The sequence below is a fragment of the Hyperoodon ampullatus genome, assembly GCF_949752795.1.
Source record: "Hyperoodon ampullatus genome assembly, chromosome: 2".
Taxonomy (NCBI): domain Eukaryota; kingdom Metazoa; phylum Chordata; class Mammalia; order Artiodactyla; family Ziphiidae; genus Hyperoodon; species Hyperoodon ampullatus.
Window position 1 is genome coordinate 172,253,789 of NC_136915.1, and position 121,896 is coordinate 172,375,684.

The 121,896-nt window shown below is 42.8% G+C and overlaps 2 protein-coding genes across 2 annotated transcripts; one reads left to right on the top strand and one right to left on the bottom strand.

The window, feature by feature from the left end:
* Nucleotides 1–12,933: 12,933 nt before the first annotated feature.
* Nucleotides 12,934–45,629, bottom strand: TIPRL (TOR signaling pathway regulator). The gene is made up of 7 exons (XM_079727868.1): nucleotides 45,483–45,629; nucleotides 39,264–39,443; nucleotides 38,480–38,579; nucleotides 31,163–31,294; nucleotides 16,561–16,656; nucleotides 14,098–14,160; nucleotides 12,934–13,222 (listed from the first exon to the last, which is right to left on the bottom strand). The coding sequence occupies exons 1-7, from the start codon at nucleotides 45,584–45,586 to the stop codon at nucleotides 13,079–13,081; spliced, it is 819 nt and encodes a 272-aa protein (XP_079583994.1). The 5' UTR covers nucleotides 45,587–45,629; the 3' UTR covers nucleotides 12,934–13,078.
* Nucleotides 45,630–73,142: 27,513 nt separating this feature from the next.
* On the top strand, nucleotides 73,143–121,216 carry GPR161 (G protein-coupled receptor 161; the record flags this gene model as incomplete). Its single annotated transcript, XM_079697091.1, has 8 exons — nucleotides 73,143–73,266; nucleotides 76,501–76,547; nucleotides 80,726–80,801; nucleotides 100,094–100,511; nucleotides 108,801–109,525; nucleotides 115,266–115,370; nucleotides 118,692–118,808; nucleotides 120,951–121,216. The coding sequence occupies 8 exons, from the start codon at nucleotides 73,143–73,145 to the stop codon at nucleotides 121,214–121,216; spliced, it is 1,878 nt and encodes a 625-aa protein (XP_079553217.1).
* Nucleotides 121,217–121,896: the final 680 nt, after the last annotated feature.

A 121,896-nucleotide genomic window follows, 5' to 3' on the forward strand; every position in this document is an offset into this window, starting at 1 on the left:
CACAACAGTGAGAGGCCTGCGTACCGCAAAAAAAAAAAAAAAAAAAAAAAAAAAAATTTAACACAAACGGCTGATTCTCCCAGGAGAGTAGGGGTAGAGCCTGATCCTCTCCAGGGCCTCCCAGAACTTCCCCTCTGCACAAACCTCATTTTGTCATCCTCAGCGGTGATCCACCCTTCCCAAATGAGCAAGGCAGCTCCAACACCTCCCCACGAGGGCAAGCAAAAAAATCCCACTTCACGGTTGTCACTCTGCCTGCCTACCAATCTCTCCTGATCCTACCCTTGTATTGTTACTACTCTACCACCTGTCGTTTGAACCTACCCTTATCAGCTCTAATTTATTTGAAGGAAGATTTCCTTCAAGTTTTCTTCTCCCCTCCATTCCCCCTGCTTCCCTCCCAGTCGGGTCCCAGTCACCTCACATGCAGGAAACTGCACTAGCTTCCTAAGTGGCCTCCCTGTCTTTTCCTTGCTTCTACCTCAGATCCCTCCTGCCACCAATGCACGTTTTATCACCTTCAGGTACCGTTTTCATCAGGTCATGCCTCTGACTCCAAAGCCTGCACCTGCTTCCCCCTGTCTTCACCATCGAGTCTGAAGGTCTTACCTGCCACTCAAGGCCCCTTTAATCGTCCCCAAACTGACTTTCCAGTCTGGTCCCCAAGCATAATATTCTGCTCCCCAAATCATTTTGTTCCCCAAACATGATGATTTAAGCATCATGCTCTGCACAATATCTACGGATTGACTTTAAACACTACACATTAAAATTAAAAATGCACTATTCCTGCTAAGCATTTACCAAATGTAGGGTGTCAAGTCATGAGCAGGCTCTGATAGTCTAAGAGAACAATATTACTTGCAGGGGATTTCTGCATTTAAATGTAGCTAAACCATCCCACTAAGAACCAGGAATTCTTTCTGTGCTGCGCATAAACAATATCTATCTTTTAGTGGACTGGTTCAACAAGTTGATCAGAGGCCACTGGGTGAAATGTGCTCCATCTCATGGTTTTCCAGCCACCTCTGCTCAGGAACCTGATTCCAGAACATGAGTCATCACCAGAATGTGCTTTGTTGAGTCCTACTCATGTGCCAATCAATGTATCTTATGTAGTTTACTCCTCTCAATGACCCCAAAAGGTAGATACTATTATCATAATCCAGCTTTCACAGATGAGGAAATTGAGGCTTAGAAAGGTTAATTAACTTGCTCTGGGTTTCTGAGTTCCACATTAATCAGTCTAACTCCTAAGCCCCTCTTCTAACCAAGGCTGCTACCCAGGGTAGGTACAGTGAATTTGCTGTAACTTCCTTCAGTCCACTGTTCCACCATGCTGTTTCATGTTAGGTTTAATAAACGTCTTCAGAGGGTTCTTTCTGACTGGGTCACACCACTCCCTGTAGGATCTTTGTAAACCTAAACGTTGTCCTGTTTAAAATCTCCCACAATGTGGTAAATTGAAAAATGTCCCCTACAAGATATCCATGTCCGAATCACTGGAATCCGGGGATGTTATCTTATATGGCAAAAAAAAGTGTGTGTGGCAGGGCATGGGGGATGCAGATGTGATTACTTTAAGAATCTTGAGATAGATTATCCTGGTTTATCCAGGTGGGCCCTAAATGCAATCATATGTGTCCCTAGAAGAAGGAGGCAGAAGATTTGACACAGACAGAAGAGGAGAAGGTGGCGTGACCAGAGATTGGAGGGACACAGCCACAAGCCAAGGAATGCCAGAGGCCACCAGAAGCTGGAAGAGGAAAAGAAAGGATTCTCCCCTAGAGCATCCATAGGGACACAGCCCTGCCAACACCTCGACTGGTGCCTTTCTGGCCTCCAGAAGTGTGAGAGAACAAATTTCTGGTGTTTTAAGCCATCAGATTTGTAGTAATTTGTTACAGCATTCCCAGGAAACTAATGCACATGAGTCCCCACTACCTACAGATAAACTGTGGCTGACTCAGCAGCACCTACTTTTCTTTGTGAACTCATTTCTCCCCTTTCTCTGACATGCCTGGGCCCCAAACATAAGAGAGAGCAGTTCCTGAACTCATTACGTTCCCTACCTTGTCCTCCGGGAAAACACCTGCTCTCTTCCCATCCTTGTCCCCTTCTCTCACCCAGCACACAGTACTCCCAAGTCACCTGATCCTTACCTCTATTTTAACACTTGGCACAAGATGCTCTAGTTGTTCGTATGCTGTTTCTTCCATTCACATAAAGGTCCCTACATGGCATGGACCCTGTCTTATTTGCCTTTGCATCTCCAGCACCAGCCCAGCGCAGGAACACGTAGTAAGTGCTCAATGAATGAATAAGTTTAGCACCATAGTAGGTGTTAAGTAACCTACCGCATCATTGCTATTAGCCATTCTTCTCACTCCCCACTGTGCAATGCAGAGGCAACCAGCTCCTCCAGGCTGTGTGATGCACTCCTGCAGAGCCTCTCTGTATGTCTGTCTTGCCAGGGCGGACAAACAGGCAGCTTTTAGTTGAAATTTCATGTGTGCCTTGTCAAATTGCATCCTCAGCAAGAGCTAAAAGGAAAACAGCTTTTAGAGAGAGAGTCTCTAAGAAATCTGTATTCAGGGCACTTTACGGAGGTAGCCCCGAGGGAAGAGAAAACAAGACAGACCTCTGATCCTTAATGCATGAAATTAAGACAGAAGCCATTGGATTTATCCAATGGATTTTCTTTAAAATCACATTCCTGGTGATTTTAAAGAAAAAGGCCTAAGAGATGTTAAGATATCAAGGTTGAATGGCTTAATATATCTGGAGAGGAAAAAGGGGGAGAGAGGGAAGGAAAGCCGATTCCTCAGACTGATTCATCCTAGAGGCTAAAGAAGAGTCTAAGGCAATGTTGGCAAAGCTCATTTAACCACAGAGCAGGTAAGATGTGGTTCTGGTGCATGAATTCTGCCTAAACCAGGTGCATCCCCATCACACTTGTGAGAAGCTGGGGCCACTGACTGTGCAAATCCTGAACTTTATTCTTTTGCCCTGGTTTCTTGCTTACCAAGCAGCTTTCTCCGTTATAACCTGCCACTCCCAGGAAGACATCAGCCCTCCGAGCGGTCGCAAGTCAGACCTTGAACATGTGAAGCCAAAAGGCTGGACTAGGGAGACCTCCTCAGGGTTATGGCACCCTGTGGGGATTTGTCCGGGCAGCCAGACTTCCTCTCTCCATCCAATGCGTATTCTTGCCTTTTCTTGAATCCTCCACATAAAGTAAATAAGTGAAGTAGGAAAGGAGCCTTGGTGAGCCAATGAGGATAGTGGTTCTTATTCTCTTTTGGTGTCATAGACCTTTTTGAGAATATAATTGTATAGAGCCTCTCTCCCTAGCCCATGTGAAGACAGGTTGCCTCCAATTCCAGGAGAGTTAATGTAGAGCAAAAGTTCAGCCATTGCTTATGGGTGCCTGGTTGAGAACCCAGGTTTAGCAGGGAAACAGACACCAGCTTTCTTTTGCTATAAGCCCTAGATTGTTTTGCGTGTTCACTTGATTTTAATGGCAGTGTAAGAGTTTAGATATATTTTTTCAAAGTCCCTTTGGAGAGAGGCATGATCATTTAAAGAAGGAAAGAGAACTGAAGAGAAATGGTTTGACGTCCTATCATCACTCTTCAGGGACTCTCACCATCTGGTAGCCCCTTGATCAATTACAACACAGCTGGCTGATAAAGGAACAGTTAAGTGGACTGGGGCCAGAGAAACCCTTTCAGTTCAGGAGTGCACAGAATTGGGGATAAGAAAAACAAGATGCTTCTCGTCATCACTGCAGGGGAGTAAGTTTGCAATACATGAATTTGGGGTTTTTAGTGAGGGCTGTTGACGTCCCCCTTCATATTCCTTCGCCCACCTGAATCCACCTGCACCTGTGGCAGACATCCTGGCATGCAGATAGCATCTCTTCCCAAGCCCTTTCTTGCACGCAGGCTCTCGTGTGTGTGTGTGTGTGTGTGTGTGTGTGTGTGTATGTGTGTGTGCTGGGGTGGGGCAGTTAAGGGGGGAGCTATCCCCTGGAGCCAGGTCCAGTGGGGTGGGATTATAAATGCCCCAGGCCCCCCTCCTCTGCTGGGACAATCCAAGGCTCGTTCCTTGGGACAAAGCATCTCAGAAGTCTCCAGCAAGAGGTAACCTGCTCATTCCTTACACCCCATTTTGCCTTGCCTCCCTATCTCCCTTTCTCCTCGTTCTCACTTCTTTGTTCTTCCTGAGATCACATCCCAACTACCTGCATCTTAGTGCTGGTCTCAGGCTATGCTTTGCAGAAAACCCAAACCAGACAGGGGTGATATTTGCTGTAATGAGCTTTTATTTCTGTCTCTGACAGAATCAGGTCTCATGCTCACACAGAGGCCTGTCACTCTAACACTAGTCCAGCCTTCAAAGCCACACGGGTGTTTCTCTGCCAGTGCCCTAAATACATCCTGAGTAGGAAAACCCACACAGCTAAACATGTTTCCTGGAGATGATACCAGTGCAGGCAGATTTCCCATAAGCACCGCCTGACCTAATAGTTACAGTGCAACTCAGTGAAGCCCCAAAGCAAGAACAGGGCTCACATTTACAGGAGTATTACAGTATTACATCCTAGGGACAACTAAGTGTACGTCCCTAGGAAAGATTAGGGAAAGTCTTTGATGTTCTGTACATGCCTGAGGGAGGCTATGTGGTTAAAAGCATGTAAGGAAAGAAACTAGATGATTTCTGGTTTTTGGAACCAGTGTTATCCGGAACCTTATTTTGATAGACTTAATAATAATTCTTTACAAAGTTATTGTGAAAATGGCTGATAAACGAGTATAAAGCATGAGGCTTTCAATTGCTTCACTTACAATAATACCAATTGTTCCACTGGTTATACCCTCTCCTGAATCACCAGTCTGATTACTGGACTATTCCCATAGATGTGACTGTCCCAGCAACACCACAGCTACCAGCCCGTTGCTGTGAAGGCAGCTTTGCTGAAAGCTCTATCATTTCTACATTTGCTTTTCACAGTCCAGTCTGGCCTCTGCCGTCACTACTCCCCCAAAACTGTATCAAAACCAGCTATACCTCCATGCTGCCATTAGAAACCCCTGTCCCCTTACTAGTTGCCTTGACAGCATTCCCCACAAATGACAACTCCTACCTTTAAATATTCTGCTCTTCCCTTGGCTTCTACTGCTCTCCCCTGGTTTCTACCTACTCACTGGCTGTTCTTTCTCCCATCTCTGATGTCCAAGGGTTGCTCAGGGATCCCTGCCAGGCCTTCTTCATTTCCTTAAAAAATTCTCAAAGCGATCTCATTCATTGCTATGACTTTAAATGTTATCTATATTAGCAATAAATTTTCTCTTTTTAAAAAATATTTATTTATTTATTTGGCTGAGTTGGGTCTCGGTTGCGGTGCGTGGGATCTTTGTTGCAGCAAGCGGGGTCTTTCGCTGTGGTGCGGGCTTTCTCAGGGCACGTGGGATCTTAGTTCCCAGACCAGGGATTGAACCCGTGTCCCCTGCATTGGTAGGTGGATTCTTAACCACTCGACCACCAGGGAAGTCCCCATTGAGCTACAGCTTTCATTACCTATTAAACTACACATTAAACATTTCCACTTGGACATCTCAAAGGCATTCCAGACCTCACATGTTCAAACAGAACTTTCATTGTTCTAAGTTTGTCTCTCCTTTCTGTCCCCATCACATTGCATAACACCAGTATCTCCCGACTTGGTCAAAAAAACCCCTTAAACATCCCCCTTCACTCCTCCATTTCCTCCATTCCTCATGTTGAATTTATCAGAAAACCCAGTGAATTCAACTTTAAAAGTGTATATATATATATACATATTTTTTTTTTTTGCGGTACATGGGCCTCTCACTGTCGTGGCCTCTCCCATTGCGGAGCACAGGCTCCGGACGCGCAGGCTCAGCGGCCATGGCTCACAGGCCCAGCGGCTCCGTGGCACGTGGGATCTTCCCGGACCGGGGCAAGAACCCGTATCCCCTGCATCGGCAGGCTGACTCTCAACCACTGCGCCACCAGGGAAGCCCCAAAAGTATATTTTGAGTCCAGTTTTCTTAATAAGCACTGCTGCAATCCTAGTTCAAATGGCATCACCCCTCACCTGGCCGACTGCTACAGCCTCCTTAATTGATTCTCTGCTTTGCCTCTTCACACCTTCAACCCATCCCCACATCACAGCTAAAGTGAATGGAAAATATCAGATCACTTGCCTCCATACTTAACTTCTCGTTTCTCATTGCATCAAAACCTATCCTCCTTAAACAGGGACTATAAACCCTTAAATGATCCGGCCTTAACCAGTTTCTTTAACCTCACTTTGTGTCCAAGCAACCCAGCTGTGTCCACTTCCATGAATTTGCCGGTCTTTCCTACCTCGAAGCTTGTCTTATACTGCTCCTCTCTTAGAAAGCTCTTTCCACTCCCAAACAAATCACACGGCTAAATTATTTTCACCCTTCAGGTTTTAGTTTAAATGCCATGTCCTCAGAATAGTTCCCAGACCAACTCTTCTTGTTTTTTAAATTGCTCCTCAAATTCTTTTTGTTTTTAAATTCATGTTTATTGAGGTATAATTACATATAAGGAAATTCACCCATTTTATGTGTACAATTCAATGAGTTCTGAGAGACCTATATGGTCATGTAACTACCACCACATAAAAATATGGCATATTCCATCAGCTCCCCCAAACTTCCCTCATATCCCTTTGTGTTCAATAATCTCCCTTTCTCTTGCAACCACTGATCTGATTACTGCCCAATACGTTTGCCTTTTCCAGAATGCCATTGTGATGGTTAATTCTATACATCGACTTGTATGGGCCAGAAGGGTGCCCAGACATTTGTTCAGACATTACCCTGGGTGTGTCTGTGAGGATGTTTCTGGAAGAGATTAACATTTGAATATATAGACTGAGTAAAGCCAATTGTCTCCCCTAATGTTGGTGGGCCATATCCAATCAGTTGAAGACCTAAATAGAACAAAAAGGCTGAATAAAAATGCACTCCTCCTGCCTGGCTACCTTGAGCTGGGACAAAGGTCTTTTCCAACCTTTGGACTTGAACTGAAACATGGGCTCTTCTTGGGGTTGGCTTGAATTGGGGTTGACTGAAATTTACCCCATTGGGTCTCCTTGGTCTCTAGCTTGCTGACTATAGATCTTCGGAGTTTTCAGCCTCTATTATCACATGAGCCAATTTCATATAATAAATCTTTTATACATGTATATATCTCCTATTGGTTCTATTTATCTGGAGAGCCCCAATACAGCTATATAAATGAAATCATACAGTTCCTAGTCTTTCATGCCTGGCTGCTTTCACTTAGCATAATGGTTTTGAGATTCACCCATGTAGTTGCATGTATTAGTAGTTAGTTCCATTTTATTGCTGAGTAGTAAAGATGCACCATAATTTGTTTATCTGGACATTTGAATTGTTTCCAGTTTTTAGCAATTATGAATAAAGTTGTTACAAACATTTGTATATAGGCCTTTGTGTTGACATGTTTTATTTCTCTAGGAGTAGGATTATTGGGTTGAATGGTAAGTGAAAGTTTTTATGAAACTGACAAACTGTTTTCCAAAGTGGTTGAACCATTTCACATTCTCCCTGGCAATGTGTGTGAGATTGCAGCTGTTTCACATCTTCACTGCCAATTGGTATTGTCAGATTTTAAAATTTTAGCTATTATAATAGGTGTAGTGATATTTCATTGAAGTTTTCATTTGTATTTGCCTAATTGATGAATTTTTGCATCTTTTTTAGCATCTTTTCATATGCTTATTTACCATCCACAAATTTTAAAATTGGATTGTCTTATTATTGAGTTGAGTTCTTTAAATATTCTGGATATAAGTCCTTTATCAGATATATATCTTACAAGTATTTTCTTCCAGTATGTGGGTTATCCATTGATATCCTTAACAGTATCTTTCAAAGAGTAGTTTTTCATTTTAATGAAGGCCATTTTATCATTTTTTTTCTCTTTATGTTCAATGCTTTTTGTGTTTTATTGAAGAAACCTAAAGTCACTAATATCTTTGTTTACCTCCACAACTTTCATAATTTTAGGTTTTACATTGAGGTCTATGATTTAATTTTTGTACATGGTGTGAAATAAGGTTCAAAAAAATTTTTTTTTTGCATGTGGATGTCTAATTGTTTCAGTGCATTTGTTGAAAAGACTATCATTTCATATAAAATAAACAAGGACCTACTGTATAGCTCAGGGAACTATACTCAATATTTTGTAATAACCTATAAGGGTAAAAAATCTGAAAAAGTATATATGTTATGTATGTGTATATATATACATATATATATATAACTGAATCACTTTGCTGTACACCTTGAACTAACACAACATAGTAAAACAACTATACTTCAATAAAAATATTTTTAAATGTTAAAAAAAAAAAAAGACTAACATTTCTCCACTGAATTACCTTGGCATTTTTTTGTTCAAGGTAGATCTTTAGGTCTCTTTCTTGATTTACTATTCTGTTCCATTCATCTGTATGTCTATCCTAAAACAATTGTCATGTGGTCTTGACTACTGTAGCTCTAAATTTGAAATCAGGTAATTTGAGTCCTCCAACTTTATTCTTTTTCAAAATTGTTTTGGCTGTTCTAGATTCTTTGGATTTCCACACATATTAGAATCATCTTATAAATGTCTAATGAAAAAGCCACCTAGGATTTTGAATGGGATTACATTGATTCTGTAGGCCAATCTGGGGAGAACCGGTATATTAACATCTTGAGTCTTTCATTCTATGATCATGGTATTTATCTCCCTTTACTTCTTTCTCTCATCAGAGGCTATTTGCGTATTTTCCAGATATCTTTCTGTTACTGGTTTCTACTAGTTTAATTCTGTTATGGTCAGAGAACATAATTCACAAGATTTCAAGTGTTTTATTTGTTGAGATTTTATGGCCTAGAATATTCTTTATCTTGGTGAACGTTCTAGATGCACTTGAAAACAATGTGCATTCCACTGTTGTGTGAATTTCATGCCCATCTCCCAGTGGTAGACTTCTCTTTTTGTTATCCATGTAGTATCCTGGGTCCAGGCTTTTCTGTTCCTCCTCCAAGGTCAGAGGTTACTTGCTTATACTCCTTCTCCAGCAGTAATGGTTCTTCGTGGCCTGAAGGCAGAGCATTTCCTATTCCTCCTCCCAGAAGCAGATGGGTTTTGCTTTTATTCCTCCCCCAGAAATAATGGATTTTGCTGGGGTCCTGAGGGGGTGATATGATTTGTTGCTCTTCCCCCAGCAGCTTAAGTCTTTTGTATCCTTCAAAAGAGGGGTCTAGGATAAATGGGCAGGGTTTCATACCTATCCCTCAGCAGCAGCCAATTACCTCCTGCATGCTTGAACCACTGACAGGGACTTTCTGGTCCCCTGCCCTGCCCCAGTGTTTCTTGTGAGCACTGGGGTAGACCCCTGGGAAAGAACCTGTGTGAGTGTATGAAGTCCTCTTATTTGAGACTCTCAGCTCTTCCAAACTGACAAACTAGCCCATACTAAGCCTTTCAGAATTTATTAAAATTTTAGTTAATTTTTTTCTTACCTGCTTGTACGTACAGTGGCCACCTGTTTCTCTCATGCTCTAAGATGAAATGATTGGTAGTTTCCACCTCTTGTTGGAGGGTTTATCACTCTTTGGGATTTAGTTTACTTTGCTTTGCAACCTCAGCTGTCTGATATGCTCAAGAAAAACTGTAATTGTATAGATTACCCAGATTTTTCTCCTGGGTAAGTTAGGAGTGACATTCTCTTGAGGCTTTCTACATGCTTTTCCAGGTAGAACTGTGACTACTTCTACCAAAGGTGATTTTGTTATTCTCTTTAAAGTCAGTATTATTTCTGTCATTGCAATTACTAAAATTTGTAATTATTTTTACTTTGTCTCCTCCATTAGACTTTAACTCCATGAAGACATATAATATAGTCATCCCTCAGTATCCACAGAGGATTGACTCCAGTCCCCTCCCCCCACCAAAATCTGAGGATACTCAAGTCCCTTATATAAAATGGTGTATTTGCATATAACCTACACACATCCTCCCATATACTTTAAATCATCTCTAAATTACTTATAATACTTCATACAATGTAAAGGCTATGTAGATAGTTGTAAATACGATGTAAATGCTATGTAAATAGCTGCCAGGTACACTGCAAATTCAAGTTTTGCTTTTTGGAATTTTTTTTTTTTTTTTTTTTTTTTTTGTGCTACGCTGCGGGGCATGCAGGATCTTAGTTCCCCCGACCAGGGATTGAACCTGTGCCCCTTGCATTGGGAGCATGGAGTCTTAACCACTGGACCACCAGGGAAGTCCCATGGAATTTTTTTTTCAATATTTCAATCCATGATTGGTTGAATCCACAGATGCAGAACCTGAGGATACGGAGGGCCAACTGAATAATCTCTTCATTACTGTAACCCCTGTACCTAGCACCATATTGGACAGTACTTAAAACTAAATGGAATGATACATACCACAAGTATGTATATTTTCAAAAACAGAAAGCATCAACCTATCATAGAGAAAACAATGGCTAATTAAAACATCCACAGAAGTATTGGGTTGGCCAAAAAGTTCGCTTGGGTTTTTCCATAAGATGTTATGGAAAAACTCAAACGAACTTTTTGGCCAACCCACACTAGGTGACAGAGGGAGAGGAAGAACAAGAGCCCAATAGCTAAACTGGAGGATTATATTCTGGACTATCTGTTAGATTTTCATTTATAATCTGTCTGGAGAATCTGGCTATAATGTTGACCAAGTTCAAAACATAAAGCACAAACAAGAAAGGTATACCAAACCATTTTTTAATTAAGCTTCAAGAAAAACGAAATTAAATGAAATAGCAAAACACAGATCGATAATTACTTATTGTTTATTCTCCTCTTACAAAAAGACACTTGGAACAAATAAATATAAAATGGTATATGTCTTGTTTAGCAATGGGCAAATGTAAGTTTTCTTGGCATTCTCCACAGGAATAAACTAATGAAGTTTTCAGAAGTACACTCATCCTATCCACCTCCCACCTTCTTCTATAAAGCAGTCAATTCTACAATTTTTAACAATGGATTCTCAAAATAAGTAATTTAAGACTGACTCAGGGACTAAGACATCTGAATCAAGTTAAAAATATATGTGTAATATGATGCTGCCCAGAAACCTCTAATTCAACTAATAAATATTATTACAGTTTTTCATTTTTTTATAATTTGTATGACTAAAGAGTTTGTTCTGTTCAAAGCTGCATGGCAAATAAAATAAACAGAAAGCAGAGTACAATATATACACTTTTCTGTCCTAAGAGAAATCATTAAGTACTGGTATATTTAACATACAGTGAACATGCCATGTATTTTCTTAAAGCCAACAAAATCCTGATTTCCTATACCTTGAAGGTGATGTAGCAGAAAGCAAACAAATACCCAAATCATTTGTGACCAGATTTAGCTAATAAAATTAGCTAAGAAAACAATATACACAACAACACACCAGAGTCTGAGTAATGATGAATATCCAACTGTATTTGTTTCACTAAAATTTATCTTCAGGCTAATACCTGAAGAGTTTTGCTAATACTTACAATTAAATGTTCTTCTTTAATGATTTATGTATCAAGTGGAAATATGTACAATAGCTGTTTCAAACCAGAAAAAAAAGGGGGGTAATTCTTTTCCCCTGCCCTTTAAATAAAATATTTTTTTAAATCCATTTAAAGTAATTTCTTACTTGGTGCTTTATAACCACTTGCTACTTTATGGAGACCATTTTAAAAGGCAGAAAAGAATATAAAATGTTTAAAGGTTCACCATCAAAATAACCAAATGGATTTCAAATTTACTTTTGTAAACTTTCTGTACTACCTAGATCTTGTACTAATTAATTACACTTTACTAGATACCCTGTAATGTTAAAAACATGAATCTTTTTTTTTTTTTTTGGCCATGCTGCACGGCTTGCTAGATCTTAGGTCCCTGACCAGGGATTGAACCCAGGCCCTTGGCAGTGAAAGTGTGGAGTCCTAACCATTGGACTGCCAGGGAATTCCCAAAAACATGAATTTAAAAAGGAAAAACTGGCTTTCAGATTTTAAAATAAGCCCCTTCCTCCTCCACAGCTACCCTTCAAATATTTTAAGCAGAAAATTAATCTGGTTGCTTTAGAGGCTGATGTAATTTTTGCTTAAAACAATCCATATTAACACTTCAAACTTTTTAGGACCAATATCAAATTCAATATCCAAAATATTTATTCACTCTGAGGGTGCGTGGAAGGTGGAAGTAAAAAACGTCAGTACAAATAGAACCACACATAAGAAAAAGCACCTAAAGATGGAGGAGAGACAGCTCTGACATCCTGTCAGTGGCAAACCATGATTGTGTGTTTCCATGGACATAACACCCTAAGTTATCCAAAAACCTAGTTTATTTGTTTCTATGTCTGAAACTTTCTTTAAACTTCAAAAGCCAATTAAAATTTAGGAGGGTAATTTTTTTTTTAATTTCTGGGTACAGATCATTTGAGATCAATTTCCTAGGAGGCAAGTCATGACTCTCCAGAAGTGTGAATAAACATCAAAAAACCCAAGGTAAAGAGCCACTACATCAACGAGAACAATTAGGAATCGTATGAAAGTCACAAGGTGTTACGATTCACTGATTTAAAGTAACTTCCTCGTGGTAGAAGATAGCGTTTCATGATAGATACAGGTTATGGCCACTGCTTCTGAGAGATACACACATCACCCCCTACTGGTGAGACCCCACTTTGTGACAATTTAGAAATCTGAATTTAACTCCAGAAGATATAAATTTCTGGAATATGAATTTGAAGACAGAGAGTACAACAGCAGTTGAGTGGAAACTGCCTGCGACACTCTTTTATTTATTTATTTTTCCTTTAAGGCTACAGAAAATCTGCACATAACAAGGCAATTAATTCTCATAATAAAAATACCCCCTCCAAAATAGCCCCAAGGTCTCCAGTCAGATTCCACGGTCAGTATATGTTGTAATAAATTCTATTCCACAGGTGTACATTCTTTTGAGTCTGCAGGGTTAGGATCAATTCTTTCTGGAAATATTAGCTTTTCACAAACTGCCTCCTTTATCGGCAAATACTGTGATATTTCATTAGGTTCCGTGAAGAGGGAAGGTGAAACATGCTAAGAAATACATAAGTCATATTAGCATATATTAAGTTACTGCACTGATAGTTTTGAAAATGCATTATACATGCATTCCTAAAGCATGCCAATTTTAAAATGAGATGCCATATATATATACACACATATATAAGGAGCATCATCAGGTGTTCCTAATAATACCAGGTGTCTCTTGTTACTGACTCAGCTCTGTTACGAGATGGTTTCCTCAAAGATCATAGGAATATATCATTTATAATGCTCCCATAAATGTCCTAAGAATTTAATACACCTTAATCCAATCCCTTTTTCCTGTTATTTTTGTACCTTGAAAGCACTAGCCTTCAGTTAGATGCCAATATGTGGTCTACAAGAGACTCTATATAACTTTTCTAACCTATGTATATTCTATATATAGACAGAAATAAGCACTAAGAGTGAATAAAAAATATCAAGTTAGCAGGAAGGTATCACTTTTTAAACAACCCATTATCGAATGCTATAGACTTGTAGAAGACCTTTACAAGTTCCAGGGGAGCAAAAAAAAGCAGGGGAAATTATGCCTCCAAAAGTAAGTCATGGAAAGAACATCCTATTGCAGCTCCACCACCAACTAGCTGTGCGACTTGGAGTCACACCTCTGGGTCTCAGTTTTTCCAAAATAAAATGTGGAAATTGGATTGGATGATGGTTAAGGTACCTAACAACTCTAACTGTAAGTGAGATAAGTTCCAGAAAAAATACGCTCCAATAGCATTTCTCCTATAGAGCCCTATTAGGTAAATGAATGGATTTAGGGATGTAGATTTGGTGGATGGGTAGGGCATGGGGGAATACCATACTTAAAATAAAACATTAAAATTTAACTTCTAAGAACTGATATTTAAATACTGTACCATTAAATTAGCAATTTTGCTCTCTCGTGATGTATATTCTCGTAACATGTAGGTCTTGTCAGCCTATGTTTAAAAATCAAAAAAATTGCAATAAATTTATTTATATTGATTAACAAAATCCTTTCTATTAAACAGAACTGCCCACATTTTAGAACAGGTTGTGAAAGTACCATTAAGTCTGATAAGAACATCTACTTCTACAGTGAGATAACCAATTCAAGAATTCTGAATTATTAATTCCAATCTCTATAAATCACATTAATATCTCACATTAATATCTGATACACATATGTAAACAGATGTAATTATCATGTAAGAAAAACACAAGCAAAGGTTTTACTTTGAAAGAAAATGTGTATGTTTGTAAATGAGATATGCAAGAGATTTTAATTTACTTCAAGTTTGGAACTACATCTTTTCCTTAAGCTATATTACCATCTACCTACATAACTGTGGCTACTCTTATGTTCCCCCAAAAAAAGTTTAAACAAGTTTTATTCTTTCTCATTTCTAAAAAATTCTTATCAAGTTGTTTATTTACAGCCACTTTTTTGGTACTTCAATTTTCCCATTTAAGACTTTTTAAAGTGAGGTTTTAGAAAGCAATTTATTACAATTTGTTTTTTTGGTAAAACATTATTTAATAAAAGAAAAATCATAAGATTATGCTCCCTTAAAGTTTCAATCTTTTATATCAACAAAACAGATTAATGCTCATTGTTAAAAAAAATCAAATACTATAAACGTAGAGTATAAATCATCAGCAATCACAACCTCTACAGATAACACTATCCTTAACATTTAGAAATCTCTACATAAAATCTTATATAGATTCATACTTGCATCTTAAAAGTCAACATTAATATGCACATCTTTCCAAATCAGTTAAACAACTTTCTGCCATTAATTTTAATGGTTGCATATTTTTCTACTATATGGACTGTAAAAACTTAATAAACAGAAACCTCAATTAAATAGATTTGGGAGACTATAATGGGGAGTTCTCATACCCAGCAACCATAGCAGAGCCCAACAGAAAAAAGAAAGACTCCTCTTATTTCCTGGCAAGGACTCAACCAATGGAAAGTCATGGATTCTCTGTTTACTGTAGCACTCCCATTTTCCTTTTCCTCTCTATAAAAGCCTTCTCCTTCCCTTGCCGTGTGGGGACTTGCACATGGCTCACCATGGTTACAGACCTGAATTGCAATTTTCTGCTGATCCCGAATAATTCCAACTTTGCTGGAGAAATATCTGGCAGTCTATTTGTTGTAGGCCAACAGGATATAAATGGCCATTTAATCAATGCCCATTCAATGGGCATTATAGCGCCTTCCTTCTTTCCTTTTAGCTATTATAAACAATAGCATTGCCATGAATATTTATATATATACAACTCTATACAGCTGCCTGATTAATATTTGTGGGTTACTGCATGTAAGAATCTTTTGAGGATAAATTCTGAAAAAAAATCAATATTGTTGAGTTAAAGTATAAGCATTTCTAAAAATTTAGATTTCGGAGGGAGTAAAGTATAGCTTATTTTTAGTACTTTACTATCACTTTTAAAAAGAAAAAGATCCATCACAGTGACCATATTATTTCAAAAGAAAAAGAAAGTGCAGGATTTAGGAAAATACCAATCCAATCACATCTTACTGGGCTTAAATTCCAGTTCTGCCACCTATTAACTGTATAACTCGGGCAAGTTACTTAATCTCTCTTTGCCTTAGTTGCCTCAGCTGTAAAACAGAGATAATAATAGCATCTATTTCATAAGGTTGTTAGGAGAGTTAACAATTACTACGATTACCCTGACTGATACTGCTGGTTTCTTCTCTCATTCGTCATTCTATATGATCACAAATATGACGTTAAAAATTCATTCAAAAAGGATAGGCTGCTATAAAGCTACAAGAAGAATTTTCATGACTCAATTTAAGCCTCCCCCCTACATTCTTCACTTATTTTTTTAAAAACTTCGTATGTTAACAGTTCCTTGAAATGGAGCACAGAGCTTTCAAATATTAAAACAACTATCAAAATAATTGTATAATACAAATTTCTGGAGGCCATGAAATTGGTATTTCTAATATCAGGACATTAAATAAACAACACATTACATAAACAACACATTACATAAACACTACAAAAAAAGTAAGAGTTAAGGGACAGTTTTCTTAAACAGATTAAGTTTAAGAGGTTTTTAAAAAGCATCAGACTCCCCTTTACCAGGGAGTGTCTTTTGGAAAACATGTTCAACTTGTAGAACTTTTGGAAAAGAATATTTAATGTTTCGATAACTGTGCAGTCAACAGTGAATATGACACACCCAATCTTAAAGGTTAGACAAATAGCCATATAATATAAAGCATTACTGAATTTCAAAGTGTCAGACTGATGATGTAACAACATGAACAAGCCCAATGTCAATTAGTACTTTCATTAAATGAGAATAGATACCTCATGGTAAAGTCTTGTGTCATTCATCCTAATAAGCACCCCATCAATTCTCAAGAAAAACCGCAACAGCAAGAAAAAGCTAGAAGGCATTACTCTCTGGAAAAGAAAAACGTAAAAAGTATTTTAATGAAAATTAAATATTTTATTACTTTGCTGAAAGAAAAAAACATTTTTAAGGCATCGGAGGAAGGCTGAATGAGCCCTATATAAAACTCTCTGAACTAGAGGTTCTTTGCCCTAGTGCCAACCAAGGCTCAAAACCTTGTTTATACTATGTAACATACTGGTTTCAGTTTCCTACAATAGAAAAATATTTTTTCTAGGTCAGAAGATAATGAGGTTAAAAAGATTTAAAACTCACCTAAATAATGTGAAAAAAATAATTGTACTTATAGTAAATGTCAATACCAGTAATATCAAAATGAAAGAACAACCTAATTCTTTGCTGCTACTCATCTTTTATTAACTTTACATAAAGACAAAAGGGCTTTAATGGTATGCTCTAATTCAGTGCAACCAATTAAGTACTATTTCATACTGCCAAAGTCTGGTTTATGAGATCATTATAACACGTTCTTAACATCTATGATCTGTGTCACATCCATGTATTTCTATTTTCCAAGTATTACCACTGAAGAAAGTCAGAGTTAGTGGAGAGTGGGTCCCGGTGGCAGGGAGGGAGGGGGTGGATGAGGTGTGGGGTCTTCAGGTCTTTCAAAAGAATATACCTCATGGGAGTGCTGTCAGAAACATGGCTACCTTTGTCTCTCCCCTTCAATCTACAGCCAGCAAAACATCCACAACTCAACAAAGGTATACCTCTGCCCAACTCAACAGGACACTGGAGAATTCCACACATCTGTACATCTAAAGGTGGGTGGACTGGAACACATGGAGGAGGCGGAACCAAGGGAACAGTGAAGTCAGTGCCTGCAAACCCAGCCCTATGACCGAGACGGATGAGCCCACAGCTTCAGAAAATCCAGTAGCAGCAGGAGAACCAGCACACATGACTTTGGTCTCCCAACTGTGGGAGCGCCCGTGGCCACAGGTAACTGGGAAGCAGTGGCAGTGGGGCCTGGGACCCTGACCCTCCCACAGCCCTGGCCCCCCATCCACAGTAGCAGAACCCTTATGACACTCAACATGGTGGAGGAGCCTGCACAACCCTGCTCCCCTCCAATTATCCTCCTCTTCCCACAGCAGAGCCTGTGTCTCAGGGGATCCCAGACACAAGGGAAGAGCCTACCATCCTCATGGCATAGCAGCTCCGGCAGAAGCAAAGCAGCAACTACCCCAGAGGCACAAGAAGTGACAAAGAAGGCATGGAGCCACACCTCTTAGAAAGACAGTGGAGGCTGGAAAGTGCCAATTCTCAAAAATAACCAGAGGTAGCACAGATAAGAGAAACCAGAAACTTGTGTTACAGCACCACCTACCAAAAAACAAAAGAAAGCACTCTCACTTCTAACCTGTCATTTAACTTCAAATGCACAAGCAGAGGAACATTTCAGCGAGCACCATGAAGAACCACAGTAATACTATACAACAAAAAGAAAATGACAAATCTCCAGAAACCAAACTTAAAAGTCACAGAATATTTCAATCTAACTGATAGAGAATTCAAAGTAGCTATCATGAAGAAACTGAACGAGATACAAGAAAACTCAGAAAGGCAGTTTAATGAGCTCAGAAATAAAATTAATGAGCAGAAGGAATACTTTACCAAGAAGACTGAAACTCTAAAGGACCAAACAGAAATTCTGGAGCTGAAGAATTCAATAAACAATATGAAGAATGCCATTAGAAGACATTGGAAATAGAGCACAGCATATGGAAGAGAGTATTAGTGAGCTCAATGGTAGAAATCTAGAGATGATACAAGTAGAAAAGGAAAGAGAAATAAGATATTTTAAAAATGAGAAAATTCTACAAGAGCTCTGTGATTCTTTTAGCAAGGGCAACATTAGGATAATGGGTATCTTAGAAGAAGAGAGGGAGAAGGGAGCAGAGAGATTAAAGAAAGAACAGCAGAGAACTTCCCAAACCTGGAGAAGGAACTGGACATACAAGTCCATGAAGCTCAGAGAACACCTAACCATCTCAATGCAAAAGACCTTCTCCAAGACATAATATTAAAACTGTTGAAAGTCAATGATAAAGAAAGGATTTTAAAGACAGCCATGGAAAAAAGGATAGTAACTACAAAGGATCTCCCATTAGGCTATCAGCAGATCTCTCAGCAGAAACCCTACATGCCAATAGGGAGTGGAATGACATTCTCAAAATATTGAAAGACAAAAATTGTCACCCAAGAATACTCTATCCAGCAAAGTTGTCATTCAGATATAAAGGAGAAATACTTTCCCAGACAAACAAATGATGAGGAAGTTCATCAACACTAGACCTGCCTTATAAGAGATGTTAAAAGGAGCTCTTTTACTAGAAACAAAGCAGCAAAAATACACAAAGCTTTGAGCAAGGTGATAAATAGACAGAACCAGAGAATTGCAACTGTTTATCAGAATAGGTTTCAAAGAAAGCAGAAAAATAACTATCGCTATCTCAGTTTGGTAACAAACTCACAATATGAAAAAGGATAATTTGAGACAACAAAAACATAAAAAGAGAAGAGGAAAAGGACAGAATTTATACAGGTAAAAGAAGGTGAGATGCTATCGGCAGGAAAAGGACTATTTTCTCTAGGAGAGGTTTAATAAAAACCTCAGGGTAACCACAAAACATAAACATAGAGCAGAGATACGGAACAAAAAGAAGAGGATATTGAGAAAGGTATCATAGAAAATCACCAAAACAAAATGGCAAACAGAAACACAGGGAAAAACAATAGAAATATAGAGCAACCAGAACACAAAACATAAAGTGGCAGGACTAAATCCTCATCTATCAATAATCACACTAAATGTAAATGGATTGAATTCACCAACTGAAAGACAGAGAGTGGCTAGATAGGTTAAAAAACAAGACCCAACTATATGCTGCCTCCAGGAGACACAACTTAGCTCTAAAAAGAAACACAGGCTAAAAGTAAAAGAATGGAAGATAGTCGATGCAAACAGAGCCAAAAGAAAGCAGAGGTATCCATGCTCATTATCAGACAAAATAGACTTCAAGCCAAAAAGGTTAACAGGAGACAAAAATGGACAGTATCTAACCATAAAGTGGACAATTCATCAAGAAGATATAACAGTGATTAACATGTATGTACCTAACATATAAGTACCAAAATATATGAAACAATTAACAGACCTAAAGGGAGAAATTGACAGCAACACTATAATAGTAGGGGACTTTAACACCCCTACTATTAACGGCCTTAAATAAAACATTAGACTAGATGGACTTGATAGAATTGTACAGAACACTCCATCCAAATGCAGCAGAATACACATTCTTCTCAAGTACACATGGAATTTTCTCAAGGATAGAACATATGTAGGGACACAAAACAAGTCTCAATAAATTTAAGAAGACAAATCAAGCATCTTTTCCAATCACAATAGAATGAAACTACAAATCAACTACAAGAATAAAACTGGAAAAATCACAAATATGTATAGACTGAACAACATACTACTGAAATATTACTATTAGATCAATGAAGAAATCAAAATAGAAATCAAAAATTACCTGAAGACAAATGAAAATGAAAACACAACATACCAAGATCTACAGGATTCAGCAAAAGTAGTAGTAAGAGGGAAATTTATAGCAATACAGACCTACCTCAAGAAACAAGAAAAATCTCAGCAATCTAACCTTACACCTAAAGGAGCTAGAAAAAGAAAAACAAATAAAGCCCAGAGTTAGTAGAAGGAAGGAAGTAATAGAGACAAGATTGAGCATATTCAGGGTGGTATGGCCATGGACAGAAGGAAGTAATAAAGAGCAGAGCAGAAATAAATGAAATAAAAACTAAAAAGATAATAGAAAAGATCAATGAAACGAGGAGCTTGTTCTTTGAAAAGAAACAAAGTTGACAAACCGTTAGCTAGACTCACTAAGAAAAAGAAGGAGAAGGCCCTGATGAATCAAATCAGGAATGAAAGAGGAGAAATAACAATGGATACCACAGAAATACAAAGGATTATAACAGAATATTATGAACAGCTACACACTAACTAATAGGACACCTAAAAGAAATAGACAAATTTTTAGAATCATACAAACTTCCAAGACTGAATCAGGAAGAAATAGAAAATCTGAATAGACCAATCACTTGTACAGAGATGGAAACAGTAATCAAAAAGCTCCCCAAAAACAAAAAGTCCAGGACCAGACAACTTCGCAGCTAAATTCTATCAAATATTCAAAGAAGATTTAATACCTATCCTTCTCAAACTATTCCAAAAAATTGAAAAGAAGGGAACACTTCCTAACTCATTTTTCAAGGCCAACATCATGCTGATACCAAAACCAGACAAAGACACTACAAAGAAAGAAAATTACAGGCCAATATCTCTGATAAACATAAATGAAAAAATCCTCATCAAAATATTAGCAAAATGAAATCAACAATACAACAAAAGGATCATACACCATGATCAAGTGGGATTTATTCCAGGGATGCAAGCATGGTTCAATATATGCAAATCAATCAATGTGATACACCATATTAAGAGAATGAAGGAAAAAAACCATATGATCATCTCAATAGATGCAGAAAAAGTATTTGACAAGATTCAACACCCATTTATGATTAAAAAAAAAACTCTCAAAAAAGTGGATAGCAAAGGGACGTACCTCAACATAATAAAAGCCATATATGACAAACCCACAGTTAACATCATACTCAATGGTGAAAAATTGAAAGCTATCCCTCTAAGATCAGGAAAAAACAAGGATACCCACTCTCACCATTCTTATTCAACATAGTATTGGAAGTCCTAGCCAGAGCAATTAGGCAAGAAAAATAAATAAAAGGCATCCAAATTGGAAAGGCAAAACTAAAACTGTCACTATTTGCAGTTGACATGATTTTATATACAGAAAACTCTAAAGACTACACACACACACACACACACACACACACACACACACAAACTATTAGAAATAATAAATGAACACAGCAAAGTCGCTGTGTTCAATATACAAAAATCTGTTGCATTTCTATGTGCTAATAATGAGCTGGCAGAGAAATTAAGAAAACAATCCCATTTACAATCACAACAAAAAGAATAAAATACAACTTGTCAAAATGTCCTTATTACAGGGCTTCCCTGGTGGCTCAGTGGTTGAGAGTCCACCTGCCGATGCAGGGGACACGGGTTCGTGCCCCGGTCCGGGAAGATCCCACATGCTGCGGAATGGCTAGGCCCGTGAGCCATGGCTGCTGAGCCTGTGAGTCCGGAGCCTGTGCTCTGCAATGGGAGAGGCCACAACAGTGAGAGGCCTGCGTAGCGCAAAAAAAAAAAAAAAAATGTCCTTATTACATAAAGCAATCTACAGCAAGCCCTATCAAAACCCCAAGGACATTTTTCATAGAAATAGAACAAAAAATTCTAAAATTTATATGGATCCACAAAAGACCCTGAATAGCCAAAGCAATCCTGAGAAAAAAGAACAAAGCTGGAGATATCATACGCCCTCTTTTCAAACTATATTTCAAAGCTATAATAATCAAAACAGCATGGTATTGGCAGAAAAACAGATATATGAATCAATGGAACAGAACTGAGAGCCCAGAAATAAACCTATACATAAATGGACAATTTATGACTAAGAAGCAAAGAATAAACAATGGAGAAAGGACAGTCTTGTCAATAAATGGTTCTGGGAAAACTGGACAGTCACATGCAAAAAAAAAAAAGAAAGAAAAGAAACTATGGTACTATCTCACACCATCACAAAAATTAACTCAAAATGGATTAAAGACTTGAATGTAAAACCTGAAACCATTAAATTCCTAGAAGAAAACATATGCAGTATGCTCTCTGACATTGGTCTTAGTAATATCTTTCTAGCTATGTCTCCTCAGGCAAGGGAAACAAAAGTAAAAATAAACAAACGGGATTACATCAAACTAAAAAGCTTCTGCACAGCAAAGGAAACCATCAATAAATCAAAGACATCGAATGGAAGAAGATATTTGTAAATAATATATCTGATAAAGGGTATAATATTCAAAATATATAAAGACCTCATAAAACTCAACAACAACCAAAAAACCAGACAACCCAATTAAAAGATGGGCAGAGGAGATGAACAGACATTTTTCCAAGAAGACTTACAGATGGCCAATAGGCACATAAAAAGATGTTCAACATCACTAATTATTAGGGAAAAGCAAATCAAAACCACAATACAATGAGAAATCACCTCACACCTGTCAGAATAGGTACTATCAAAAAGATAAGAAATAAATGTTGGCAAGGATATGGAGAAAAGGGAACACTCGTACACCATAGATGGGAATTTAAATTGGTGCAGTAACTATGCAAGACAGTATGGAGATTCCTCAAAAAATTAAGAATAGAACTACCATATTAACCAGCTATCCCACATCTGGGTATCATCTAAAGAATATGAAAACACTAATCTGAAAAGATATCTGCACCCTTGTGTTCATTGTAGCATTATTTACAATAGCCAAGATATGGAAACAACTTAAATGCCCATTAACAGATGAATGGATAAAGAAGATGTGGTATATATATAGAATGGAATAATACTCAGCCATAAAAATAGATGAAAGCTTGCCATCTGCAATAACGTGGATGCACACTGAGGGTATTATGCTACGTAAAATAAGTCAGATGGAGAAAGACAAATACAGCATGATTTCACTCATATGTGTAATATAAAAAACTAATAAACAAACAAAAACAAAATAAGTGAATAAAGCAAACAAACAAAAACAAATACATAGATACAGATAACAGAGTAGTGGTTACCAGAGGTGAAGGGGTTGGGGGGAGGGCAAAATGGGTAAAGGGGAATCAACTGTATGGTGATGAATGAAAAATAAATTTTTGGTGATACGCATGTTGTAAAGTATGCAGAAGTAGAAATACAATGTTGTCCACATAAAGCTTATATAATGTTATAAATCATTGTTACATCAATAAAAAAATTAAATTTTTTTTTAAAGACTGACATAAATTGGTGTGTGACAAGTACATATTAATTCATTACTGAATTCTGTCTAATCATCAGGGAAATGCAAATCAAAACCACAGTGAGATACCACCTCACACCTGTCAGAATGACTATCATCAAAAGAACACAAATAACAAATGTTGCCAAGAATGAGGAGAAAAGGGAGCCCTCGTACACTGTTGCTGGGAATGAAAATTGGTGTAGCCACTGTGGAAAACTGTATGGAGGTTTCTCAAAAAACTAAAAATAGAACTACCATATGACCCAGCAATTCCACTCCTGGGTTTATACCCAAAAAAAACAAAAACACTAATTTGAAAAAATACATGCACTCCAGGGACTTCCCTGGTGGTCCAGTGGTTAAGACTTCGCCTTCCAATGCAGGGGGTGCAGGTTCGATCCCTGGTCAGGGAGCTAAGATCCCACGTGCCTCGCGACCAAAAAAACAAAACACAAAACAGAAGCAATATTGTAACAAAGTCAATAAAGACTTTAAATATAGTCCACATCAAAAAAATCTTTAAAGAAAAAGAAAAAATACATGTGCTCCAATGTTCATAGCAGCATTGTTTACAATTGCCAAGATATGGAAGCAACCGAAGTTTCCATCAACAGATGATTGCATAAAGAAGATATGGTAATATATATACAAGAGTACTACTCAGCCATAAAAAAGAATGAAATTTTGCCATTTGCAGCAACAAGGATGGACGTGGAGTGCATTATGCTAAGTGAAATAAATCAGACAGAAAAAGACAACTGCTATATGATATCACTTACATGTGGAATCTAAAAAATACAACAAACTAGTGAATGTAACAAAACGGAAGCTGACTCACAGACATAGAGAACAAACCAGTGGTTACCAGTGGGGAGAAGGGATGGGGGAGGGGAAACACAGGGGTAGAGTATTAAGAGGTACAAACTATTAGGTATAAAGTAAGCTACAAGGATATACTGTACAACATGGGGAATATAGCCAATATTTTATAATAACTATAAATGGAGTATAACCTTTAAAAATTGTGAATCACTATATTGTATACCTGTAACTTATATAATATTGTACATCAACTATACCTCAATAAAATTTTTTAAATAAAAGAGAATTGTGTCTACTTTTGAACATATTTGAAAGTTTTATAATGAAGGATTAGTAAAAAAAAGAAAAAAGAATACATTTGACCATTTACTAAATAAATACTATTGTCTACTAAGTGTCAAGTTCTTATCATAGTAGGTCTTGTATTTATACAAATGAAATACAATCTCAATTCTCAAGAAGTTTATCAAAGAGGGAAACAGTCAGACAGACAAAATGATGTGGTAGCTGCTATAACAGAGGTACACACAAGGTTCAATAAGCACTCAAAGAAATAAGTAGCTAAGCCTGCTGAAGAAAATCAGAGAAGGCAATCTTTGAGCTGACCATGAAAAGAAAAGCTGGGGTGGGAAGAAGAATTCTAGAAAGAGGAAATAGCACATACCAAAAAAAGAAAAAAAGTACTGAGGCATGAAATAGTAAGATACATTCAGGGAACTGCCTGTAATTCCAGATAAGCACAGGGCAATGTTAATGAAGAAAGAAGAAATAACAAGGATAACCCAGTAACCAAAGTAGCTTTACCGCCCGGAGAGTCACCAGCCACAGGCCAACCTCTCCTGCCCTAGGACCTTTCAATACCCTGTTCCCTGACCTGGAGTTGTTCTCCTGGCTTCCTTGTCTTTCAGATCTCAGAATAAGTGTCACTTCTACGAGGAGCCCTTTCCTACTGTTTCATAATCACAGAGATTTCCTGTTATTCTCTCTCATAGTTCTCCATTACAAATGAATGAACGTATCTGTAACCATATTCATTTATGAGTTTACTTGCTTAAGGCCTCGCTCCTGCACTTGGCTGTAGGCTCCACAACAGTGGGAATACCTGCTTTGTTCATCACTGTGTCCCTATTGCCTAAAAAAGTTGCTAGCACACAGCAGGTGCTCACTAACTATTGGCTGAACGAAATAGAGGCTAGAAACTCTTTGATGGAGAAAAGGCTCTGAGTCAAACTGTATTCTGCAGGTTAACAACAACAGACTTAAAAGCAAGACTTATGGTAATGAAGAGCTAGAGGAAGAACCTGACTTATGATAACTTAGTATCACAACAAATTGAGAAGCACATCATTAGCACTGACAGAGGGCTGTTTGTAATTATTGGAAAGACTTATTTGCAACATTTCTTCAGATTTCAAAATTAATTATTAACAGTCATACTGGGCATAACATGTGAAGCAAGCTGAAGTATCGTTTCAGCATGGCACAATGGGGAGACTAAGAATAAGGGACCAAGTTCTAGTCCCAATTCTTCAATTCAGCTGTATATTTTAAGGCAGTAGTTCTCTCCAAGGAGACGTTTGGAAATTTGAGGGTGTTTTTCGTTGTCACAAAGATGAGCAGCCAATACTAACAATTAGCAGTTAAAGACCAGAGACATTAGATGTTCTGCAGTACCCAGGACGATCCTTTACAACAAAGTCCAATTCTGCATCCCACAAAACTGTCAAATATCTCACCTGGCATTTATGTGGGTGAAAAAAAACCTGATTTATAATTATCTGACGTTTGAACCTAATTCCATTTTACATATAAATATAAAATTCACTCAATTTCCAGGAAGGCAATTACCTTGTAAATCAAGGGAAGATTATACTTTGTTTTATTTGACACTTCACTAAGAGTTGTTCACCACTTTGAAAAATTACATCACTGATGATAGTCCCGATTGTGTTACCTGAGTCACTGACTGATACCTGGCATATCTGTCAGCCTACACTTGTAGCTATCACATTCACAGTGATTTAGTATGCAAATATAAGTATCTGACTACTTATACAGTCATACTATGCATTTACATATTGAAATTCCTATCATTTTACTTTAAATCAATTTTTAAATTTCCCTTTTATCTTATAATTAGAACATTATGTTGATTTACTAGAAAGAAGGTGGCTTATATTATCTATGAATTTCTTTCAGGATAGTAAAAGGGAGAGGGTGCTTAAAGTATTTGGTTAAAAAAAAAAATGGAGCAATGGGTCCGATAAGGTTGAGAACAACCAACTTAGAGCAAGTTTCTGAACCACCCAAAGTCTTCTCTTTCACCTACAAAGATAAGGGATGTAAAGAAACAATCTCTTGGGCCCTGCGTCTGTAAAATATGATAATTCTATGGGACTACGCGTCCAATAAAAGCTACCTCTGTACAAGCACTGTAGAATTCTCTGTACACAGAGATGAAAGATATGTCACTGCCCAGTATACTTGGACTCTAAATAAAACATGGGAGCAGAAGGCAGACAATGTTCACTCTTGACTCTACTCAGAATGGAATTAACCACTAGCTGTTAAAGCCATTACAGAACATCACAGTGGTGCCAGTATTTGGTAGATAGGAAATTAATTTTCTTTGAAAGTTAAAAACATTACCACAAAAAGAGCTTCTCTTTAAATTTCTGTTAGAGCACAGCCCTACAAGCTGTAAGTCCTAACAAGGAAGTAGGTTAAGACACAAAATCCTAACCTAAAAACAAACATTGCTGAAAGAAGCTAATTTAGAAATACAAAAGAAAATTAATTTCAGAAACAAATATCTCCTAATTAGATATAGGTAATGCCACTCACACAAAGTTATCAAAACTCATAATAAACTCAATGAAGCAAATCCAAACATCCCAGGCCTCATGGTGCACAGAGCTCTAAACCCACTCTTTCTCACTAGGGAACTGTACCACAAAGAAATTATGATTATTTTTTAATAAAGGTTGTCTGGGTTGAAATTTGAAGGTGGAAAACACACTTTAAAACCTGAAACAGTTAAATAAATTAAGAGAATCTAAAAGGCTCAAGCCAACAATATCAAGAATCTAAAGTACGTTATTTTGTTTATATAAGCATCTCCCACATTTCAACAGCATTTCTTTTCAGAGTGTTTTATAGTTATTATGGAAACTGGAAAAACAAACATTCGTAATCAACTACTTTGCAGTTCTAAAAGAATAACTTCTTAGCCATCTTCCAGCCAAGGTTAAAATACCAAATAAAAGCAATGTATGTATTCTTTGTCCTATAGTGTTAAAAAAATAACTAAATCTCTAATGTGCCTAGGAATTCTGATAAAACTCCAGGTTTAGGGATCACTGGCATAGAGGCTGACTTAACTGCATCCTGTTCTCCCTTCCTCCTATCGCTATGGAAGAAGCATCTCTCTCTCTTAAGGCTAGTCCTTCTACACATGATCTAGATCCTAGATTACGAACAAAGGCAGAGAGAGAAACTTATCCATTGTATGACCGATGTAGGGCAAGTTACTTAATATTTCTGAAAATAAGAATAAGTATTCACTGCATAGAATTTTCAGGAGGATTAAATCAGATAATATAGATAATTATCTAGCATGGTATCTGTGAATAGAGAATCATACACTGGTCTCTACCCCTGGTTTCTGAAATAGGACTTCTGAAACCCTTATAAATCCCTATCTGATAAGAGCACTAGAAGCAAGCATCTTTTGTTCCAATGAGGTGACTCTGGGTGGGCTCCTGGATGGGAGCTGGTACCCAGAAAGGCCAAGCCATGATTATAAGCTTGGAATTTCCAGGCCCACCTCCACTCTCCAGAGTAGGGAGAGGGGCTAGAAATGGAATTACTGATTGATCATGCCTATGTGAAAAAGCCTCCATAAAATTCCAATGGCATGCGATTCAAAGAGCTTCCAGGCTGGTGAGCACACCCACATACTGGAAGGACCATGCACCCCTACTCCACAGGGGCAGATGCTCCTAGGCTTAGGACCTTCCCAGACTTCACCCTATGTATCTCTTCCTCCGTATTCTTTAACACAGCAGTCCCCAACCTTTTGGCACCAGGGACCAGTTTCGTGGAAGACAATTCTTCCATGGACTGGTGCAAGGGGGGATGGTTTTGGGATGGTTCAAGTGCATTACATTTATAATGCACTTTATTTCTATTATCATTACATTGTAATAGATAATTAAATAATTATACAGCTCACCATAATGCAGGATCAGTGGGAGCCCTGAGCTTGTTCTCACTTGCCACTCCCTGGTAGGGTTTTGATTTGAGTCTGCAGGCAATTGATTTATTATGGTCTCTGTGCAGTCAGACCTCTCTGCTAATGATAATCTGTATTTGCAGCCTCTCCCCAGCGCTAGCATCATCGCCTCAGCTCGATTCCCAGGCACCACATTCCTGGTTTCTCACCTACATCCATATTTACCAGCCTAATCTTTGCTTCTATAGGAAAGAACTTCATTTTTCCATAACCTATTGCCTCTAAGCCAGAAATTATGGCATTTATTTTATTTACAGCAATATCTGTTACATTCTGAGAAAGAAACCAAACCAGAAAGGAAGTTCACTATTCTAATGAAATCCTTCCAGGCATTCTTAAAATGGAACCCTATCACATAACTTTTTAAAAGTTACACTAGGTAAGAAGAAAGCATTTTAAGATGATGTTACGTTTCAGTTTGAGACTTACTATTTACTCTGATACACACATAATACATTTATGCCCATACCCTTTCCAACTCCTTCAGCTGCAAAAGACACATGCTCCCTACATACCGACCCACTTGTATACCCTGTAGACTATCTACCCACTTGGATACAAATGCACATCCAGATATGCAAACTCATAATGAACATTCAACATAGTCAATTCCGTAGGTAGGTAGACAAGTGAAAGGTACATGACTGGATGAGCTGGAGAAGGAACAAATCTAAATGACAAGAGATAAACTGGGGGAAAGTTATAGGTGAACAAGGAACAATCATCTAATGCTAGAATAATGATATATGTTACATGGTACAAAGAAAACTTTGTCACTAATTAGTGTCACAACTTTAGATAAACTAACTTTTTGGGCCTTATCTATAGAGGCTAGACTAAATGATTCTCTAAAAATTCATTACAATTCCAAAATCCTATGATTCTACAGAAAAACTCAGCTTAAAACACACTTATTGCTGCTTTTGACTTATTGTTTTCATTCTTTATTATTATTTAAATCACAGTATCCATAATCATGCTCCAAGAACAATGTTTGATGTTGGGGCCCTTGTCTTTGGAAGTCGTTATGATAAGTGCTATAATAGAGGGGTTAAAAAAAAAAAGTAAAAAGGGCTTCCCTGGTGGCGCAGTGGTTGAGACTCTGCCTGCCGATGCAGGGGACACGGGTTCGTGCCCCAGTCCGGGAAGATCCCATATGCCGCGGAGGGGCTGGGCCTGTGAACCATGGTTCCTGAGCCTGCGCGTCCGGAGCCTGTGCTCCACAACAGGAGAGGCCACAACAGTGAGAGGCCCGCGTACCGCAAAAAAAAAAAAAAAAAAAGAAAAGTACCATATAGAAGTATGGTAAAGGGATACTTGACTCTGCCTAGGGGAGCTGTGGAAGGCCTTACAGAGGAGGTGACATTTTAGCTGGATCTTAAGGATAAGGCATTTAATAAAAAGTTTCAGTTGAAGTTTCTCTGGAAAGTGTTAGAAACCCAATTATAACCTAATAGTAAACAAATAGGGGGTCTATTTATTATTCTTTTTTTGCATGTTCCACCAATAACACTGCTAATGGAAGTAGTCTGTCCTCCGCTGGTAGAAAAGAATACAAAAAAAAAAAAAAAAAGAGGGAATTAACACTTGTCATTTCTGTTTTCCACTTCTATGCTGGAGACTAAAGTGTATTTTAATGGGGCACTGAAATTCTGACACGTGGGTGACTTTTTAAAGTGACATCCAGGGGCTTCCCTGGTGGCGCAGTGGTTAGGGATGCACCTGCCAATGCAGGGGACATGGGTTCGAGCCCTGGTCCGATAAGATCCCACCTGCCACAGAGCAACAAAGCCTGTGCACCACAACTACTGAAGCCCGCGTGTCTAGAGCCCGTTCTCCTCAACAAGAGAAGCCACCGCAATGAGAAGCCCACGCACCGCAACGAAGAGTAGCCCCTGCTCGACGCAACTACAGAAAGCCTGTGTACAGCAACAAAGATCCAATGCAGCCAAAGATAAAAAAAATAAAATAAAATAATTTAAAAAAAATAAATAGAAATAAAATAAAATGACATCCACTGTGCTGTCTGCAGATCCTTTCAATTATCATTTTTAATTCAGAAATGTGAAAGCTGAGTCACAGTTTTCATTTAAATTAAATAATAAACAAACAGCAAAGTAGCCAGACAGGCCTACAAAAAAATGATTTGCTAAAGTCCTAACAATATAAAAAATATACAGAATACAATATATAAAATATGTAAGATTTCGTGAATTTTATGATGGATATTAATAAGATGTATTCTAGACCCAAGTGAAACTTTACATGACATCACGTTAAGATGGTATGATTTCAAGTTAGTCTTGTATTTCTGACCAATGGTAAAAATGGAAGAAGTTAATTTTAAACACATTCACAATACTCACAATTTTCACACTCAGGCTTGAAACTCCATGATCATGAAGTTCATCCTCAAACAGGAGAACTTCTTCAAAAAACTTAATCTGTTCTCTGGCTTTCAATTTCTCTGTATCTATATGATCTGTTGTAGGTACAACCTAAAAGAAAAAATATAAGAAGGGGTACATAAAAAAAAAAAATTTAGACAGCTTTCCTACCAGTATTTTCTGCATAGCCAGAGCACCCGGTTCTAAATTTGGGTGTTATCAGTAGACACGAAAAACGAGATATATGCCTTGTCCCTGAAAAACCTAAGATATCTGATATTATAGCTTCACAACACAGAGAGTCAAAATTCATCATCTTTCATATGAAAATCATTAAATAGAACACATTAAAATCAAGTGCTCTATTGTGACTATGAGAAAATTAACCATCTGAAAATTAGTCAATGTGATGAACTACTACTATCATAGAAGTTCAAAGCAGTTTTGTGCCGTAAAAGTCTACTTTTACGACATTTATTTGGAACTTAAAAAAATTTTTTCCCATTAGAATGATGGTATATATTTTAGATCCCCAAATCTACAAACAAAGGTGTTTTAAATACTGAGGTAAATAAGAACTTTTAGAGAAATTCTAAGGGACACTCATAGCATTCCAAAGGGCTTTAGAGGATACTGGCTATTTTTTCAAAGTATTATTTTGTAGCCCCCGGACACAAACATACATAACCCAACAAAAGCACCAACAATCTCAAGGCAGGTCACATCAGTAGCTCACTAAATCCAAGGGTCTCCTAACAGTAACATGAAAGTATGATTTGTGATACCATTCTTTACTACATTCAATTTCACTCAAAATGTTCAGCTTTTCAATTCTTTGACATAGTTGTATCATAAATAAACACAACAATGCCTGTCAAACCATAAGAATTCAGTAAATGGTAGCTATTATTTTACTTTACTTAGTAGCTATGACTAGGTCATTTGTTTGACTCATGCATAGAATTAAGAAATGAAGAGCAGTTTCAGAAAACTGGACAAGAATTAGAAAAATATGATACAGATGTCCAAGAGATTACATAGATTTTGTGGGAAAATGATCTTAGGGAGTATTAAGTGATGCAGAGGGAGAAAAGGCTGCTATGAAAGAAACTAGTAGTTTGTATGTGATTCCCAAGAGGTGAAAAAAATGTCCATAGTTCTTCCATGTTTACCTACAGATAACATTTTAGCCCTCTGCAATTTTATTCCAATATGTGTCTACAGCAGACATGAGACCACACGTGAAGGTGAAATTCGGAGTGGGGAGGGAACGTGAGGGATAGGGATAGGGCAGCATATAATCAGTCCCTTGCATCACTTGCATGTTTGTGATCTATTTAAGACCAACGTTGGTGCCTCTAGGATTCCCTAAGAGCATAAAACTTTAGTTACTATTAAATAAACACAACTTCTAAATTCCTTACTTTTCAATTAGTTTCAGTTCAAAGGAACACATTTGAAAATCCTCCTTATAGATACATCTGACTTCCAAAAAATTAATCATTCCATGAATTTTCTCATTAGTAAATGGCTACTTCACTAATATTTCATATATGCCTTCAGTAAATGACTGGTGAACATGTAGCCATCAGTTTTGCCATTTACTTGTTCTTATAAAATGTTTGAAAAAGAAAGACAAAAAATAATTAGATAACACATGGATTAGGGAAATTCAATATATTTAACTTATCTACATACTATCTTCTTCATTCATAAGGACAAATATGTTTAAAACTTTGTATTTCTCTGCCTCTTCTCTTCCTCAACTCCACTTATCTCCTCCCTGAACTTAAGCATCTGAAAAGAAAAGGTAAAACAGCTACACTTAAGACATATGGAACATTTTTGGCTTCTGGTATTGTCAAAGTAAGTAACCTGGACAAACCCTCTTGCTGAAGACAATTTAAAAAGCTGGATGAAAAAACAAAAACTTCTTAAAAGCATTATATGGTCAAGGCACTAAAGAATGACTGGACTGATATCTGGAAGAGGACTGGAGCCCAGAAAAGTGAAAGTGAGCCTACAGTTTTCCAGCTTTGGCCTTGAGGCATCAGCAATGACTGGACAGAGGAGAGGCTGAGCTCTGCTGGCGCCATAATTGCTCAGTATTCACTAAAGGCAGAGGTCTTGGAGAATTCCTTGCCCTGCTCCCAGTTTTGGGATGACATCTCAAAGTGCTACACTGGCTGCACAGCTTCTTATATTACACACCCAGTAAACCTCAAACTCTGGCCCCATACCAGAGGTTAGCAAACTAAGACTTCCAGGCCAGTGTGGGCCGCCACCTATTTTTGTATGAACTGCAAGCTGAGAATCCTTTTACATTTTTCAAATGACTGGGGGAAATTTTTTCTTAAGAATATTTCATGTCACATAAAAATTATATGAAATTCAACTTTCCATGTCCATAAATAAAATTTTACTGAGAAACAGCTATACCCATTCGTTTGCATATTGTCTGTTTGCTTTCGACTACAGCGGCACAGCTGAGTAACTGCAGCATAAACTCTATGGTCCTCAGAGCCTGCAACACTTACTATCTGGTCCTTTACAGAAACAGTTTGCAAATCTATGTCCTTGACTATGAATGCCCTCAACTGCCCACCAGAAATAAACAAAAATCCTCTGTGGAGGAAAAACAGGATTCAAAGAAAAATAAGAAGGCATATTAGGAGTCTAGACACCATAAATCGGAACCAACAGAAATAACAAGACAATAAAAGACACTGGGGACTCTAGATGTTGAAAATATGAGGCCCAAGCTGTAAAACAACAATGCACACTAGTTTCAAGGAAATAAAAGCTAAGGTTGAAAATTTCAAAAGATACTAGAAATATTTTTTTAAAAGAACTATGATCGGGAAGGGTCCTGCTTGGGGGTGCTCACAATGTTCTATTTCTTTTCCTGGGTGGTTACGTTTTACAATTCATTAAACTCTACCTTCATGTTTTATGGACTTTTCTAAGTTATTCCACAATTTTTAAAAAGCTTAAAAAACATATGGAGCACTACAAATATTCTTGATACATTACAAGAAAAATAAGTCCTGTTCACATCTTTCAAGTGGAACCTCCCTCACATCAGGGGGAGGCTTATAATAAGGAAATTACTTGACATAAATATTTTTAAATTTATCATATAAAGTTAATTAGCAGCAAATGCTAAGAACCCTATGTTAAATTCCCTTTTTAAAAACTTCTGAAAGTAGTGTGTGTGTGTGTGTGTGTGTGTGTGTGTGTGTGTGTATACATCCCACTAGGAACATACAGTGAAACTGCTATGTTTTACAATGATTTTTCTTTTTTTAAAAACTGGAGCTATAACTCCCATACTATACAATTTGCCCTTTTAAAGTGTACAATTCAGTGGTTTTTAGTATATTCACAAGACTGCAGTCACCACTATTATCTAATCCAGAACATATCATCACCCCAAAAAGAAACCGCCATACCCATTAGCAGTCACTCTCCATTCCCCACGTCCCCCAGCCCCTGGAAGCCAATACTCTAATTTCTATTTCTATAGATTTGTTTGTTCAGCAAATCATTCTGGAATCATATACATGTACCCTTGTGTCTGGTTTCTTTCACTTAGCATACTGTTTCCAAGGCTGTAGCATGTATCACTGTTTCATTCCCTTTTCAGGACTAAATAATATTCCACTGTCTAGATATACCAGTTCTGTTTATCCACTGACGAACATCTGAGTGGTTTTCACATTTTAGCTATTATGAGTAATGCAGCTATGCATGTTCATGTATAGGTTTTTATGTGGATATATAGTTTTCAATTCTCTTGAGTGTATACCTAGGAGTGGAATTGCTGGGTTACGTGGCAATCATGTTTAACTTTTTTTCTAATTGCTGGCAAAAAAAAAAAAAGGCATAACAAGAAATCTACCATCTTAACCATATTTAAGTGTACAGTTCAGTAGTGTAAATTATATTCACATTGTTGTAAGATGGATCTCTAAAACCTTTTCATCTTGCAAAACTAAAACAGTATCAGAATTGTTAACCCATACCTCTGAGGAAAACAACTATCAACAAGCATACAGTACTCATATGCAGTTCTTTTTGCCTTTTGTCTTACACACTCCATTCATTTCCAATGTTTATGTCAACACATTCCTGCCCTAAAGTTACTTTTAAAAGCTCAAGATATTAAAGATGATATACAAATGGCCAACAAGCATAGTGATGTTCAACATCACCAGTCATTAGGGAAATGCAAATCAAAACCTCTCATACACTGCTGGTGGGAATGTAAAATGGTACAGCCGCTATGGAAGACAGTACAGGGGTTCCTCCAAAAATTAAAAATAGAATTACCATATGATAAAGCAATTCCACTTCTGGGTATATACCCCCCCAAAAAATGAAAGCAGAACTTTGAAGAGATATTTGCACACCTATGTTCACAGCAGCACTATTCACAATAGCCGAGAGGTAGAAGCAACCCAAATGCTCACTGACAAATGAATGGAAAAACAAAATGTGGTATATACATACAATGGAATATTACTCAGCCCTAAAAAGGATGGGAAGTCTGACACATGCCACAACATGGATAAACCCTGAGGACATTATGCTAAGTGATATAAGCCAGTCACAAAAAGACAAATAATGTATGATTCCACTTTTATGAGGCATCTAGAATAATCAAATTCACAGAAACAGAAAGTAGAAAGGTGACTGCCAGGTGCTGGGAGAAGGAAGAAATGGGGAGTTGCTGCTCAATAGGTATAGAGTTTCAGTTTTTCAAGAGGAAGAAGTTCTGGAGATTAGTTGCACAACAACATGAATATACTTAACAGTATTTAATACACTTACAAATAACTAATATAGTAGATTTTATGTTACATATTTTTTTACCACAATGAAAAAAAAGGAAAAAAGAAAGCTCAAGATACTGAATCACACTAAGTTGGGCAAATGTTCCAATGTGCTTAAAAAAAAAAAAAGCTTTTTTAAATGCATGAACACTAAGCATGTTTTATTCCTAAAAAGCAGTATCAATAGAAGGGGCAGTCTTCTACTTATATTTTCCTGCATATTCAATTTATTTATTTAATAAGAAAGAAGAAAACAGCCAAACGTTGATAGGTTACTATAGGCCAGGTACATATTAGGCATTTGACCTGTTTTCTCATAACATTCTCATATCACAATCTGAGAGAAGTGCCTATGGTAGACCAGACAACAAATGACAAGGCTGGGTATGAATCCAGCCAGGTCAGTACAACTCTGTGACTGGCTCTCTCCTCTTTACACCATGCTACAACTCAGAGTAATAGGTTTAACAACCTAAAGAGTGAGAAAACATTAAACACACACACACACACACACACACACACACACACACACACCAACAGGCCCCAGCAACTAAAAACCAAGAATTTAAGGGCAAAGGAAAGGCTTCATTCTAATGCCTCATTCTCTGATATTCTTACTGTACACATAAAATACCTTCTCCCACACAGGCAAACACTTCCTATACATACCAGGGCTTCTGAATAGTGTTTTAAGGAAGAGCTGAAGGATTAAATAATTTAAAATCTCAAATAATATTACAGGTCAAAAGATCCTTAGGTATTAAAACAAAGTTAAAAGTAAAAAATGTTCCTATGAAAGTGATCTTCCACATATAACAAATGTGCTTAACAAGAAGCTCTAACATCGGTGTTATGTTACTAAGAGACACCTACTTTAAGATCTTGAACCCATTTCTTCGTCTACAAAATAAGGATAAAAATGCCTATCTTACAAGACTATTTTGAGAAGTAAGCAACAAAGTCCTAACAATTTTACCTGGAAAACAGTCACTCTATTTTTTAAGGCAATAAAGGAACACATTCATCAACTCTGTTTAGACCATAAAGCAAGGGTAAATACTATTTAGACAATATAGCTACTTTTACTCTTGGTATTTCAATAATATTAACTTAGTTGCCTTGACATCTGAGATATGATATTATCATAATAATAGCAACTGCCATTTATTAAGATCTTATTGTGTTAACAGACACTGTGCCACAAACACCTAATACATGTTATCTTATTTACTACCTCACAACTGATATTATCCCTAGTTTACCAAAGTGAGAACTAAGGCTTAGCAAAGATTAAATTGCTTTTCCAAGCTGTAAAGTGACGGTGCTGGGATTTGAACTCAGGTTTGCCAAAGCCTGAGCTCCTTACCACTAGGGAGTGGTTGATCACATTGACATTTGTCAGCAACACCTTAGAACAAATTACATGACAGGCTGAAGTGCCAATAAAGGGTACTGAGCACATGTCTTTCACCTCCTACTACTCTCTCACTCCCTGTCTCTACTGCTGTGGATCTTGCTCCTTGATCACAGCTAATGCTACTTCATAGCCTCCAGGAGGCTTTTGTAAGTCAGCTCACAAAGTAAGTCATCATCATTGCATTGGGTTAAAACAAGCTCTCGTTTCCTCACTCCTTGAAATGAGATATCAAAAGGCCTACACACTTTGCAAAGTTTTGCAATCAAGAGTGAAAAGAGAGAATATTAATCTATGAAGTATTAATGGACTAGAAAAACCTTCCTCCACCATTAGACTGTAATGGAAGGATTTTTTTGTCTGTTCCCTGCAGTATCCATGGCTCTATGTAGCTGAGCTCCCAATATGAGGCCTACCAATTCCACCTTCCTGGTGTCATTTACCACAAACTGAATCTCTTCTTAAGCAGGGCTTACACAGATGCAACTTAACATTAATATAGAGATTTAGAATTCATTGAGAACTTTCCCGTAGATTATCTTATATCTGCTGTGAGGTAGATATTTCTGTTTATCCAATTTACTGATAAAACAAAACCAGTCAGATTAAATAACTTGCCCGAAGTCACACCAGGTTCACACATAGTGTAGGCAAAACAATAATCCAAGCTGTCGGACCAAAATTTCTATCTGCCCACATATCCGTTCATCTGTAAAACTGTAAGCTACTAGCTAGCAGGTTCTGACTAAATCACCTAATACATTACACCAAGAACAGACACATTTTAATGCTTCTTGAGAGCGATAGTGGTAACATCAAGGCAGTCTGCCATTGCTACCAACCACATTTTTAGCAAAAATTGTTCCACTATGGCTTTCTTTTATTTTGTGCTGATAATCAACAAGCAAAATCCCTTTACATTAGGTTCTGAAGCCTCGCACAATAGAAAGTAAAGTAGCAGCATAAAATAACCCATTACTAGAAAGTTCTAACACTGAAACTGTCCAAGGCAATCAATGACTCATAAAAGCAAAAAATAAGATTTACCTTTAGCTTAAGTGATTCTCCAAGTAACGTTCCCTTATAATCTGTTGTATAGGTCCAGTCATACGGCTTGATAACCTCCTTAGAGTGCTCACCCTCCGTCCTCAAACACCAAAACGAGAAGGGTCAGTCAGTGATGTAGAATATAGATCATCTGTCTTCATTTATCACACCAAATTACATTCTACAGGTAATATAAAATACCCTACTGAATACATATACTTGTCATAATTCACTAATACAAGATCTGTCTTAGTTTTTCTGCACATTTATTGTTATTTAACTTGTCATGTACTGATAATGTAGTCTCTCCAATTAATCTGTACACTGCCTGAGGACATGGTTTCAAGGCTTATACTTTTTTCAAAGAACCTAGTACATACCAGGCACAAAGTAAATAACTGCTGATTTGATTATGAAAGAAAATACATTTTTCCTAATTTCAATGCTCCTCACATTTTCAACGCAAATCATAAGTAAACATTGTTCTTCAAAAATAGGAACATTAAAGTACACAGTGTAATGCCTCTTCACTAAAGAACACTGAAAGCTCAAAAAAGTAAACCCTACATAGCTCAGCTCAATTGTAATTCAATTTAATTCAAGAAGTATTCAAGAGTGGGGTAATTAATCTCCATTTTATGGATGAGAAAAATGAACTCTAGAATGATTCAACTATCAGATTTAATAATAGTACTAGCCATTCTAATAAAATACACATATCACAACTGAATATTTTTTCAACTCTTTTCTTTTTTGTTTAACCCATAACTACCCAGATTCCCACCTGCTTTCCTGCCACTCTTCAGCGCAGGCTACTTTAAGCATTCCTTGGTAGTTGTTCACACATCTTAATGCATCTGTAGCATTGAACTCGATCCCAAAGCCAGAGCCATGCTGGATTCTTAAAACGTTGTCTCCAAACATCATTTCAGGGAGAGATGGCATATGCAATTCATCAGCTAACCTATGTATAACCAAAAGTCAGCAGGATTATTTTATATCCCTGTTGGCACTTTTGCTGCCTTCTGATCCCCACAGAATACCTTCTACTCCTAAACAAGTTAAATAATACATGATTTAATAAAATGATATATTTGTAAAGTCTATAAATGGTTTCATCATCCATTCTCTCTGTGTATATCTTTTTGGCACTGTATTAGGTAGTGGGCTAAATTAGATAATAAGCAAATATACAAACAAATACACAATATAATGTCAGCTAGTAACAAGTGATATATAAAAATTAAAGCAAGGTGATGGGGGAAGCACTGTTTTAGGTAGGATGATCACAGATCACATCTGAGACAGTTGAATTTGAGCCTCAAAACTACCCTGTGAGCTAAGAAAGGCTCAGAGAGTTTAAGCAGCTAACTCAAATCACAGAGCCAGTTAAGTGGTAACACCAGGCCTATTTCCATTATATTAGACTGCTTTATAAAGACCTGGACCTCATCTAGCTAGCCTCATTACATAAGAAAGTTTTATTAGACATACTATAAGACCAGGATCACAAATTATTAACCCACAGATGTGTTTTGATTAGCCTACACAATATATTTTTTAATATTTGAAATAACTGGCAAAATTATTGAGGTGCCAATAAAAATTGAGAGATTTTTGAGAAATCTGGACTTCTAGTTTCTCTTAAAAAAAAAAAAAAAACACTTGGCAACATTGGACCTGTATTTCCACATGACACCAACTGGCTGGAGCTGAGTGGCGGTTGCCCCCTTCAAGTGGGGCATAGACTCTCTGGTTCACCGGTCTCCTTGGCCCTTTAAAAGCTGAGTCTGTGACCCCTGTTATAAAGACTTTTAAGTGGCTACTCATTACTTCTGAAAAAAGTAGGTCAATGTATAGGTTACCATGCCTTATGACTCCAACCCCTGAGTTACAACCAGGACTGTCAATTTAGGGATGAAAGTTTGGCTTCTTAACCAAAGGCAATTATCTATGGGCTGGCAGGAACCCCTGAATTTTAGCCTGAGAACTCTGCCCGATACACTCATACTGAATTGAATAATGGCCAATTAAACTTACTCTGATCCCCCTTTTTGTAAGTCTGAATGACAGTTAAATGAAGCACAGACCAAGAGACATGGCATGACACAGAACCATGTGGTAGAGAAGAGGGGAGAGTGAAATTTTTAAGTAATAGCAAGAGAAGCAGATAGAGCAAAGTAGAGACTGAGAAATAAGGGTGACAAGAAGATTAGAGACATCTATAGTTGCGGCCACAAGAACTGCTGTTCATTTTCTGAGCTAATTCCTGTGTTTAGTTATTTCCTCATGTATTATTAAATTCTCATCACTTGAGGCAACACGGGGGTGGGGAGTGGACGGGAGTCTCTGTTCCTTGCAACCTGAAAGCACAACTAACACAGAGGTTCCATGGAAGTGATTTTCTGGTTATCTTATGTACCAATTTTTTTCTGTTAATATTGATTTTGGAAAATTTTCAAAATGTATTGTACACTTCTCTTTGTTTTTAAACAAAACATATAAAATGTTATTTTACCTTTTCTTGCTGACCAGAGATCATCATATTTAACAATCTTGTAAGACAATGTCCTCAAGTTCAATTGAGTGTGTATACCTCTAGCTACTCTAGATTGTAGGTATCTGCCCCTGAAGCACCCTCATCCCTTTTTATTTGGTTTCTTATCTATCAAAGGATGGAAAAGCAAACAATCATACTCCTTAAAATTGCATAATGAATAAAAAGAGAACATGAAAAATACTAACAATTCATTTATTAGGGCAAAGTGACTATATGGAACTCTTTTCCTTCCTTACATTTCCAATATGGTTACAATTATAAAGTATGCAATAGGGTCAAAAGTGTAAATATGCTCTGAATGAAGTTCTAACGGATCCTGAACAAAGCACAGAATTTTAGTGCAAGCGTTCTATGATAGCTACTTTAGCAGAAACGAAGGCTTTCTTTTCTTTTTTCTTTTTTAAGACTTCTGGATTTTTGAACAGCTACATAGTTATACTTGTTAGGTAAAGTAAAATAATGCTATATTAATGAATATATTCTTACATAAAACTAACAAAGGATCTATGCATATCCCAAGACCACAATTACTCTCTTTCCAACTGCTTTAAATTTCCAATCAGACACACCAATCAAGTCTTGTATATATATTAAAAACAAACAAGCAAAAACCCCTGCATAAACAAATTAAAATACTTAAGCCTTAAATGGAAAAAATATTGATTCTTATTATAAACATCTACTTCATTCCTGGATCACCAAAGCCCCACCACTTTCAAGAATAAAGATGGGTTCTAATTCCATCATGACTGCCCAGGAGAGAACTTAATGCACCACAGTCCCATGCTTCCATAAGCTTCCTATCTCTGGTGAACTTTTTGTTCTTACACAACAATTATATTAATTTTGGCTATGAAGAAAAGATAGCAATTAAAGATCCTGTTTCTTGTAGGAAAACACCTTCACCAGTAAAATTCTCTACTTGTTGCAAGCTTTAAAAAAAAGCAAAAGCACCCACTGAGGGAAACAAGCACTTGCTCACTTGATTTTCAGAAGAACTATATCAATTTACATTCCACCCTGGGGCAAAAATTAAGAAAAAAGTACCAAGAATTTAATCAAATTTATATTCTTTGACCCAAAATATCAGCTTTGGGAAATCTGTAATATAGAAATAATCCCCAATGTAGGAAAAAAAAATTATACACATTAATACTCATAATCATCTTATTTTTAATAGAAAAAGAAATACTCTAATTATAAAGAAATAAGTGGTTATGTAAACTATAGTATATCCATATGATGAAATATTATGGAATCATTAAAAATACTTAAAGGGAGAATATAATGGAGAAAAATGCTTATGATACAATTGTAAAGAAAAAAAACAGGCACACTGCATGTTTATTTTATCTCTGTGTTTATGTATATGTGCACATATCAGTGATCTAAACTTTTAAGTTGCACATCTTTAGTATGATATCTAATAACATTAATTTTTCATCATAAATTTAAGTGAAATTTAGGGCTTCCCTGGTGGCGCAGTGGTTGAGAGTCCGCTTGCCGATGCAGGGGACACGGGTTCGTGCCCCGGTCTGGGAAGATCCCACATGCCGCAGAGCGGCTGGGCCCGTGAGCCATGGCCACTGAGCCTGTGCTCCGGAGCCTGTGCTCCGCAAGGGGAGAGGCCACAACAGTGAGAGGCCCGCCTACCGCAAAAAAAAAAAAAAAAAAAAAAATTAAGTGAAATTTATTCTTTTGTTATTAGGAAATAGAAAATATTAAATAGTAGAGAGATCAACACTCCCATGCAAATGTCCATAGACATATGAATGGAGAGAGAAAATGTGGTTTAAAAAAAAGAAACAGGGCTTCCCTGGTGGCGCAGTGGTTGAGAGTCTGCCTGCCGATGCAGGGGACACGGGTTCGGGCCCCGGTCCGGGAAGATCCCACATGCCGCGGAGCGGCTGGGCCCGTGAGCCATGGCCGCTGAGCCTGCGCGTCCGGAGCCTGTGCCCCACAACGGGAGAGGCCACAACAATGACAGGCCTGCGTACCGCAAAAAAAAAAAGAAACAGAAAACAAAAAAATATGAAAAGAAAATGTGTCTTATACGTACAATGGAATACTATGCAGCCTTTAAAAAGAAGGAAATTCTGCAGTTTGTGACAACATGGATGAAACCTGAGGACATTATGCTAAGTAAAATAAACCAGTCAAGTAGTGAAGTTTTAACTACCTTACTGGATAACGCATACCAAATATGAACTAATATAAGATGTGATTCTTTGGATTTTTCCCAACACATCTGGAAAAATCTGGTAGTCCTATGAAATATTCCAGTCATATATGTAAAAGAATCACTGCCACTAACTTACACTTCTTCAAATGTCCTAAATTCCGAGTATCTTAAACACAGGCCAAACACAGAGTATCTTAACCCCATTTCTAATGTCAAGCTTCACCATTAACAAATAGGTAGGACCATTTATAAGGCAAGGAAGACAGGAAGCCTCTATGGGATTAAGATGCCTTAATTCATTAAAGGAAGTATCGTTAATCCAAAGTTTCCCCTAATTCATTTATATAGCACCCAAGAGATTTCTATACCCTAGGGCAAGGCATCACAGAAAAATTTAGGATAGGAGCAGATAAACCTTTCTTTTGTCATAAGGAAAAAGGACCAAGTATACTCAGGCAGAGCTGTTTTAGAAATAATAAACAAGGAGATTAAAGATCTGGAATTTGATTCCCTTAGAACTCTCCATGCATCCAGCACCTCTTAGGGAGTCTGTAAGTAAATTATATGGGTAACCACAATTTGAAGCTGACTGCTTTATATACCACAATTATATATATGGTGCAATATGTAACAGAGAAAGTTATATGGAGAGGAAAACTCAGAGAGTAACTCAGTCTGTGGTGGGAGGAAGGGAATTTTTTCCCTTTCTTTTCTGTATTTTCTCAATTTTTCTTAGTGACTCTGCAAGAATGTTACTTTTTTTTTTCTATTAGGAAGCTAAACATCCTTTCATGACTCTCCTCTCTTCCCTGGTCACTTCCCTCTGCCTAAATCTTAAAATGTCAGTGCTCCCTAGGGTTCCATCTCATGACCTCTTCCTTGTCTTCTGGATAACTTCTAGATGATCTTAATTCACTCCCAAGGCTCCAGGTATCAACTATAAGCTGATGATTCCCAAACCTAAATCCATGGACAAGTCACCTTTTTTAAGCTCCAAAATAAATGCCTAAGACACCTCCACTTTATAACCCACACGCAACTCATATTTCAGCAAAACTAAACTCATCCTCTATCCAACACCTGCCCCCAATCTGCTCCTCCTCCTGGGTTTCTCACCTTGTCCAACGGCAATGAAATCTTGCCAAGGGTATAGATTCCTCCTTCTTCCTTCCTCCTCCTATCAAGTGGCCATCAAATTCAGGCACTTAATCTTCTAAAACCTCTCCTCTCTCCCCTTCTAACTGGTTTCCTTACCCAGTCCTGCAGCCCACCAATCCATCCTCCACATCACCTCCAGAGAAATCTTTCAGAGTGTACATCTGATAATGTCGATCCTTTGTATAAAATGGCACCCGGTGGTAGTCAGATGAAATTCAAAACTCCTGAGCCTGGCATAAAAGTTCTCTCAGTGGTATCTCCACTGCCCAGGGGCCTACCTGCCTCTGGCTTCTCACTACAGTACTCCCCCTTTGATACCTCACACTCCAATCACACAGAAACAGTCCTTCATGGCTCCCACTCTCTCTGACCCACCGGCTTGCCACGTGCCCCCGGACCCCGCCCCCCCCCCCCCGATTTTGTCAAGATTCAGTTCAGGCAGCACAAACGCATCACAGCTGTCACTCTCCCTGGCCTTCCGGCTTTACACATGCCCCCCAGCCCCACCCCATCCCACCGACTTTATCAAGATTCAGTTCAGACATCCCAATTTCCCGGATACCTTGTTCCCTTAAACAATCTCAAATAACCCTGCATATACACCTATATCAATTCACACTGTATTATAATTGTCTGTCTCTCTCACAAGACTGTGAATTCCTCGAGGCAGAGACTGTCTTTCATCTTCTGTATCTCACGTGCCTGGCACGGCACCTGACATGCTAAAAACCAAGCATATATATCATCCCCGTTATCAACCCCTGAGAAAACAGGTCATAGCCACCCAGAAAGAAATAGTCTAAAGGTGGCGCAGGCTGCGGCAGGTAGAGACCTACGGGAGGGGAAAGTCCACCGTAACAATCATGCTCTGCTCAAACCCAGGCGGACTGACAATTTCACGAAGGCAGCGCCTGGCGGCCCGAACCGAAGGACAGGAGGTGGCGACAGGAATATTTCCTGGTGTTGTCAATTCAAAGGTCCCGTCCGGAGGGACCCGAGCCTCCGCCCCCCAAAGAAGGGCTGGGGCTCCGCCGAGCTCGCCCTGCCTCCCGCCCAGGCCCAGCTCCCCGGCTCGCGCCCGAATCCCAGCCCCGGAGCCTCACTTCTCCACATCCGCTGACTTCATGATGTGGGTCTTGGACGCCGTCAGCTTCCAGGGCCCAAAGGAGAAGTCCTGGTGGCTGCTCTGGAAGCCGTGGATCATCATGGCCGCAGCGGGGCTCGTGTGGGCCACACGAAACAGGCTGGAGCAGCGGCGGCAGCGGCGGCGGCGGCCGACACCGGTCCCTCCGCCTCCCCCCGACCCAGCCCCCTCGGCTTCCGAGCCGTTACCATGCCCGGCCCCACCCCGCCCCCTGCCGGCCTACCCGGACGCAGGCCCTCCTTTCCGCCTTCTTCTCCGCCCCTCGGCTTTTTGCTTCCGGGACCAGTTGCCAAGGTTGTGTGACCCACGTCTTACGTCACGACGCACCTGACAAAAGGAGGGGAGAAACTGCTGAGGGGCGAGGCTCAGGCAGCAGGGGGTGTGGTCAGGGGCGCACCGCCCCCTGAACTCCCTGGACGACGTCGTCTTGGGGCATTTCAAGGAAGGTCAGTGTTGGAAGAGGCGAATACAACGTGATGCTACACGAGTTTGCAAAGCAGGGAATTACCTCTCGTGTTGGCGAATTGCTGTAGAGAGGAAATGCCCTACATTTTTGCGTTGAGGACAAAATTTTAAAATCACTTAGAATTTAGGAGGTTCAGCATCAAGTGCTGCATGACAAGTGGACATCTAGCTACTATGGACTATAAGACTTATCAAAAATTTCATCTTTCAGGGCTTCCCTGGTGGCGCAGTGGTTGAGAGTCCGCCTGCTGATGCAGGGGACACGGGTTCGTGCCCCGGTCCGGGAAGATCCCGCATGCCGCGGAGTGGCTGGGCCCATGAGCCATGGCCACTGAGCCTGCGCGTCTGGAGCCTATGCTCCGCAACGGGAGAGGCCGCAACGGGAGAGGCCGCAACGGTGAGAGACCCGCGTACTGCAAAAATAAAAACAAAATTAAAACAAAAAAAGATAGAAGCTTACTATCTCTAAATACCCTGTGCCCTTTATGAAGCTCTAATGATTAGAGCTTAGGTTGAGGTAAAACCTGCTTCCTTGTTATTTACATTATTTGAACTTGGTCTTGCCCTCTGGGGCATCATGGAACAGGCATATTCCCTCTTCTTCATGACTGTTCTTGTTCTTATTTTAAAACAACTTTTACACCTTTCCCTTGTCTTTTAATTCATCCATTTACTTATATATCTACCTATCCATCCATTCACCTGTCTGCTTATTTAGTCAATGAATATTTACATTTCTAAGATCTGAAGCACAGTACTCGGAGAAAAGCATTACAATGAAAAATATGAATAAGCTATGACATTCCCCAGCCTCATGCAACTTTGTTCATCTGTGCCACATGCTAAGCATATGTAGATACATAAGACATTATCTATAATATCAAGTACAAGATCAATTGCACTCAAGTATAAGAAACAAAGTAAATACAAACAATACCATATGACATCTGGGCAATAAAATGGTGTGTGTACATGGACATGGTACAGGAGGAAAGAGTAATTAACTCTCTCTGTGTAGGTTAGGAATGATTCACAAAGAAGATGATGCCAGAGCAAGATTTTAAAGAGAAGATAAACGGTTTCACCAGGAGGAGACAGTCCACTTCATGGACAAGGAACAGCAGGTGCATAGGCATGGAAGCATAGAGCAGCACGGAATAAGTAAGGAGTAAGAAGTCCTTGAGAACAACTGGAACATAAACTTTTATGTATGTAGGAGGATGTAGGGGATGAGGTAGGTGTGGGCCAAATCAGGAGGGAACTTAATGCTGTGCTAAAGAACTTGGGATTTCTTCCAATGGATGATTAGGGGTCATTGCCTAGATGAGCAATCTTGATGGCCTAAACTTGTATCTTCAAAGCCAGGTACACACACATACACCAGGGTATGTACCAAATGCACTGGAATGGAGGAAGAAAATATATATATTTATCTCATCTTTTTTGAATTCTGTTTCTGTGTATGTTTCATAATGTACATAATGAATCATATATTCACGTGGCTTTTATTTATAAACAAATATTGGAATACATGCACGGTTTTTTACAGATATTAATGGCAAGTGATCAAAAGACTTTGTGGACCATTGGTCTAATTGAAGGGAGTAGTAGAGGGGTTAGAGGGGACATATATGGGAGAGGAGTAGGGGACTGGCTGAATGTAAGGGGAGAAATATCCAATCTGTGGTCTGGAGATCACAAAGCCATAATCAGGGTGTTGTTCAACTAGTCTGTGTATTCTGTAAGGACGAGGAGGAACAGGGACCACCCAGAGAAAACACATGGCTATATGAAAAGAGAGAAGAAAACAGGATTTTCTGAAGAAGAGCCTGTGGAAAGGAAGTTTCAGATCTGTCTGAACTCCCTTTGTTCCCCCGCATGTGACAGTTCATATGATGCACATCGGCAGTGAATGCTAATATATGCATGTGGGGTCACTTCTGAATGAATGATCATGATTATTAAAGAGAATCAGTATTGTTCACATTTGTATACTGCATCAGTTATAAATCGATTTAACTGTCTCTTCTATCTCAGAATGATTTCTTTCTGCACTATACAATGGCATGCAGAAAGACTGATCTTGAAATTGCTAATAATTTGGCCAAATTGCCCATCCTCAAGGCTACCCAGCTTCTCCTTCCTTCAAGGAGCTCAGGATCGGGCTTCCCTGGTGGCGCAGTGGTTGAGAGTCTGCCTGCTGATGCAGGAGACACGGGTTCGTGGCCCGGTCTGGGAAGATCCCACATGCTGCGGAGCGGCTGGGCCCGTGAGCCATGGCCGCTGAGCCTGCACGTCCGGAGCCTGTGCTCCGCAACGGGAGAGGCCACAGCAGTGAGAGGCCCGCGTACCACAAAAAAAAAAAAAAGGAGTTCAGGATCTGTGAACTGACTCAGATGTGAGAGTTAGGGGAGGGCTCTGTCTCCCATGGTGACACAATCCAAGTTGGGGTTCTTTTCGGTTTCGTTTTTTAACTATACTCAGGGTTGTGTTTGTAATATCGATCAAGTGAAACCTTAATGATCTGCCCATCTATTTCTGACCTAGGGACCCCTCAACAATTGCCCCTGCCCAAGATCTCTGTGGGTCAATTCATTCTGATGATCGCTTTGTCCTTGCTACTTACCGTATTCCCATTGACTCTGGTCAATTAAATGCTCCTATTAGGCTTTTGCCATCTTGGACATTCCAACATCTCTATGGAAATCAAGGAGTCTCTTCCAATGGAACATCTGCCACCTCTATCCCTGCATTACAGAGGTCAGCCATCAAAGCACTTTCCAAGGGGCTTCCCTGGTGGCGCAGTGGTTGAGAGTCTGCCTGCCGATGCAGGGGACACGGGTTCGTGCCCCAATCCGGGAAGATCCCACATGCCGCGGAGCGTCTGGGCCCGTGAGCCATGGCCGCTGAGTCTGTGCGTCCGGAGCCTGTGCTCCGCAACGGGAGAGGCCACAACAGTGAGAGGCCCGCGTACCGCAAAAAAAAAAAAAAAAAAAAAAAAAAAAAAAAGCACTTTCCAAGGACGGTGGTCCCCCTTTCACCGTTGCATTTCTTGGTGAAGAACATGTCCTCTAATCCTCCCAGGGAACATAATTAGGAGGCGGATGAGCAGGTAACATGTGAGAAATTCACTCCAACATTCTTATCACCCCACGCTTTTGCTTTACTTCTACATTAAGCCAAGGAAAATCTGTATCTCTAGTGCTGTCATCATCGGTCATGGCTGAGTTCAGGTTTCAGTCAGCCTACTGAGCAAACGAGTCCCAGCTGTTCACACCAGCCCTGAATGGACATATCAAGGCGTTCAGCTCACTCTAAAATTACATTCCTCCCTCGCTGGATCAGCATCCTCGGATTTTATTCCTACACTTGTTTCCTGGGACTTTGCCAATATAAATTAGCAAAATATTGCAATTTTCTTGCTGTTTATGAATTCTGGATTTGACTTTGCAACTTGTTCTCTGGATATGCTGAGAATGAATATAGTTAAGGATCTACAGGGAATGAGAAGTGGTAGGTATGGGGCACAGAAAGAACTGGAACCCTTTTGCAAATTACCTGCCTCGGATGAGGTCATCCTAGAGTTTTCAAGCAAGGCAGCACTATCTCATCTGAGAGAGGAAGAGGGGCTGGGGATTGCAGGATCAGAGTACTTGTAGTTTTCCATAATCTGAATAGTCCAACTCTAAATTTCCCACTTCTGGTCTAATAAATGTCCTAAAGTCACATAGGCAACCTGCACACGGGCAAATTGAATCTGTGTTTATAGTCAGCCACCACCTGCAAGACCGTCACTGAAGCTAATTTATCCCTCCCCCCACCCCTCTTTCTACCTTGGTAACCATAAGTTTGTTTTCTATGTCTGTGAGTCTGTTTCTGTTTCATAAATAAGTTCATTTGTGTCATATTTTAGATTTCACATAGAAGTGATATTATATGGTATTTGTCTCTTTTCGATTTACTTCACTTAGCATGGTAATCTCTAGGTCCATCCGTGTTGCTGCAAATGGCATTATTTCATACTTTTTATGGCTGAGTAATATTCCATTGTGTATAAGTACCACATCTTCTTTACCATTCATCTGTCAATGGACATTTAGGTTGCTTCCATGTCCTGGCTATTGTAAACAGTGCTTCAATGAACACTGGGGAACATATATCTTTTTGAATTAGAGTTTTCTCCAGATATATGCCTGGAAGTGGAATTGCTGGATCATACGGCAACTCTATTTTTTTTTTAACATCTTTATTGGTGACAACTCTATTTTTAGTTTTTCAAGGAACCTCCATGTTGTTCTCCATTTTACATTCACCAATTTACATTCCCACCATCAGTGTAGGAGGGTTCCCTTTCCTCCACACCATCTCCAGCATCTGTTATTTGTAGACTTTTAAATGATGGCCATTCTGACTGGTGTGAGGTGATACCTCATTGTAGTTTTGATTTGCATTTCTCTAATAATTAGTGATCAACATACCTTATTCTTATTCAAAAACCATTAGGGTTTTTTTGTTTGTTTTGGCCATGCTATAGATAAGCAGTTAATGAAAGTTTAATCTCGTTAGGATAAATAATTTTATAACACATTTTAAAAGAGAGATTTCTGACAACCCAATTATTCTAAGATCTCAACAGTGAAACCATATTTCTAGTAAAATAAAATAATTTGGAAGGCCTTTTAAAATTGGTTTTATTTTCCCTGAGCAAACTCTGATAAGAGGAATGGGACCCAGGAAACTTCAAAGTGTCAGGAAAAGCCAACTTAGAACTCAACCTTTCTTCCAGAATCTCCATGGTAAATCATCTATGTGCAGATAAAGAGAACCTGTAACTCACGTATGGGAGAACTGGGCTGGGGCTACATAAATACAGATAATATAACCCAGAGCTGAAAATACTCTATTCTGTCCAATTTCCTCACAATCAGAAGGATGAGAAATAAAATAATTGCTTTTGTATCTTAGTGGTATAATTCTACCTTCCAAATGAACCACACTGAAACAAACCATAGCTGTACAGGGCTGTCTTTATACAACTTTTGTCAACTTGATGTCACAAACTCTCTACTTCCTTAAGTCCATTTGTTGCCCTCCTAGTCCTCTTTTTCCCAGTTCCAAATAACTCCCAATTCCCCATTTATTTATCCATTAAGTTGAAGTTATTGTTAAAATTCCTCAATTTTGAGCTCTTCAAGGGCAGGAACCTCTGTCTTACTCATGTTTATGTCCTCAGAGCCTGACTAGGACTGTCATTCAACAAACCACTCCAGGAAATAGACAGATGATCCAGGGCTTGGTCAATGGTAAGAAGGGCCAGACAGGGGGTTGGATGGACCAACAGAGTCAAGACAGGAATTGGGATGGATTCCAGAGAGAGTTGGTGGGAAGAAGCCCAGGAAGACAGGTAGGCCCCCTCAGGAGAAGTCCAACAGTAGGCAAGCAGAGATACTCCTGTTCAGAGGGGCCCTATGCCTTGAAGAGAAGGAAGAGACAATTCAGGCTGAAGATTCAGCCACAGATCTAAGGACTAAGAGCAGGACTCTAGTTCCCCAGCAATAAGAGAGCAAGGCAGAACCCCATGCACACAAAGGTATTCTGCCAAACAGGGAATTGCATCAAAGCATCAGGCATAGAGGAAGAAAAGAGGGCTCCACCACTTAAGGCAGAGGCTCAGTCATGGAGAAACAAGGGAAGCACTTAGCCCCCAAGCTGAGAGTGCTCTTTCTTTAGTCTCATGTGTACCATTACATCAAGTTCCTTGGAGATTGAAAAAAGTCGGGGGAGTCTCTGTTCCTTACAACTGAAGAGCTCAATGGAAACAAGAAGTTACTTTTCACATCCCCTTGAGTTCCCCTCTCCACAGCTCTTCATCCCAAAATATTCACATACAATATATAAGGGAGGCCAGCTTCTGCAGAGAAAAAGGAGTAGAATGAGAGCATCCAGACCTTGGGGGGCTCAAAAAGGAGGGAAGGGGCATGCTAGGGATGAGAATAGAAATATTTCACCAGGGTAAGGGGGTAGCAAGAGAGGATGTAGAAAACCCATGGGATCTGAGGAGATGAGAGAAGAGCAGAGGTGATTGCACCCAAATGTATTTTTTTAAACCCTTAATTATTTATTTGGTTTCACTGGGTCCTGGTTGTGGCAGGCGGGCTCCTTAGTTATGGCCTTAGTTGTGGCATGTGAACTCTTAGTTGCAGCATGCATGTGGGATCTAGTTCCCTGACCAGGGATCAAACCCGGGTCCCCTGCATTGTGAGTGTGGAGTCTTACCCACTGGGCCACCAGGGAAGTCCCTCCAAATGTATTTTTAAAAAAGAAACTTTGCCTACTTTCACTGTGGCATGACTTAGAAATAAGACCAACTCATTAGTAAAGGAGAAATAAAAGCCAGCCATTGCAAATACTCAGAGGGTTTCAGAGAAATATATTAGCTGACTTAAGTTGCAGAGCAGATAAAGACACCCACATTATATTGGGCTTTCTTATTACATCAAGAGGGAAATGATTATCTTTCACTAACAGAGCTGGAGCTAATTGATTTCTGCATAACCATAACTCAGTTTAATAAATATTTTCTAATCAAGGCACAATGAACAAATCAACTCAATTACAATGTCACATTAAGTCTCCCGATCTCTTTCCTATTAATTACCCCCCTTAGAAATGTCTTTCTTTTTTTCTCCTGAAAAGCACATCTGGTGTGAAACCTTCTGGGAGTTCCAGTGGTTGTTCCCTAAGTAAATGGCAGGGTGTTTGAAACCAAGGCTGTTTACTTAAGCTTGGTCATAAACTAGGTTTGTCAACAAATGGCTGATATAAAGCAGAAACTAACACACCATTGTAAAGCAATTATACTCCAATAAAGATGTTAAAAAAAAAAGAAAAGAAAAAAGGAATGGCTGAGTGTATAAGCCTTTTTGCTCCTTAACAATAATAAAATGCTTGAGAGCTAGATGAGGTGGAGTTCTGCAAAAGTTATGTAAAAAAACTGTGTGGTGTAATGTAAAGAACACAGGATTTAGAATCAGTAGAACTGTTAGTTTCCTGGATCTGCTATGTCCTTGCTGTTTGAGAACAGCTTTAGATAATGTTTTTGAATCTTTGTTTCTGTAATATAATAGTAATAAGAGTAATAACAATAAGAATGATAGTATATCACTTCCCTTAGCTTACTCACAAATGTCATGGCTCTTCACAAACCATTCATTGCTATGCAAACATCAATTATTTTAACGGTTAAATTGTTCAAGCATACAGCTCTGTTTTCTTGATGGTGAGACAGATGTGGAAAGCTACAGGGGACTATTACTTGACCCCTAACACAGAGGTCTAGAAATCTCCAATGATTTTAGTTCTTTGTTCTCCTAGAAGTCTAAGAGTCTGAAGCCAGCTCAGGTGACAAAGCAGGTAAAGAATGGGTCCCAGGTAGGAGCTTCTTCCCAGAATTCTCGATGTCCACTTTGTTCAGGTCCATGCCTATATGATCAGGCCACCCAAGATGGCTGTTCTCTTGCTGCTCAGCCAGTGCCTGCTCCACCTACACCCTACTCACCTGACTGACCTTCCTACATACTTGCCCTTGGCCCCAGCTAGTGATTGTTCTAACCTTAAGATCAGAACACATCCACCATGATAGCTTATCAAAGGGGTGGTGAGAGGCATGCCCCTCTGGTAGTTTCCCTGGGAATCAATGAGCCAACCTGACACCAATTCCCCCTATAAATGGTAACTTCCCCCTCCGCCTGGGAGTGAAGACTGCCTCCATGTCCTGCCTTCCATCTGCCACAGTCAGTGGGGCATCATTCCAGGACCTTGCTTCAGACATGTATGATCCCCCATCCATTAAACCCTTGATGTCTGTGTCACTGACTCAGGGCTCTTTCTTCAGTCTTGAGTATGGTCAAGTACAGGTCTTGCAGGCCTGTGGGGTGCAGCCCAACAGTGTCACCTATTACACCACAATCCTCAGTCAGCTGTCTTGCAAAGATTGTATTTCTGTGTATTCCAACATGTACCGGCTTGGTTTGTGCTGGATTGGGAATAGGGACCAGTGATATGGATCACAGCACCCAGGAATTTCAGAGTTATTGACAGAAGGGTTCTAATTTTTCTGGGTAGAGAAACAAATTATTGCATCATTTTGGAGAAGATTATTAAAACTATTTATTTACTAAAAATAACTACTGAATATACCATATGTTTTATAAGCCTGTACTGGCATTTCTTCATTCTTTTCTTCTCTTTTTCTATTCTTTACACTCTCCCTCCCTCCCAATCTTTCCCTCGCAGCTTTTTCCTCTCTCCCTGCTTTCCTCCTTCCCTCCTTCCCTCTCTCCCTCTGCTTTCTGTCCCTTCCCTCTCCCCCTGCCTCTCCCAACGCCCCTCTCTCATTTACGCGCACCAGATCCACCTCCCAGGCCCACCAGGTCTTAGGCTGGGGTTACTGCAGCTCCAACATTGGCCACTAGGGGTCCTCTGCTCTCCTGGCCTGAAGGAAGAGAAACATGCCTTTTCTCTTTTCCAACTTTCTTAATAGAAATAGTCTCACGGGTATTTTCAAAAGACTATCCCCAAACAAACCAAGGGAAAATAAAAAGAAGTAAAGAAAAGATGCTCCAAACAGTAAATGTGGTTTCCGCGTTTAAGCTGACTAAAACTTACTCTTAGCTGTCTTGATTGAGACACCTGACTGGGCACAGCCTTTGTTCCTCTCCTTCCCTATCTGAGGAAACAGACAAAAAATAATTAAATTGGCCATGATATGAAGGTTAGCAGGAAACTTACTGCCTCCCAGCTCTTCTCTCTAAGTCATCTCTCTTGATATGACCTTGGGAGGATTCTCCCAGCTCCTGCCTCTCCTCTTGGGGGAGATTTTCCTCTGGAGCCATCCTGGTCTCTGACGATCCCTCCACTGGCCCAGAGGGAAGATCTCTGGTCCTCCAGCACCAGCCTCACAGGTGTTTCTTTAGCCCTCTCAGAGGTCTTTATGACTGTCAGCATTGGCAGTCTTGGTCCCTTCAACTTCTTCCCTTGCTAGTTTCTGACTTGACCCTTTTAATCCCCATCTCACTGTGGAGTCACCACTATCAGCAAGCTAGGGGCAGAGTCAGGAGCAGAATTCAGGTCTTTTGACTCCCAACCTGTGGACTGCCATGTACACTATAATCTCTCCTTCAAAGGGCCATATGTAGAGGTGATATATATAAATACGCATATATATATGACAGTGACAATAAGAACAGAAAAGTATGCATTTAACATACTAGCAACATTAATGGGTGTTGAGCTCTAAAACTGAACAAATTAAGTGTGCAAAATAAAATACATCTATGCCTTTTCAGCTGGTTCAGATTTTCATTGGAAAAAAAAATGATTTTCTCCACCCTGCAGTGTACTGGTTTTCAAAGACTCACATTTTAATCTGACAGGATACTTTCAATGTACTCTGGATTTACATTCCATTGCTGGCCAAAGCCAATTGCTAAGAGGCAACTCGAAATTAGCGCTGCAGCAAACTGACAATAAACAGTGGAGAGAAAACCTACTCAGGGTAAAAATCATAAGGCAGGTGGAAAAGTGTTGGTAATGTTCCTGACTTTGCCTCCTATTCCTCTGGGTCTTTTTCCTCAACTGACAGTCAGTTAAATCAGTAATTATTGCTTCAAGTTTAGCATAGCCAATTTTTTGTCTTTTACTTCCCCCTTGCTCAGCATCCATCCCCCATTGTAACATTTATGCAAGAATACTTTCTAGATGGTGCCCTGCACTTTTTATTGCATATTGCATGCCATTTTTTGGCGTGATACGAAGATTAATCACTTGTCCATCAACCATTCCCCTAATGATTTTAGTATCCATTGATGATTGTTGCCTACAACTATTATTTCATGAAAGGATGAAGAATGGTGATTTTAAAATTCTATTCTTTCTGGAGGATTACAGTGGAAGGGGCAAGTTGTCATCCATTTCAGATGGGGCTCGTCATGCCAAGGGCTCAGGGGTCACTGGTTCTCCAAGTGCCAGGGATGGGCAGGTGGTGGCACCGAACCCCCTCCAACACTGTGCCCTGGTGGAGAAAGCACTGACCTATCCTGCCCCCCAGTCCCCCTCTTCTGACATGTCTTTTGCACCCCTCCCATTAGGATAATCAGTCCCCTCCCATTTGGGAGCCCCCTTTTCTTTCTGTCTCCTGGCACCCAGCCACCTCCCCAGGGGTGCCCCTCCTCTCCCATCCTCCCCACCCTTGTGGCCAGCCCAGCTGGTTTTGTAACATACTGGGTTGGTATACAGTGATTTTTGTTTCTTGTAATTTAAACAGGCCCAGCATTATTGGTTTTATTTGATGGACACGAGATAATGTTAGAGGTCTTAAAGTGATTAAACATGCAGACTATGCAAAACATATAAATAAATATAAATTAAAAATAAAATTCTATTCTTTCTTGTGCATTTATTTGCTGGAATTTTACCATCAAGAAGAACTTTCCCTCACCTACCCTTAGGTTACATTGAAATGCAATTCTTACAGAAAAGGTAGAATGAATGTTTGATTTCTTCCTTTTATTTATTAATTTTTCAGAGGAATGAGTTGGTTACCTAGCAGTCACCAATGGTGACCAACAGATTAAAAAAAAACAACTACAAACACAAAGACTGTTATATATTGGATATGTTCCACTCCGTTGCGATTATTATTCTTCCTGATGCTCAAATTGTCCCTTTAGATTGACTCTTGTATCTTTGTGAAACTACTTTATCAATCTTTGAAATCTCTTTTCTTTTTCTGTTCAAGAAGATGTTCCGGACCCATTTTATACATTTTCTAGTCCAGAACAGTAATATGCCATTTCTGCAAAGAGCCTTAGTACTTCTTAATGAGAAATGGTATTTTGAGACCACATCTGGTTGCTATGGGTATTCGTTGCTGCAAAAGTGCTCATTACTTCTGGATTGTTTTTTCTTTTTGCCTTTTTTGTGGATAGAGTTAGAAAATAGACTTTTTAAGAGGAAACAATCATGAATTCATGCTAACATTTCCAATTCAACTTACTCTTTTAAGGCTTTTGCTTAACCTTCTCAATTTTTTACTTGATCTCTTTTTTTTTTTCATCATTAAAAATCTCAGGTCCCACAGCATAAGCATAATTACTTATTTGCTTTTTCCTACATTTCAGGTATAATTATTTCAAACAATACCAAATTACCACTGACATAAAATGACTAAATTAGATTAAAAATTTTATAAGGTTCTTTTTATCCTTAGAACATATCCCACTAGGGAAGTACAGTCAAAATACTATATTCTAAACTCATTTTAAATTCTTTCTCTACTTTGTTGTGGCAGAATTTGAAGGAAGATGGCTTCACAAAGGTGTCCCGCCATAATCCCTGAACCTGTGAATATGATATCACGCCTGTGATTATGTTATATGGCACAATTGACTTCAAAATAGGGATATTATCCAGGTAGTCTGACCTAATCACATGTGCCCTGAAAAGCAATGAGGTCTGTGTAGCTGATCGGGGACTTAAGGGGAAGCCCGAGAGATTCAGAGTGTGAGGAGGACTTGACATTCCTTGGCTGACTTTGAAGATGGAGGAAACGTTATGACAAGGATGCAGGCAGCCTCTAGGAACAGAGAGTGGCCCTTGGTTGACAGCTGGCAAGGAAGTGGGGACCCCAATACCCAAACCATAAAGAACTGAATTCTGCTAACAACTTGAATGAGCTTGGAAGCAGATTCTCTCCTAGAGCCTCTAATAAGAGACCAACCTAGCCAACACTTTTTTTAAAAAAATATTTTATTTACTTATTTTATTTTACTATTTTTTTGGCTGTGTCAGGTCTTAGTTGCAGCACGCAGGGTCTTCTTTGAGGTGTATAGGTTCTTTTGTTGCAGCGCGTGGGCTTCTCTCCAGTTGTGGCGCGCAGGCTCCAGGGTGCGTGGACTCTGTAGTTTGCAGCACTCGGGCTCTCTCATTGAGGCACGCAAGCTCAGGGGTTGTGGCGCGTGGGCTTATCTTAGTTCCCCGACCAGGGATTGAACCCCCGGCCCCTGCCTTGGAAGGCAGATTCTTTGCCACTGGACCACCGGGGAAGTCCCCTAACCAACACCTTGATCTTGACATTGTGAGCTTATGAGCAGAGAATCCAGCTGAGCCCACCTGGACGTCTCCCCAAACTGTGAGATAATAAATAGTTGTTTTAATTTGCTAAACGTGTGGTAACCTGTTATGCAGTGCTAGAAAACAAATAAAGGTCTTCTACCACCAACTTGAAGTTTTTTTAAGTTTTTCTTTAGTTTTTATGGGTTAATTTCTTTTTGAGTTAACTTTTTTCAATCTTGTAAGATATAGTTAGTTTCTAAGTCAAAATTGCACAACCGTAATATTTCCAGAAATCTTGCTTTCTTCTTTGTTGCCTTTACCTATTTCTCTCTTTTCTTTATTGGAAACCACCCTTTTATTAGCTTTTGGTTTGTTCTTCCATTTTTTAATAATTTAAAAAATATAAGCAAATACCCATATATTCATATTCTTTCCCTTTCTCACACTAAAGATAACATATCATAAACATTCCTACACGTTTCATTTAACAATATATCTTGGTGGCCACTCCATAATGGTTTACAGAGATTTTCTTCATTCTTTTGTACTACTGAATCACAACTTATTCAATCAATCCCCTATGGACAGACATCTGGAACATTTTGATGTTTTCAGTCTTGTTTAATTACAAATAATTCCGCCTTTTAAAGGCAACATTTTATATTTTGGATAGATTCCTTGAAGTGTTACTGTTATAGATCAAAGGGTAAACGTGTATGTAACTGAGGGTCTCCCCCTCCCCAATTCCAAATGCGTGGTGTCTTTTCCAACACCAACAATTCTCTGAATCTCTGACTCCAATCTGGGTGTCTGACAATTCAGTTCAAGGCTGACACAGGCTCCTGGATTTAGTTCAGATCCTGGCAGTCAAGGGCTCAGTCCCACAAGACTCCCTGCACTTCAGATGCCAGCCATAAGTGAGGTGCCCAGGCTACTCACAGTTCTCTCCGGGGACTACAAATTCAGGGGTTCCCATGGCTCCCCGACAGCTTTAATAATTTGTTATAATGACTCACAGAGCTCAGGAAAGTACTTTCTTACTCTTACTGGATACTGCTTTCTTATTATTACAAAGGATACACTCAGGAACAGCCAGATGGAAGAGATGGATAGGGCAAAATATGGAGGTGGGTGGCGCAGAGCTTCAGTGCCCCCTCCAGCTGTGTGTGAGAGTGCCTGGCCCCCTAGAGCCTTCCCATGAAGTATGGTGTCAAACTTTTGAATTCTTGTCAATCTGATAGGAGAAATACAGTATGTTAGTGTCGTTTTAAAAAACTATTTACTGAAGTGTAATACACGTAAAAAAAAGTGCACATACCAAAAGTATACAGCTCACTAAATTTTCACCGTGAACACCATTGTACAACCAACATCCAGCCTACAAAACACCAAGTGACCCGCACTACCCACCACTACTACCCACACATTCCCTTCCAGTCACTGCCCGCCTCGCTGCACCCAGGAGCCCAGATTCTAAACGCAGAGATTAGTTTTACCTCTTTTTGTACTTTTTATAAACGGAATCATATAATATAGCTCCTTAGGGTCTTCTTTAAAAAACATATCATTCTGGGCTTCCCTGGTGGCACAGTGGTTGAGAGTCCGCCTGCCGAGGCAGGGGACACGAGTTCGTGCCCCGGTCCGGGAAGATCCCACATGCCGCGGAGCGGCTGGGCCCATGAGCCATGGCCGCTGAGCCTGTGCGACCGGAGCCTGTGCTCCGCAACGGGAGAGGCCACAACGGTGGGAGGCCCACGTACCGCAAAAAACAAAACAAAACAAAAAAAACCACGTATCATTCTGCTTGTGAGATTCACCCATATAGTTGTGTAAAACAAAGAATGTTGCCCTCAAGGATCAGGTCATTAACCGCTGCAGTCAGTCACTGACCTGCTATCCACCCTGGAAGGAGTTCAGGATGAAAAACAGGATGAAGCATTCTGTGTTGTAGATATGTGGGCCCCTAGATAGTTAACATGCACATCTAAGGAAGAATTTCAATGACCCCAGATTCTTGCATCTTCCCATACATAGATGAGCACTAAAATCATTAACTTGAGATGTCTGTTTCTTGTGATGAGCAGTCATCTTTTACCAAGATGTATGCTTGACTACATGTATTTCCCAGCCAAAAAATTCATAAATCCTGGCTCCTTCCCAGTTCCTCAGAGCTCTCTGAGAGGCTCTTTTCTGGGCTATAGTCCTCAGTAAGGTTTCCAAATACGACTGAAACTCACAGCTCTCATGTTGTGCATCTTTTAGTTGTATGAGGTTGTAAGTCATTCATTCTCATCACTGCATAGTATTCCATTGTGGAAATATTTTGCTATTTAGTTATACATTCTGTTACTGATGGGCCTCTAGGTAGTTTCTACTTTGGGGCTATTGTAAACAGTGCTGTTATGAATATTCTGATACATGTCTTTTGTGAACATATGTACACATTTCTGCTAGAAGTGGAACTGCCAAGGCATAAGGTATGTAAGTTTAGGTTTAGTAGACAATGGTTCACATTTTTGCAACGTGGCTGTACCAATTTACACTCCCAACGGCAGTGTGTTTGAGTAGTGGTTGCTCCACATCCTGGTCAACACTTGGTCCTAGAGCAGTTTTAATTTGCTTTTCAGCTATTAGGAGTGAAATTGAGCATCTTTCCCTGTGTTTATGGGGCATTTCACGTTTCTTTTTCTGTGAACTGTCTTCACGATTTGCCCGTTTTTAATTGTTTGGTATTTTGCTTCTGAATTTTTAACAGCTCTTCACATATTAGAGATACTAGCCTGTGCTGGTTATTATCTGTGTGCCACCTCCCAACCAACTGTCTGGATGTATGCCTGGGAGGCTGACCCTGACATATTCCATCACCCTGACTCCCCTGATAGTTGGCTTCTGGTTGGGTGTAGGCAGTGGGGGACACTGGCAGAGGAAGGGAGGGTGGGCTGAGAGAGAGGCTGAGTTATTTTCCCCTTCGTCTTCCTGGTTCAGCGATGACTGCATGCCCCTTGATAAAGTTCTCATTAGCACTTCCTTCTCAATAGTGCAGCTCCCAGCAGACTCTGATAACAGTATTTCCTCCTCATCTCTTCAGCCCTAGGGGAGCTGAGGACATCCTGATGCTACTTGTCTCTGCGAAGGTCACACCCCTGGTTTGCTCCCTGCTTATAGCTCTGCCTGTAATCCCTTCATTAAAATATCTTTATCTGAGCCATTTGGGAGTGAATTCTCATTCCTGCCAGGATCCTAATTGTCACCTATTGCTTTGTTTGTGACACAAGTTGCAAATATTCTCCCCCCATTTTATCATTTTTTCTTTGACTTTGCTATGGTGATTTTTCACACAAAAAAGTTTTTTCAACTGTGTAGTCAAATTTATCTTTTTTATTATTATTACTTCTGGATATGATGTCATAGGAAAGTTTTTCCCACTTATAAAGGAATTAATCCTTATTTTCTTCCAGAATTTATTTGGGTCTCATTTTTGACATTTAGATCTCTGATCCTTTTGGGGTTTACACTTTACACAAACTCTTGAGCCACCACCTGTGCAAAAACTTTATTGGTTTGGTATATGCTACTTTCTGGGGAGACTCGTAATGACAGTGAAAATTATTATACTATTTCACATTCCTCTTCAGTACATTACAGTTTAAGACAGATTCTAATATAGTAATAATCTTGATAATAAAATAGATGACAATAGCTGAACTTAACTAGAGCTTTAAATAACTAGAGTTTGCTAAGTTCCAGGCATTTTACAAGCACTATAGCATTTAATCCTCATCACAGCTCTATGAAATAGGTCCCATTGATATTATCATACCCATTTTTCAAGGGAGGAAAATAAGGCTGAGGGAGAGTAAAAGGGAGTAATTGCCCAAAGATACTCCATCACCAAGTGCTGGTGATGGAGTTTCAAGCTAGGCAGTCTAACTCCAGAGTTTTCAGGTTTTAAACCACTGCATGTATGACCATGTTTAACTCTCAGAAAGAATCCGTGAGGTACTTTATTACTACCCCCATAGTGTATTGGAGAAACTGAAGTGAAGAAGCATTACCCGAATTAGCCAAAGTTTGCATTTTGTAAATGGGAGATCTGGGTCTGGCTGGAACCCAGATCTGGGGACTGGGAGACCTTGGTTTTTGACTCCCACCTCTGCCTCCCATACCTGTGTAGACCATCAGAGTCAGGTCCAGCAGAACCCTGCAGATTTAAGGGGGGGCAAGCTGAAGAGGGTGGAAGCAGTTAATCCTGGCTGTCTTGAGCAGTTGCCAAAGTCTCCCTGGCCAGAACCTGAAGGCCCCTCACTGCCCTGGGAACCCAGGTTTCCACTCTACTTGTAACCAGAGTGATGATCGATAACATTGTAATATGAAGTTCCTTGGGAAAGCTAATAAACTGTGTGTCAAAAAAAACCCTAAAAAACAAACAAAAAAAACCACTTTCACTTAGCAACATGGAGAAAATTCATTTGAATGAACTGAGAGACTTCAGTAAGCCTTAAATCAGGGCATTCAAGGGGGACACAGGGTATCCTTAGTAAAAGGGTCCAGAAAACTGGCTTGGAATAGAGCTGGGATATATGTATATTGGGTGTATGTGTATGTATATGTATATTGTGTGTGTGTGTGTGTATTGCTATGTATCTATGTATATGTATATTGGCATATGTATATACATATAGACGTACAAACATATCCACATATATTAGGATATATGGATATATTTCATCAGTTTTTAAATATTTTCCACCTTTTAACATCTCTGAAACCATAACATATTTTACCATCAGTGGTATCTTGGATTTGATGAAATACTTTATATTCACACCTGAATAAAAATAGCTACCCTGATAGGTTCCACTTTAAACTCATATCATGAAACTAATGGGCCCTTGAGGCTGACCCACAATCATCCACCAGACCATTTGTTCACATACTCTCCTGGATGATATTTTCATGACTTCTTTTCTTAGCCCGCCCCAACTCTCATTCTCAATCTTGGCTTTTTACCTTGCTTCCTTCTTCTTTAAGAAAATTTAATCATTCAGAAGAAAATGTCCACAGACTCTCACCACCACATGCACTACAGCCAGGTCTGGGGACTTCCCACCACTTCCACAGATGACCCACCCCTGCCGCTGCTTAAGCCAACCCCTCCACCTACGCACTGGATCCCATCCCTCCTGCCACTCAAGGGCATTTCTCCAGCAATTCTCCCCTCTCTCTCCTACATAATTTTTTTCATTCTACCTGATTATTCCTATCAATATAAAACTATGCTCTTTCTGCTCCTATTTAAGAAAGAAAGAGGAAAAAAAACTTCTCTGGACTCCATTTCCCATGCCAGGCAACACTTGATGCCTTTGCTTCAAAACTCCTCAAATGAATTTCTATACTCATCTCATTTCTCTCCTCCCTGTCACTCTTGAACTCACTCCAGTCAGGCTCTGGCCCACACACTCCTCCAAAATGCTCTTGTCAAAGTCAAGTGGCACCCTTATGAAATGCAGAGATGAATTCTCAAGCCTTCTCGTCCTTGACCTGTGTGCAGCTGATCACTCCCTCCTCCCAGACATGCTTCCTCCACTTAGCTTCCAGGACACCTCCCGTCTCAGCCTCCCTGAACAAGTCCTCTTTTTCTCAACCCCTCAGTGTTTCAGTGCTCCAGGGCTCAGTCCTGGGTCCTTTTCCCTTCTCTACCATCACTCACTCCCTTGGTGATACTATCCTCAGTGTTATGGGTTGAATTGTGTCCCCCAAAAGGTATGTTGAAGTCCAGTACCTCAGAATGTGACCTTGTAATTTGGAAATAGGGTTATTGCAGATGTAACCAGTTAAGACAAAGGCAAGGTCCTATTGGAGTAGGGTGGGTCCTTAATCCAATATGACCGTCATCCTTTGAAGAAGAGACATAGAAATAGAGATACATGGGGGAGAGCAACATGTGATGACAGAAGTAGAGATTGAAGTGCTGCAGCTGCAAGCCAAGGAATGCCAAGGAGAGCCAGCAAACCCCCAGAAGCTAGGAAGAGGCAAGGAAGGATTCTCCTCTACAGGTATCAGAGAGAGCATGGCCCTACTGACATTTTGTTCGGGGATGCCTAACCGCTAAAACTGTAAGTCAACAACTATTTTTGGTTTTAAGTCACCCAGTTAGTGGCACTTTATTACAGCAGCCCTAGGGAACTAACACACCCAATCTTGTAGCTGTAAAAACCATCTATATGCTGAAGATTCCCAAATTTATGTCTGTGGCTCACACTTCTTTTCAACTGTTTACTTCCCATCCCCACTTGGAAAACCAACAGATATCTCAATCTCAATGTGTCCAGAATGAATTTCTGACCTCTATCACTTGCCTCCACCTCCAGGGTGCTCCATCTCTGTTGATAGCAACTCCATCCTTCCCCCCTGCTCAGGACAATAGCCCTGGAGTCAACCCTGACACTCTTTTTCTTATACCCCACACCCAACAAATAAGGAACTCTTATTACCTCTACTTATGAAATATAGCCAGAATCCAACTCTCTCTCACCTCCTTCACTGATTGCATCCTGGTCCAAGACACCATCATCCTCTGTTCAAATTTCTTCCTATTCCACTCCTAGTAAAATTCAAAGTCCTTGCCATGAGCTGTGAGGCCCTAGACGAATCCCCTCTTCTCTCTTATCTCTTACCTATCTGACCCTGTCTCAGACTGTTCCCCTGGCTTGCTCACTCTGCTCCAGCCTCCCCAGGTTACTCGCTGTTCCTTAAAGATGCAAGGCACACTCTTGCCTTAGATTTTTTTGCCCTAGCTGATCCATCTGTCTAGAATGTCCTTTCTCAGACATCCTAATGATTCTCTCCCTCACCTTCTTCAGGTCTTTACTCAGGTATCAAATTCTCAATAAACCCTATCCTAATCACCCTATTTAATGTCCTCTGCATGCAGATCCTCCTTATCCTGCTCTAATTTTGGTTAGAATGTAAGTCCCTTGAAGGCAGGAATCTTTGTCTGTTTTGCTCACTGATGTATCTCAAGAGTACTTGATATGTGCTCAACACATACTTGCTGTAGATAAAAACACGTATTAATATGTATATTTGGATATATTTATCAAGTGTTTAACTGCATTTTGGTTTTAAAATTATATATTGAAAATAATGAACTAATACATCCTTTCCATAAAGAATTCAATACAGAAAGTGTATAAAGTAAAAAGTAAAAGTGCCTGTTTCCACTAATCCACATTCAAATGTAATCACTGTTTCTGGTTTGGTGTGTGAAAATTGATAAAGGGAAACCTCACTTAAATAAATTCCGGAGGGCAGAAGGAGGAGCCCTCAGGCCGAATCACTACACCTCAATCACAGGAAGAATTGTCAATTACAGACAGAGGAATCATCAACAGGAAGTCATCATCACCTACAGGTCCCAACAGGGGAAGATGAACATTGTATCTCCTAAGAAATCAACTACCCCAGCAATTCAGCCAATGAGAAACGGTCATTACTCTGAATTCTCACTTTTCTCCAATGGACTGTCATTCAAAACAACCCCTCCCAACTTCCTTTTAAAAAAAAAAAAAAGATTTATTTATTTATTATTTATTTATTTTTGGCTGCGTTGGGTCTTAGTTGTGGCACGCGGGATCTTCATTGAGGCATGCGGGGTCTTTTGTTGCAGCGCGCGGGCTCTTCGTTGTGGTGCACGGGCTTGTGGCATGTGGGTTTTCTCTTCTCTAGTTGAGGCACACGGGCTTATTTGCCGCGGCATGTGGGGTTCCCTGACTGGGGATCAAACCTTCATCCCCTGAATTGTAAGGTGGATTCTTTACCACTGGACCACCAGGAAAGTACCCCCCCTTTTTTTTTCTATAAAATAACGTTCCTCTCCTTTGTCTGTTGGACTTCCCTGTGGTTTTTGCTGTGGCTTGCTTGTCCTGAATTGCAATTCTCTGCTATTCCTGAATAAGCCCATTTTTGCTGGTAAAATAACCCACTGTTTCTTTTTTAAGGTCAACAGGTATATACTCTTCCAGACTTTTTTTAGTGCACATGCAAACATGCACACAGACACATATATGTTTACGAAAATGAGATCTTACTACTTATATATTTCCTGGAACTTTTAAATTTCCTATATCATGGGCAGCTTCCCATTTCAGCACAGATAAATCTATTTCATTATTTTTGTCTTGTGTATTCTACTGCGTGGATAGCTAAGATATTTTTAAATGATGAAGTCATTGGTCTGTGGAGATGATTATTACCTAAAGTTTAATTCTAGCAAAATGTCATCAATTTTAACTTGAGAACTGAGATATTTGGCAAAGAGATTGTTCCAGTTTACCTTTACCTATAAATAAATTGTAAGAAGAAAAGTCATTTGTAAATAGTATTACCAATGAACAGATAATTTAAGAAAATAAGTACTTTTATATTACCACCTAATAAAGGTCATACTAGAGAAGGCCCATTTATTTTGAAACTATATATTATATATATTAACCAGAGGCCATTCTTTACCATTTACTAAACTAGTTTGGGACTGTAAGGTCAGAGCTGTTTGGATGACCGCATTTGTGCTTCCTTGTTCTATTGTACCCAGAGATAGACACTGCAGATACAGGTCTGACTGAAGTATGGCAAGGCTGCAGAGGCAGCAGGGTGGAACACAGTTCATATAGTACTTATCCAGTGGCTGGGAAGTCCAAGACCAAGGTGCCGGAAGGTCTTGGGTCTGGTGAGGATCTGCTTTCTGGTGTGCATATGGCTATCTTTTTGTATCTTCACAAGATGGAAGCCAGAGAGAGAGAAGCAAGATCTCTTGCATCTCTTCTTATACGGGTACTCATCTCATTTATGAGGGCTCCATCCCCATGACCTAATCACCTTGCAAAGGCCCCACGTCTGAATGCCATCATATTGGGAATTAGGCTCCAACATGTGAATTTTGGGGAACACAAACATTCAGTCCATTGCATTGTGTGTAAGTGTATGTGTGGGTACACATAAGTACATATAAGTGTACCCACACACCTGCATTTATTGAACACCTACTATGTGTGGTATTTTCATTTGTTACTTCATTTAATCTTCACAAGGATCTAGTGAGTTAAGTACAAGCATGGTCCCCAGTTTACACATGTGGATACTGAGGCAGAGAAAAGTTACATAAAATGTTCTGGTGGGGGTGGGAGAAAGGACTGATTACAGAATTGAAGTTCTCACCTTTGAATTTGACGAACAGAGGTCTCTGTCAACTAGCAGCTCAAAAGTCATAATGGGACTATGAAATAATACAAATAAAATGCCCAGTAGGGACATCAGAACATAGTAGGAGCCCAATATATATTTGTCAGATCTGAATATCTGTGTACTCTGTACAGACCATCTTTAGAAAAAGTTGCCTGGGTTTAACCAACAATTTTACACACATAATCCACCATCCTAAAAGCAAAATGTTTCTATAGAAATTTTCAAATGCCCATATCTCCTGTAATTTTGGACAGATTCTTCTCCCTTCTCTTTTTCCATCCTATACAAGCACACAAACACAGAGCAAATGTTGCAAGGTGAGACTGTTGCAGGTGAGGTCTGCAGCCCATAGAATCATGGATGGCTTCACTCACAGGTAGACACAACCCAGAGTAAAACCCACCCCCAAGAAACCGGCTTGTGGGAACACTTGCTCCCTCTTCCTTTCCTGGTTTTCAGTTTTCTAGAGCTATTTTTTCAGTCATATTGTGTCCATGTCTTCTTTTGTAAGACTCCTCCAACATGTTCTGGAAGCATGCACAATGCAAAGGCAGAAAAGAAAACTGCTTATGTACATGACATCACAAAAGAAGAAAGAACTGAGCTGGAGGTTTGAAGGCTTGTTCTCCAACTAATGGGTCCCGGCCATGTGCATCACGATCACCTGGGGGTACGTGACAAGATGCAGAATCCTAGAGTGCCTCCCAGACCTGCCATATTAGTTAGTGGAACAATTCTCAAGTCTAACATACCCTTTTAAACAAAGAACAAATATTTGATAACAACGTTTTAGTATCCTGAAATGAAATTTATAATAACATAATCTACTTACATATGGAATTTTGAAACTTCAAAATGATACTCTTGATGTTAATAATCATAATGAGTGATCAATTCACATTTCTATCCATAACTTTTCTCACCCAGAGAAAAGCCAAAGGATCTGTAAGACATCTAGCCTCCTGTTTCCTCTCTGAACTCAGATTCTATTTCTCTACCTCTTACTCATGTTTCTCAAGCCACACTTGTCTCACTGTCCCTTTAACAACCTAAGGATGTTGCCTCCTCCGGGCCTTTGCACTGGCTCTTCTCCATGCCCAAAACTCTCTTCCCCAGATGTCTACTTGGCTGACTCCCTCACTTCCTTCAAGTCTTTTCTCAAAAGATACCTTCTCAGGGAAGTTCTCCATGACTACCCTATTCAAGCCCCATCCCTACTTCTGAGACTTCATCTTCCCTTCTCAGCTTTATTATTTTTCTTAGTACTTATCACTACCTAAAATAGAATATATTTTTCTTTTTTATTGTGTCTTCTCCATCCAAATATCAGCTCCACGAAGACAGGGATTTCTTTCTTGTTTCCTGGCATATTGTGGGTACTCAGAAAACAGTTGTTGAATGAATGAATGAATAAACAACAAAATTATACTCATTTCAATATGTTAACCCTACTAGATGACACTATAAAGTGGTCAGACACTTGCAGTCATAGATAGCATCACTGTGAACATGACATATAAAAATGCAGACCTGGTCACCTAACTTGTATTGGTAAATGATACCTTAAGTGACAGTGATTTTCCAAACTGATGAACAAATCTTGGTGAAGTCTGAACAGATCAAAATACACTCTTCCCTCAGTTTACACAGTAATGGCATTCCTGAACAAACTGGTGTATAACAGAACCATGAAAAACAAAGCAAACAACACCTTTGTGATCAGATTAAGATAGTTTGATTCTAGACTCAGAAAATGGTAAACAGTTTTTTTTTGTGGGTCCTTCAAAAGTCACAGCGTTCTTTTTGCCTAGGACAGTCCTACATACTTCAAGATGTCTAGTATCCTTGGCCCCCACCCACTAAATGCCAGGAGTGCCCTCTAATTATTGTGACAACCCCCAAATGTTCCCACAGATTTCCAAAATGTCATATTGAGACCCACTCAGTTCGATGCTTTGTGTTCCAAGTTACAGAGAAATAAACCCATATAAGCTTAAAAAAATATTTGTTGGGTCCTGAAACTGATGGGTCCAGGGGTACATCAACTTCAGGGAAGGCTTCATCCAGGATCAAATACTTCAGCCAGGGCCTAAATTCTCCTATTCTCACCGCCAACACATACCTTTCTGTACTCTGTTTCCTAAGCTTTGGTTCCACCCAGCATTGTCAGCAAAATGTCCTTGAGGCTTCAATCTGACTGGTCTCCACCCCTGAACCAATTATGTGGTTGAGAAGGATGGGAGATGCTGACAATCAGAGTCCAATCCTGGAGCTGGAGGAGAGGTCAATTCTATGTAAACCCCATGGCTGACCCCCAGGGGGAAGCAATGGTTTCCCGAAGGAAATTTAAGGGTACACTGCCTGCAGGAAAGGGAATGGATGCTGAACAGCAAACAGCAGCTACCCACAACTCCTGAAGAGTCATTCTCTCTGGGAATGCAGCCTGAAACTCAGCAGCTTAACAAATTTCCCAAGGGATTCTTTTGATTTTTAAAAGAGCTTTATTGAGACATAATTTACATACCATAAAGTTCATCCATTTAAAATGTAGAATCCACTGTTTTTTAATATATTCACAGTTGTGCAACTATCACATGATCAAATTTTAGAACATTTTCATCATCTCTAAAAGAGACCTTGTACCCCATTATCAATCACTCGCAGACCACTCCACCCCCAGACCTAGGCAATCATGAATTTTCTTTCTCTCTTTAGATTTACCTATTCAAGATATTTCATATAAATGGAATCATACAGTATGTGGCCTTTTGTGTCTAGCTTCTCTCATTTAACATAATGTTTCCAAGGTCCATTCATGTTGTAGTATGTGTCAGCACTTCCTTCCTTGTTATGGCTGAATAATATTCCATTGAATAGGCCACATTTTGTCTATCTATTCATCCATTGACAGACATTTAGGTTGTTTCTACCTTTTGGCTATTATGAATAATGCTGCTATGAACATTCATAAACAGATTTTTGTGTGGGTATATGTTTTTATTTCTCTTGGTTAGATATCTAGAAGTGAAATTACTGGGTCATACGGTAACTTTATGTTTAACATTTTGAGGAACAGCCAAACTGTTTTCTAAAGTGGTTGCATCATTTGACATTCCCACCAACAATGTACAAGTATTCAAATTTCTCCAAATCTTCCACAATACTTGTTATTGTATTTTTCATTATAGCCATCCTGATGGGTGGAAGGTGGAAGCTTGTTGTTTTGATATGCATTTTCCTAATGGCTAATGATGTCCAGTAGCTTTTCATGTGCTTATTGACCATTTATATATCTTCTTCAGAGAAATGTATGTTCAGATCCTTCACCCATTTAAAAAATGAGTTGTTTACCTTTTTATTATTGAGTTGTAGAAGTTCTTTATATATTCTGGATACATGTCCTTTATCAGATATATGATTTGCAACTAATTTATCCCATTCTGTGGGTTGTCTTTTCATTTTCTTGATGGTGTTCTAGGAAGCACTAAAGTTTTAGATTTTTAGGAAATCCAACATATCAAATTTCTCTTTAATCACTTGTGCTTTTGGTGTTGTATCTAAGAAACCTCCAAGGGCTCCTTAGGCCTCTGAAGATATACTTTATTTTTATTTTTTCATTAATATATTTTAAATGTTTTATTGCATTTGGCCCTGGTCCTATAATGGTAAATAAAACAGATAGGGTTCCTATTATCATAGAATTTATGTCTACAAGTGGAGGTATACTATAAACGAATACACAGAAAAAAGATATATATATAGTAAATTGGGATATATTTTATATTGGGGATCTGAGAGAGAGCAGAGGTTAGAAAATGTCATTTAGATTGGTCAGGGAGGACATTTAAGCTGAGTTGTCAAGGGTAAAAGGGATTCAGTGTGTGAAGAGTGAGGGAATAATATTCTATGTGGAACATGCAATATACTTCCCAGTTTTGCTTTGACTAGTTTTATGTGAACTGCTGTATTGAAAAGATATTTTATATCAACAATGTCTTATCATGTGTAGATTCTTCAACCAGCATTTCGGATTCATTTGGATGAGGCCTCGCATTATTTTAGTTCAGAAGTCTTTGGGGGGTGACCCCAAAGGAAATGGCTTATGAAACTGATTTGGGAGAAGAAAATTATTATATATCTTTTGTTTAAAAAAATTAATCCTTGCACAAAAGCAATGTCATGTTTTCACACGACTGTCATCTGCAGTATAGATGTATAGATGACATCTATACAGTATCATCTATAGAGTGATATATAGTAAAATAATTAATATTTTTTCTGTGTTTTCTCTGTGTCTGACTGAATACTCCTCACAGCTCAAGACTAGCTTTAGAAGAAGAAAAAAATTTTGAGTGCAATTGAAAAAATGCATTTGTTGGCAACAATTTCTATCCTTGAATGCACAGCGAGTTCTGAGCTTATGAGCTATGGGAAGAAAAGCCTTTGTGATAAATAATATATTTGATAATACGCAGCAGGAGAAAAAAAAATGTTTTCAATTGAAGAGTTCAAAATGAAATAGAATAAGTCTGGGAAGGACCTCTCTTGCCGCATGGGTGGATATGGAGCTGAAAGAGCCATAACTGTTTTTGATTCTCATTCTCTCATGCCAGTCTATGGCATATATTACCAGACCTTTCTTGAATACCAGCTTTCAAAAGGGTTTAGTTCTCTATGGCATTGGGTGACTTACTTACATTCTCTCATTTCATCTTTTTAACTCTACAGTAGGCAGGTGTGAGTATGCCTATTTTATATATGAATAAGCTGAGATTCAGAAAGATTAAATAACTCCCCCAGGGTCACAAAGCTTACTTAGCCAGTGTCTGAGTCAATGCAAGTTAAAAAAATAAACAGGGATTTCAGAATAAAAGTCTAAAATATGCTCTAGAACAGCCTGCTTCAAGCTCCTTCAAACATCTGGCTTGCTGGTGACCTAGACTCTGAGAGGAGTTTCAGTTTCCAGTTTTTGACCAAATAGAGCATCTGTCCCATAGGAATACTAAGGCATCCATTTACTTTTTGTGTCCCCATTATCCCATTTGTCCCTGAAGACAAGCTGGGTGTTTGGCAGGTGCTAGATAGTAAATTATCATTCTAAATGGTACCTCAGGGTCCTAATAATAATAAGGAAGCAGCTCCCACAGTGCCAATCTGTAGACAAGGGAATAACTAATGCATTTGTCAAAGCAGATGGATTTCAGAGGCATTTGAATCCTGCTCTGGGCATAGCATCAGTTTTTGCTGGAGTTCGGTGAACTGGGCTTTATAACTTCTTACCCGATTCTTTTGTTGCCCCATTTCTCTCCCTTCGTTTTTAAAGCAATTCTATTGTTTGCTTCAACTTTTTGTCCCCTTATTGAGGCTGCTCCACAGAAAACGCAGGAGGCTAGGGTTGGTATAGAACGTGGGTAGTGAGGAAGGGGGGAAGAAAAACCAATATGGGAAGGAAGTGTTCTGTCCTCTGAACTGGCAGCACCCTGGTCTGTGTACGGTAATTACTGTTCCCCAGCCTTTTGGCTCAGAGGGAGAGTAGAGTAGCACTGTAGAGATCTGTTTACATCCACCCTCCCACTCCCAGGGGCTGTGGGTTCCTCAAAGGCTGGCTTCGCGGGTTGATTCACTGTGATATTCCCAGGGCGCAGGACACTGCCTGGCACCAGGCAGACGCTCAGGCACGTTGGCTACGTGAATGAAAGGTGAGCAGGAAAGGCAATGCCAGGAGTCCACGGCGAGACTGGAGGAGGAGAACGGGACTGTGCGGAGCCTACGGGAAGAATCCGAAAGTATAAGGGTGATGGAGAGACAAATGGAAAAGGGGACGTCCCAACGGCTGGAACTGGGACGGAGGAACGGGATCGGGGAAGGCCCGAGGAGGGACCACAAAGGTTTACGGGAGAGCAGTGGTGCGAGCCGAGAGGGTAGGGGCGAGACAAAGAGCAGCAGCTGAGGCCGATCGTGGGAAGAAATGGAACAGTGGCCGGGAGGGAGGGCAGACGCGAAGAAAGGGGCGTGAGGGATGGGAAGCGGCGGCGCCCGGGCGGGGAGGAGAGGCGGCGCGCGGGGCTCGGGTGGGGCGGTGCTGGGCGCGGGGGGACTGGGGTGGCCGGCGGGCGGAGGGGCCGGGACGGCGGAGGAGGGGCGGGCGGCGCGGGCGGAGGAGGGGCGCGAGCGCCGCAAAGTTACTTGGCCTGCGCCCGGGCAGGGTCCGCGTGCTGGTGGCGGGGCGGCGGGAGGAGCGAAGCGGGGCTCGGCGGGGTGAAACCCGAAACCTCCGGTCCCCGAGCGCGGCCGGGAGGAAGGAAGCGGCGGCGGCGGCCGAGGCGGGGAGGCGGCCAGGCGGGGCCCTGAGCTGCCGCGGCGTCGGCTCCCGGGTAAGCGCCGGCGGGGGCGGGGGCGCGGGCACGGGCGGGGAGGCGGGCGCTGGCAGGCTTGGAGCGTGGCCGAGTTCATTGTGCGGGACGGGAGGGCGCGAGGGCACAGGCCCGGCGGGGTCTCTGCGTCCTCTTCCCCCACGCCTCCCCGCCCCCACGGCGCATTGCTTCTCTGTGCGACCCCTTGGAGGTAGGGGACTGTCCTCCTGGGCGCACTCCGCCTTGCTTCGGGAAGCCGGGGCTCTTTGTGGGAAGATCTTGGGGGCGCGCCCCACCCCTGCGGCCAGGGGCTTCTGAGAGGCCCTTCCCACTAGCCCGCCCCGCTTTTCCGGCGCCGCCCGAAGCCCCATTCTGAGACCCCCGGAAAGGGAAGATCTCCGTTCGGGCCCGCGACCCAGCTGATAGGGATCGTGCCTCCTCGGGCCGAGGGGATTTACGCCCCGCTCCGGGACAGGTGTGCGGGGCAAAGCGGCCTCGACCCTCAGCTGAAATCCATGAGGACCAGGTGAGCTACATCCTTTCTGTCGGGGCTCAGGGCGCTGTCTCTCGAGCAGGGTGGAAGATGCGCCCAGAAGTCGCTCGGCCCACCTTAGCGCCGCCGGGTAGGCGTCTCTGTTCCTCAGGTCTTCGAGAGGGAGATTGGGTTAGCTTTGGGGGCACTTGGCCCGCCTTCTGGGCCAGAGCTTAACTCCTGTGCAACCTTTTGACAAAGGCATGTGGGATGAGAATTGTCTGTTGGTTAACTGGGATGCTCTGGGGCGCTTCAGAAGGGTCTGGTCCCCAGTAACCACACAGTGATGTGTTCGCATCACTTTATCTCACATCTTTGAGACTATTTTTGTTTTTTATTGTACCTTTCATCTGTTCGGCAAAGTGCTTTCAAGAGCGGGTCATTTGATCCTCCTGCCTGTGAAGGTGGTGTGGTTTTGGAGGGAAAGGACTTCAGCTCCTTGATGTATCCAATTGGGATAATGATAACACCAGGCGAGGGAGGGGGGCTGGGGGGTGGCGGTGGAATGGGCATCGCCGTGCGCCCTCCCCATCCAGCCAGCGCAGATTCCGCCTAGCCTCTTCTTCCCCAGTGACCTGGACCTGGAAATGTGCTTCCGAGAGCTACTGCGTCGGGAAATACTAGGTGGCTTTCCCTCATCATCCCTCTTACTGCGGCCGCCGAGACAGGTTAGGAAAGGCCTTTCCCAGGCCCCCAAAGCAGAGAGAGGAGGTGGGAGGTACCTCAGATCGTACAGAGGGGTTCTTCATCCAGCTCTCTTTAACTGGGATTCAACCACCCATTTCAGTCACTTCTTCCACAGTGCCCCTCTTTTCCTGTCTTAGTCTCCACTCATTTTATACTTCTCAGATGCTTCCAAGCACTTTTATATGCACTTTAAAATCTCATTCACGTAGCAGCCCTGTGAGATGGTGTGAGCTCGTTTTACAGGCGAGGAAACTGAGACTCAAGAGGGAAGTGCCCTGCTCAGCAAGGAAGGAGCCCAGACTGAACTCAGGTCTTTTGACTTGGCAGTGCTTCTCACGTGGGCTCCATCACACAGGTGGCTCCTGGAGCTCAGGATGTTCTTTTGCCCTACGGCTGCAGCGCCGTGCCGGGAAGAACGGGAACTTTTCCCAAGGAGGCCTTGGGAAACTAAGTGCAAGCCTCAGGTAGTCAAATCATGCTCTTGGTGTTGCAGCCCTGTGCAGCGGGGGTCAGGAACGAGGCCTGGCCGCGTGATCAGAGGGGCGGCGTTCGTTGTTTGGGTTCCTTGGAGGACGGAATGGGCTGAGCTGGAACTGATCTAAATGTCAGCCAAAGGAGGTACAGTTCTGTGATATAAACTCTGCGGCTGGGGCCCGACAGGAAGCCTGCGTGCAGGAGGAGGGCTGTGCTGGAGGGCTGTGTGTAGAGCATGCCTTCCCATAAAGAGACAGGAGCAGGTGGACCAAGGTTCCAGCACACTGCTTGATCTGAATTTGGGGGTAAGCTGCAAACTTTCATGGAAGAAAGCTTCATGTTTGTAAAGTTGGCAACTAATTCAAAACATTTTTCGAAATGTGCCAGGCAACCAAATTAGGTGTTCGGTATGGTTGTGACCTGCAGACTGCCAGCTTGCAACCTTAGGAAGTACTTGCTGTGTTTCTGAGATGCAATAAAGCATGACTGGAGGGGAGACGTGGTGTCTTCTTGCTGTTTTGCTTGGAGAGCAAGAAACATCAACCAAGTTGGAGATAGCGCTCTGTGCTACCTGGAGTTTGGAAGAAGGATTGACCTGATGACTCAGTACTTCATTCATTCAGCCAGTACTAATCTCATCTGTGATTCTAGTCCTAGACCAAGAGAGTGCTCACACTAGTTGTTTTCTCTTTCGCTGGCCAGTTTATGTGCACAGCAGGGCAGAGGATGGCATTCATGGCAGATATGATCAGGGAACGATGGGAGCATAAAGGAAGGAGTTTTCAGTGTGGCCAGAGGTAAAACCTGGAGGTGCATTTGATTTGGGTTTGTGTTTGATTTATACTCAAGTAACAGGTAAGACCACACCGTATTAAGAGCACAGTCTGAAGTCAGCTAGCCTGCACCCAGCCCTGCCACTTACAAACCTGTGACCTTGATAAATAATGGAAAGCATGCCAGGAATGTAGTAATTTTTCAAAAGTATAGCTATTATAAAAGATTTTTAAAATATAAAAATATATAGGAAAATAACTTAAAGTTCCCTCTACCTTACCTCAACTCCCTCTCTCCATCTGAAAGGTAACCACTGTACATGTATTATTTTCTAGGTCTTTTTCAATGCAGAAATAAATGCTCACCAAGTCTGGAAGTACAGGTGAATATGAATATATAATATATAGTTTATTGATGTTATATTGTAAAACATGATAAAAATATTATTTGCATTTCCAACTTTAGGACCAACCTTAGTATATTGGATATACCTTTAAAAATACATAAACGGGGATCATATATAATTATATGATCTGTGACTTACTTTTTTGATTTAACAGTAAGACTTGGATGTCTTCCAATATCAATATCAATATCATAGATACATCATTCTTTTTAATGGCTACATAGTATTTCATAGTACAGATTCACTGTAACTCATTTAAACATTCTCCTACTGAGGGACTTTTAGATTGTTTCCAACTTCATCTATTATAAACAATTCTATAGTGAACATCCTTGTACATAAGTCTCTGTGTACTTGTAGAGTATTTCTGGATAAAAGTTACTCTTAGAAGTGGAGTTGGTGGGTCAAAGGGAATGTATATTTGAAACATTTATTTAAGCAGAATTCCCTGTGTGTATTGGGATCTGGAGACTGTGCAGAAAAAGAGATTGAATTTGTTTAATTACTTAGGTTTACTTGTTTGGAGATAGGTAGTATGCATAAAGAATGACATTCAAAGGCTATAAAAGGTAACACCTCCCTCCTACCCTAGCCCTCTATTTCCCTTTTTGGGTACAACTAATTTTGCCAGTTCTTGTGTATTCTTCTAGAGACAGTCCATGAATCTGTAGGCCAATTAAATGTACCTTCTGTTTTCTTCCTCTAAAAAAATAAATATGGTAGTATGCTAAATACCCCATTCTGCTTATGGAATTTAAAAAATTTAACCTATATCTTGGAGACCATTCAATATCAAATTTATGTGCACCTTAAGTGCTGATAGATTCTTCCAGGTCTACCCTTAAAACAACAACAACAGCAACAACAACAAAAGCTTACTGAATTTACACTCCCTCAAATTGCCCAACAAATCCTTTAACAGTTTTTCCATTGAATTGTTGGTGATTTCATCAAGTTTTGAGGCTTTTTCTAAATTTTGGATTTTAATCCTTTTCTTGTTAATAAATCAAATATCTTGCCTTTTTTGTCTTCCCAGCTTTGCTTGTTGTACCTTTGATTGTGCAGAAGTGTTTAATTTTTATGTGGTTAAATCTATAAGACTTTTCTCTATGGCTTCAAGTTTTCTGTTTTATTTAGGAAGTCCTCTTCTATCTCAAAATTAAATTTTCCTAAATTTTCTCTTTCCTCTCCATTCCTACTTTGCTTTTTTCATCCAAAAATATTTAAAATTATATCTTTTACTTTTCTTCAGTTTCCCTCCTTTCTGACACTGGGGAGGTCAAGGTTTGAATTTGCCGGTGAGCCTCTTTAGCCAGTGTAGCATGTTTATTTCCTTCCATTTTTACAGTGACTTTTTCCACCAAGTCTTAAGGATGAGCTCTTCTCCAGGTGGGAGAATAGAGAGAGAAAGGGCATTCTGGACAGTGGAACCATTGTCAGGTACAAAGTCATGGAACTGGAGAACAGCAGTGCATACTTGGAGAACTGTGATTTATTCAGTATAGCTGAAGTGGAGAGTCCTGTAAAAGAATAGATTCTGCAGATGCCAAAGAATGATATGGCATGACTAGGTTTGTGTAGGGGATGACCAGTCTTGTAGCAGTGGGGAGGACAAATTGGAGTGAGGGTGAGATCAAAGACAAGAAGATGAGATAGAAACATCTGATTGTCATTCAGGGGAAAGATGGTGAGGCTCTGAACTGGGGTAGTGACAGTGAGGACGAAGTTTTGAGTTAGGATTTAGTGGTGCACGAGATGTCTGTGATAGGGAATGGAACCCACCGACATTTATTGTTCTACATACATTACCTCACTGAATCCTAGCAATTCTGTATGAAAATCCAAAGCTCAGGTATGTCCATTACTCTACTCAAGGTCACACAGAAAGTGTCATTCATGGCCTTAGTCCCATCAGGATTATCTGACAAGAGTGGTCTAGGATGTCCTAGGTTCTGTCTTGAGTGATTTGGGTGGGTGGTGATTTTTTTTCTAGGGTAGAGAAAAACATGAAGAATAGCATATTGAGATGATAGAAGCAGAGATGATGAATTCCATTTTGCACGTTATATCTGAGGTGCCTGGGTGTGACATATGGGGGAAAACATCTACTAGGTGGGTGGGTATGAATCTGGAGCCCCCAAGAGTTGTCTAGGCTATAGATGGAGATTTTGGAGTCATCATTGTTTCGGTGAGTTCGGAGAGGGAGCACACAGAGAGATGAGGTATCAAATAGGACTCTTCTTCTGCAAGTGGTAGAAAATCCAGTTCAAATTGGCGTAAGCAAGAAGGAAAGTTATTGGCTCTTATCACTAAAAAGCTCAAGAGTGTATTTGGCTTCAGGCAGGGGTTCAGGGTTCAAATGATTCATCAGGACTTGTTTTCTTACCTCCCCTTGTCTCATGCTCTCCTCTCATGATGGCTAGGCGAAGCTGCAGGTTCAGATCCAATGGACGGGGGAAGCTGTCTTTCTCCCAGTTATCCCAGCAACAGTCCTGTTACGTCTCATAAACTGATTTGGTCAGAGGGACTTGGAATGTGCTCTTGACCAGGTGTCGATGGTGTGTCACATCCATGAAGGCACATGAGCTCAGAGGAGGAAAAGGATGACTTCAGAGGAAACTCAGGGGCAACTACAGAGCAAGGGGAAGAGAAGGAAGGGAAATAAACAGTTAATTTCCTCTGCAGATGAGAGGAAGAAGTAGTGCCCCAGATGGCATCTTGGGAAACAGTAACACTTAGAGGACAGGATGATTCCAGGTAGGTATAAGTCTGCTAGGGAACAAAGCGGGGAGAGGCAGGAGAGAGCCGGGTCAGGGGAGCCAAGGGAAGAGGGAGTCTCAGGAAAAAATGAAAGTTGTCAAAGGTGTCAGATGCTGGAGAGACCCCAAGGAAGGACCCATTGGATTCGGCTAGGAGATCATTGGTGACCTTGCCCTCAGCAAAGGTAGTCATTTATTTTAGACTTGACTGGGACTACTTTCTAGAGGGTTCATATGCCTACATGTGTTCTGCATTCCCCACCCAGGCCTGGGGATGGCCAGGTAAGGGCAGAGGTGTCGTGATGACAGTCAGGAAACTGGGGTTTGTCAGTAATTAGGTATGTGACTATGTGTAACTCACTTCACCTCTTTGGACCTTCAAGTTTCATCATCTGTAAAATAACACAATTAGAAGGAGTTACTTCTAAGGCCTTGTTTAGCTCTCAAATGTTGGGGATTAATGAACTTGATCTCTTCTCACCATCTCTATTACCACAGCCCTGGTCCAAGCCTTCATCTCTCACCTGGGCTGTAGCAGCAGCCTCCTGATTGGTGTCTCTGTCTCCGTCTCCATGCTTGATCCCTGCAGTTGCTTCTTCACCCAGGAGCGGAGTAACCCTTCTAACATGAGTCAGATGCATCACTCCAGGGGCCTCCGATCCCACGTGGACTCTAATCCACCCTCCTCACCGCGGCCCACAGCACCCTGCATAATCCAGCCGCTGACCGTCTCCATGTCTGCCGTTCTCCTCTTCCCTCACTCCTCTCCAGCTTCATTGCTATTCCTTGGACATGCCAAAGTCATTCTGGTTCAGGGCCTCTGCGAGGGCTCCTCCCCTGGCCTGAAATTCCCTTGCATCATTTTTGGTCTCAAATGTCAGCTCCTTGGAGAGACTTTGCTGACTCCTCACTCCCAGCCCGCCCACCCGTTCCCCCCACCTCTTTACCCTGTTTTACTTATCTTCATAGCACCCACCACTCTCTGGAATTATTTTACCTATTTATTGTCTATTTTTTTAGATTTTAATTTATTTTATCAGGTTATTTCTTTCTTTTCATATTTTTTCCAGATTGAGATACAATTGACATATAGCACCATACAAGTTTAAGGTGTACAGCATAATGATTTGACTTACACGTGTCATGAAATAATTATCACAATAAGTTTAGTGAACATGCATCATCTCATATGATTCAAAATAAAGAAATAGGAAAAGATGTTTTTCTTTGCGATGAGAACTCTTAGGATTTACTCTCAACAATTTTCATATGGCTGTGTTCATTATATTTATTATGTTGGACATTACATCCCTAGCATTAATCTTATGACCACAAGTTGCTACTGTTTATTATTTATTTGTTTGCTGTCTGTGTCCCCTGCACCCTGAACGTAAGCTCCAGGAGAGGAGAGATTTTGGCGTCTTCTTCAGTGCCGTGTCCCAGCTGCGAAGTGGAGCTTGGGACCAAATAGGTATTCATTAAACAGTTTTGGGGGTAGCTGAGTGAGGAATGAGAAGGGGGAAGTAAACAGTGTCCAGGAACGAGTGGCAATGGGGTCAGGGAGGGAGGGGACATCCCCTGTTCTTCAGGGCTGTAGATGATGGCATCTGTCTCAGACATGGTCATCAGAAAAAAATGTATTCAGAAGGAATACCACTTTAAGCCATTTAAAAATATTATTCTCAATTTTAGCAATATGAGCTTAATTAGTTTGCTGGGCTCTATGAGGATAATGAGTAAAACAAATAATTAAGGGTAAAACCAGTTAGCATAGTAATCATTGTTTATCTTGTGAGAGAAGTAATCATCTCAGTCTTAAGTCTCAGCATAGCTTCTGTCTCTTCTTGTCTCCTTGGAGCATCTATGTGAATTTGTTTATAGAGGGAGTTGTTTTATTTTTCTTGATCTGTTTATTAAGGATAAATAGTAGAACATAGAATGAACTCAATTACTCGTATAGAACAGGATTTCTCAACCTCAGCACCACTGACATATTGGGCAGCGTAATTCTTTGCTGGGGGTGAGCGAGAGGCTGCCCTGTGCATTATGGGACGTTTAGCAGCATCCTTGGCCTTAGATGCCAGTAGCATCCCCTGAGATGTGACAACCAAAGATGTCTCCAGAAATTGCCAGATGTCCCTTGAGGTGGGAGTGGGGACAAAACCGCCCCTCCTTGAGAACCACTGATGTAGACTATTGGGGGAGTGACTGAGTCTGATTGTTCTCTAGAGTCTTCTGATTGGACATTTTCAGACCCTCCCCGCCATCCTGATTCCCTCTTTAGCTTTAAAAAATGAGATTTGCTCTTTCAGGGTAGGGGTTGTGGGCATGGAAGGTCAGTTCCCCTCATCTCAGGTGGAGGTAAATTAAAATTGCACGTTTCTCAGTCAGCTGGTCACGTTTCTCAGTCAGCGAGCACCTGCCTTACTGGTTACCGAGCAGCACAGTTCTGAGCTGAGCGCTTTTCTGCGGTGACCGAGCCCTCAGGCCCTGAGCCCCCGAGTGGTCAGAGATGCTTCCATTTTGCAGTCTCTTGCAATGCAGCTTTCCTCTCCTCTGTTTTTTTTTTTTTTTTTTTGCGGTACATGGGCCTCTCACTGTTGTGGCCTCTCCCGTTGCGGAGCACAAGCTCCAGACGCGCAGGCTCAGCGGCCATGGCTCACGAGCCCAGCCACTCCGCGGCATGTGGGATCTTCCCGGACCGGGGCACGAACCCGTGTCCCCTGCATCGGCAGACGGGCTCTCAACCACTGCGCCACCAGGGAGGCCCCTCTCCTCTGTTTTATCCACTTAAGTGGTCAAATGAAACCTCTTTGGTTTTAATTAAAATTTGAAGGGGAAAAGAGAATTGAGTTTTCTTTCCATGTCTTAAATAACTTTCTTAAACAGTTTTTGAGTTTATCTCCCGACAGCCACTCCACTAGCTGCTTTCACATGTGTTACTTCATGTATTTCCCTTGATAATTAAATGAAGTAGGTTCATTCCACTCTCTTGTTCCTCTCGGAGAAATTGAGGCTCAGAGAGGTTAGGACATACACAGTCACGTGAAATTCAAACCTAGGTTCAGTCCAGATTCCGAAAAACATGTTCTTTCTATTGACTATCAGATCAAAGTAGATATTAATGAGTAGGGGGAATATAAAATATTTATTTTCTCCCACATGCACAGTGCTGTTGGGAATTCAAAGGGGAAACTGAGGAAGAATTTATATAATCCATCTGCAGGGGAAAGCATCCTCACCTAAAATAAAAACTTGTGCTAAGACATGTGTGTCTGAAAAGATAATATAAAAGAAGAACTAGATATAAGGTGTGGTCAGGGTCATTGTGGGGATGGAATGTCCCAGAAAGGCTTCTTGAGACTTTTGCTCTTACGGTAGATGTAAGGACCTGCAGCCAGATGTTATTCATGTAAGTGTCAACAAGGGGGTAGGTGGCCTGGGCTTATGATAGTGGTCTCCAAGCTCTGCCAGGCTATGTGGGTCCACCTGCCCTTTCAGTATCACTTCAGTTGGAGAAAAGAAAATGCTTAATTACAGAAAGCTGCTGTGAATCAATAACAATGTAAAAAATGAATTCAAATTTTATTGACCACAACAGCATATATAGACATTTGAAGAATAATAGTTGACATATGTGTGAGACATCATTTATTTGGTCTACAAACAGTAACTGCCAACTGGAGTTTGGGAATGCCTGACTTAGAGGATGTGTGATAGGATAGTTTATAGAGGAAATAAAAATAAGAGGGAGGCAAGATAGCTGAGAAATAGTAATACTCTACCTTGTTATGCAAGCCTGTGCAAATGTAGTGATAGTCTCTTCAAAATTCATATTTTTTAGACTTAGCCTTTTGGAAGAGTCTAATGTCAGTCCTTCAGTATATAACATATTTGTCTACACTTACATATCTGTCTTTTTGGTGGTATAAAATCCAATAGGACTCGACAATCTTGCCTTTAAATTTGCAGTTTTCCTCTTACCACTTAAAAAAATATTAAAGTTAAATGGAGAGCTCTGAGCTGTTTCAAGGGTCGTTGTTTTTCTGGAAAATGCCACAGTTACTCACTTGAGCCATATAAATACAGTTAGCATGTCACTTATCTGGCAGAGTGCTGAGAAGTAGAAAATCAACCCTCCCCAAAGGTGCAGGAGGAGATGACATCTGTATGACAGAAGCCATACCTGGAGAAGTTTGCACTGAAGCCCCCCCTCAGGATATCAGCCCCTACATTACACAGACCTTTCCTTAGCTTGGCAAGGAAAACTACAGGTAATTATACTCTGTATAGGGAAAAGGGCCACCAAAGGTTGAAACAAGTTGCAGAGAAAGTTTCAAAAAGAAACAATATGCAAGGCACACTTGGTACAATAGGAAATAACATTACCCTTATCCAACTTGAGGGAATCACTGTGTTTCAAATCATGAAAGTCTCACAGTGATAACCTACCAGCTGAGTGGGAAGCTGAACAGTCTTCTCTAAGATTTTAAATGAAAGCAATTACATTAACACTGATCTGTACGGTCAAAATTTCATTTATCTTGGCATTTAATGACCTTGAGTCATCATGAAAATCGTTACGTTTTGTATACTTTGTTTTAAAATATAGGGAAATGTATGATGGATTTTCATGAATTTTGCCTAAAGGCTTGAAACAAAAAGTTTTGATGTTTTAAGGTGATAAAGCCCCACCAATTCATAAAACTCACCTATCCAGAATGAGGCATTTCGAAGGATTAGCTTGGGTTTTAGTGCAGTTTTGGAGGGGAAGTTGTTACTGGAGGCCCTCTCTTTTTCTTTTTTCTTTTGAATTGAAGTGTAGTTGATTTACAATGTTGTGTTAGTTTCAGATGTACAGCAAAGTGATTCAGTTATACATATATCAATATATGTATATTCAAATTCTTTTCCATTATAGGTTATCACAAGATATTGAATATAGTTCCCTATGCTATACAGTAAATCTTTGCTGTGTATTTTACATAGAGTGGTGTGTATTTGTTAATCCCAAACTCCTAATTTATCCCTCCCCTCCTCTTTCCCCTTTGGTAACCATAAGTTTGTTTTCTATATCTGTGAGTCTGGTTTATAAATAAGTTCATTTGTATTATTTTTTTTAGATTCCACATGTAAGTAATATCATATAATAGTTGTCTTTTTCTGTCTGGCTTACTTTGCTCAGTATGATCATCTCTAGGTCCCTCCATGTTGTTGCAAATGGCAATGTTTCATTCTTTTTTTATGGAGACCCTCTCTTTCTAATGATTAGAATCTTTGATTGTATATAGAGTTATCATGGAAAAGGGTGGACAAGTTAGGGTTATGGGGTTGTTTGCACCTTAGGATCAAGGGGAATGCAACAGGGGTAGATGGGAGAAGGGGATGGGTGGATAAATGGAGACCCTATAACACCAATCCGTACCAGCAATTTTTTTTTGCACCATCATATTTATGCACAGCACGGTTTGCCTTCCTCAGCATCTCTTCTCACCTTTGACCTAAGTGTCAAGTTAGGATAGCTTTCACAGCATGTAAAGGAAACCCTACTCCAAGGACTTAGCCAGTAAGGGGTTGACTAGCCGTGGCTGGGCACAGTGGCTTTACAACTCAGTAGGTGATTTGGGCTACTGTAGTCTTTCTGCTCTGCATTGCATGGGACATCCAGCCACATGGTCAAAAGATGGCTGCTTCACCTTCAAGCACTGGGTTTGAGTTCTAGTCAGGCGAAAGGGAGAGGGAAAAGGGCAGAAGCCACAGCTTGTGTCTGTGTCTTTTTGTCAGGAAATGGATAGCTTCCCGCCACCTTGTAGACTTCTGTTGACTGGAACTGGATCTAATGGCCATCCAAGCTCTGTGCAAGTGAGTTTATTTTTGTAGGTGTGTTTGATGTCCCACATCAAGTCAGGGTTCTGTTGATAGGGGAAAGGGGAGAATGGATATTGACTGGATAATGAATAGTTTAATAGTTTATTAGTTTAATAGTTTGCTACATCTGCAAAAATAATTCTCTGAAGGCAAGAAATGCGTAGTGTGCCAAGATGTTCAGTGTCCCATTTTTTATACATATATTCACTTATTTATCACAAATATTGGGCACCTACTGTTTGCCAGGCACTGTTCTAAATGCTGACCCCAAAATTTACAGGCCAAAAGTTTCTCAATTTCAGGGAGCCTACAGTCCGGTGAAAGGGAAAGACATTAACAAGATAAATAAGTACACACATATGCACTAAAGAGAAAAAGTAAAAAAGGGAATGGGACCATGAAGTATGGGGTATGAAATGTTAGGTAGTGTGAACTGGGAAGGCTTTGCTGCAAAGGTGATATAAATTAAGGCCTAAAGGAAATGAGAGAGCAACCTACAAAGATATGTGAGTTGAAGCCATTCTAGGCATAGGAAACAGCAAGTGCAAAGGCCCTGAGGTAGACACATGCTTGATGTGTCTGAGAAATAGTGAGGAGGCCAGTGTCATCGGAATGGCAGTAAAAAATGTAATTTTTATTATAAGTTGGACCAGTAATGGAGAGCCAGATCATGTAGGAAGCTGCAGGGCTTATTCTGAGTGACATGAGAATCCTTTCGGGGTTTTGAGTGAAGCAGTGACTTGTTCATGTGTTTTGACCTCTGTTTTAACCAGCTCACTCTGGTTGATGCATTGAGGAGGGGGGCAATGGCAGACGCAGGTAGACTAATGAGAAAGCTATTCTGATAACCCAGAGAAGACATAATGTAGCCTGGACCACAGTGATGGTAGCAGAGATAGTAAGACATAGTTGAATTCTAGATACATTTCAAAAGCAGAGCCAGTAGATTTGCTAATGGACCAGATAGGAGATGTGAGAGAAAGTGAGGAGTCAGGAGTGACTCCAAAGTTAGGGTCTGAGCCACTGGAAGGATGGGGGTACCGTAACATGAGATGAAGAGATATGGGAAGAGCAGGTTTGAGAGGCAAAGGACTTGAAGTCTGGTTTTGGACATGTTAGGCTTGTGGTGCCCATGGCATCCAAGTGGAGATGTTGAGTAGCCAGTTGAGAGCTCTAGGGAACGGCATTGGCTTCTCTGCCTGAGCACGGCCTCCTAACCAGACCCTTGGTCCAGTTGCCCCGTGAAGCACCACAGCCACTTCTGGCATCAGCGCCAGGTGGACTTAGAACAGCCTAGGGCAGGTCTGACCTGGTCCAACCCAGCTTTGCCTTTGGGATTTGCTGGGATCCCAGTTCCAGGCAGGCTGGCCATGGGCCAGTGTCTGTGGAGGTGGAGGCTTTTCTGAGCCTGCCCTGGGAAAGCTGGCGTTTCTACTTTTCTCCCCCCCAGGGGAGTAGCATGGTCCAGGCTGGGTGTCCAGTGGCTGGCAAAGGAAAGATGGCTGCCTCGCGTGCAGCTGGGAAAGCTATTTCTGTAGTGACATCCTGCCCGACCTTCAGGCTGCTAAGGCCTCCTCAGAGAGCTGTGGTCAGCCCGCCACTGCTTTCTCTCCCTTTCCCTAAAGAGCTTTTCTGCTGGGGCTTAAGACTGTCCCCTGAGTGAGTTGTCTTCATCATGACTTCAGCCGGTATTTTGTGGATTTTCTGGGAGGCCGAAGTGGACCCTCCCCATCCGTGTTCACCAGGAAACACAAGGGCAATGATGGCCGCTTTCAGTGTTGCTGGGGGAGGCCTGGGAGAGAGGCCAGTGGCCCTTTGAAAAAAAGGCAACAGACAGTCCATGGCTCAGAGTCCAGCTTGGCTTAGTACTGAGTGTTCCTCACATTCTACGACAAAAACTGCACCAGAGAAGTTTGATGTACAAAAAGTTGAGTTTTGCTTTACCATGTCATCTGGGGACAGTGCAGCACGATGAATCATTTTACTCAGTGGGTTTACCTTGGAAGTCACTGCCACACTAGTCCCTAGTGAGGAATAATCCAGGGCAGACACAACCTGTGTTTCCTCATCCGATGCAGGAAAAGGTTACTCTACGTGTTGTCTGAGGTTCTTCTCTTCTTCATCAGCGGGTGAGATGCCATGAAGTCAGCTGACTTCCTTCATTTCATGACTCTCCAAACCCTGTGGGGAGAGAAGTTAAAGAGAAGGTACCCTGGTATATTTTTCCAACTTTTTTTTATTGCTGTAAAATATACCTAACATAAAATTTACCACCTGAGCCATTTTTAAGCGCACAGTTCAGTGGTATTAATACACTTATATGGTGCAATCATTACCACCATGCATCTCCAGAATTCTTTTCACCTTGTGAAACTAAACCCATTAAACAGCTCCCCCTGTCCCCCTTCTACCAGGTCCTGAAAACCACCATTCAACTTTCCATCTCTATGATTTTGACTACTTGTAAGTACCTCATATAAGTAGAATCATACAATATTTGTCTTTTTGTGGCTGGCTTATTTCACTTTCACATAATGTCCTCAAAGTTCATCCATGTTGTAGCATATGTCAGAATTTCCTTCCTTTTTAAGGCTGAATAATATTCTTTTATGTGGATATACCATATTTTGCTTATCAGTTCATCAGTCAATGCACCCTTGGGTGGCTTTCATGTTTTAGCTACTGTGAATAATGCCACTATGAACATGGTGTACAAATAGCTCTTTGAGATCTTGTTGTCAGTTATTTTGGGTATATAACCAGAAGCGGAATTGCTGGATCATATTATAGTTCTATGTTTAATTTTTTGAGAAACTGCTGTACTGGTTTCCACAATGGCTATATTGTTTTTACATTCCCACCAACAGTGTACAAGGGTACCAGTTTCTCTACATCTTCACCAACACTTATTATTTTCTGGGTTTTGGTTTTGGTTTTGGACAGTAGCCATCCTAATGAGTGTGAGGTGGTATCTCATTGTAGTTTTGATTTACTTTTCCTAATCATCATTGATGTTGGGCATCTTTTCATGTGCTTATTGGCCATTTGTATATCTGTTTTGGATGTGAGTTGTTTTTCGTTGTTGTTGTTGTTGAATTTTAGGAGTTCTCACTATATTCTGAACACTAATTTCTAGTCATATATATGATTGGCAAATATTTCCTCTCAATCTGTGGGTTGCTTTTCTACTCTGTTCATGGTATCTTTTGATGCACAAATTTAAAAAATTTTCATGAAGTCCAGTTTGTCAGTTTTTTCTTTTGTGCCTGTGCCATATCCAAGAAATCATTGCCAAATCCAATGTTCTGACTTGTTATATTTTTTGTATTGCTTTAAAGCAATATACACACTTATTTATTTCTTTCTCTCTTCAATCAAGTTATTAGACCAATAGATCAATAACACATTTTAGACTTCGTAAATCTTTATTCACTCATTCCACAAACAGGGAGAGTACTCCGACTAGAGAATAGGCAGAAGCCAGAGCAAATTGGAAATGGAAGCACGTAAGCACAGCTGGCTGGAGCGGAACGTACATGAAGGGGCTGGTGGGTGAGAAGTCTGGAATTTAGATGAGGCCACACCATGTCGAACCTTATCTGCTGTGGTGAGTAGATGGATTGAAGGTAGTCTCACAGTCATAGGACCAAGTTGGAGAGCTACTACCTAATGCTCTGTTGAACTGGGCACTTAACCTTTCTGAGCCTCAGTGTCCCCATTTTACTTATTTAACAAACACTTATGTGGTACCAAACTCTATTCTAAGCACTGTATAAATATTAACTCATTGATTTTGTCCACCAACCCTATGAGGTACTTACTCCTGAGCAAGGAGTATTATCTCCATTTGACAGAGTGGGGAGCTGATGCCCAGAGAGGTTAGGTAACATGTCAAGGTCACAGAGGCCAGTAAGTAGTGGAGCTGGGATTTGAACCCAGGCTCTCTAGTTCCAGAGTTCATGCTCTTAACCATATATTGTATTGCTTCTCTGAAAGAGGGAGAAGAGTAATTCCTTCCTCTAAAAGTTATTCAGAAGATGAAGTGAAACAATGTATGTAAAAGTACATTGTATGTTGCACACTGTTTTGCCAATACTGATTATCATTAGTTAATAATAATTAAACAACATTTTGGAAATGGGTAAGATTCTCAAGGACATAGGGAGAAAGGAATGGATCAAGGACTGAGCCTTGGGAAATGCTTTTGCTGAGAGCAAGAGCTTGGTTTTGGAAAGACATTTGACAGAGTCATGGCTGACGCCCTTATGGACAGGGTCATGGTCAGTGAAGAGCCCCGGCCTCCAGACTTTCAGTCCCTGATGAAGGAAGTTTTGGAGCTTGGTAATGTTGATAATGTACATACAGAAGGGACCAAAGCCACGTCCCTCCCACTGGCGAACCAAGAATTCAGACAAGGACCATAAGGCCACTAGGGTTCTGATTGTAGCTTCTTTTCCATCTTCTGGTGCATGTTCCCAAACAGACCAGGGCTTGGACCAGCTTTACAGGTGAAGTGAAAGGTTTCAAACCAGGAAGTTACTAGGTTTATGGTGCCCTTGTGCGGACAAGAACAAAGCACTGTACATTGTAACAGACCCTGGACTAGCTGGGTGGGCACATCCCTCTGGGGTTGCAGAGGCTGAGTCACTGCACCCACCATCTTTGGAACAACTTTCATGTGTGTGCCAGAGAAGGATGGAGGGAATGCAGGGAAGGAGACCGGGGATGCTGCGATCTCTTTCCGGCTCTCAACGAGTTGTGTGGTCTGGTTTGTGGGTGGGATGGGGGATTCACTGTCTCTCGCAGTTACCTTAGTGCAGATCAAATGGTTATTTGAACCTTCCTCCCAACTCCACCCCCTCAACTGATCCAGCTGGTGATTGATGTGTATAAAATGCTTTGAGGTGCTGAGATGAAGAGCCCCTGAGAATATGGCCAACATAGCATCACAGTGACCTCACCTGAACTTATTTGAAGTGGTGTTTTAGGAACATTTCCTCACCTGGAGAGTTGTTTATTTGAGCATCTTAACGTACCTACCTGTTGGCATGTGATTTCTTTAGAAGAGGGCATCTGGTGGTCCCAGCTTTTAGGGTACTCAGCTCTTCATAAAAATAGGAGGCCGCAGAGGAGGAAGTGAGCCACTACCCTGATTGGGTATGTTTAAGGATATCAGAAGAGAACCTTACACTAAAAGAAACGATTTGCTCTGGAGAAGACTTTTTTTTTTTTGCGGTACGCGGGCGTCTCACTGTTGTGGCCTCTCCTGTTGCGGAGCACAGGCTCTGGACGCGCAGGCTCAGCGGCCATGGCTCACGGGCCCAGCCGCTCCGCGGCATGTGGGATCCTCCCGGACGGGGGCACAAACCCGTGTCCCCTGCATCGGCAGGCAGACTCTCAACCACTGCGCCACCAGGGAAGCCCTGGAGAAGACTTTTGAAGAGGTCAGGTATGTCGTGTCCAGCGCCCTTGTTAGGTGCCAAGAGTCCTACATCCTCTGACCAGCATGGTCTCCCAACACAAACCCAAGCCTGGGCCTGCTGTCTGTGGACTCTCAGGCTGCCCCTTTGATGGCCCCATTTGTAATGGGCATTGTGTGGGTGAGTGAGGCCTCCTTTTCCTTGCAGTGGCTTATTGACTGGGTCACGGACCTCCTGATCCCCAAGAGACTACCTATACTCTGGGGGGTGAAAAGCTTCTCTATGCTTCCATATGAAGGAACTCCACCATACTAGGGTCCATGGTTCCATGGCGTGGTCCGTGGCGAGAAGAAAAGGATAAGAAAGTCTCGAGCAGGAGGCTGAGGAAGGCAGAGCTGTGCCTGAGGAGTCGGCCTAATCCTGAGAAAGGGAAGATTCCTGGTACCAGTGTCCAAAGAGGTGGGGTCTTGACATGTTGTATGCAGATCATGGTGTATCAGAGTATCAGTCAGGATTCTTTAAGTTGCAAGTGACAGAAACCCTGCCACATGAGCATAAGTGAAGGAGAACATTCACCGGCTCATATAACTGAGGAGAACAAGAAAATTCAGAATCACACATTATTTCATCAGCATTTGTGAGCGGATTCATTGCATGTTCTCCCTGCCCCCTTCTTTTTCTCTCTTGCTCTCTTTGTCTCGTTCCCTCTTTCTCCCTCTCTCTCTCATTCTCTCACCTTTATTTGCCTGTAAGCACTTTCCCTGTAGTGTCCAAGATGGCCAGCTGCTGCAGCCCCAGGCTCATGGTATCAGCCTACCAACCCCATGGTAGGCTAGTCTGTCCTCTGGCTGTTCCAGCCAAAGTCCTGGGTCATGTGACCATGGCCTAAGACTACGGGAAGGGTCCTTTCCCAAAGTAAAATCAGGGTGAACGCTTCAAATAGAAGCCATAGTATGAAGTGAAGGCTCACTGTGTGCCAGACGCTGTTTTAGGCACTTGATACAAATAAACACACTGTTCTTTTGTTACAGGAGCTGGGCTTCAAACCCAGGCCGACTTTAGAGTCTATACACTTAACCACCATGCCACACAACCTCTGACAAGTATAGGGTAACAGCAATATGAGCAGGAAAAAAGTCCACTATATGTCAATGAAAATCAGAGTTCTAGGTAAAAATATGAGGTGTGACTAGAACATATCCAAATTTATACAATTAAATAAGGGAAAGCGAGGACATCCATCTTTATATTGTAGTAATTCTGTTTTTGCAAAGCAAGGCATTTCTAGAATTATTTCTTGGGAATTAGCATGCAGGCCAGCTTATAAAACACAATAGATACCTGTCTCAATATTCTACAGTGTTACCTTGTTTGTTAACCCAAAATGATATTGATCACTCCCTCGAGTGACAAGATTTGGCTTTGAATGACTTGAAGCTGTTGACAGTAGGTCAGATCCAGCAGACATGTCACCGTCTGTGGGAATATTCAGGAGAACTGAAGGCAATTCCCAAAGAGGACTGACTGACACTTGGAGCCATGACAGTAAAGACAAGGACACACACGTCCTTGGTGACCTTCCCTGGTGACCTGACTGAGAGGGCTGGCTCTTTTTCCCAGGAATAATTTCCGATACATTTATTCAAACCTCAGTCATGTTCCAGTGGTGTTAAGTGATTTATTTGGTCGTGGCAGGACGTGGAGAGTGTGGGAGTCTGAAACACCTTCGTGTCTGGCAGCAGCACTGGCCAGGAGAGTGGTACTGTGAGTCACACTTGAATTTGCTTCCATTCAATGGGCCCTGGGTAAGCTGGCCGCCTGCCAGGAAGCCTTCCCTGGCTGGGACATTCCACGTCCTCTCTCTTGGTAAAGTACACCCCTGGGGAATTTGCTGGGGCTTGTGCCTTTCCCTCTCCAGGCCTCCTGGCAGAGGCTGGGGCTTTGGATTTCCCTGGGTGGTCAGCTTTTTGACCACATTCCCCGCGCCTCCTGGAGAGGGTTGTAGCCAAGGACCTCGAGGATAGCACTCGGCCCTGGGCTCTCTGATTCTGGCGTTCACTGGTGTCTCTGCTAATAGGGCCACTAGAGAGCCACCAGGTCAAGTAATACTTCATCCACACCCCGCCCCCTGTCTTTTGGATTGAAAGTTTTGCATCCTATTTTTATTCTTTTAGCGGCTACCTTTATTATGTTAGCACTCATATTCAACTTAACAATGACCAAGTTTTGAAGGCTAGTCATTCATCAACAAATAATTATTGAGTTACCTACTATGTGCCAGGCACTTGTCCAGGTGCTGGGAAAACAGCCATAACCAAGTCTGCCCTGAGTACAAACTAACTTGGAATATTTTTACTCCAGTCATACCTCTAAGAGCTTCCATTTTGCTTAGTGTTTTAGTTTCATCTTGTTTTCAAAGCTCCCAAGTTAGCTATTTTTATAAAATTTGTTTTCGATGTTTAACTTTTAAAATTTAACTTTTTGCAGTTCTGATTCCATATATTTACCATTTTCTTTTCCTGATTTCTGGATTCAGTTTCCTTCATGAATTCTGCCTTTAAGGGGATCATTCATTAAGGAGTGATGAGTAAACATTCAGTCTCTGCTTGCCTCAAAAGTATATTGTGCCCTCTCTTGAATGGTATTATAGAACTTTAAGGCAAGAGTTCTTTTCCTTAGCACTTCCAAGAGATTATTCCACTGTTTTCTTCAAAAGAAGAGTCTGCTGTTTATCTAATTGTTACTTCTTTATAGGAAAATTTGTTTTTACCATTTTCTCTTTATCTTAGTGTTTGTCATTTTTCGTTGTGATGCACCTTGGTATAGACTTTTTCTGACTTATCCTTAGAACTTGATATGCTCTTTTGTTCTAAGGACTCATGTGTTTCTTTAATTCTAGAAAATGTTCAATTATACCTCTAAATAATGCATCAACCTTAATGTAGGCAGTATAGTAGGTCCACCCTAATGTAAGTTGGATGCTTTTGACTCAAGTAACAGACACCTAACTGAAAATAGCTTTAAAAATAATTTTTACAAATGTATTACTTTGCATAACCAGAAGCCAGGATGAAGGTGACTTCCAGATTTGTTGATTCAGCAGCTCAAGGATCCAGGCTTTCTTCTTTGCCACGCTCAGCATGTTGGCCTAGCACCTCTAATGATCCCAAGGTGGCTGCCACAGCTCTGTGCTCTCTTGGCCATTAGGAAAAGATTTTCCTTCTAGTGCCTTTGTAAGATCAAAGCAGCTTTTCCCAGAAATCCACTGACTTCTCCTCCTGACTAATATGCCAGAATTCCAAGGAGAAAGGCAACACAATGATTTGTTTAGCCCACTCAAGACTCTGAGAACCAGGGATTCGAGCAGCCTTCTCTGAGTCACTGGAGGAGGATTGGACACCAAAACAAAGTCAGAGGTCTGCCAGTAAGGGAAAAAAACCCGACACTGGTTGCTGGATAGGCACCCAGCAGTATCTGCTACCCTTTCTCTCTAATCTCTCCTGATGCCACTTCTTTTGAACATATGTTGAATCTTCTTAACCTGCTCTTCATGTATCTTGACTTTTATTTCATATTTTCATTTTCTTAATCTTTTTTTGTTGCATTCTGGGTAACTTCCTCAGAGCTGTTTTCCAGTTCACCATCTTTGTCTTTAGCCAAATCTGCTGTTCTGCATACCCATTGAGTTTTACATTTTGTTAGCTAAAATTTTAATTCTAGGACTTCTATTTGGTTCTTTTTCACAATTGCTTATTATTTTGTTCATGATGTCTTATTCTTTCATTATGGTTTCTACCTCTTTTCCTTTTAAAGCTTTTAATTGTATTTATATTATGGTCTCTTTTATATTTTTCTATTAATTCAAGTTCTGGGCATGTCAATTCTCCTGGTTTTTGTTTTGTGGATTCTCCCTCATGGCAAATGCTGTGCACTCACTTTCATTAAATGTTTGTTTTGTGAGTGTGGAAATTCACTACAGAGCCATTTTGTGTTTACTTTGGCCAGCATTAATTTTTGCATGCATTTATTAGCTTGGATTTCTGCACCACACAGAATTTATAAACTTGGTACCCTCATCAGCATGGCACATGTCTCAATGTTTGATTTCTCATGGAAAAAAAACTTTAGTGCTCCACCCAGAGCTTCAGGTAAATGACTGTTTTTGCCACTTCCCTTTGCCAGTAAGAGGAGTTTTTCTGATTCTTTTTCATGGAGGAGGCAGCCCTTCTAGAACCCACTCTTTAGGCAGGATATTGGTTCCAGTTCTCTGCCTTGTGGAACCCAAAGTCATCCTCCCACATAAAAAACCTCAGCCCTAGGGGTCTTGAACTAGGTCTAATACCCTTTTGGCCACAGTTGTGAGATTACAACTCTGGCTTTGAGTTTTCTCTCCGTTTCTGTTACCTATGGATTTCCCTTTCTTTGTCCAAGGTTGGCTTTTTTTTTTTTTTTTTTTTAAATTTTGGGTCATATCTAACCCAGCCTTTTTATGAATTTGGAGTAGGAAAGGCGTTCCCATCAGCTGAGTTCACCACGTTCCCAGAAAAGATTCCCATAATAAGTGAGAAACACTGCTTTGCTTGGGTAAAGTAATTATACCTTATAAAGTACTTCCTGTTCACTGTCTCATTTGCCTTTTTGCTTTATTTAAACTTTTTTCTTTTATTTGTGTTTATTTTATTGATGTATAATTGCTGTACAATATTATATACATTAGAGGTGTCCAAAATAGTGATTCATGGTTTTAAAGGTTGTACTCCATTTATAGTTGTTATAAAATATTGGCTACATTCCCCGTGTTGTCCAGTATATCCTTGTAGCTAATTTTATACCTAATAGTTTGTACCTCTTAATTCCATAGCCTTATATTGCCCTGCTCCTCCCCATCCCCATGGTAACCACTAGTTCTCTATATCTGAGTTGAGCTTCTTTTTCATTATATTCATTAATTTGTTTTAATTTTTAGATTCCACATATAAGTGATAACATATAGTATCTGTCTTTCTCTGACTTATTTCACTTAGTGTAATAAAAGTAAGGTTATTTTTACATTCTTTTTTTGTTTTGTTTTTTTTTAGATGTTGGGGGTAGGAATTTTTTATTAATTAATTAATTTATTTTTGCTGCGTTGGGTCTTCGTTTCTGTGTGAGGGCTTTCTCTAGTTGTGGCAAGCGGGGGCCACTCTTCATCGCGGTGCGCGGGCCTCTCACTGTCGCAGCCTCTCTTGTTGCGGAGCACAGGCTCCAGACGCGCAGGCTCAGTAGTTGTGGCTCAAGGGCCTAGTCACTCCGTGGCATGTGGGATCTTCCCAGACCAGGGCTCGAACCCGTGTCCCCTGCATTAGCAGGCAGACTCTCAACCACTGCGCCACCAGGGAAGCCCCATTCTTTTTTTTTTTATTGTGGTAAAAGTCACATAATATAAAACATACTGTTTTAACCATATTTAACTGTACTGTGTTTTTATGAAAGGCATGGTTTGTCCTCACTCCCAGGGAGCAAACAGTCCACTGGGGATAAAGAGGAGCGTGCTGGTGATTACAAGACATATTAGGGCAACACTGTGCTTTGCTCGGAAAAAGTAATTATACCTTATAAAGTACTTTCTGTTCATTCTCTCATTTGCCTTCTATATTATATTTTTAATTTCTTAATTTTCTGACTGCATTCTGGGAAATTTCCTTGAACCTGTTTCTTTCTTTTTTTTTTTTTTTTTTTGCGGTACGCGGGCCTCTCACTGTTGTGGCCTCTCCCGTTGCGGAGCACAGGCTCCGGACGCGCAGGCTCAGTGGCCGTGGCTCACGGGCCCAGCCGCTCCACGGCATGTGGGATCTTACCGGACCGGGGCACGAACCCGTGTCCCCTGCATCGGCAGGAGGACTCTCAACCACTGCGCCACCAGGGAAGCCCCGAACCTGTTTTTATATTTATATTTGAAGAGTGAGTTCATACTGATGCCTGCAATAACCAAGCTAACACCACAGGGTTCTTCTTCACCTTTCTCTATTCTATAATTCGTATCTCCTTTCTCCCATGATTAGACATGTGTTTCCCAACATAAGCATGTATACTCAGTTGCTGTACACTCAAAAGAATTGTAAACTTAAAACACCATTAACAACATCTAACCTACTAAGTAAACTTAGTTGTTCTCTTGTCTTTACAATATGTACCATTAAGAGTTTACAGTCAAAATATCATATTTAAAAGCTACTTGACTTAATTCTTTTCTCTGTATGATTATGTTATCAATCTAATATATACTTAGCCTTATTTTTTTTCAGTTTGCAATCAATTTTATCTCTACTTTTTGCATCCATTTTTATTTAACTTTTTTAGTATGTAGAATATTTACTTGGTTCAAAAGGCAAAACTGTAAAAACATACTGAGAGAAGTCCACTTCCATCTGTATCTTTGTTTCTGGTTATCTTTCCTATTTTTCTTTTTGTATAAGTAAGCATATATTTATGTATATTTTATGGGCAAATGTATTTTTATTTCCCCCTTTTTCTCACATATTTTCTTTTTATAACACCTACTGCCTCAATGAATAAAATAACCGTGGGCATCTGTTACTTAATATTACGAACTTATGTCTTCAGGATAAATACCTAGAAATGGAATTGCTGGATCAAAGGCTCTGTGCCTGTGTAGCTTGGTTAGGTATTGCCAAATCCCCCTCCCTAGGGCTGTTACATTTTGCGTTCCCATGTGGAGCGTTGGAGAATGCCTGCTTCCTCACAGCCGCACCGGCAGTGACTGTTGCCAAGCTTTTGAATCTTTAGTGGCCTGAAAGGAAAGAAATGGTACCTCAGTGTAGTTTTAAAGTGCATTCCTCTTATTTTGAAGAAATGGGGCGTCTTTTCATGTGTTTAAGTACAATTGGTATATCTTTTTCTGTGAACTCTGTCTTTTTTTTCTAGTTTTATTGAGATATAATTGAGACATAACATTGTATAATTTCAGATGTACAGCATGATGATTTGATATACGTGTATATTGCAAAAAGATTACCACTATAAATTTAGTTAACATCCGTCATCTCATATAGTTACAATTTTTTAAAATGTCTTTTACTCACTTTTCTATCTTTTTCTCTTTATTTTTAAGTTAGAATGATTAGTCCTTCTGTGATATAAGTTTTAAATATTTTCTCCCATTTTGTCATTTGTCTAATGACTCAGAATTTGTTTTCTTTACCACACTTTATCACTTAGGCAGTTAAGTATAACATGCTTATGTAGGACTTTATTTTGAGTCACCAGTTAATAATTTACTTATAAGAGTGAACAACATTCAGAACTCAAAACATAAAAGCAAAACCCAGAAATAAGCTTACAAAGACACAGACATAGAAGGCATAATTCTAAAGTATATTTACTGCACAAAGCTAGAGTACCTAACGTATCGCATAACTGAATCAAAATTCAGAATATTTTAGCAGACTGGAAATACGGGCCAAAAGGCACAAAGTAAAATTTAGTAGACATAATGTTTTGTATTTAGGCTTAAACACACTAATGCCATAAATTTAAGCCTGGGGACACCTGCCTTCACAGAAACTCAAATGTGTGTAAACTTTGGGTTTTAACTGACCACACATTTATGTAAGTCCAGCAGGGTAATATGGTTACCAAAAGAAAATGCACTCCTAGAGTGAATAGTATCAGAAGAGTATCCTGATCATGGAGAAAATTGCCCCTTTATGTACTTACTAGACCATGTCCAGAACGGTACGTTCAGTTTTGGGGTCCACAAATCAAGAGGGTCATTGACATCCGTGAGCAAGTCCAAAGCAGGGAGTCTGAGTCAGTAAAGAGTCTAGAAGTCATGTCAGGAACCTGGGAGTTTTAATCTGGAGAAAAGAAAGCAAGTAATCTGTGAAGTATTTGAAGGCTGTCAAGGGGAGGAGGGATTAGAATTATTTGATGTTACTCAAGCTCGCAGCACCTGTGGTTGTGACCTACGAGTGCGCCTGTTGGTAAAGGGAGACTTTCTAACTGGCCTTTAGGGCTGCTGGGAAGAGGCAGAGGTGCCTTCCTCACCTACCAGCTCCCTGTGGCCAAAGGTGCCAGGTCTGGACAGAGGTGCAGGTCAGGCGGGCGCTGTAAGGAAGGCTCTGCTGCTGTGTGTAGGCAGTCTAGGCACCAGGGTTCTTGCTTTCTGGCTTGGGGAAAGCAATCTTTCCTTCCTTTCCAGTGTATTCTCTTTGCTGGGAACAAGAGCAGGTGGGGAAAGTGATCTGTGGGATTTTTTTGGCTGATTCAAGTCGATGAAAATTTTGGAGAAACATTCGTCTGTAGGATTGAATGTTAAAATGTGTCAACCTTGAGTTTTCAGCAAGATCCGGAGCCAGCGTCCCAAGAGCAGGGACTGCCCCTTGTTGAGAACGGTGTTTGTGGGCAAAGACCTCAAACTGTGCCTCCTCTTACCCATTTATCATTAGTGTCAGCTCCTTGCCCTCCCTCACCGTGGCTGATGAGAGCAGTAGTGATGCCTCAGTATGAACTGTACTTGTTTAAACCCTGCTTAGGGATCTCAGAATGATTCCTATGATAACCTTATTGTCCAACTTTAATGGGCACATGAATCAACTGGGGACGGCATTAACGTGCAGGTTCTGATTCAGCAGCTTAGAGGTGGGCATGAGATTCTGCATCTCTAGTAAGTGCCGGGTGATACTGATGCTGCTGGTTCAGGGTCCACCCTGCATTGCAGGAGTCAAAAGCAGTCCGCCTAGACCAGGTGGACTGAATCAGAATCACCTGCCCTGTGGTTGTCTAAAATGCAGACTCCTAGGCTGTACCTCTGTTCTCTGGGACCAGACATCTCTAGGGATGGAGCCCAAGAATCAGCTCTTTGAGCAGGTACTGCAGGTGATTCTTAGGCACATTAAAGGTTTTTGAACCACTGGTCCTGGGGAGAATGGATAGGGTGGTTTAGACTCAGGGGGTGGGAGTGGACTTCCCTGGTGACTCAGTGGTTAAGAATCCACCTGCCAATGCAGGGGACACGGGTTCGAGCCCTGGTCTGGGAAGATCCTACATGCCGCGGAGCAACTAAGCCAGTGCGCCACAACTACTGAACCTGTGCTCTGGAGCCCGTGAGCCACAACTACTGAAGCCCGTGGGCCAAAACTACTGAAGCCCGTGTGCCTAGAGCCCGTGCTCCACAACAAGAGAGGCCCCTGCTCGCTGCAACTAGAGAAAGCCCACACGCAGCAACGAAGACCCAATGCAGCCAAAAGTTAAATAAATAAATAAATAGATAGATAGATAGATAGATTGGGGGAACACATCGTTCACAGGGACACAGTGAGTCGCATAGAAAGTTGGTTGTAGAAAGCTGGCCACTTCTGTAGAGCTTGCGTGGGGACGACTGGCCGGGTGACCTGGGGCCTCTGCAGCTCTTCTGTAAAGTGCATGTACTATGGATTGATGCCTGCTCTCCTGTCTCTGGGTCTTGTCTTCCCAGTCGTCCAGCATGCTCTGCCCACCCCCCGCCGAGGCGTGCTGACCATGAGCCTCAACTCCTCCCTCGGCCACAGGAAGGAGCTGAGTAACCTCACCGAGGAGGACGGCGGCCAAGGGGGCGTCGTCGTCACCGAGTTCGTCGCCATTGTCATCATCACCATTTTCGTCTGCCTGGGCAACCTGGTGATCGTGGTCACCTTGTACAGGAAGTCCTACCTCCTCACCCTCAGCAACAAGTTCGTCTTCAGCCTGACCCTGTCCAACTTCCTGCTGTCCGTGCTAGTGCTGCCTTTCGTGGCGACCAGCTCCATTCGGAGGGAATGGATCTTTGGTGTGGTCTGGTGCAACTTCTCGGCCCTCCTCTACCTGCTCATCAGCTCGGCCAGCATGCTCACCCTCGGGGTCATCGCCGTCGACCGGTAAGCTTGCGTCACGCTCAGAGAATGGAAGGGTTTAGGAGTGTGGGCAAAGGAGGGACCTGAGAGATCATGTGGGCTGTGCCTTCCACGCTGCCTCGGTTCCCCGGGAGGGTGTCGGGTCTGTGCTGGGGAGGGTGAGAAAGCAGAGTTCTGCCTCTTCTCCTATCCCCTCAACCAGAGCGCCTCTGATTTTATCTGGTCTAGCTTGCATGTAGTTGGGGACTTCCCTGGTGGTCCAGTGGTTAAGACTCTGTGCTTCCACTGCAGGGGGCATGGGTTTGATCCCTGGTCAGGGAACTAAGATGCCACATTCTGTGCAGCATGGCCAAAAAAAAATGAGAAAAACAAATTAGAAAAAAAAGTTCTATTAACTTCTGCTTCTCAGTGGATAGGTGAGAAACAGAAGCTGAGGAAGGTGATGTGTCAGAGGAGGTATCAGATCCAGGTCTTTCCCAAAGTGCTGCCTGCTCTCTGTTGCTTTGGGTTGGGCCAGAGCTGGACCGGGGCAGCCCAAAGAGGAAATACTCTCTACCCCCCACAGTGCAAGGGCCTGAACGTCAGCTCAGTCCTGGATGGAAGGAGAGCAGGGGAAGGGAAGACAATGCAGGGAGTAAAGATGGTGGCACCTGGGAGAGACAGTGTGTGCTTTAAAACATCTGGGCTGTCCCTTCTTGTGGCATAGCTGGCTCTAACAGCAAGGAATAGCACTGCTGACACCCCTCAGCTCTATCTAGAAGGTTCTTCCAGATTCCTGCGTTAGACTGTCAGATTTAGTTGTGAAAGTCCTGCAGGCTTTGACAGCGAGTTTCCGACCCCTGGAGTCTTCTTTATTAGGATTTTGCCAATGGTCACTTCATTCATCCCAGGCAAGGGTTCAACTGTACAAGGGCAGAGGGGGGAGATTCAGATTCTCTGTGATTTATAGAATTGGGGAAGGAGTCAGGGAAAACACAGAGGGGTTCCCCAGGGCTGTCGTCACCGGGTGACACAAGTCCCCTGGCTCCCTTGGGATCGTCCATTTTTGAGCCGACGAGTGGTGGCTGGATGGTCCACCCAAGGTGCAGGCCTCCACTAGGGCCAAGGCCAGAATCCTTTCGGCCCTCTGCATCTGAGGGGGGTTAGAGTGAAGGAAGCCATTGGTCAGGTGGCTTCTCCAAATATCTTCTTTCCCCCCAACAAAAGAAAATAATACCAAAAATAGAAAGAGTACAATAAGAAATATCCATAATCCCACCAATCAGAAGCAATCACTGTTTACATTTTTTTAGTATGCTTGCCTCCAGGGATTTTTGGCTGCATGCAGTAAATTTAGAAAATAGGCTCAAGGCACATGTGGTTTTGTGACCTGCTTTTACACTTAACAAGTGATTGTGAGCATTTTTCCCACCTGCAGATATCCCTGGAGAACATGATTTTTAATGGTTACATGGTATTCCATCCTCTGGATGGACTGTAGTTTATTTTTACAGTCCCCTGTTAGCTTACTATTTTATATAGCACTTTGATGAAGATGTATGTTTGTGGAATTGTGTTTGCAGTCACAGTAAACACACTTTCAAGATTCTTTTTTTTTTTTTTTTTTTTTTGCGGTATGTGGGCCTCTCACTGTTGTGGCCTCTCCCGTTGAGGAGCACAGGCTCAGCGGCCATGGCTCACGGGCCCAGCCGCTCCACGGCATGTGGGATCCTCCCGGACCGGGGCACAAACCTGTGTCCCCTGCATCAGCAGGCGGACTCTCAACCACTGCGCCACCAGGGAAGCCCCTCAAGATTCTTGATGTGTAAAAGGCAGGCTCTCCTTCAGAAGCTTGTACAGGTTATTACTTCAGCAGCCATTCATCAGCATCCTATCAAGACTGATAATAAGCGCTGCAGACATAACTGGAAGTGTGTTGGCAGTAGGATGGGACGGGGAACCATTACTTTTGGGATATCCCGTCCTGGGTCCTGTGGAAGGTGCAGTGGGGGCCAACAGCTCAGTAGCAGAGCGGGGAAGTCGGTTTTTAGGTGCCTCTCACAGAACTGTGTATACATGGATGCTCAGTAAGTAGAAGCAGCTCTCGGAGGCTGTATACTGCTTACTTGGATCTGAGGTCTAGGTAAGCGAGAGTGAGAGTTCTCACCAGCAAGCGTAACCGATTCTCAAATCATGCCATCAAAATGCATCAAACGAGAGAGCATTTGCCTCTTCCGATGCCTCGCTCTTTCACGCTGGGAATATTTGCAGGGTGTCTGCTCTGTGAAAGGCCCTGCGCTCAGTCCTCGGATGGTAGGATACAGCATGAGCAGGACGCAACCCTTGCCCACCAGGAGTTCACAGTTTCATGGCAGAGGCTGACCCGTGGGTGCTGATGTGAACACAAAGCAGAATTAAACGCTATAACAGCTCCCGCGGCTGCTTCTGGTGGCAGGGCCTGCAGCGCTCCGGGGAAAAGGTGGCATTTGAGCTAAGTCCTAACAGTGAATAGGATTGCAGGGGCCCTTCCGAATGAAGAAGCCGCCTCCATTTATTCATTTGATAAACAGTTATGGAGCACCTAACGTACGCCTGGCAAGGGGATTGGTGCTGGGAATGCGCAGCTGAAGGAGATGAACAGACACGCTGAGGAATTCACAGTGCTGGGGGCATAGACACGTGGCCAGGTAATTTTAGGACCATGTGATGTGTACGTAGAGCCAGTGCGTTCAAGGTGCTGTGAGAACGCAGAGGAGGGAGCGAGGCCGGACGTGGTGAAAAAGCGTGGTGCGTGGGACACAGCTGGAGGCCAGGGGAAACAGCTGGTCGTGGAAGAGGTGACGCCCGTGAACAAATTGGCGTCACAGGTCATCTCACTAGAGGTTTAATCCAGGCACCCCAGACCCCGCAGCCTGCGCCAGGGTCACCCAGTGACAGAGCCGTGAGTCGGGAAAGGGCTTCTGCCTCTCCCTGCGATGACAAGTCACCAAGGCCTGGTTGTCTCTGGAAAATAGATCCTTTCCTCCTGCAAGTGTAGCAAGATGGATTTGGCCATCACAGTGCTTTGCCCAGATCTTTGACTATAATATATAGACTGCTGTAAAATTTGGTGTCTTCAAATATTTTCATGGCAGGTGCGATTAATTTTTTTTATTATTGGTCATTCGTGTGGCTAAAAATACAAATGGACTGGACCAGCGAATTGGTCATGTTCATATAAATGATCACCATCTGACCAGGATTTCAAACAGCCCTTCCCCTGTCCCCATTAATTTTAGGGAATTAAATTTACTTGATGTTAGTGATTTTGAAGGTTACATATTTGCCTTCTATGTTGGAAACCTAAAGATGCAGCTGTGTGTGTGTGTCTGTGTGTGTGTGTGTAGAGAGAGAGAGAGAGGGAGAAAGAGAGGGAGAAACAGAGGTGGAGGGGGTGGGGAGGAAGGAAGGGAGAGTGAGAGGGAGGGAAACAGGCGAGAGGAGGCAGTAGTAAAAGATAAGTGAGGAGAGAAGAATAAGAGAATGGGGGTGGAAGAAAGAGATGGGAACCTGTTAAGGAAGTGGAAGAAAACAAGGGGGGGGCATGATCTCTACTGGAATGTGTTACGTGCTAGTCACCTGCCGGGCACTGCACTATGCCGTTAACAAATGTTTATCCCAGCTAATCCTCACAACGACCCTATCAGTCCTCATTTTTTTTTTTTACACCTTTATTGGAGTATAATTGCTTTACAATGGTGTGTTAGTTTCTGCTTTATAACAAAGTGAATCAGTTATACATATACATATGTTCCCATATCCCTTCCCTCCTGCGTCTCCCTCCCTCCCACCCTCCCTATCCCACCCCTCTAGGCAGTCACAAAGCACCCAGCTGATCTCCCTGTGCTATGCGGCTGCTTCCCACTGCTATCTGTTTTACATTTGGTAGTGTATACATGTCCATGCCACTCTCTCACTTTGTCACAGCTTACCCTTCCCCCTCCCCATGTCCTCAAGTCCATTCTCTAGTAGGTCTGTGTGTTTATTCCTGTTTTACGCCTAGGTTCTTCATGACATTTTTTTTTTCTTAAATTCCATATATGTGTGTTAGCATATGGTATTTGTCTTTCTCTTTCTGACTTACTTCACTCTGTATGACAGACTCTAGGTCCATCCACCTCATTACAAATAGCTCAATTTGCAGATGAGCCTAGCAAGGTTTTGCAAACTCACCCAAGTCCACATGGCTGGTAAGTAACTCGCCCAGTTTCTGAGATACTAAAGGCTGTGCTCTTAACCATTACACAATATACGAAGTCAATTGTCAGTCAAATCCGACAACCAGTTCCTTTAGCTTAGGGTTTCTCTACCTTAGCACAATTGACCTATTGAACCGGATAATTCTTTGTTGTGACGAGCTGCCCTGTGTAGGATGTTGAGTGGCATCCCTGGCCTCTACTCACTAAATGACAGCAGCACCTCCCAGTTGTGACAACCCAAAATGTCTCTAGACGTTGCCACACGGCCCCAGTTAAGAACGCTCCCCAAAGAAATCTGTCAAACTGGTTGGCAGATGAGCCAAAAGAGTCCGTCCTGTAGCCCCGTGAAGAGAGAGCAAAGGCAGAGCATAAAAAGAATAGCTGGCTGGAGTGAAATTCACCATTGAGATGTCAGTGTCCTAAAGCAGCCATGTGGAAACAGGTCCAGGTGGGGAACATCATTCGATCCGGGAAGATTTTCACTCTAAGTCCAACATGGTCACCTCTGGCTTAGCCTTGAAGTTGCCGGTGCTTCAGGTCCTGTTAAGACATTTCTAATGTTTTCATTCCACACCAGCGTGGATTGAAACTCCAGCTCTAAAAATAGTATTTTAAATGAAAGTAGCTAGCACTATGGGATGGTTAGTTATAGTGCAGCCAGCACATTTTTCAACGTTAAGTTAACGTGTTCACTCCAAGGTAGCTGTAGTTGGCTTAGATTTTGTTCACGTTTTTAGTGAAGTCATCTTATTAAAAACAGGGGTCGTTATCTAAGTGGGTGATCTCGTGGCAGGAGAGCTAAGCATTGGAGCCCCTACGGGCATTACCACTTTGAAGTTACAGGTGACATCACAGTAGGCTCTTTGGGACCAAGGGTGGTGCTTGGGCTGGTGTCTAAAAAGGAGTTGTTGGAGAAAAGATCGAGAGCTTCAGAAGACAGCTAAGGGTGCGGAAAACAAAGGAAAAGCCCTCCGTTTTGGCCTGTATTAACCTGCAGGGAATAGGGAGTTGCTTTTGTTCTATATTTTCCTTTGAACCTGCAACTAGGCCTAAATGAGGCTTAAGTTTAAAAAATGAAGTTTCAAGTCTATGAAACCCATTGAAAAAATTCTTTTTGTGGACAGATGTTGGTATGTTTATATCTTGATAAGGGTGTAGATTTGAGCATTGCAATGTATATACATTTAGCCAAAAGAACCCTAAAACCAAAGCAACCCCTGGAGGGTGCGGATATATACAGGCAGCCCACTCTGGCCTCTGGGGGGCTCTTCTGATGGTAGGAGACTGAGTTCTCAGGAGCCAGCACCAACCCCGTGCCTGGGCGTCCCGATGGGCCTCCGGACTCAGTTGGGAGAAATCACTGTCACATCCCACAGGAACTGCTGGTGCCCAGAACCTCAGACAGTGAGTGATATAAATACCACTTGTTACAATAAAGAAGTTTTGCCATTGAATAATAATACTAATTGGTGTTGAGATTAGCCAGAAGGCTATGTTGCAGAGGGCAGCTGATTCGTCATAATGACTTTTTTTTTTTTTTTGCGGTACGCGGGCCTCTCACTGTTGTGGCCTCTCCCCTTGCGGAGCACAGGCTCCGGACGCGCAGGCTCAGCGGCCATGGCTCACGGGCCCAGCCGCTCCGCGGCATGTGGGATCTTCCCGGACCGGGGCACGAACCCGTGTCCCCTGCATCGGCAGGCGGACTCTCAACCACTGCGCCACCAGGGAAGCCCTGTCGTAATGATTTTGATGACTGGTTGAACGTGGCTGGTCAGAGGAGACGGGGACAGCTCATGTCCCCCAGGCCTGGCCTCCCACACCTACCTGTACACTCGCCCCTGAAGTGCTGCCTGAGGTCAGAGGGCCTGCACGAGTTTTAAATGGGCAGAGGAAAGTAGAAATATCCGCCTTGTTTCTTTTTAAAAGTGAGGAAAACCTTCCTGGAAGTGCCCCCAATCCCACCCCAGCAAACTCCCCTCACATTTCATTTGCCAGATGATGTCACCCAGGTCAGTGCCTCAGCTGGTCACCTGGCAAGGGAAGGGGATACCACCAGCATGGCCTGATTCATCCCCTGGTGCTTAGAAGGGCCCAGCGTCCCCTGTGGTCACAGCAGTTTTGCAGGAGCAAGATAGGGATTCTGTCTTCAGGAAGGCAGGGGGAAAGGTCAGTGCACAATGTCCCAGCTCTGCCCCCGCTGCCATCTACAGGGAGGCCCCATCCAGCCCTTTCCCCCGACTCGAGCCCAGTCTGTCCTTGGAGCAGATCTATGCCAGACGTTCTGTGATTCCCATCTTCCTGGTGAAGGAACTGAAGCTCTGAGAGGTTAGATCAGCTACCCAAGGTCACACAGCTAGTGGGCAGCAGAGTCACCATCTGAACCCAGGGATCGCCAACTCCAAAGGCATGCCTCTTTCACAGGGCTGCACGGCCTTTGCAAGACGCGAACCCAGATGTCCGCAGAAGACAGGAATTGCTTTACCCCAGGCTCTGTGCAGGGGTTCTGTAATCCATACCATAATCACGGTGATTCCCTCTCATCAGGCTCCACGCTCAGAAACACTCCTTCCAGGCTAGACCTTGGTGGGGCCTCGAGGCTTGAGACCAGCAGTCCCCGTCTTGCCTCTGATTTGGAAGGCCCTTCCTACAGGGGCCCCTCGGTGAGAGTTTGCCCCAGGCAGCAGGTGGTAATTCAGGCCATGACCCCTGTCCCTGAGCTCTAGTGCCCAGGGGTGACTCAGGAAGGTCCTGGTGGAGCAGGTGGCTTCACAGGTGGTGTGTGAGGCTCAGAGCCATAGTCGTCTCCTAAGGTCCCGCCTGTAACAGGCAGCCTCAGTGTGGTCACCCCTGCCCTGCCACACGTTGCCCTCCTGCAGAAGCCCCATCATTAAAGAGCATTTCCTTTGGATAAAACGTCCGGGTGGGGAGGCTGGTGGTTTACTTTCAACCCCATGGTCTAAATCTTCCCACCCACTCCAGTTAAAGGGTCAGAGCTCAGCTGGCTGGCAGGGCTCGGCACGCCCCGGCCCCCTGGCTCCTTTTCTCCCTGTGCACCATCACCCCGTGCCTGCCTGGTTGGGCTACAGGCAGCTTCCTCGTTGAGCTGGTGTTCAGGTACATCTTCGCGTCTCGCCAAGGCTGGCGTTCTGCCTCAGCTGTTCCTGGGCCAGTGCCCCTGATCTTTCAAGGCCTGAGTTTGTGTGCCATCTGGTCCAGGAAGTCCGCCCTGACCCTGCAGTCCGGATCCGAGGCCCCGTTGATATGAATCAGTAGCTCTCCAGGCCTCTCTCCTTCTTCACAGATCTGAGGGGTTAGGAGCCACCCCTGGTCTGTGGACTCCGGAACAGGACGGTTTGCAGGGAATTGCTGGCATGTGCGCTGGGGACTGTAGAGTCAGGTTGCCTGGGGTTTTATCTTGTTTCCTCCCCTTCCTTATCTAGAGCAGATTATTTATCCTTTCTCTGCTGTGAAGATGCGGATAATGATAATGCCAGTCACCCTAAAGACTTCATGTGAGGATTAAATATAGCCCTTTCTGCTCCAGAGCCTCATACTCTGCTTATGTGTCTGTCTCCCCCTGCACCTCTTTACCTGTATTTCCGGTGCATAGCACAGTGCTTGGCATGTGGCAGGCCTTCAGTAAACGTTCACTGAGTGAATGTACCCCATAATCCTTAGATGTTCTTCTGGTTTCTGAGGACCCTCTGAAAACAGATCTAAAAGGATTACTGTCAGAAACACAGAAGTGATCTGGCTTGATGCATGATCCCTTAGAACTCCTGTAGATGCCTGAAGACTAGCCACACCCGCAAATATGAGTGGGCTCTGGAAACAGGGCCGCCTGAGCTCTGTGTTCTTCCTGGCGTCCAGCCGTTCTCCGATGAAGAGTTCTGCGGAGCTGTGTGACATGGCCAGTCTGTGACTCGTCCGGGGAGGGTTGAGAGAAGGTGCTACTTTTAGAAGCATTCACCCCACGGCAGTGTGGAATGAGAGAAGTCCAGCAGAGCTCGCTACCTAGGAAAGCAGTGGGTGCCCCTCCTGGTGTGTCTTCTCTAGTTTTACTCCTCGGCCTCACCTGCCTCCATTCTTTTTCTAGCTACTACGCTGTCCTGTACCCCATGGTGTACCCCATGAAGATCACAGGCAACCGAGCCGTGGTGGCGCTTGCCTACATCTGGCTTCACTCTCTCATCGGCTGCCTGCCACCTCTATTTGGTTGGTCATCGGTGGAGTTTGACGAGTTCAAGTGGATGTGTGTGGCCGCGTGGCACCGGGAGCCTGGCTATACCGCCTTCTGGCAGATCTGGTGTGCCCTGTTCCCCTTCGTGGTCATGCTGGTGTGCTATGGCTTCATCTTCCGCGTGGCCAGGGTCAAGGCACGCAAGGTGCACTGTGGCACCGTGGTCCTTGGGGAGGAGGATGCACACAGGACCGGGAGGAAGAACTCCAGCACCTCCACCTCTTCCTCGGGCAGTAGGAAGAACGCCTTTCAGGGCGTGGTCTATTCGGCCAACCAGTGCAAAGCGCTCATCACCATCCTGGTGGTCCTTGGTGCCTTCATGGTCACTTGGGGCCCCTACATGGTCGTCATCACCTCTGAGGCCCTCTGGGGGAAGAACTATGTCTCCCCAACCCTGGAGACCTGGGCCACTTGGCTGTCCTTTACCAGTGCCATCTGCCACCCCCTGATCTACGGACTCTGGAACAAGACGGTTCGCAAGGAACTACTGGGCATGTGCTTTGGGGACCGGTATTACCGGGAACCGTTTGTGCAGCGGCAGAGGACTTCCAGGCTCTTCAGCATTTCCAACAGGATCACAGGTAACTTGGGAACTTGTCAGGGAAGGGATGCCCACCCTCAGGCGGGTGGAGCCTGTGGTCCTGCAGGCGCTCGGGCAGGTTGATGGGCGAGGTCTCAGACTGACTGCTGCTTCAGGGCTTAAAACACAGGTTTCCTCTGGGGAAGGAACATCCCAGAGTGTCCACTGTGATTCCCAAGCAGATTTCCTGAGCTCGGCAGTTCAAGGCAGGGTACACCAGAGTTCAGAAATCCGTGTTCTGTGACCACAGCCGTGGCCCTCTGGCCTGGAGAGTATATTGATAGATCTATCTAGAGAAAAAAGAACCCAAGCATTGGACCAGGCTACCTTCACCTTTCAGTGTTCCTTGAAGGCAGGGTCCTCTTTAAAGCACTTCCTCCCCTCCTCAGTTCTCCTCCTGGACATACTCCATCTTGGGCCTTTCCTCACGGGTCTGTGGTTTCCTCTTATTGTCCCTAATAATTCAGGACGTGTTGATGGCGGACCTCCACTCTCTCATTGAAATGTCACTATCTGGTGTGTGTACAGCTGCTCCTCCATTTGGTAATTGATTTTGGAACTAACAGCTTCTGGACGTGATCCCATCCCCTTTGATGAGACCCAGAGGAATTACTCTCGTGGGGGATAGATTTTTTTTTAAAACCTTTTTCTTTTGAGATAATTTTAGACTCAGTGAAGAGTTGGGAAAACAGTACAGAGAATACCCATCCACCCAGCTTCTCCTAGTGCTAACATCTTGCCTAACCGTAGCACAGCTATCAAACCTAAGACATTAACAAACCTAAGTGCTATTAACCGTAGCACAGCTGTCAAACCTAAGACATCGCCAGGGGTGCAGCGCTATTAACAACTACAGACTTGACTCAGATTTCACCCATTTTCCCAATGATGTCCTTTTTCTGTTCCAGGATCCAGTTCGGGATCCCACGTTGTATTCAGTTGTCACATCTCCTTTGTCTTCTTCAGTCTTTGACAAGTCTTTTTTTTTTTTTTTTTCCCTTGTCTTCCATGACTTGACACTTTTTGTAGAGTCCTGATCGGGGATTTTGTAGAAGGCCCCTCAATTTGCATGTAGCTCATGTGTTCTCAGGGTCACAATGAGGTAATACCTTTTTGGCAGGCAAGGCTGGGCGGGTGATGTGCTCTTCCTAATGAGCATGCCAGGGGTATGTATGTCAGTAGGTCTTCTTACTCGCTAGTTTTTTACCCTGATCTCTCGGTTGATGTCTTAGCTTGGGCTGCCACAACAAACTACCGTAGACTGAATGGCTTAAACCCCAGACATTCATTTTTTCACAGTTCAGGAGGCTGGAAGTCTGAGGTCAGGGTGGCAACATGGTTGGGTTCTGGTGAGGACCCTCTTCCAGGCTGTCCTTTTGCTGTGTCCTCTCATGGCGGAGGGTTGGGGAGAGGGACAGGAGAGAGAAAGCTCTCCGGTCTCTTCTCATAAGCACCCCACCCTCGTGACCTCTTCTGAACCTCAGTACCTTCCCAAGGACCCACCTCTGAATCCCATCACATTGGGGGTTAGGACTCCAGTGTATGAATTTGGTGGAGAGTACTTTCAATCCCTACAGTTAAGGTGGCGTCTGCCGGGTTTCCCCACTGTAAATTCACCGTTTTTTCCATTGTCATTAATAAGTACAACATAGGAGATATTTTGAGGCTCCCACTGTTTGTAGCATGCACTGGTGGATCTTGCCCCTGCAGTTATGACCGTGTTGTTTGAGGGAGACTGTCATCTGGACAGGCTGTTGGAAGAGAGACTCTGAGGGCACTTATCAGACCATATTCAAGGAAAGCGCCAGTTCAGACTGCAGTTCTAGTCTCTTGCCAGATGACTTTGGGCAAACTCATGCTGCTCGAGATAATTTTTCCTCCTCAGGAAACAGGTCGTCCACCTACCCTCTCAAGAGAGTGGAAAGAAATAACAACTCTTAATTATCATGAATATTCAGTGGTAGTGATGATAGGAGTCTTTCCCATGTGGCAATTAAACCAATGTCACTGATTTATCTCAGGGACTGATGGAGTGTTCCTTCTTCAGAAAGGAAGGAATTCTGGGACTTTTTATTTTGACTATAGGAGAAAAAAAATCTCTCAGAACCCCAGTATTTTAATTCCCGAAATGCCCACCCCCTGCCACTGGCAAGGCCATGATTCCAAGTGTGACTTGTGAGCCAGGAGGAGTACATTCAGGGTTTGGTTTCATTTCACGGATTAACTTATTTGTTCAGATTTTGTAAAATCACTTACCTTCTAGGCAAAAAAAAAAAAAAAAAATTAAATGTTTTCGATTCCAATGAAGTTAAGAATGAGGAAGGGAAAAAAATGAGGAAGGAGAATGGAGGAGGAGAGGGTAGCTAGAACAGAAAGAAACATCTGCTTTGGGGGCCAAGATTTTCCATGCAGGCCACTTGAGATTATCCTGGAAGAGTGTGTGAGGCTGTGAGGACAGGCGGAAAACACCTGCTGTGGTTGGGTTGGCAAGTCCAAGGCGGTGAGCAGTCTCCTCACTGAGGGAAAAGCAGTCTTGTGGGATGTGTCTGGGCTGAAGAGCATGTGGGATGATGGGTTCTGAGGTGCTGACCTTCCCCTTGAATGGGAGCCGGGGGCATCCCTGCTGTCTCTTCCCGGGACGTCCTGACTTCAGGAGGTGGGCAACAGCATCAGCAGGAGTCTTGGAAAGAGAGCAGAATGCAGTGCCCACCCCAGCTCCGTGCTCCACTCCAGCCACGCCAGGAATGCCCACGGCCTTTCTGGTCAGGAGGGAGAACTCTGCCCTCCACCTCGCACCCCTGGTAAGAAGGATGGTAGGATTTGTTCCAAAGCAAGAAAAGGCTCGGAGGCCCTGTCTCGGTTTTGTTCCTCTCCGTCTGCATAGGCATCTGCAAAGTTTTCACCAAAGGATTCAGTACATAGAATTATAAACTTTCCTAACAGTGCTTGTGAGCGCAGGTGCAGGGAAGTGGCATTCCACAGACACCTGGAGCTTTCCTGCTGACTCTGGGATGCCAGGAGTTTTACCCATGCAGTCATGTTTATTTCATACATAGATTTCAGCCATAAACCATGGATTTGGGCTTTCTCATTCTCTTAGCCCCAAACTGAAGAAGTGCAGCAGCTTGGGTTTTCCCTGGGTGCCAGCTGTCCCCAGGCCACCACAATACGTTCTGCTTGTGAGGTCTCATTAGCAGATTCCCATGGGGCTCCCCTAGGAATTGAGATCTCTGGCCTCCCTGGAGTTTGCCAGGCAGGGCCACTTCATGGTGGGTAGGTCAACCCTGGAGTGGACATTGATTCTAGTGCTGAAAGGTGACCTAAATGCTTACGTTTGGTCTTGGGAGGCCAGACTACAAATCCGAAGCTGACAGGTGGCTACAGGTGATCGAAGCAGAGAAGGGGCCTTCAGGAGAAAGAGCCACAGGCTTCTCCAACAGCTCTGCCACTTGCCAACCCAGTTGGGGTGGACAGCCCAGACATCAGCCCAACCCAGGCTTCGAGGGAGGCCTGCGCATGGTGGGAGGGCAGCCTCTCCAAATGCTGCACTCGTGTGATGCTCGAAGCTCCTGGAACTGGGAATAGAGCCTTCCCAGCTGTCTTCTGCAGAGAAGGACGCTGACTCCCATTTGCTCAGAGGAAATGCCCCACCTCAGGGCCCTTGTGAGGTCTGGGCTGGAGGGAAGGAAGGAGACCCTGGGGCCTTTGAATTTTCCTGCTTCGCTTTACCAAGTTCCCTTCCTGGTGCCACCTAGAGGTCTTCTGGTTACTTCAGAGTGCCAGTGTCACCCCAGAATTGCACTCTGTTCTTTTAGCCTCTCAAAGGCACTCAGGACTCTTCTGGCCACTCCAGGCTTCTGATCTGATCCCCGTGCCTGTCGTTTTGTGCCTTTTTTCTTTCTTTCTTTTTAAAAATATTTTTGTGTAAGGGGTTGGATTGGGCCCAGCCCAGTAGATGTGTTGTTGTTTCACGTGAAAAAACTCAGGGTAACTGAGTCTACTCCCCAGTGGTAAAATGCTGGATAAACACAGAATAGAGAGTTGCCGCCTGGCTGCCCCGTTTCCACATCTCTTAGCCGAGGCACATTGGTCTGGCTCCAGTGATTTCTCCCACTGGTAGAGACCAGGACTCATGCCTGGCTTTCACTGCAGCCTCAGAGATGGTGTCCAGAGCCCACTGTGGCCTCGGCCGTCCCGGTTGGCAGTGGATGTTCCTCCAGCGGCCCACCCCTCCGCAAGCTGGGCTTCCAGCTGAGACCTAGTCATATTCTGAGGCCAAGACCCTGGAGGTGGGCGATCATGTTTGGGGTCTTCTCTGGCCCCAGACCTGCACACCAAGCCCCAGGAGAGGGGAAGGCTCCTTGCAGAAGTGCTTTCCCCACAGGTCATGACAGGGGCTTCTGAGAGCAGCGTGCTCTGACTGCACGGGTTCACCCCCCATCATTTCTTCCGTGGCTCTGAAGGAGAAAGGACAGCATGTGTGTCATGTCGCTTTGTCCCCTCAGAAGAATTAGGATGAAGGTACAGGCTGGAGGTGTCTCCTGTCTGTAGGTTTGCTGTGGGGCGGGGGAACGCTGGTGGTCCTTCGTGGCAGGTAGGTAGGTCTTCCTCGTGAGATCGGAGGAGTCTGACTTTTCTGTGCTTTTTTTTTTTTAATTGCTAAGAGTGCCTTTTTTGTTAACTCCATGGTCTTTATGGGCTCCAGCTCTTTTGTTCACGGATTCATTATTTTCTCCGTTTTCTAAGGGCACCCAATTAGAATCCTGTTTGTTTTCTTAAGCTCCCTGCATTGTCTCCCGAGCCATCCTTTTTTCCTCCCTTCTCTCCTTCCTCCCTTCCTTTTTGATTCCCTCATCTCTGCTAGTGCCTTTCCTTAAGTATCTGGTGATCCCTGCTGTCCCTCATGGTTAGTTAGTCGGCCCAGGAAAGCCGGCGGGAAGCCCTGGGCGGTGGTGGGACTGGGCCGTCTCACGGGGCGCCCACCTCTTGGGGTCTGCGGGGCTTTTCTCTCTGGCTGGCTGGATTTCCCTGGGGATGGGGCCTCTGGTCTCCCGCCCAGGTTAGGTGAGGCAGTGGGGCGGGGCCCCCACTGGTCACTGTGTAGCCTCTCATTGTTCCCTCGGCTTTTGCCACGTTGCCATGTGCCTGGTGTCGCTAAGGCCAGAGTCCCCCAGTTCACTCTGTCCGCTCTCCTGCCAACATGGGGAATAGGAGCCTGGACCCTGAACTGGGAACAGCAGTGGAGGGGACCCACTGCTTCCTGTAGAGCCTTTCCATCAAGCCCCACCTGCCTCCGGTTCCTGAGCTTCTGGGGGTCTCCTTCCAGGCCTCCCCCTGTGCCAGCCTCAGCTCTGTCCTGGGCCAGTTTCACTGCCCACTTCCCACCTTCCAACTTACAAACATCCTCTTCATTTGGGGGTTTCGGCGTCTTCAAAAAACATCCCCCTTTTGGTATTCAGGTGGGATCTCAGGCGTTAAACACACACCCGTGTTTAACTGGAAAATCTTCTCCCAGGCCTGTTCACCTCGTTTTCTCTCCCACCTGCCTTGTTGGTGTTTGACGTTTGTCACGAGCGCTTCCCCTCTGGGGGGACCCAGTGAATCCTGTCACCGACTCCCCGGGATTGGAACAAGGGGCGAAGTGAAGGAAGGGCGGCCCCGAGCTTCGTGTCCTCAGGGCTTTGCGAGGGTGGACTGGGCGGGCCGGGGATTGTGCAGTCAGTGCCGACCTTGCCTTGCAGACCTGGGCCTGTCCCCACACCTCACGGCACTCATGGCAGGCGGGCAGCCCCTGGGGAACAGCAGCAGCACGGGGGACACCGGCTTCAGCTGCTCTCAGGACTCAGGTAAGCCCCTCACCTGTCGCGTTTCCCCAGGGCCTGCCGGGTGGGAGCTGGTGGGGAGAGGGATGTCTCCCAGGGTGTGGAGGAGCGAGAGTCATGGCTCTTCAGCATCTCTGTGCCCCGGTTTCCTCCTCCCTACACTGGGGATCTCGGCTCCTGTTCTCTCTGCCATGCAGGGTTGTTGTGAGATTCAAATTAAGTGAAAGCCTTTGAAAAGTTAAAATGCTAAATGATTGTCCGTTGTTACTCGAATTATAATAAGCATCGTCCAGTGCAGGCTCCGGAGTCCACCTGCTTGGTTTTCAGTCTCAAATTGACTTTTAAGAGCTGTGTTATCTCAGACCAGCTCCTCAGTCTCTTTCTAAACCTTCGAGTTTCTCCATTTGTGAGCTGGGGCAGCCGTCCCTCAATCAAGGGCAGTTCCAGCCAGGTCGGATACCTTGTCACCATCATTAGATGCCCTGCGACCTGCCTGTGGGGGACTCGGTCTCCCCAACGAAACACATCTCCACCGGCATTCCCCAGACCCTCCCTGTAGCTGCTGCCCAGGGGATGGTGCCGGCCCAGGACTCCTCCCCGCAGCGGCAGGCTCTGTGATGTCACAGTCTGCTGCCAGCCGCTCTGGGGACCCAAGTGCCACACCCCGTGCTTGCCAGCTCATGACTGGATGAGAGGCTCGTGGGCAGAGGCCTACGTCCCTAGCGGACTTCACAACACGGTGGTTAAGCACACAGCTTCCCAAATCGGACAGATCTCGGATCACAGGCAGGATATTTAGTCCCTCAGCATCCTTCTATGTCTACAAAATGGGGATCGAAATTCTCTCTACCTCATAGAGTTGCTGGGAGGATTTCGAGTTGAGACGTGTGAAGATGTGACACGTTGCCTGGCGCACAACAGGTGCCTCATCAATGGAAGTCATCACTCATGAGGGTGGTGTCCCTACGTCAGTCATTCATGGAGCTGACGAAGCACCCCATCCCGGGGCTGCCGTCTGTCCATGTTCTGGGATGAAGGGAGGGTGCTAAATCCTGGACCTCGACGGCAGGCTGTCTGTGGGCATTTCCCTCCCTGCTCTTCCATGTCTCCTGCCGGCACCTTTGGAAAACTCCTCTCTGCCTTGACCTGTGTGTTTCTTGGCCTGAGCCTGTGTCCCGGAATTCCGGGGGGACCGGCCGTGGGCAGGGACCCAGACCAGGCCTCCTGTCGTGGAGCATTTCCCCGCAAGCAGAACATTCCCTGAGGATGTTCTCCCACTGGCAGCCCCGAGGCTTGAGCCACTGGTAACACCCTCCCTTGTAGGCCTGAGTCCATGCTGTGACTTGAAGGACAAGAGGGTCTCTGTCTCTCTCCCTCTTCTCAGACAGCCAGCAGGAATCCAGAGGCAGAGTGGCATTCATTCATTTAACAGATATTTACTTGCCAAGCCCTTGCTTTGAGCAGACACTGCGCTGGGTTCTGGAGATGTAGTGGTAAACTGTCCTCGTGGGGCTTTCCGTCTGGTGGGCAAGACGGCCATCCCATGTGCTTTCAATGGGTGAATTGTGTGGGTTGCTAATTATACCTCAATAATTCTGCTTTTAATAAGGGTTATAAGGGTGATGAGAGCTATGGAAGGGGAAGCCGAGTGCTGTGAGGACACGTAACGGAGTTGTATGTGCCCCCCGTTGGGGAGAACTTGGCGGGGCGGAGGGTGGCATTAGAAAAGCTTCTCTGAGGAAGTGATGTTAAAACCTTAAGAGGGAATAGGAGGTGACCAGGCAAAAAGGAGTAAGGGGACAGTGTCGTAGGCCAGCGGTCCCCAACCTTTTGGGCACCAGGGACCAGTCTCATGGAAGACAATTTTTCCACGGATGGGGGAGGGCGTGGTTCAGGCAGTGATGCCAGCGATGGGGGAGCCGCAGGTGAAGCTTCGCTCGTGTGCCCGCCATTCACCTCCTGCTGTGCGGCCCGGTTCCTAACAGGCCGCAGCCCGGCACCGATCCGCGGCCCAGGGCTTGGGAAGCCCTGTTGTAGGCAGAAGAAAGAGCATGGGCTTCGGGGTCACCCAGACCGGAGTGTGAGCTTCAGCCCCGCTGTTTATTAGCCGTGTCCTCACGAGTGATGACTTCCATTGATGAGGCACCTGTTGTGCGCCAGGCAACGTGTCACATCTTCACACGTCTCAACTCAGAATCCTCCCAGCAACGCTATGAGGTAGAGAGAATTACGATCCCCATTTTGTAGACATGGAAGGATGCTGAGGGACTAAATATCCTGCCTGTGATCCTAGATCTGTCCGATTTGGGAAGCTGTGTGCTTAACCACCATGTTGTGAAGTCCGCTAGAGGAATACGCCTTTTCAGGTTGTTCTGCAAAAACACACTAGGGGGGCTTCCCTGGTGGCGCAGTGGTTGAGAGTCCGCCTGCTGATGCAGGGGACACGGGTTCGTGCCCCGGTCCGGGAGGATCCCACGTGCCGTGGAGCGGCTGGGCCCGTGAGCCATGGCCGCTGAGCCTGCGCATCCGGAGCCTGTGCTCCGCAACGGGAGAGGCCACAGCAGTGAGAGGCCCGCGTACCGCAAAAACAAAACAAAACAAAACAAACAAAACATATGAGGAGCTCCCAGCTCCCCCTTTCTTCTTAATTTCCTGAGCACCAAGGCCTTGAAGGACTGATAGCTCGAGACTAAGACAGAACCAGACTGGTCCCAGCGCCTGCCCCAGTGTGGGCTCCGGGTCCTGCTCAGCCCTCCTGCCGTTCCCCACCCTGGTCCCCGCCGCCTGCCCACCTGCCCAGCTCTCTCTCATAGGACTTCCTTCCTTTCTGCCTTTTCCCCACTTTTTGGGGGGCATATTTCTCAATCCCTTTTTGGCCCCCAAAGAAGTTTACGTGTTCAGGTTTGAAATGTTTATTTAGCACAGCATACTTTAACTCAAATGATAGAAATTCAAACTGTAAGAAGAATCGCTCTGAACACCAAGCCCCTTTCACAGGGCCCCCTCGTCCGCTCAGCCCGACTGCGCTTCCCCACCCCAAGTCTGGCAGACTCATCACGTGTGAGTCCGCTCGCTGTGGCCGGTAACCCGTCCGCCTGGATAACGCTGCTGTATTCTTGGTGTGTCTGAAGCAGCCCCAGTGGCTGGCTGCAAACTCCCTGAAACAGGACGAGAGACAGTGTGTGTCCCGGGCAAATGATGCAGGGCACTTGGTTGCACCCGACTGTGGGTTTGAATAAATGAAAGGGAAGAGAGGGATGCCAGGGGTGTGAGCGAGGGCGAGAAAGGTGGCGAGCAGGACTTGGCGTTGCCTGTTGTAGGCGCACAATCTGCCCTTGGTCTTAGGAACGGATGTCATGCTGCTCGAAGACTTCATGTCGGATGACCACCCTCCCTCCCACACTTGCCCACCCAAGAGGAGGAGCTCAGTGACGTTCGAAGATGAAGTGGAACAAATCAAAGGTTGGTTTCTGTGACTGATGTCTTCAGGGAAACGGGGGAAAGGAAAGGATCTTAGGCAAGTTCCTCGGCCCAGCCTGCTCCCATCCCCGGCGCACCAGGGCTCCCACCTCGGCCCAGCCCCGTGTCGCTCCCGACCTGCCAGTCTCACTTGAGTCCTTAGGCTTCCAATCTCAGAGCAAGCAGCATCTAAGGCTGGGCAAGCAGTGGCCTACGTAGACAGACAGACAGACAGACAGATACACACACACACACACACAGTTCCCATCTCCTCCCTCAGGAAGTTGCCCGACTGGATACAACAGTTTCTGAGCCCTCCATGGTTTCTTTCCTTTATGGATGATGTGTGGTTATGAATCTGAACCTGCCTTTCTTTGAGCCTCAGCTTCCTCATGTGGAAAATGGAAGTAATTGCCCAATGAGTGCGCCGACTTCACCGGAGGCAAAGACCGCCGTCTTGATTGGCCTGTTGCCTCTGAAGCTGATGGGGGCGCTGGGATCCTGTGAGAGGAATGAGTTCTGCTATAATCCAGTCCCTAGGTTTTTCTGCTCCAGTTGTTCTGAATTCAACCCTCAGCACTCTCGGTGCCTCTGGAACTTGGGGTCTAGTTTCCCATCCAGATATGCTGATTAGAAGAGTGACAAAGGAGCCATCCAGGCTGCCCACAGATGGAAGAAGCTCTTTTCTTCTGAATCCCACCTGGTGGTGAGGACAGCCACCGACATGGCCGGACGTGGATTTGGTGGAAGAGTCCAGGGACTTTAAGATATAAATTCTTCAGAAATGCTTAGTACCAAAATAAATATGGGCCGGGTCAGAGTTTTAGGTCCATAATTTGTCCTATCTCTTCTACCACCCCCTCCCTGATTCCAGATGAATGGAGGGGTGGTCGTGGACGTCAAGGAGGCAGATATCAGCTGGTCTGCTTTACGGGCAAAGTGGATTCAAGAACGGAGCTTGGATTAGCAGCTTCATGGGCTTTATAATATGTTACTCCCATGTTAAAAAAAAATGGATTGAAGCCCTCTGCAATCCACCCAGCCCGCATAGGGCCAAGCCTGCCCCATCCAGCCTACGTGTTGGGGGATGGCAGTTCCAAAGGCGCCTTCTCTGCACGCAGGGCAGGGGGCAGGCACGTGTGTAAGACCATGTCAGTCCTCCCGGGAGTGAGTGGCAGGGCAGAGGTCCTCCCCTCTTTCCCTCCTGGAGCGTGGGGTGGAAGTTGCCTACTCCTTCCTCCTTCCCTCCCTCCCTCCTTCCCTCCCTCCCTCCCTCCCTCCCTCCTTCCCTCTCTCCCTCCCCCCTCCTTCCCTCCCTCCCTCTCTCTCTCCCTCCCTCCCTCCTCCCTCCTTCCCTCCCTCCCTCCCTCCCTCCCTCCCTCCCTCCTTCCCTCCCTCCCTCCCTCCCTCCCTCCTTCCCTCCTTCCCTCCCTCCTTCCCTCCCTCCCTCCCTCCCTCCCTCCCTCCTTCCCTCCTTCCCTCCCTCCCTCCTTCCCTCCCTCTCTCCCTCCCTCCCTCCTTCCCTCTCTCTCTCCCTCCCTCCCTCCCTTCCTCCCTCCCTCCTTTCCTCCCTCCTGTGCACTTTAGGTGTCAGGAGTCCTAATCCTGGGGGAAGGGGCACCCGAACCTTTCATGTCCTTCCAGTCCTGAGGTTCTCCATGGCTTTGGGGAATCTCTGAGCGAGGGTGGAGAGGACGGAGACCACATTCAGGTTAGTGGAAGTTTAGAGCCGAAGCAATTCTACACTCCGGGGAGCTGAAAGACCAGAGAACTCTTTCAAAGATGTAAAAATTTGAATGTCATTAATAGAAAGTATTTATCAAGCCTTTTCTATGAGCCAGACCTAGGCTAAAGCACCTTAGGAAGAGCTGTCTAATTATCACGGGAACCCGATGATGTAAGGGGTGTGCCATGATCTTCTCTTTACAGATGAGGAAACTGACATTAGATTAAATTACTTCTAAGATTTCCCAGATAGTCAGTAGGGGAGTCAAGGATTGTCACCTTACGGACTGTGACTCCAGAACCCACACCCTTCACCTCAGTTTGCCTCCCCTCCCAGGGGCAGTGAAGCAAGAGCAGGCCTATCCCGGGACAGCCATGGTCCTGGTCCCTCGCTAACCTTTTTTCTGCCTTCCCTCTCAGAAGCTGCCAAGAACCCTATTCTTCACGTGAAAACCGAAGTGCACAAGTCCTTGGACAGTTACGCAGCCAGCTTGGCCAAAGCCATAGAGGCTGAAGCCAAAGTCAACTTATTTGGGGAGGAGGCGTTGCCTGGGGTCTTGCTTGCAGCACGGACTGTTCCCGGGGTTGGCTTTGGGAGCCGCCGAGGCAGCAGAACTCTCGCGAGTCAGAGGCTGCAGCTGCAGAGCATCGAAGAGGGGAACGTTTTAGCCGCGGAGCAGACGTGAGGGTGGATGCCCGTTACCAACTGTGCCGGGGCCCGGGAGCAACACTGGTGTGCAGCCATCAGAAAAAACACTGAAAACAATGTCTGTAAGTGACTTCCGTGTCTCTGTGAGACCACACGTGGGCTTCCTTGAGGTCCCAGTGATGGGACCAGAGGCATCTAGAACACAAAGCAAAGCCGACGGAGGTGTGGCTGAGACTTTGTGGGAGGTGGGCCGTAGAGGGGAACTAGAGACCACGGCTTAGAAGGAGACCGCCGCGTGGGTCACTTCCTCCTCTGCACAACCTGTGCCCTGGGGCTCCAGCTACGCACTGTCCCGGAGGCCTCAGGAGGCTAGCCCTTCCCAGTGCCCTTCGGAGGATGGCGCTTCTTCTGGGTGGTTGATGTGGACCCTGCGAGGCTGTCCGTTTTACACTAAATGGTCCCCAGAGGAGAGCCCAGGAGCCGAGCTCCCCAGATCTAGGTGCTGCGCCCTGGGGTCCTGGTTATGACCTTGCCTCTGGTGGCGCCACCTGCTGGTGCTAGTAGGGACAGCTCACGGGCCGCTGGGCCGACGCACCAGGCCTGGGGCTGCTGTGGCTGAGGACGGGGCCGCCTCCCTGTTGACTGAGTCTTTGCTATTTCGTAAGAAGGGAGAAACCACTGTAAAAGACAGGAGGAAGGAGCAGATACCAGATGTTT

Excerpts from the sequence above, each read along its gene's own strand:
- TIPRL (XM_079727868.1), bottom strand. The coding sequence starts at position 45,586 with ATGATGATCCACGGCTTCCAGAGCAGCCACCAGGACTTCTCCTTTGGG. Across the intron at positions 39,444-45,482 it reads AAGTCAGCGGATGTGGAGAA|GTTAGCTGATGAATTGCATA; the intron begins GTGAGGCTCCGG and ends GGTTATACATAG. Across the intron at positions 13,223-14,097 it reads GCAAAATTGCTAATTTAATG|CATGTTTCACCTTCCCTCTT; the intron begins GTACAGTATTTA and ends TGTATTTCTTAG.